This window comes from Rhodamnia argentea, chromosome 6 (genome assembly GCF_020921035.1).
Source record: "Rhodamnia argentea isolate NSW1041297 chromosome 6, ASM2092103v1, whole genome shotgun sequence".
NCBI lineage: Eukaryota > Viridiplantae > Streptophyta > Magnoliopsida > Myrtales > Myrtaceae > Rhodamnia > Rhodamnia argentea.
This window is the reverse complement of record NC_063155.1, coordinates 5781042-5923053: the sequence shown is the minus strand read 5'-3', so window position 1 is coordinate 5923053 and position 142012 is coordinate 5781042. Positions and strand designations below refer to the sequence as shown.

The window sequence follows — 142012 nt, the reverse complement described above, 5'->3', positions numbered from 1 at the left end:
CTAAGTTTTTTTGTCGTAAGGGAAATTACTGTCATTAACATATCGTAAGTATGTCTTTTTTTTTTTTCCGTAAAGGTAAGATATATATTGACTTTAACCAAGGCGCAACTATACAAGAGCAAGGGAGCCCAACACTACAAAAAAGGAGGTCTTGCACTTGTGATGACACTAGTCAGTGTCATTAGGAGTACAAGAGTGTCGTGGATCTAAAAGAGGGACAAGGGTCCCTATGGAAAAAGAAAGAGAAACGGCCAAAACAGCTCGGCCAAAATACAACCAGAAAAGGAATAAGGGACGACCCTCATATCAGCCAAAAATAGTAGGATCAATAGCCCAGCCGACCCTCATATCGTAAGTATGTCTATTTTTTTTTTTTTTTGGTAAAAGTAAGAATTATATTAACTTTAACCAAGGCGCAACTATACAAAGGAGGAGAAACCCGACACTACAAAAATAGGTCTTGCACTCATGATGACATTGGCGAATGTCATAACGAGTGCAAGAGTGTCATGGGTCCAAAACAGGGTAAGGCTCCCGGCATGTACAAAGAAGCCCGGCCAAGCAAGCGGGGCCAAAAGAAAATACGAACTACATTACTGGGACGACCCTCTCTAGGCACAAAAGATTGTCGGATCAATACCCCATGTGGCTTGCATCCTTCTGTTCGGAGGAGTGTCTTCCACATGTTTGAAGGTCAGAGCTTTGTCTTTGACCGCCTTCTGCAAGCGTGACTTGATGGCTGGAATGAAGATAGGTCGGTTACGAAATAAGGCGTGATTTCTCTCCCTCCATATAATATGGCATAGAGCAGCAAAAGAGAAACGAGCCATGGCTTGGTGGAATGTGTGGCCGCCGAGGTGCTGCATGGCCTAGCATACGCCTGTCACCCCAACTTCGTTTAACCAGGCTAAGTTACATTTGGCTGCCCAAAAAGAAGCCAATCGTAAGTATGTCTATTTATTCTCAAACTTTCCAACTTTGCTAATTTAGTTTTAGATCTTCGTGTGGAATTTTCAATGTAATCTCTCCAATCAATATGCGCCAGAAATCGTAGATGTCGGTCCGATCATCGCCGGCCATGCAACGTGGCACACCGCCACCAACGATTTTCCGACAGAAATTGGCCGGATGCACTATATTAAAAATTTTAAGCAAAGGTTTATGACTAAATTGAAAAAAATTCGAAATGTTTGGGATTGAATTTGCATCCGTAAGATAGGTCTAAGACCGAGATTGAACAGTATACTCTTTTAACATGGGATAAGGTTCGACCCCCAAAAAAAAAAAAAACATGGGATAAGGGCTTTGGTGAAAGAAGGATTTCGGGATGGAGTTTTCCGGCAAAGTGTGTGATCATAGTACGAATAATACCATATTTTATACTTATCATAATATAATACTATACTTTTATGATAAACAATCCGGTGTAGATTCCCTAGAAAAGATTAATAACATTTATGAAAATTGATTAGATGGTCGTCGCTCATATGTTCTCTCATATAGACAATTGGTTTGGAAGCTTTCGGATTTTAGTAGCGTGACTCATAATTTTTTTTTTCTTTTTTTTTTTTTTTTTTTGGTTACAAGCGGGAAAAAAAAAAAGAGAATTTCGTCATTAATAATTAGAACGCTAGTACACAACCTTCTTTATCGCAGGCGTTCCACTAGCAATATTCTTCTGTCCATTTGGAACTTCGAAAAGATCAAAATAGAAATGCATGAAAAGATGCATCATTGGAGTAGGGCCCCCTCAGAAATAAACAATCAATTGAGTCCTTTAATGTAAAATTCCTTTTATTCGAGTAATAGTGCTATGTCCAATATCAATTAAGCTTTTATGTTGGGATTTGTTAACGATAGTTCCAACACGTCCTTCTATGAATAATTTTTATATGTTTCATGAGGATGAAGTAATTTTGCATGCATTTCGAGAAATGAACCGGTACACCATGTCACATTTAACCAAATTAATTTTCACGTCACAAAAAGAACCAAACCGGTACACCTATGACTAATCTACTCTCCGTTAAATTCCGTCCAATATTCCCGTCAAATTGCTGACGTCAAAACGAACGTGACAAATAAATTGAATGGTTCACATGTGATATGGATCTAATGTAAAAGTTCAATAGAAATGGATCTCCTAAACGGCATCGATTTGGGAAAGCCAACTTTGGAAGGAAAAAAACGAAGTGAGATTGGGATCTGATAATTTTTCCCTACGAACTCCATCAAGTGTCGAAAATTTGCTAAAAAAATTTTCCCCAATTTAGTCCAAAGATTTTGGTAGATTAGTCGCGGTTGCGCCAATTTGAAATTTTTTTTACAACGTAGTACGGATGTACTAATCTAAAACTTTTGTGGTACTAACGCCAATTAAAAAGAGGTAGCTTATGATATGGCCTAAAAAGAGCATAAAAGGAATTTATGTATCTCCGAAATTCGAGATAGCTTTTGGAAAGATAAATGGAAATTCGAGCTTAACTAAAAGTGGGCACGCATGCGCTTGAGCCTAAAGTTACTCTAGTTCTCCACTTTTCAGTTTACCCTGAAAAACTTTTCATTGTTTTCCTCTTCTTTTTATGCAAATTCATGATGAACTCATGATTTACATGAATTGCTTTTAACCCAAAAGGGCTCCTCAATGAATGTGTGGTTTAACTCGTTCGGGCCTAGCAGTAATAGTAGCCTGCTGCCATTGAATGTATCTCGGCCTCTTCGTCACGAGAAGAAAGTGATGCTATTGAAGCGCATTGTTGCCGAGATTTACTATATCGATTAATTGTATGAAGTCAGTCGAGAAAGAGAAGAACGCCAATCTTGACATAACTTTGGTTTGAATGTTCGAGTCTTGGGATTCTGCGTTAGCAATAATCAACCGAGACTTCAATAAATGAGAATGAGGAAAATTAGACAAAACTCTCTCGAACTTAGGTTTTGCTTGTTTTGCGGAAAACTTGGACATTTTCGACAAATATTCCTCAAGAAATCATTTTATTAAGGGTTAATATTACGGAAAATCCCAAACTCGTACACCCGCAACAAATTTATCCCAAATTATTTTTTTGACCACCAAAAACCCCAAACTGGTACACATGTGACAAATTTACCCTCCGTTAGTTTTCATTAAATCTAACCTTCTAATTGCTATGTTGGATAGCATGGGACAGTTCACAGGTATACCGGTTTGGGATTTTTATCCTCTATTTATCACAGGTCTTTCATGGTATTAATCTAATTTAACGGAGGGTAAATTTATCACAGGTGTAGCGATTTGAGATTTTTATTGGTCAAAAAATTAATTTATGGTAAATTTGTCATAAAAATACCAGTTTAGGATTTTTGGTGGTCAAAAAATAATTTTGGGTAAATTTGTCACGGGTATACCAGTTTGGAGTTTTTCGTGGTAAAAAAAATAGTTTTGAGTAAATTTTTCATTGGTATACTAATTTAAAGTTTTACATGATATTAACCCTTTTCTTGAAAAATAACAATATTTGCTGATATCTAGCTAAAATCTGAATATTAATATGTCATTATTTCGAAAGGAAACTTGGTTTGATCTTCCTAAAGAAACATGCATTGTTCGTGCCATATAAGGGATACTCATCACTAGAGTTCCTGTTGCAAAAGCTAGGGTTTGTTGAGTCTAGCCACTAGGAACCCAAGTAGGGAGCCGAAAACCTGAGTTCGGTCTTTGATGAACTCGAGTCCATGTCCCAGTGAGTTGGGCTCAAGAGTATGGTACCCGGGCATGGTCACTTGGGACTTGGGCATGGGCACTAGGGTCTTGGGTTGGCCTACCAGCCTATATGGACTACGCCCAACTGCCAAAGAACTGGACCCAAGAGTTAGTGATTTGAGCGCTGGAGCGAGAAACCCATGCAAGGCCCCTGAGGACCCTAGCAAAGCCGCTAACGACTCTCACATAGTTGTCGAGAACCCAGGCATAGGCATCGAGGTCCCAAGCATGGCCATCAAGGACTATAGCTTGGGCATTGAGATCCCGAACTTGACCTATATGGATCTAGACTTGGGCTACGGTAACTTTGGCACAGGAGCCGATTATTGGGGCATAACAATCAAGAACCTAGGTATAGCCTGAACGCAAGGAACCAAGCCCAACCTTGGTGGACATGGGCCCAAGCATTTGTTAATATGTTGATGTTGGTTACATTTGAGGATACGTCCTTTTAGTAAGAGGATGATCTTATCATTTTCCTTGTACTTGTATTAGTCCGGGCTTGTCTCGAAGTGAGATATCCATGAATCAGGATCATGTTGTAGCATCACTAGTTTAACTCACTCGAGATATTATTTCATTTGGCCTGTCCTATATCAAGCTTCACAATTTTGTCCTTCGGCATCTTGGTGGGCAATTTACCAAGAGGCCACCCATCCAAGTAGTGCTCTCTCACCTGCTAATGGAGGAACACCTCTTAGTAATAAGAGATATAGGACCAGGCCATAGGATTCCCTATTGGGCCAACAACTCATGGATGCTACCAAGTTGGCTTCTTTTGTAGAGGTTGAGTAATGGGGTTAAGTAGAAATCAAAGGTCTTGAGTGATCGATTCGGCTTCATAGGAGTATGTTAGAAAGATTGAGAAGTAGCGCTATAAATCATCCCATGGGATGGTGAGTGGAGATTTGCCCCACCCAGGAATATAGAACAAAGGGTTATCGCACCTCTTAGTAGCCAAATGAAAAGAAAGCTATGTTTGAAGTAATGATTCCACTTGCATTGGCCTCTTAGGAGGATCAATAACTGCATCTTTGATGTACCACACCCTAAATGGGGAGAGCACGATAGTTGAAAGCAATGATCTGGTCACGAGATTCAGGTTCTGAAGCTTGAGTCGGAGAATTGGGCACGAACATCAAAATCTTGAGCCTAGCCCCTGTGGACTCGATCTAAAGAGCCAACCCAGGGTCTTGAGCCCAGCCGTAGATGTTAGTAGTCATGACACAACAGCCGGGTACTCAAGCATGGTTGTCCGAGTCAGTCTCGGACTCGGCCTTTGGGGACCCAAAAGGAGTCGATAACTTAGCCGCAGGGGCCTGGCATCTGCATGGCCTTCATGGAATCGTGCATGAGCACCAAGGTCCTGAGCCTGGCCTATGTGGACCACGATGTGACGACCTGAATTTCTGACGGCCAATTTATTTAAACAAAATAGTATTTAACGAGCCCGGAGTCCTGGTGGTGCAAAAGAACTGCGGAATTCGTGAATTACGGTATGAGAAAATTATGGACTTGGACCATGATGGGCGTGAGGTAATTAGGAATGGTACGGGTTTTATTTGAATTGATTCGCACGCAAAATTTGAGCATGAAACCCCTTGGAACCACCTCAGTTCCATGGACCCGCTCTCCCTCTCTTTCTATATAACCCCACCCCTCCTTCATACTCTCTCTCTCTCTCCCTTTCTACTCACCCCACACGAAACCAACCCCCCAACCTCATCCACTCGCCCGCTCGCTCCTCTCGGCTCGCCTCTCTTTCAAACCCACGCCCGAGCCAGAACCAGACGTCTTGGGCCTGATCTTGATGCACCTTGGGCCAACCTTTGTGGACTCAGGATCAGCCGCCGAGAAACCGATCCCGGACTCAATGGACTCGAGACGAAGAGTCAAGTACTAGGCATGGCTGGCGGCGATCCAAGGCATGGGTACCGTGGTCTCGAGCAGGGTTGCCGGGGACCTAGGCACTGGCATGGGCACCATGGTCTCAAACCCAACCGTGTGGAGACCCAATCACTAACATCGAGGTTTATTTATAAACATTTTTATGGATGATAAATATGTTTCTATTCATTCTTTTTGTAAACAATACAAGTGATATTTTTACGAAAAATATTTTTATATAATTTTTTTTTCTGTGAAGCAAACGGAGCTTAGGAGTAAAAACCGAAAGCTAAACTCACATTTCTCCTTTGAAGTTTGAACTTTGTTTAGTTACAACTGTCCATTTTATTTTTCCTCAGCACGTGCAATGCATATGGCTTTTAATAAATAAAAGCCTCTTTTTGTCTATTTGTTCAAGGAAATCTTTTTTTCAACTCTTGATTTAAAAAAAATAAGAAAATGGATAAATATAAATAAATTAAAATAATGATAAAGAAAAATAAACATCAATCATAGTATTTAAAAATGTCAATATTCCATGAATATAAAACTAATAAGTTATTTTAAGAAAAAGAAACACAATTAAGTATAATGAAAAAAGACCTCGACAACAAAAAGGTCAAATTGCGAAAGTGTATCTCATTATCCATTTTTAGATGGTAATTTAAGGTTGACAAAAAAAAGGCATTTTAAGGCATAAATTCAGTAAAAAAAATATACTTAAAAATGGGAAAATTTCTAAATAAAAGCTCAAAGTACTCGTATTTTCTCAAATAAGAACCTAAAGTGAAAGTCATTTCAAATAAGGGCATGAAGTGATATAGCAGTTTTAAATAATGGCCTAAAGTGGCCATGTAGTTTTAAAAAAAAAGCATGGCCTAAAGGGCAATTTCGTGAATTCCCCTTTTTTGATTTTTTTTTCTTTGCTTTTCCTTTTTCTGTTTTTTCTAAATTAAAAAGTAGTTAAAAAAAAAAAAAAAGAACGCACAAGGGAACCCTCTCGTCGATGGGGCGTTGGCGAAGCTTGGCGACCTTGCCCATTAGAGGCGAGGGCCAAGACCCTCACCAAAATAAGGAATCGAAATTGGAGCTTTAAGGTGCCAACGATGAAGCGAAGGCAGGAGTGGGGTAGAATTTCCTCGAAGGAGCTAGTCTGCCCAAGTTCCTCCACATCATGTTTTTCCTCTTTTTATGGTAGAACAAATCGAAATTGAAAGCAGCTCGAAGAATAAGAAGAAGATTGGAGATGCAGTGAGACAAGATGGGATGGAATCAGAATCAAGAGCACGAATGGTCGGAGAAATGACAGGAGGAAGAAGAAGGGAGTTGCCAACCCCATCCAGATCCGAGAGAGGGCCAGCATGCCCTCGCCTCTAGTTGACAGGGTCACCGGCCCTCACCGAAGTGCCGACGACCCCGCCGACCTTTGCCAACGCCCCACCAACGGTCTGTGTGTGTTTTTTGCTTTTAATTTTTTTAATTTTTGAAAAAAAAAAAAAGAAACAAATCGAAAAATGTGAAATAGCGAAAATACCTTTGAAATCAGGCCATTTGTTTAGACTTCATGGTTACTTCAGACCCTTATCCGAAATAAGGTTCACTCTAAGCTTTTATCTAAGAAAATAATGGCACTTCGAATCCTTATTTGAAACAATATTCACTACAGCCCCTTATTTAAGAAAATAAAGGCATTTCAAACTCTTATTTGAATTTTTTTTTTTGAAAAATGGATTGTAAACCACAAATTATTAAAAAAAGTGGACCCCACAATAATTTTTAGTTAATTATTAATTATTTTTTGTGGCCCAAAATAAACCGTTAACATAAAAGTCATTAAAAACTATTACATAATCAATTTTCTTTAAAAATATCAGCTTGAATTTCGGCTAATCATTTCATTGTATTTATTGAGATAGGGTTAACCAGTGGGCCGTGCCAAGCAAGGGATTTTCCCTTTGCCGAGCAACGCACCGGTCCAGGAAATGGTTGGCCCGGGCCCCTTCCATATGTTGAAATTAAGCTAAATGAACAAAAAAAAGAAAGTTGAACCATTCGATAAAAATTACATGAAATGCAAATATAATAGCATTGTAGGATAACTACTAGGGTAGTGCATAACTAATTGAAAAGTCTCATTCAATTAGACACAAACGAAATACAAATGAATCTTCACATACGAGTGCCCTAATGACAATTAGACCCGAATTACACCCAAGATAATTTCTAATTAGTTTCGATGTCTTCGGCATCGTGTCTCTCACCATGATTCATACGATAAAGTTGTCTTCGATGTCGCCTTGTTCGCAATTTGGCCCATTCTGCTGGAGCCAATTCTTGCAATAAACCAATCACGCCCTCAAACAGTCATTTCTATATTTCTCGAAAAATAAATTATTTGAAAAATATATTTATATAAATGATTGCTTCTATCGCTTACAAAATTAAATTAATTAAAAAAATCATCATTCACATTATATTAAGCCATAAATTATTGTGGATAACGAGAATATTTTTCATTAACTAACTATTTCAGGCAAACATTTTTATAAAAGCATAAAACAAACAGAGCTTTAATTCCGTCGGAATCATCATCGCGCCGCTGATTTCTGTTCCATTCTGGAGTTTGATCTTTGCCTTATGTAGTAGAGAGGACAAACCCACCCTCAAGGAAAGTAACGCCCGAGATTGAAAAGGAAATTGAATTTTGCCATGGGATTTTTACAAGTTCTAACAATGCTCTTTACTCATCCCCTGTTGCATCCGAAACTAATTTTCTTGTCAATGTTGTTCTAACAGGTCTGTTTCGCGAAAAATCAGCAACTAGTAAACAGAAAAAAACTTTAGCAACTTTGAATGTTTATATCGTTTGGGAAATAAGTTCACACAAGATGTTTTCCTCGATAAGCAAAACTTATCCCTGTAAATTCTTATTAATGAAGAACATAGGTGATACAACTTATTAAAGCAAGAAAAATCTTTTCGAAGTTGCTGATTTTTCATGAAACAAGCGCACTCAATGTAGCATCTTGGTACTTATTCATTAAGGTTAATGGTCATACATTTGTGATATTAAGAGGACGGTTCATCAAGTTGCAGTTACAGTAGAAGATGGAGGAATTTTATCAGCTAATCGTCGATAAGAAGAGAACCCATTAGTCTAACCACAAGAAAATCATACTTTATATTATAATATTTATATTATAACAACATCATAGTGTACAAAAGCTTTCTCTAACGATGCTTTAATGAACCCCAATCACCAACCCCTCATTACTAAAAATTATAGTGCCGTCATTATAACCTATTCTCACAGACACTGAGTTAAATTCGACTTGTTTGGCAGGGACGTTCTCGAGACTATCAACATGAGGGAAGATCATCAGGTGGAGGCAGCAAGCGTTGAGAGGGGCCAGGCCCATTGGGTACAATGAAGGTCAAGGCAAGGCCCCATGAAGTGTGCACCTCAAGATGGCAATGTACGAACCAAGCCCCCGGGTTATCCGTCTTGAAGCGGATCGCGGCCCATCCCCCAATGGGGACCGCCACCGTGTTCCGCTCGGGCGGATCCACGAGGTTGTAGCCCGCCGGGTCGACGTTGGCGTCATAGTTCCCGAATCCTTGCCCCACGATGAAGAAGTTGTGGCCGTGGACGTGGATCGGATGGTTCTCGGGGTTAAGGAAGTTCGTGTCCTGGAGCACAATCTCCAAGTTCATGCCGAAGGGTACCACCAAGAGCTTGCTCCCGAACTCGGTATTCATGTTCTCCGCGAGGGGGTCTACTCCGGTAAAATTGAACTCCTTCGGGGGCCGTTCCGGGAAGGTCGATGTCAGCATCTGGCTCGCGGTGAAGTTCTTGTAGTGCCCCTCGAGGATCGACATTAGCGGACGGACGAAGGACTGGTTGTTCATCGAAGCGTAAAACCGCTTCCCGTGGAGGCCCTCGCAAGTTTGGTTTGGCGGACAATCCTGGAGGTTGAGGCTAACGGTGGTGATCACTCTCCTATCAATTGCCTTGGGGACCCTACACGGGTATTGAGGTGTTGCAAGGCTCCTCAGCTTGTTCAAGAACTCGGTGGCAAAAGGTGTATCGGTCATTCTAGGAAGATTAGGGACCACAACACTAGGCTTGCTGCTCTCGTCACTAGATTTAGGGCCTCTGTATTTTAAATAGCCCAATGTTGTGGAATTGTCAAAGGGGAAAATGGAGGTGACGTAAGGAGTGGCTGCCATTGGGAACATTCCCGACGGGTCAGGTGCTTGGTTCACTGTGATCAGGACATTCGTGGTCTGCCCGGGAGCGATCATTATGGCCTGGGTCGAAAAGGGCTTCGTGTAGACCGCGTCGATCTCGACCACGCTCAGCGTGTGGTTGGCGACCGCAAAGAAGAGCTCGTCATTAAGTGCAGCATTGATGATCCGGAGCATGTACGTCTTGCCCGGTTCCACTGCCCGGACAAACGTATCTGCAAAGTAGCAAGCAAATGTTAGATTAAATTCTTAGGAAAAGCAAAAGAAACATTTGATTAATGAGGCATTAGTTTTATGATACCTTTGGCAGAGCAAGGATAGAGCGGCCCTGGAAGGCCATTGATGGTATAGGCATCTGAGGAATTAGGGCCACCACCATGCAACATCATTTCACTCTCCACTGCATCAACATCCCCATTCCACCATTCACCTATGGTTTAGGTCAAACGAGATGCAATTCCCAGTCAAAATCAGTGTAGACAGAAAAAGAAAAAAAAAATTCAGAGTGAGGGAGGAAAAGTAAAAATGCCCTGGTCATCATATTCATAATTCATTTGCATACAAGACTTTTGAACAGACAAAAGCGGACGTTGGTTACATGATGCTGGGTCAAAGTTCTCGAACATAGAAGTAGACCTGACAGATATTACTTGTCATATGCCCTTTGTGCAAGACTAGGATTTGGACTTAACGATTAATTAATGGATCATATTAAGATTTACTTCAATAATGTCAATACATATGAGATCTTAATAATTATCATGCAATCTGGTATTAAACGGATCGGATGGCACCAAGCGTAAGTTACAGAAAGACTTGTATAAAGATATGTAAGTAAGCATGTGAAACATATCATATTAAAATGAACGATAGAGAAACTCAACGTGTTCAAGTATATTTAAAGAGTATTGTCTAATAAGATAGCGACGAATTACCGAAAATGATGGGGATTTCAGCTTGAATCTTGGGTGAGAATGGGTAGGGCAAGCGGGGGTAGATGATGAAGGCGCCATGAACGGAAGCTCTTTGCCAGGCGAAATGAGCGTGCCACAGAAGAGTGCCCCTTTGGTCCACCACACTGAACTTGTAAGTGTAGGTGTGCCCTTCTCTTATGGGGCACTGGGTTATGTAGGCCGGTCCGTCGGCCCACCCGGTCCGGTATTGCCTTATGCCGTGCCTATGCCCAAAGACACCAACACAGCCGCCATCGTTATCATTCATAAGCTTTTCAAAATGAACAAAAACAAAAGGGCTTCCAATCAAGGTTGAGTTTTTTTTTTTTTTTAAGGTTGAGTTCATATTAGCAGAAATATAAATTTTCATACGCCGCCTTCTTTTGGCTTTTTCCCATGATTAGGACAAATACATGGAGGCATCCAAAACCCTTTTGGCTTTTGGTGCAAAATACTTCATCTTGAGTTACTTTGAATAAATTTGATTAGTAGAGAAGATGCCAACAATTCCTTAATTGGGTTTATGGGCATCTATTCACTATAGATCCTTAAAGTGAGTGACGGCGAGTTTTACAGATGCGTTCCTTATTTTAACGTATCGGTGCTCGCACGCCCTGTACTCCATGTTGCTTATCATATATTTTTCTTCCTTGATAACGGAAAATACCCTATATATGTTTTACGTTTGAGGGACCCCGAGGTCCAAATGAGACCACAAATAAAGCAATTTAAAGACTTATTTAGGTCCTACATCGCTAGTGTGCGAAAAGAGAGAACTTGCATGCCATAAAATTGATATCCTCGTGCGATGGCAAAGGGAACAGGCCCGGTCGGATTTGAGGGGCTCATTTCGTACCATTGACCGAAGAAACATAATGATCAAGAAACGGAGCAAGAAAGGGTATATTCATGTAATAATGAGCTAGGAAAAAAAGTGAATGAAAAGGAAAATGATGATGAGTATTCCAACATAATAAAAACCAATTAATCATGTGTGTGCATGCCTTGATATCTTACCAATGGATCGTGGTGTTCCTGGCGACGCGATTGGTGACTTCGACTTCGACGTGGTCCCCTTCATGGACGGCGATGGTCGGCCCCGGGTATTCGCCGTTCACCGTCAGGAGCGGCTTCGTGTGGCACAACCGGGTCACTTGTTTCCACTCCACCTAAGATGCAGCATACATTTGGAAAAGTAGGGTTTTTAAGTTAGACTAACCACAAAATGTTACGTTGGTGTGGAGTGTTCGACAGAAGCTCTCAAAAATATAGTTACGAGGAAGACGTTCATGGTAGTTCTTGAGTTCCAAGTAGAGCTGAGTATAATGGACCAATCAAACCGGGAACTGCCCAGACCGGACTGAACCAGCAAATTTGGTCAAGGGGGAACCGGACCTCTCGAATAGCACCTATTTTTCTTTTTCACAAAATGAATTTTCTAAATATAAACCTAAAGCTTATATGCTTAGGATGCTTAGTATGACTTACAGGCTTAGCGACAACGTGATGCAATTAACGAGATGTGATCTATTGAATATGTCGTTAATGAGAAAATTTAACGACAAATCAATGCAACCAGTCCAATGATTGGACCGCCCGAAAATCAGTCCTCTCGGTCCGACTTCCCCATTCTAGGGTGGGACCGGATAAGACCGTGAAGCGATCACCCGTTCTTCACATTCTTTTCTCTCCTTTCTGGTTCATGTCACCTGGAGTGGTGTTTTAGAATGGCTAGTTATGTAGTTGATTTTACACATAGAGAGAGAGAGAGAGAGAGAGAGAGAGAGAGAGAGAGAGAGAGAGAGAGAGAGAGAGAGAGAGAGAGCTTACATTGAAATGAAAACGTTTGGTGGCTGGTGCCGCAGAGAAAGCTGTAATAATATTGCAAGTGAGGATCAGAACTAAAATCAATAGAATCATGCAATGCAAGTTGGCACTCTCCATTGCAATTCAGCTTCAAAGCGCTCTCTCTCTCTCTCTCTCTCTCTCTCTCTCTCTCTCAGTTGATGGGCAATGGCTAATATGTTACAAAAGCCCCATGCACGACCACCCATTTATATATATAGACAAGGAGATTCTCTCTCTCTCTCTCTTTGTGACCTTGTATAATCGTTATTTTACCTTTTAGGGTTTCTAATAATTGCAATAAACCTTTTCATTTTTACTTATCCCTTGTTGTGACGGCCCGGTAGGTGAGGGGGAGAAATGACAAAGGAACATGTCGAATCGATCCTTCAAATTTGTCTGGGTTACGATGATGCTAAGTGTCAGAATCCGAATTAGAAATAGGACGCTCTGTGTTAGAATCGTCAAAAGAAAATTGTATTTCACAAAATCCCACCAATCTCATCCAAGCTCCAACCTTCTGGAAATTGATTGGGGAGGGAGGGTGGCAGGTGAGATCTTTAGTCAACACAAAGTTGGACTATTAGAAAGGCTGAAATTCTCTCCTTCCTCTCGTTTGTTTTACAAAACAGGTGATTTAAAAAATATTTCTCTAAGAGCGATCTTTTGTGTGAAATAATCAGTTAATGAGAAGTGTTTTAGTTATCTGCATCAAATAATGTTTAAATGTATTCATAGACGACGAAGATATTTTTCGTTTGTTCGTCTTTGTATACCATACAAGCTATTGTTTTTAGAAAAATATTTTCCACATCATTTATTTTTTCGCGAAGCGAACAGAGTCTCTCTTGTCTGATGGTCGTGGCTTGGAGAGGCTATGTACTTGCCCCGCGCGCGAGAGAGAGAGAGTGTGTGTGTGTGTGTGTGTGTGTGGTGTACGTTGTTCTCTACCAACCCAAAAGGAAAGCCAAGTATGATTATTCTTATGGTGATCTGTCCATAAGTTTTTTCACAACTTTCGATAGTAACGTTTGCATGACCAACGATGGTGCTTTTGGACATTTGCTACGTACAATGTGATTGAGGGGAAGCTGGTGCGGGCATCGTAGATTCCATACTACGTTCCATAACGGAAATTTTAAGGAGAGGCTATCAACAGCCTATGACGTGTGATACAAATGGAAACCCAAGAATGTTAGGTCCAAGGGTTAAATTACGCATGAGATGGTCAGCATCCCAACACCCTTTCCATACTGCAGCTCTATTTTTGGCCATGCAATCGGACCGCGTTGTTTCCCTCTTGTATTGTTGTTAGAAATGAATGAAAAGTTACTTTGGCAAAAAAAAAAAATCGAGACTCCAATCTGGTGAAAATGACCAAAATGAGATGGTGGGTTATTCATAGGCCAAGGTGGCCTCAAGTCGGGCACGTGGCATGTGTCTTTCGAGGCCCGCAGTTTATTTTTTTTATTTTTTGTTTTGTCTAATTTTCAATTCACTTGATTTTTACCATATTGCATTTTGTTCGTGTCGAGAGCTTATCAAAAATTACAATTTTGCCAAGTAAAATTGCAAAATTACGGAACGAGGTTTTTGTCCATATCAAGGTATAAGGCATCGTATATGAATCAAACATCATTTTGGCGACTTGAAATGTTAAAGATAAGATCATTTACGATAACTTAGAGATTGTTGTAATGATGGTCATGCAAAGAAGAGAGATAAAAGAAGCGAGGCCGGCATTGACACAAACTATTCTTAATCATATTTTCTTTTTCTTTTTCTTTTTTTTTCGAAGTTTTATTTATTTATTTAATCTTTTCTTTTCTTTTTCCTTCTTTGTTTTTTTCTATTCTTTCTTCTTCTTTTTTCTTTTCTTTCTTCCTTTAGCCAGTCGCGAGCCTCAACGATTGGTCAAGGCTGAGGGCCGGCGAGGTCGACCTCACCGTCCTCATGCGAACCTCACCCACCCCTAGCGAGGCTCGCCCTCGTCGGCCCATGCGAGGTCGGCCTTGCTAGTGGCAAGGAAAGGTCTAGGCTCGCCCTTGCTACTGGCAAGCGGGGATGAGTTTCGCCATAGGCCAACGACGTCGACCTCGCCAAGGCCTAGTGACCATCCGGAGGAAGAAAGGAAAAAAAATTGAAAAAAATAGTAAATTATTTTTAAAAATTATCCACATTTATACCGGTCACATCACATAGGATGGTTGGCATTCACATCAGCAATTTCGATCAAAATCGATCGAGATAGACTCAATTAACAAAACATGAAAAGATTTATAACTCAATTGGTACAGTTAAAAGGCTTAAGACCGAATTGGCAAAAATGTAATAATATTATGGCTTTTTCTTCATTTTTTGTTAGAAAAATGACAGAAAAAATTTATGGTGTCAACAAACACCGTACGGACTTCTAGTGTGTTCCAATTCCACGGGACACAATAAGGGTTTAGTTAATTAATGATGACGAACGCACTTTAGGGTTTTATTCTTCCTTTGTAAATGCACACGATTAGCATATGCCAACTGCTAAAACATAATGGTTTAATGATCGTTAAATTAATGTCTGAAGAGCTTTCTTTTTTCTGTCTGTTTTTCGTTTTTGAGCGAGTCAATGCCTTCCGCTAGTGTTCTTACGATTCTAATGGGGCATATAGCCGACAAATGGATAAGTTCAATTCAAAACTGACTGGAAAGATTGAGGATACAACATTTTTAGGGTTGCTTTGAAATGCCAGCAATGGAAAGACAAATATCTTTGGCACCGCTATTCAAAATGCCTCTTTTCTTGTCTCTCCACAACATGAAAATCCTTACACATGTACATATATGTACGAGATAACGCGTGAAAATTGCTACGAATTTACAACTTTGGTTGCTTCTTGGACCGACCAGCTCCTAAATCTAGAGACTGAGAAGGACATAAAGATCTTCAACTCCCGGTTCCAAATCCCCTTAAATACGTGGTAAATATTTATTCTCCCCGAAGAAAATCGAAAATTCCGCCGGTTCGATTTTCTCATGCTGATTATGGTACCCATTGTTATTACTTGACAAAAAACACAACACATTACAGGAGCTACAAATGCCTGGAAAAGAAAGAAAGGAAAATGGAGAAAATACTTTAGATATTCCTTGAATATGCTCAAAGAAGACACACACACATTCACACTCATATATATATAATTAATCGAAGCTCCTTCAGGAAAAGAGGGCGTTTGGTCTAGTGGTATGATTCTCGCTTTGGGTGCGAGAGGTCCCGAGTTCGATTCTCGGAACGCCCCTTTCGTGTTTTCATATCTGTTTTGCTGACTTGTCTTTTATTTTTATTTTTTTGGTTATTCTTTTGGAATTTTTCGAGGACCAGAGAAAATGTAAAATTTCTCTTGTCTATGTTGCTGACTTGTATTAACTGTTCTTTTCTTATATTTTTATTTTTTTGGTTATTCTTTTGGAATTTTTCGAGGACCAGAGAAAATGTAAAATTTCTCTTGTCTATGTTGCTGACTTGTATTAACTGTTCTTTTCTTTGTTAGTCTCTTGGAATTTGTGGTCAAGTCGAGGACCAGAGAAAATGTAAAATATCTCGTCTGTTTTGCTGACCTGTCTTAAGTTTACTTTTCTTTGTTATTCTTTTGGAATTTTTGGTCAAGTCGAGGATAGGATAAAATGTTAAATTTCTCTTGTTTTCTTTTCTTCGACATCTTCGTGGGCATCTTGAAATCCATTTTTTTGGGGGGATCGCTAGTGAAAACTCACTTTTCATTTAAAATGTAAAATTTCACTTGTTTTCTCTTTTTCGACATCGCCGTGGGCATCTTGAAATCTATGTTTTTTGGGGGGAATAACTAATCAAAACTCACTTTTCATTATCTTTAGACTCTTTTTATAATTCGGATCTTTAACTCTCCCTAAATTCTTTGAAATCTTATATTTGTCAAAGTCCTTTTTAGTCGTCATCAAACTATAAAATGTAATGGTTTTCTTTCGATCTTATTAAAAAAAAAAAAAGATCTTTTCCCAATTCGACCCAAAAAATAAAAAAATCTTTTTTCCAAAGATTGACTTCTCACCTACCCTCTCATCGCAACTCGGCCATTCGAGTCGTAATCAGCAATTGAAAAGAGAACTCAAATGATGCCCATCATCTTCCACCAACCCAACAAAGTCATTCATTTATCATTTATTGCAACGTCGACATGAATTTTCGTTCTTTTCCCTAGCAACCCTCAAGCGCCGGCGAATTTTCCACTGCAAAAATAAGAATATATATAATAAAAAATTAATATTATAATCACATGTATTTTCCAGTGGATAGATTTTCTGGTCAGCGCCAAGCACTCCCAACTCGATCCATCAAATTTTAGGTACATGCTTTTGGTGGAAAGACGGGAAGGATAAGATTGGATTCATTCATGCCATATCGGGTGATTCTGAAAGACGCAGGTTCCTAGGCAACGTGCTTCATTAAAATTTCTTGTTTAATCTTGCTGGAGTTAGGGCAGCCAATTCCCTCTAGCTTAGGAGGAATGGAGGAGATAATGATTGGGGTGATTTGGACACTAAAATCAAGTTGATCACACCATGTGAACGTTGTGAACTTTCCATAGAAACATTAGCAGAGAAGTTGGCGGGTCGGTCTCGGAAGCATCCCTTTCTTCGAAGGCAAAAATTCAATAAGAAAAGTTACTAAAAATGGATTCTGGGTCGGGTTGGATTCGGTATGAATCACTAAATCTACATTGGATATAAACTAATCAATTTGGGTCGGACTGTTTTCGATACGACCTGACCTATCCATTTGACAGGTCTAGCATTGGAAGAATGTTGTTTCACCGAATGTACTGATAGTACGTTGATACAATTAAAATTGACTTGTTTGTTCTTACCAAAATTGTAATTAACCGTTCTCACAGAAGTATTCGTGTTTTGTATAGTTCTGTAATTTTTAAGGTCTTGAAAGTTTTCAAACACCTCATCAAATTAACCTCGGTAGAATTTTGATCCTAATAATTCTTGTGCATACATGATGTACACATTCCTTTTTCCACCAACCATATGGTTACCTATCACTTCCATCATTGTGAAGTCAATCATTATGAATCAAAGTATAAGAACCTCATAAGATACTATTACTAGCATTTAAATATTAAATCACACATTTTTCTAATGGCTTAAACTTATAGAACAGCTACTAGTAATCCACATAATTTCACATGGCACTAGAGTCGGAGAAACCTAGTTCAAATTTTTCCAAACTCCTATTTATCTCTTCTATTTTATAGTTCTAACCTTTGATCTTAGACCAAAGTCCATATTCATAATTGAGCAACTCCATAAAAGAATTAGCAAAGATTTGAATGGTATTTATCGAAGAATCGGGGCTTATTATATTAGTATAAGCATACAAGAGTTACCAATTACTTGTTCGCATATGACACCTACCAAAAGAAAAATTGAAAAAGAGGAAAAAAAATAGGCGGTAAAAGTTTGATACATTCACTAGGAAGATCGCCAAAAGGGAGCTCAAGTCCAAACCCTTTAACATACCCAGTTTGACCCACCTTCATTCAAAAACTTAGGTCAATGAGTTATAGGCCAATTATAATATATTAATTGCTCAACACCACACTACTTATCCAATATAAGACTTCTCTAATACAACTCATATGTGCATCCTAACATTCTTTAACTTTTGGTTCAGAAGGGACATTAATACTTCCTTCCATCTTAATCATCACTATGATGTTGATTTCACCGCTTCAATCTGGAATTTTGTCTTTGTTCTGTTGGGCACACGGATTATGTGGCCAAATTGGGGATAAGTACACTAAGAGTGCCATAATTTTTCTTTCACTACTTGAGTGCTACAAATTAAAAAAAAAAAAAATCACTTAAGTGTCATCGCCAATTTGCCCCGCAGCAAATCTTATGTGGACAACGAAAAATCTAAAGTGGCATCCCCGAAGCAATTTTTTTGAATTTTTAATATACACATGGATTTTATTTTACTTTTTGAAAAGTTTCTTTTTATTTTAATTTTTTCGTTTCCCCCTCTTGGCCGACGAGGGTTACCATGAGGACCATCACCGCCCATGACCGGCTAGCCCAAGGCCGAGGGCCGCCTCGCTCTCTGCCGAGGAACCGTAATGACCCTAGGCGACGACCACCCAACAAATATTATAGTTGGATCAATCATTTATTGAATGATAAATCACTACAAAGATGGAGATATATGGCGGCCGTCGGCCAAGGTCGTCGTGGCCCCACCGACCAAGGGCGAGGCGGCTCTTGCCCCTAGGCTAGCCGGTCAAGGGTGAAATTCAAGCTTTTTCCTAAGAAAATATTAAATAATTAAAATAAAAATAAAAATATCAAAATAAATAGATAAATCCCTAAAATATTAAAAAATGTAAAAAAAAAATTCACGTATCACTGAAAAAAAAAAGAATAATAAAAAGTTCATGTAAGATAATTTGCCAGAATTGACATTCAAGTGAATGGTTTTGCTCCGATGTGCCACTCAAGTAAAGGAAAAAAAAAAAAATATAGCACTTAAGTGAATGCCGTATAAAAGTCATCGCACTCATGATGTTCTTATCCCGACCCAATTAGCATCCTTATAGATGGGCTTGCAATAGTCACCTAAAAACTCCTTCGTAGTTCACTTTGGTTTGGGCTACTAACTCCGATTCAGCTTGCAGAAATACGATCTCGGGTCGCCTAACGGGGGACGTGAGGAAATTTTTTTAGGTGCTGTCAAAGCACGCCTATGCACAGGTATTCAGACAAACCCTTCTTTACGAAAGAGACACTCGAGCTTGAAAGGATATCGAATTGAATATTTGGGATTTTGTCAAGTTCTAACATTGTTTCACGAATCAAATGTGTTTGTTTCATGAAAATCAACATTTTATAAAGCAAAAAATCTTCCTTAAAAGGAAAAAAAAAAGTTTATGCGGCATGTTTTCATTATTAACAAACAACATGCTTACACATTACTGTTAATAAAGAAAAAGGAAATTGACACATATAGTCCCTAAACTTTAGTCTAATATATAATGACAGATTTAGACTTTTAATTCATTCAATACGGTCTTTGAATTACTCTTCAATGTTCATTCTGATTTTTAAACTTTCAATTTGTTCAATCTAATCATTTTACTTTCCATAACAAAGTCAAATTTGTCGTACTATTCACAAATTTCACAGTTACACTTATGCCTAGATTTTTGGATATCTTTCCACGTCAATCATTTTTCGACATTAACAAAAAAAAAATGCTATCTTTTAATGACCCTTGTGATCTTCATAAGTACTATGATAGTTTATGTAAGTTTATTTTAGCTTGTGATCTACGGTCATCTTAAAAAATAAGAGGAAGTTATGGAAATCCTTAAAATCTCAAAGGAGGTTGGCCCAATGCCAGATCATGGTACTATTAGCCTCAGGGAATCGGAAGTCAAATAACAAATCTGGAATCTTAGAATTGATCGACTAAGGATCTCGACTCGATAAAATTAGAGTTGGTCAGGTAGTAGCCTTATAGTGTTCGGCACGATGAGAGGACACGTCAAACCTCCATGATACCAAATTCGATCGCCGCAGAAACAAGCCTATTGCCACTTCCGAAGATTAAGGAGCAAGAAAAAAGACCAAACTAGTTCAACAAGCAAAGATAAATTAGGAATAGCATTAAACGTTTTGAGGAAAAACCATTAGAAAAAAAAAAAAATCCTAAACAGTTTACACTTTTTCCAATTCAATCCTAAATCTTTTAAGTTTGCCGATCCTGTCCTAAACCTTGTCACCTATTTCCAATTCATTCCTATTGGTCGGGAATAACTAAGATGGACAACGTCCGTCCTACTTGGCACAATCGATGTTGATGTGGATAATTTTTATAATTTTTCTATTATTTTTTGAATATTTTTATTTATTTTTTCCTTTTTTCTGTTTTTTTTTTTTCCTTTTTTTTCCCTTTCTTTTTTCCCTCCGGTGTCGGGCGAGGGCCGCCACACTAGCCGGCCCCTAGCGAGGACCACCACCGCCGGCTCTTGGCAGGGCAGCCCTCGCCTTACATCGGAGGAAAAAAAGAAAGGAACAAGGAAAAAGAAAAACAGAAAAAAAAATTATAAAAAATTATCTACATTAAAGCCGGCAGTGCACAGAGAATGAACGGCGTTCAAGTCATCTATTTTCGGCCAATAGAATTGAATTGGGAAAAGGTGAAAAAGGTTTAAGGCAAAACAGACAACTTAAAAGGTCTTTAACACTGAATTAGCAAAAATGCAAAAAGACTTTCTTGACAATTTCCCTACCAGAGAAGTGATAGTACTAGTCTCAAAAGAAGAACTTCAAAAGGATTCGATCACGGAAGAAATCTCATCAAGTTATGGCATGTTAATGTTAACCATGTCAAATAGCCAAATCTAAACAGGCTTTCCACACCAATTTACCCATTCGGCAACTTGATTTTCTGTGATTCCCTCATGCTACCAGTGGGAAGACTGTCTTTAGAAATATCGAGAATTAAGGACGCTAATCAAGAAGTAACAGCATAGACTGCTACCGTCTGCAGCATCCACAAACAGTAATGCACTCATTCCATCGTGTCCAAGTTCACCAACAATCTGCTCAGACAAACTCGACAATGAACGCAGACTTTACTCCATGTTCGACTCAAATGCTTGTCTCGGTGAAGTTAACAACATATGGCTTTCACACATCCAGTTCAGAAACGACTCGGTTCTCTCGACTAAAAGAATAACAGACAATCTGTTCAAGCAGAACCCAACTGTTTAGGATCAGTCAGGCTTATACTGAAATCCCATAGCTTCTTACCCAGTTCTGCATCTCGCGCGAGAGAGCTTGCTTGGGCTTTATTACTGTCCATGAAGTATTCGCCGCTAATCCCTTTCACTTGTGGGTGCAGAGCCACATAGCATGTAGTTGCCGCTCCCTGCATTTATTTTCATTGAGCAACAGAATTCAGCGAGTAACACGGATAACATGACTCATATGTCAAGGAAATTTTGTCTCGCTGACTGCAGATGTGAGCAGAAATTGGCAGACCTGTGCAACACTTTTCAGGAAGAATTTCGCAAGATTAGAAAGTACTGCATAAGCCAGAGGAAAGAAAGCATGAATTAGACATCAGAAGTTTTAAAATGGGTAGAACGGCTATCAATCTGACCAATTCTAATATCTGAAAGCCAAATATCTCAAAAAGCAAAATCCGTTTGCTCAATTGAGAACAAGCCTCCTGTTTAAGTCCTTCATATGAAAAGTATGCCCTTGGAACAAAATTGTATCATGATGCCAGCACGCATTTCTTAGCCATGGCCTCAATAATGCTACTCGCCCTGCAGGGAGATTTACCATTGAAAATGCTGTGGTGGCGAGCAATATTGGTCGCTATACCTCCAGGATGAAGTGAATTAGCAGTTATCTGCACCCCTTCTTCCTGTTTAATCAAGAAAAAATCAATTTACGGCTGATCACGAATACAAGAGTGAATGGGTCATGGAAATTGACACGGACACTGAGCAAGAGAAAACTCAAGAAAATATAAGGGCGCGCACAGGGCTCCATTATGCAAATGCGGGTTAGAAGAATAGAATATATAAATTTAAACCTGTTAGAAATTCCAACCCAAAAGCTTAACTTGTCAAGCGATATACAATAACACTTCAACACCTCATCTAATGTACAAGCCAGATTACCTGCGGCATGTGAAATTTTGACTATGCACATTCGCGAAGGTATAATACCGGTTCTAATATTATGTTAGAAATTCCAATTCAAAAGCGTAAGCTGATAGGTAGATGGAAATCACGTGAATATAAAGTGCATTTAGGATCTGTTGTCAAGCGATGTCGGATAATACTTCAACAGAACCTTACCTTTAAGCGCCTTGCAAGCTCGTTAGCATGTAATATGTTTGCGAGCTTCGTCTGGCCATAGGCTTGCATAGCATTGTACCTGCAAGGAGCACGTACTTGTAATACATCAACAAAATCTGACTTGAATAAAGTGGATGTGCCAGACTGAAAAATGACTGCTATATCCTGAAAATAGAAGGAAACAAAGAATCATCCCTGAGATAGAACTGTCTTTTCTTACTCCGATTCATTATTGATTTTCTCAAAATGAATTCCTTCACGGTATGCAGAGCGGTGAGACACTGAGGAAACATTAACTATCCTTCCTTCTGCATTGCTTTCCTGGGACGTTTTCTTCATGGTCTCCAACAAAAGATTTGTCAAAAGAAAATGACCTTGAAAAACATTACAAGAGAAGGTAAGCATTATGATTCGCACACATCTTTACAAAGAATGAAATAACAAGGACTGTTACACAAGTTCGTCAACAATATCAAAAATTGTAAGAATTAATGCTATTGCAGGTCAATTGATCCAGAATTCGAAACTTGATGCTTTGAAAAAACAACTCATATAATCTAATAAAAAAGGATGTCAGCCATGGAAATCCATGAATTAAACCTACGTAGGACATACCTATATGGTTTGTTGCAAACTGCAGTTCTATATTGTCTTGGGAAAGCGTGAAGGGACATGCCATTACCCCTGCATTATTACTTCCAAAGAGAAGAAACATTATCATGCTGCATTCCTAAAACGTAATCCAACGATTGCTCAACTCAAGCTGAAATCATCAGGAGCTATATACATGCTGAAATTTGCAGAAGCGTGAAATTGAAAAGCAGTCAGCGTATGACTCCTCCCTCAGCATTTGGTAGATGGCAGTCGAGAAATTAAGTCACAGTTTTTTGAATGTTTAGGGCCATAACATGTTTGGTGAAATGATTAAGATTTCTTACATAAGGAGATTCAAGGGAAGAGCCGATGATTGATAATCTAACGCGAATTTCCTAACAGATGCCATAGAGCTGAGATCTAACTCCATCACATCAATCTTAGCAGATGGGAGCTCCTCAAGTATAGCTTCTTTGACACTCCGACCAGCATCCACGTTCCTCACGGCCATTATAACATGGACTCCGCGTAAAGCAAGAACTCTTGTAGTCTCCACGCCAATACCACTAGAGGCACCTGAAAGCATAGTGATCCTCTCTAAAATTGAAGTAACTGGAAGAAATAGTGAATAGCATCTCAAGCCAGATCGAAACAGGGTATGAAGACCGTCAGGAAAGACAGGAAATAACTTATACCATGAAAGTCATTAGAGAAGTCGGTGACGTCAGCATGTGCATCTAGGAATTTACCCTACCAAACCCGCAAACACAAAATGACATAATCTTCATTTGAATCTCTTCAATAAGTGGAACGCTTCGACGTTTCAACAAGTGATCTAAGAATGAGAATGAAATGGCTGGTCCATTTCAAAAGAATTACAGCATAACCGAAACATGTCGATCAGACATGAAGCAAGACCATCCCGAAGCAATCATAATTTTCTCCTAAATCATCCGCATCGCCCGTTTACACTATCTGAACCCATGCTAGACTAACCCCAACCATTCCACAAGCAGCAATCCAACAGACAGCCAATTCTTAAATCAGTTCAATTCCGGCAACAGAACATTGATTTCTCTCCAAAGATGACAGGCAAGGCAAGAGTCTCCCTGTACCAGTAATTCGACGCAAACCCATTTAAGGAAGCATGATTAAGTTCCTCTGAAAGTGCTAAAGCTAACATTTTTATACGATCATCTTCCTCAAGAAAGGGAGTGAGCTGAAAAAAGGGGGGGAAATTATAACCAGACCTGTGACAATGGCAGTAAAACCAGTTCCATCGATTCCCTGAGTGACTTCTTCTGCTGTAGAGCGAGCAGAGTATCCAGAAGGCCCTTTCAACCCAAAAATCCACATCTTTTTTTTTTCCGCTCTTCCCCTTTTGATTGCAGATTCAAGACACTAAACAACAAGTTAATAGCAAAAGCCAAGGCAAAGAAGAGTCATTTCACAGACAGAGACGAGTTATATCAGTGGGCAGAGGAGGAAAAGATGGGAATCAGAGACAGAGCAGAGTGTCGTCATCCTCTGGAAATGAAATCGCAGGATTTCCGGGGGCAAGGAATAACATTGTTCGACTTAAAAGGGGCAGCAAATTAATGAACATGCCGTCCAGGAGTAGGCCTACAATCGTTTTGGTTATATGCAGTAATTATGAAATTGATATTTTTCCTGGAAATGACGATGGCCATTAATGAGAAATGCCAAAGTTGATCATTTAATAGGAATGGACTAAGACCTTCCTCAGGTGAATATAGAATGACCTATAATTGATGTCATAATTTTGCTACCAATCGACAATTGGGTTGCCTTCTTTGTGCAAATGGGACAATTATCAAAAACGCTATAAATTCATTACAATTATGTCAATTCAATCCTAATTTTTTTTTTTGCAATTCAATCTTAAACTTTTTGTAATTATATCAATTCCGTCCATCCAGCTAATTTTGGCTAGCCGGTGCTTTCAGGGACCTCACCACCACTAGGTGAGGTTGAACCTCCTCGTGGCGGGGCAAGGTTGACCTTGCCGGCTAGAGGAAGAAAAGGAGAGAAAAAAAGAGAAAAAAAATGGGAAAAAACAAAAAAATAAACCAAATAAAAAAATTTAAAAATATATTACAATATTATCTCATTGGTCTGCGTCCCACGTCGCAGGCCCAACTAATATTAGTCGGATGGACTGAATTGGCACAATTACAAAAGATTTAGGATCAAATCAGCAAAAAAAAAAAATCTAATTAGCACAATTGCAATAGATTTAGAACTTTTTTGGCATTTTTCTCAATATTTTGATATAGTTTGAGGACTAGTTTAAATATGCATCAAAAGTTCAAGGATCACATTAAATAAATTAAAAATTCATGGATGATATTATACATCTACGTTGGTCACGTTACATAGGATGATTGGTGTTCATATCGGTGATTTCTCACCAAAATTGGCCGGATAGACTCAAATAACAAAACGTGAAAATGTTTATAACTCAATTGGTACAGTCTGAATTGGCAAAAATGCATCAATATTGCAACTTTTCGAACATTTTCTTGTTTTATGAAAAAAAAAACCACTTTTGAGGTTTAGAATGCATTTTCAGTCTTGTACTTCATCAATCACACCTGTATCAAACTCTCGGTCAATCTATTGTCAAAAAAATGACGAAAAAATTTAAGATGTCAATAAACACCGTATGAACTTTTAGTGTGTTCCAATGCCATATCATGGTAATATTAGCCTCAGGGAATCGGAAGTCAAATAATAACTCTAAAGTCTCATAATCAATCGACTAAGTAATAAGGATGTCGACTTTTTAAAATTAGAGTTCATTGCAGAGTAGCCTTAAAGTATCGAGCGCTATGCGGGTCGGACTTTTTTCAATACGACCCGACCCACCCATTTGATAGGTCTAGCATTGGAAAAATGTCATTTCACCTAATATACTGGTAATACATCGATACAATTAAAATTGACTTGTTTGTTCTTGCCAAAGTTGTAATTAACTGTTCTCACGTAGTATTCATGTTTTGTATAGTTCTGTAATTTTTAAGGTCTGGCAAGTTTTCAAACACCGCATCAAATTAACCTCGGTATGAACACATGTAGTGCACATTCCTTTTTTCCGCCAACCATATTGTTACTTATCACATCCATAGTTGTGAAGTCAATCATTGTGAATCGGAAGAGTTTTTAACCTTAAAAGATACTATTACGAACATTTAAACATTAAATCACTCATTCTTCTAACGACTTAAAATTATAGAACAATTGTTAGTGATCCACATAATTTCACATGGCATTAGACTTGGAGAAATCAAGTGCAAATTTTTCCAGGCTCCTATTTACCTCTTCTATTTTATAGTTCTAACCTTTGATCTAAGACCAAAGTCCATATTCACCACCGAGTAAATCCATAAAAGAATTAGCAAAGATTTGAATGGTATTTATCAAAGAATCGGGGTTTATTATATTAGTATACGCATACGAGACTTACCAATTACTTGGTTCGCATATGATACCTACCAAAAGAATAATTGAAAAAGAGAAAAAGACGTGACATGCATATACATTCTTTAACTTTGGGTTTTGAAGGGACATTAATACTTTCTTCCATCTTAATCATCACTAGAAAGTTGAATTTCATCCTTTGAATCTGGAATTTGGTTTTTGTTTTGTTGGGCACAGATTATGTGGCCCATTTGGCATCCTCATAGATGGGCTTGCAAAAAATAACTATAAACTCTGTCGTATCCCATTTTGGTTTGGGCTACAAACTCCGTTTCGGCCCGTGGAAATACGATCTCGGGTCTCCTGACCGAGGACGTGGGGAAATTTTTTAGTGTTCTCGAAGCATGGGTATGCACAGGTAGTCAGAGAACGATAAACCTGCCTTTACAAAAGGGACACTCAAGCATGACAGGGTGATGAATACTGCCACGGGGATTTTGTCAAGTTCTAACGTGGTTTCACGAATCAAATGTGTTTGTTTCACGAAAAATCAATATATTAGAAAAAATTATATCCTTCTGAAGGAAAATAAGGGCCTGCATGGTGACCATTCCGATCCGAAAATGTTATTTTGATTAGAATTGATTTTTCTGATTCTTGTCCTTAAATAAATTTTAAAGAATCAGAATGTGTTTGGTGACTGTACAAAATTTTTATTCCTGAAATAGAACTTGTATGGTAACTGCACAAAATTTTTGTTCCCGAAAATAATTTCTCTTGTCAATTTTTTGTCATTTAAATCAAATAATTACATAGTTACTTTGTGAAATTTCATCCTATATTTCGAATTAATTGAAGACTAATTCATATTGATTGTCTTATATAACATATTGCACATTGTATATAACAATTTTTTGTGCTTTCCCGTATAATTGTCATATCATAACGAGTTATTTTAAGCTTAAAAAAGGAGAGATCATATTGGGTTAGTTTGTGATTTCATATTAACTCGAGCCCTCCTAGGCGTGTATTAAATCACAATGAGAGAACATCAAATTTGATCTTAGTGTAATCGATGACATGTGTATGTATACATGAAAATGGAGTCACCATCAATCTTTGAGGAAGGTAAACCGAAAATATTATCGAATGATTGGGAGAAACCGTTCGATTCTATGCAACTAGAGAAGTCTAGGATCCTAGGACTTGGTTATGCTGGTGATTCCACCGATTCGGCACCGAAGTTGAGTGTTCTAAATGTGTTTCATGCAAATTTTCAATTTATTTTCAAACCTATGAGGTAAGCCAATACTTAGTATTCACGCATACTGTTTTTGTCCTTTTCCAAATTTTCTAAAACTAAACTAAGTCTAAAGTACCTAAATCTAAGAAATCATAACTAATGAAAGCAAGTGCGTAATCAAGAAATCATGTTAAGGATATATTGCATCATAAAACCCTAATGAAGCCCTAAGGACTTAAAGAAATGTTGTTTGAGTTTAATTTCAAAAGAGTTTATGATTTTCCTAAAAAAGAATAAAATTTGAGAAATCTAAGGAATCTAGGCCCAAATTTACGAAAATGAGGTCAAATAACCTAATCTAAGCTTCTTCTATTTTTAGGGATTTTTTGAAAATTTTCTGTTTTCTTAGAATTTTTGCAATTTTTTTAATTTTTTTATTATCATATGTATTTCTCTTTGAAAATGAGACCTCGTTTTGTTTTAGATCGAGAGAAAAGTGATGAGAGAACACAAGATGTGGAACTTCATTATGTATTGTGATTCTTAAAAGTAATTCTTTTTTTCAAAATCAACTTTTTTTTTTGTTCCCGTTGTTGCTCCAAAACTGTTCCTAGGAATAGAATCAAAATCTTTTACATCACCAAACATGATTCTCATCTTTTTTTGTTCTAAGGAACAGAATCATAGGACCGGAATCGTTGTCATATGGGCCCTAAATTTATGCAGAATGTTTTCATCATTTAGCGAGCAACTTATTCCTTACACATTTTCCTTAATAAAGAAAAGGGAAATTTACACGTATAACCCCTAAACATTTGGCCAATATGCAATGCCATCCTCAAACTTTTAATTCGTTCAACTTGATCTTCGAACTATTTTTAAATAATCATTTTGTTCCCAAAACTATCAACTTGTTCAATCTAGTTAAGTAACTCTCTCTAACAAAGTCAAATTTGTCTTCCGGTACTATCCACAAATTTCTTAATTACGTTTTTCCCAAATTTTTTTTTTTTTTTGGTAAGGACGTTTTTCCCAAATTTTTGGATTATCTTTCCATGTTAATGTTTTGTCTAAATCAACAAAAAGGAATATGCTATCTTCTTATTATCCTTTTGATCTTCGTAAGATTTATGATAGTTTTATTTAGGTTTATTTTAGTGTTTGATCTACGGGCAGCATTGCCAAGCGCGAACGCAAAAAATAAGGGAGGTTATGGAAATCCTCAAAATATCAAAGGATTTTTTTTTTTGTGGGTAGAACGAAATTTCATTGACGAAATATTAAGGGTTCTTACACGATAAGCCTAAAAGCGGGGCATCCAAACAAAGGAGATCACAAAGGGGTTGAGGGAGTTTAGAAACCTAACATTAGCCTCTGGGAATCGGAAGTCAAAAATAATAACTCTGGAATCTCAGAATTGATCTATTAAGGATGTCGACTTGATAAAATTAGAGTTAGTTGCAGAGAAGCCATATAGTATTGAGCACAATGTAGGTGTGAGCAAAAAAGTCGGGATCCATCCAAATCGGACCGGACCGGACCGTACCCAACCGGTTGATTTTGGATGATAACTGGCAGGTATTGGTCCGGTTCCCGATTCCAATTTACCGGAACTAATTTGCTAGAACCGGTGAATATCAATTCGGTTCCCGGTTTTAAGTGGGAACCATCCAACCGAACTAACCGGACCGGCCCTATTTATATATAGATATATAATTTTTTTAAATTGAAGATATCTCCCTCAAATTAGTATTTTTCGATGACCTGCCCGAGTGGGTGGCCTGTTTAGCATCCCTTGCTGCCCTGAAGGGCGTTTTCGTCATTTCATATTTTAAATTTTTTATTCATTTTTTCCTTTTTCTGATTAAAAAAAACCCACTCACAGGCAGGAGGGCTGCCCCTCCGCTATGAATGTCCACTTTTTTTTTTTTTTGTTGAGAAAACAGATAACAAAAATATAATAAAAAAGAAAAAAAATTAAGTAAGTAAAAAGACTAAAATGCCCTTAAATCAGGCCCTTTTTTTAAGATTTTATGGTCATTTCAAGTCCTTATTTGAAATAATGTTCACTTGAGGCCCTTATTTGAAAAAACATGAGGGCTTCGGGCCCTTTTTTGAAACAGTGTTCACTTGGGGCCCTTATTTGAGAAAACATGAGGATTTCGGGCCCTTTTTTGGATTTTTCCCCAAGCTTGACTGAATGGAACAAATGGAGAAATCAAAACCTGCTTCAAATTGCAGAATCCTTCATAAAGTCACACCCAAACTCGGAAAACACAAAATACCTCCACCTCATAGAAACCAAAGCCCGAACCTTCCTTTCATTTCTGACAAAAAGAACCGCGACGCTCGGCGACCATCACCAAAGCACACATCAGCCTCTCCCTACTCTGGGAGCTTGACGCCAACCACTGTCTGGTCCTTGGAACTTCGGCCACGTTGCAAGCTCTATGACAGCGACTCTGCTTGGAAGCATTTTCATCTTGTGGACGCGAGCTTCAAAATCCAAAGCTCGTTGAGGTTGAAGAAGAGGTGAGGTTTTCTCTTTTTCGTTGGTCGAAAGAAGAGGTGAGGGGCAATAGTGCACTTTTAATGTTAAAAGTTGTGTGCGGAGATCACTGTGGTGTCAAAATTTTTAATTAGTTCACTTTAGTGTCAAGTCGAGAAAAAAAGGATCACTTTGATGCCTCCGGCCAAAAATTCCTACCAAAATTGCCACGTGGCATTTTTAATTAATGTTTGAATTTTAATTGTGAAAAAAAATGAAGTCCACGTTGGTTTCACGTGGACTTCAAAATTCAGAAAATAAATAAATAAAAATTTAAAAAAAATAACAGAAATTTTATAAAATAAATTAAAATAAGTTGAAAAAAAGAAGAAGAGAAAACATTGCAGGTGGCGAGGGTTACTGTAACCCTTGCCACCGTCGCCCCACCATTGTCAAGTCGACAACCCCCATCGGCCTCGGGCGAGGGCTTGCAGACCCTCGCCCAGTTCTTTATTTTTTATTTTTTAATTTCTAACTTTTTTTTGAATTTTTCAGCTTATTTCTCAAATTATGGTAAATTAAAATTTTAAATTTAAAAAAAAAAATTGACAGTGGATCGCCGGCAAGCCACGTTAGTCGCAAATATTAATAAAAAAATATCACGTTAGAATTTCGACGGAACAAATTGGACTTGGCACCAAAGTGATCGTTTTTAAAAAAATTTAATACTAAAGTGATCCGATTGAAATTTTTGACACCAAAGTCATTTTCCTACTTAATTTTTTACACTAAAAATTGTACTTTTCCCAAAGGTGAGGTTTGACACTAAAAATTGGGCGCACAACTTTTAACATTAAAAGTGCAATTTTGCCCCTCACCTCTTCTTTCGACCAATGAAAAAGAAAAAAATGAATAAAAAAAAATTAAAATATGAAATGACGAAAATGCCCTTCAGGCCGGACCCCTTTTTGAAACGTTATGACCACTTCGAGTCCTTAATTGAAACGTACTATGTTATTTTGGGCTCTTATTTGAAACATAGTTTACTTTGTGTCCTTATTTAAAAAAATAAGAGGACTTCAAGCCCTTTTTTAGATTTTTCCCATAAAGCTTTGAGGGGTTTTTGCTCTTGAATTTGTCCTGCAAATTCGGTCGTCATGTTGTGCACATGTTTGATTGGAGCTTTAATGGCGTGCAAGCATTTTCTGTTTCCTGGTGTGGTGCAGAAGGAAAGTAACGGAGGGGAGCGTGGGTAACGGAGGAGAGAAAAAAATCAGAAAGGTGGGCCCAATTCGGACAGATGGCAATCAATGAATAGAGTGGTAATTTGCTTAGGTGGACTCCTTAAACTCACCCAATGTTTTCTCATGCAGTAATTATGAAATTGATATTTTTTCCTGGGAATGGCGATGGCCATTAATGAGAAGCACCAAAGTTGATCATTTAGCAGGAATTGACTGAGACCTTCCTCAGGTGGATATAGGATGACCTATAATCGATGTCATAATTTGGCTACCGATCAACAATTCGGTTGCCTTCTCTGTGCAAATGGGAAAAATTACCAAAAATGTCATAAGTCTATTACAATTATATCAATTCAATCCTATTTTTTTTTTCAATTCAGTCCTAAACCTTTTGCAAATATGTCAATTCAGTCCATCCGGTTAATTTTGACTGGCCGGTGTTGACAGGAAACTCACCGTTGCTAGGTGGGGTTGAGCCTCGTCGTTGTGGGGCGAGGTCGACCTCGCCGGCTAGAGGAAGAAAAAGGGAGAAAAAAATAAACAAAATAAACAAAATAATTTTTTTTAAAAATATATTAAAATACTATGTCGTTGGTTGGCGTCCACGTCAACACGGCCAACCCAAATTGGTCGGATGGAATAAATTGGCACAATTGCAAAAAATTTAAGATCTAATCGATTAAAAAAAAAAGTCTTTGACTGAATCAGCACAATTACAATAGATTTAGAACTTTTTTTATATTTCTCCAAATAGTTCTATGTAGTATTAGGACTAATTTGGATAAGTACGAAAAGTTCAAGGATCACATTGAATAAATTAAAAGTTCATAGATAATATTGTACATTGGATTGAAGTTCAGGAACCACACTAAATAAATTAAAGTTCAAGAACGATATTGCATATTGAATCAGAATTCATGGACTATTTATATAATTTTTCCTTAAAAAAAAAAGTACGAAAGAAAGCTTGAGTAATCACCAATAGAAAAATATGCAATTTTCCGTGAGACAAGGGCCCAAAAGAGATCGCAAGAAATTGACGTTTCACTGGGCCTCGCGATTGTCAGAGGGCTTCTCCAAAGAGAAGATGAAAAGTCAAGTTGCGATCCATATGGCTTGGCTAAGCACAAGCATCACCTGGCAAGGGAATCGTTCTTGCCGGCTTGGCGATCCGTCAAACGCTCTCGGAATTCACCTCTAGAGTGTAGAGACGCTAAGTGTTGCAAAACCATTACTTGAGCCACAAGAAAATCACAATTTGGATAGTAATACATATATTATTATAAGGGTAATCGTCTTCTACATAACGAGACTTAAACAAACCCAATCACTAACTCCTCGTTGTTACAATTGATTTTCCACCATTATCACCAATTGACCGATCCATCGGGGTAGAAAAAACATAAAAAAAAAAGGGATATTAGGTAAATGATATAAATGATCGCTAAATGGGTAACTTTAAATTTGTTTCATATGGTCCCGAACCTTTAATGTACAATGTCGTCCATGAACTTTTAACTTATTTAATATTGTCCCTAGACATTTGGTACATGTTCAATTTAATTCTTAGATCGTATGAAAATATTCAATGTTGTCCTTCCATTAATTCAAGTTTAGAGACAACATTGAACATTTTTATACAGTCCATGAGCTAAATTGAATATGTATCAAAAGCCCGAGACAACATTGAACAAGTTAAAAGTTTATGGACGATATTGCGCATTGACTTAAAGTTCGGTGACCACAGGGAACAAATTTGAAGTTTGAGGATCATATTACATATTGAGCCAAAGTTTGGAGATCATTTGTGTCATTATTCCAAGATAGTGAGTATCGATTGGAATAATGGCTTTTGCAAGGGCATTCTCAAGACCCTCAACATGAGGGAAGATCATCAGGTGGAGGCAGCAAGCTTTGAGAGGCCCCGGGCCCGTTAGGAACAATGAATGCCATGACAAGGCCCCATGAAGTATGCTGCTCAAGATGGCAATGTATGAACCAAGTCCCCGGGTTATCCGCCTTGAAGCGGATCGTGGACCATCCCCCGACGGGGACCGCCACCGTGTTCCTCTCCGGCGGATCCACGAGGTTATAGCCCATGGGGTCAACCTTGGCGTCATAGTTCCCGAACCCTTGCCCCACGATGAAGAAGTTGTGGCCGTGGACGTGGATCGGATGGTTCTTGGGGTTAAGGAAGCTCGTGTCCTGGAGCACGATCTCCAAGTTGGTGCCGAACGGCACCGCCAGGGGCTTGTTCCCGAATTCGGTATTCATGTTCTCCGCGACGGGGTCGACTCCGGTAAAATTGAACGCCTTTGGGGGCCGTTCCGGAAAGCTCGAGGCCAACATCTGGCTCGCGGTGAAGCTCTTGTAGTGCCCCTCGAGGATCGACATTAGTGGCCGGATGAAGGACTGGTTGTTCATCGAGGCGTAAAACCGCTTCCCGGCGTAGCCCTTGCAAGTTCGGTTTGGCGGGCAATCCTGAAGGTTGAGGCTAATGGTTGTGATCACTCTCTTGTCAATCGCCTTGGGGACCCTCCATGGGTACTGAGGTGTTGCAAGGCTCCTGAGCTTGCCCAAGAACTTGGTGGCAAAGGGTGTGTCGGTCATTTTGGGAAGATTAGGGACCACAACACTAGGTTTAGCGTTCTTGTTACCTGATTTACGGCCTTTGTATTGTAGAAAGCCCACTGTTGTGGTATTGTCGGTGGGGAAACTAGAGGTGAGGTATGGAGTGGCTGCCATGGCGAACATTCCCGAGGGGTCGGGTGCTTGGTTCGTTGTGATCAGGACGTTCGTGGTCTGCCCGGGAGCGATCATTATGGCCGGGGTCGAGAAGGGCTTTGTGTAGACCGCGCCGACCTCAACCACCCTCAGCGTGTGGTTGGCCACCGCGAAGAACAGCTCGTTGCTGATCGCAGCGTTGATGATCCGGAGCATGTACGTCTTGCCCGGCTCCACGGCCTGGACAAACGTATCTGCAGAGTAGCAAGCCGTTGGAGATAATTGAAGTTGTTTCTGAAACATTTGATTAATAAGGCATTAGTCCTATGGTACCTTTGGCGGAGCAAGGATAGAGAGGGCCTGGAAGGCCATTGATGGTGTAAGCATCCGAGGAATTAGGGCCACCACCAAGCAACATCATTTCACTTTCCACCGCATCAACATCCCCATTCCACCATTCACCTATGGTTTGGGTCAAACATGATGCGGGTCAAAGTTCTTGAACATAGAAGTAGACCTGACAGATACTGTCATATGCACTTTGTGCAAAAGTAGAGATGTGGGCTCAACAATTGATGTCTCATATTAATAATTGATGTCTCATGTTAAAGATTTACTTCAACAATCTACCGAACATGATTAATTAATCAATACGAGATCTTGATAATGGTTCTTACAAATTTGATATCGAACAGATTGGATGGCATCACGCGTGAAACGAGTTTGAATTTCAATTTCTCTTATGTAAGTACAGAAGGACTTACATAAAGATATGTATGTACACATGATCATCTGAAGCATATCGAACTAAGATGGACGGTGGAAAAACTCAACGTGTTCGAACACATCTAAAGGGTATTATATAATGAGATAGCGGGGACTTACCGAAAATGATGGGGATTTCAGCTTGATTCTTGGGTGAGAATGGTTAGGGCGTGCAGGGGTAGATGATGAAGGCGCCGTGAACGGAAGCTCTTTGCCAGGAGAAATGGGCGTGCCACATAAGAGTGCCTCTTTGGTCCACCACATTGAACTTGTAAGTGTAGGTGTGCCCTCCTCTTATGCGGCACTGGGTTATGTAGGCCGGTCCGTCCGCCCATGCCGTCCTCAATTGCCTTATTCCATGCCTATGCCCAAGACATCATTAACATTCATAAGCTTTTCAAAATGAACAAGAACAAAAGGGCTTCTGAATAAGTGAAATTGCAGCTGAATTCCGCCGACGAGACTTGACTAGCTTTACTGTGAAAAATGAAAAGATTTTTGTTCGTTGACCACAGAACTATCAAAATCCGACCATAGTTTATGTACCTAAACTCTGTTCAAGCAACATCAAGGTTCATGTTAACGGAATTAGGAATTTTCTGAAGCCGCCTTCTTAAGGCACTTTTCGTTAATAGGACAAGAACTTATCCAAGACCCTTTTGGCTTTTGGTTCAAAAAGAAGGTAAGAGCCGGCCCCAATTGAAATTCACACATCTATAGTTGATCATTTCTTCAATCAATTTTGATTGATTTTTCCAGGGATTTTGCAGTTGGAAGAACATCTATCGACAAAGGAAGAGCCGGAGACTCGTGTCGGCGTTGGTGATCCGAGACTAGATCCCTTTGCACGGAAGGGGATCTAAGTTGAGCACCTCGTCAAACAAGCCAACCGTGCGCATTCCCGAACCTCTCTCGTCCAAAAGCTAACTCAAAGGATAGGGTTTTCTCTCACACTTATAAACCGACCACCAACCCCTTTCACAACCGATGTAGGATAGCCCCAACAATCTCTCCCTCGCACATCGAGCCTAGGTCGAAGGCCCAACAACTTGTATGGCTCCTTCCCTATGACTGTTGGGTCCAGACTTGTTGGTAACATGAGCTTTGATACCAGTATTGGGTAGTCTTGAGCGTCTCTAATTTCAAAAAGCTATCTCAAAAGATGAAGTTTTTCCTCACACTTATTATAAATAGACAACCAACCCCTTTTACAACTGATGTCGAACAACCCCAACACTTCTTAGTCTAAGCTCGGTGGTTCAATCCAAAGGCCTAATTCGCTTAAAAAACATCAACTTTATGTTCAATCACAATAGCTAGGACTATTTTTTGTCTAAAAACATTACCAGCTTCCGCTATAGTTCCACATCCGCCACGCATCGAAAAATTGCCACTGATTACTCCAAAACTATCAACATTAGGGTCGGTCAAAGATTCATTATCAAAACCTATGTCTTGGTGCTATAGATTCACAGAATCTATGTCTTCGTGAATATCCTTACCTTCTTATGGAACAATAGTAGCCTCCTAAAGTTTATAATTTTGAAAAAAGCAGTCGTGTTTTTGGACGCAATGAAGATTTGGAACTATAGTTAAAGTTTTTTATTTTTTGGGAAAAAAAATGTTTAAGGCAGAATTCAAATTGGATTTAAATTTGGGATTTCTTTAAAAGAATTCAACCCTAATCTAGAGCTTAAGTTCTAGGGAAGCTAGTCAAGCCCAAATTCTACAAGAAGATCGATTGCTCAGTTAATTATCATAATCTTCTACTCTCTTTTTACAAAATTATCAACATTTTTCCGGTGTGGCGCTTGGAGGGCATCAAATCAGCACCACGTGTATCAAAAGTAATTAAAAAGCTAGTTAGCATTTTTCGTCAGCCACGGAGTTAATGGAGAAACTTAATTTCACAAATTTAATATGTTTTAAAACTTGATTGTACTTTTTAAAAACTTCAGGACTAAATTGCACTTTCGCGACAAGTTTCAAAATTTCTACCGCACTTATTCCTGAAAACAATTAATAGAGGAGATACCGACAATTCCTAAATTGTGTTTATGCGCATCTATGAACTTATTGACCTCAAATTGCATCGCTCTCTCTTGAATCCTTCTAATTCATAAGCACATAAAGAAAAAAAAAGGGATAACGTGCATGTGGTGTGCTGGTGTTTCTTCGTTCATGTTATCTATGACATTTACAAATGTCTCCCTATATATAAATTTAAGTTTTCTTTCTCTTGCATCAATTTATTCATGGGAAAATTTCGTTTAAGGGCCCGAAGTGCTCTCGATTTTTCAAATAAGGGCTCGAAATAGACGTTGTTTCAAATAAGGGCATGGAGTGGTCTTTTTATTTCAAAAAAGGGCCTGAGTATGGGCAGTTTAGTCATTTCCCCTTTTTTTAAAACTTTTTTCCTTTTCTCTTTTTTTCCTTTCTTTTTTTCTTTTTTCCTTTTTATTTCTGCCCTAGCTCACCGTGGCTGGCCACCGGCGAGGGCGGTAGCGGCCTCGCTCGAGCGAGCGGAGGGCGGCTCTCGTCGGCTTCACCCGGCCTCGGCTCGCTCGGGCGAGGTCGAGGCTAGCCCTTGGCTCACCCAAGCATGGCCAACGGGGGCGAGATCCGCCTCAACGCCTTCTGCATCGCGATGCTCGCCTTCACGGCGAGGGCCGCCATGTCCGAGGCCTTCGGGCAGTGCTAGAGCCTCGACTTGGGGAGCACAAAGTAGATCTGGTTCTGCACGAGCTCGTCCTCGTTGGTTAGGGCCGGATGAACTCCTCGCAAGGAGTTGCGGATGAAGCCCGAAGAAGAAGAAGACGATGAACTCCTCGCAAGGAGTTGCAGATGAAGCCCGAAGAAGAAGAAGACGGGGACGACGCACTCTCAAATTTGAAATTTTCATGAGAGCTAGAGGCCCTAGCTAATGGCCGGCCGGGTCGCCGGCACTCGCCGAGGCGCCGGCGACCCCGCCGACCCTCGCCGCCCCGGCCGACCTCCACCGGTGGTGGGCCGATGACCACAAGCGGGAGGGGCAGCCGTCTCGCTGTGTGGCTTTTTTTTTTTTTTTTAAATTAGAAAAAAGGAAAAACTAGAGAAAAAATGAATAAAAAAATTAAAAGTAAAATGACGAAAATACCCTTCAGGCTAGACCCTTTTTTGAAATATTATAGTCACTTCAGGCCCTTAATTGAAACATACCATATCACTTCGGGCCCTTATTTGAAACAAGTTCCATTTGAGGCCCTTATTTGAGAAAACAAGATGACTTCGGGCCCTTTTTTGGATTTTTCCCTTTATTCATTTCATAAAACAATCGCAATAGCTTTTCATTGTATTGTTTTTGTCTCCAATTTACGACTTATTTTTTCATCCTTTTGCATATCTAGTGTCTGTAAAAGAGAACTTGCGTGCCAGAAAATCGATACTTCGTGCGGTTAGGTATATTTAAGATATTTCTCTTGATTTTCTCTACCACTTGTGATGGTGCATATATCTAGGATATTCTCTATATCTCCTTTGATTATGCATATTATTTATCAATATGTTATACTAGATAGTCATAGAATAGAACCGATAAATATGTCACGTAGTCTTGATTAAATGCAGAGAGAGAGAGAGAGAGAGAGAGAGAGAGAGAGAGAGAGAGAGAGAGAGAGAGAGAAATAATGAGTAAGGGAAAAGTGCATAGAGAGGAAACTAATGAGCATTCCAACATAGCAAAAACCAATTGAAAATGTGTGCAAGCATGCTTTAATATCTTACCAGTGGATCGTGGTGTTCTTGGAAATGCGATTGGTGACTTCGACTTCGACGCGGTCGCCTTCATGGACGGCGATGGTCGGCCCCGGGTATTCACCGTTCACCGTCAGAAGTGACTTCGTGTGGCACAATCGAGTCACTTGTTTCCACTCCACCTAAATTGCATGTACATTTTGGAAATGGCAGTGCATGAGTTTCAAGCTCTTCACATTCTTTTCTCTCCTTTCTGGTATATTTAACAACATGTAGGCTCCCCTTATTTCACCGAAAATTTGGAACTAATCTCTTATGTGACTTACAAAAGTAAATGAACAAAAACAATCTCATCGTCCACGAAAATGTTTAAACATAAATTATCGGTAATGAGAACATTTTTCATTGGTTGATTATTTCAAGCGATACGAGCAATCATTTGTAGGAAAATATTTTTCAAATTATTTATTTTCCGCGAAACAAATAGAGCATAGGGTAGGATAGAATGGCTAGTTAAGTAGTGAACGCGTTCGGACACACACATAGAGAGAGAGAGAGAGAGAGAGAGAGAGAGCGCTTACATTGAAATGAAAACGTTTTGTGGCTGGTGAGGAAGAGGAAGCTATAATAACATTGCAAGTGAGGATTAGAACTAAAACCAACAGAATCATGCAATGCTGGTTGGTACTCTCCATTGCAACTCAGCTTCAAACTCTCTCTCTCTCTCTCTCTCTCTCTCTCTCTGATGCTAAGTAAAACCCAAAATCGACACGAGGCACACTCTGTTTAAAGTACACAGAACAAAAAGAACACAGAGACGACCAATCCCATTCAACTTCCAAGCTTTGGTAATTGGTCCGGAGTCGTCCAAAGTTCAAAATTCGTATATTGGCCTTTCTTGTCTCTTCCTTTTCGGCCATTAACTTAATTCATGTAGCCCCATTCAGATTCCCAGCTACGGAGGGAAAAGGCCAAGGTATATGCGAGGTGGGGTTGGTGGTAGGTGTGATCCTAAGTCAAGACAAAGTTGGACTAAACCAGAATCTTTGCTTCTCACAGAGGCTAGAGAGACAGTGCTATGTTCTTATCTACCAACCCTAGAAAACACGAAATGGAAAACCAAACGTGATTATTTTAAAGAAATGATTTTGTGACTAATGTGAAATTGACAGTTTATTTTTTGGCACATAAAAATAAAAAATAAAATAATTAGTCCACTCTTTCAAGAATTTATGAATCACAACATTCTGTTACTCTCACAATCCAAAAACGGTTGTGCTAACATTGCCCTTACTTCTATGGTGGTCGGTTCATAAGTTTTTTCATAACATGGTAGAAAATTGTACATGACCAACAATGGTGCTCATGGCCATTTGCTACGTCTGATAGGATTTGAGTGGAAGTTGGCAAGGTGCATCATAGATTCCATAAGAGAAAATCTGAACTATGAAGATTCAAACCACAGGCTCCCTTTAATGATAAGGGCAAGGGGTCAATATACATCCCACCCATGTCATACTCGGCCCTTAGTTGATGGTTCCCGAATACACAGGCCCGAGGAGTGCCTAGCTAAGAGGATCCTGTCTTTCACGGGTCATTCCTCTTGTCCGACTAATTGTGACTGTGGACGAGAGTACAGAGTTCAGACAGTGATAATCGGGGCTTCTTCCTCGAGTCCTGTCATGATTGCGCAATTATAAAAAAATTCATAAACCAATTGCAATTATACCAATTCAGTCCACGTCCTCGCCTGATCTGGGGGAGTGAGGCCTTCGCCCAAACCAGGCGAGGGCTGCAATGCCCTTGGACGTAGGTAGGCGGAACATCTCCGCTGCCGAACCACATAAATTCTTGTGTTGTGCGAATTTCCATTACTTTCTTGCATCGTTGATAGGATCAAATTAAAATATTCGACAAGGAGATCCCAAAGGGGTTGAGGGAGTTTAGAAACCTAACATTAGCCTCTGGGAATTTGAAGTCAAAAATAATAACTCTGGAATCTCAGAATTGATCTATTAAGGATGTCGACTTGATAAAATTAGAGTTACTTGCAAAGAAGCCATATAGTATTGGGCACGATGTAGGTGTGAGCAAAAAAGTCGGGATCCATCCAAACTGGACCGGACCGGACCATGCCCAACTAGTTGATTTTGGATGATAACCGGCAGGTATTGGTCTGGTTCCCGATTCCAATTTACTGGAACCAATTTGCTAGAACCGGTGAGTACCAGTTCGGTTTCCGGTTTTAAGTGGGAACCATCCAACCGAACTAACCGGATCGGCCCTATTTATATATAGATATATAATTTTTTTTAAATTGAAGATATCTCCCTCAAATTAGTATTTTCTGATGACCTGCCTGAGTGGGTGGCCTTTTTAGCATCCCTTGCTGCCACTTTCCATAAGCGACCTCCCTCTGTACATCCCTGGGTAGCCCTCTCCTAGGGAGGATGTTGGAGGAATAGGTACAAGCTGAAAGATTTCTGGATAAAATAACTTCATATTCAAGGTTTAAGCTTTTTTTTTTTTTTGGTACGTAATGGTTGAGGCTTATGACGTGACCAACCCAAAAAAAAAAAATCGAAAATTGATCGCTTGATGAACAATTAAAAAAAGGCCCCAACCGTTTGATTAGTGAAGGGCTTTTCCATTACTGGTCGTGGGGATTACTCACTGAGGAATAGACATTAGAAAAGTGGGGTTCAGGCAGCTCGGATGTGGCAAATGAATGAAAATCCCTGCGTCAGTGCTTTCTATCCAAATAGTGAGATTGTTACCTTCTCTCCTTCGAAGCAAAAGAAATATTCACTCGCTTCAACTGAAGAGAGGAATGTAACATTACTCTCTTAATCTCTTGCAGCAGTTGATGCAATGATAAGAAAATATAGGTAGACTAATTTGGGAAGTATTGATTAAGGGATTATCCTTTCAAGTTGTATATGGTTTGTTCGTGCTGATCCTGGCTAGTCCGGCTTGTCAAGGCAGGCGAATCTGGAGGACTAGCAGCACAAGGAAATCGTGATTCTATAAAAGTATTCTCAACTTCAGTGATTTTTCGTTGGATCTTGCACCTACAAATATCCCAATCTCTCGAATATTTTGATCTATCAAGGCCCTGAATTTTGACTAGGTTCTCGTGGTTTTACTAGCGTATATTTTTTAATTGATATTGGTGCCCGGTAAGACAGGTTCCATGGATCCATCCGGAAACCAGACCGGACGGGTGGTTTAGTTCTCGAGTGGATCCCTGGAATAAACAGTTGGTGTGCGGTTTGCATTTTGTGAAACCGATCCCTAATGGAAGGTTTTCAGTTCCAGGGTGGGAACCATCCATCTCGGAACCGATTAGCCCTGGCACAATGAGTGGTCATGTTAAAACTCCATGATACCAAATTGCATTTCCGCGGCAACATGCCAATTACAATTCCAAGGGAGCAAGAACAAAGGATTGCATTGCTCGTTTTGAGGGGAAATTATCATTAAAAAAAAGTCCTAAATTATTTGTACATTTACCAATTCAGTCTTAAACCTTTTAATTTTGGTGATTTAGTCTTAGACATTTCATCTTTTGCCAATTCAATCCTATTGGCTGGAAATCGCTGGGGCTGCCAACATCCATCCTACGTGGCGCCACCGATGCTTACGTAGACAATTTTTGATAATTTCTTAATGTTTTTTTGAATATTTTTAGTAAGTTTTTTCCTTTTTCCTTTCTTTTTTTCATCTAGTGTCGGGCGAGGGCCGCCCCCGCTAGCTAGCCCCTGGCAAGGACCACCCTCGCCCGACACCGGAAGGAAAAAGGAAAGGAAAAAGAAAAAATAATAAAGAGTAATCATAAATAAGAAGAATATTCAAAATCTTCCTAAAATTTGTTCACGTCGATGCCATGTAGGATGGATGGCCTCCACGTCAGCGATTTGTGGCCAATAGCACTAAATTGGCAAAAGGTGAAAATGTTTGAAATTGAATCGGCAAACTTAAAAAGTTTAAGACTGAATTGGCAAAGTGCAAATGGTTTAGGACTTTGTCGACAATTTTCCCACCGGAGAAGTGGTAGTACTAGTGTCAAAAGAAGAAAGATAGCTTCAAAATGATTGGAACACGGGAAGAAATCTCAAGTTATGGCATGTTAGTGTTAACCATGTCAAAGGGCCAAATCTAAAAGCGCTTTCACAGACCAATTTGTTTTCCAGACATTTTAGTACAGGTTCCACACCAAATTTTCCCTTTCGGCAACTTGGTTTTCTGTGATTCCCTCATGCTATCAGTGGGAAGACTGTCTTCAGAAATATCAAGAACTAAGGAGTAAGGACGCTAATCAAGAAGTTACAGTATAGACTACTACCGTCTGCAGCATCCACAAACAGTAATGCACTCATTCCATCATCTCCTAGTTCGCCAACTATCTGTTCAGACAAACTCGACGATGAGCGTAGACTTTATTCCATGTTTGACTCAAATGCTCGTCTCGGTGAAGTTAACAACATATGGCATCTACACATATAGTTCAGAAACGACTCGGTCCTCTCCACTTAAAGAATAACAGACAATCTGTTCAAGCAGAACAACCCAACTGTTTAGGATCAGTCAGGCTTATGCTGAAATCCCATAGTTTCCTACACAGTTCTGCATCTTGCGCGAGAGAGCTTGCTTGGGCTTTATTACTATCCATGAAGTATTCGCCACTAATCCCTTTCACTTGTGGGTGCAGAGCCACATAGCATGTAGTTGCCGCTCCCTGCATTTATTTTCGTTGAGCAACCGAATTTAGTGAGTGACACGGATTAAAATGGCGCATATGTCAAGAAGATTTTGTCACGCTGACTGCAGATGTGAGCAGAAATTGGCATACCTGTGCAACATTTTTTAGGAAGAATTTCCCAAGATTAGAAAGTACCGCATAAGCCGGAGGAAAGGAAGCTTGAATTAGAGATAAGAAGTTTTAAAATGGGTAGAAAGGCGATCAATTTGACCAAGTTCTAATGTCTGAGAGCCAAATATCTCAAAAGGCAAAATCCGTTTGCGAAATCGAGAACGAGCCTCTTGTTTAAGTCCTACGTATGACAAGTTTGCACGTGGAACAAAATTTTATCATGATGCCAGGACGCATTTCTTAGCCATGGCATCAATAATGCTACTCGCCCTGCATGGAGATTTACCATTGAAAATGCCGTGGTGGCGAGCAATATTGGTCACTATAACTCCAGGATGAAGTGAATTAGCAGTTATCTGAACCCCTTCTTCCTGTTTGATCAACAAAAAATCAATTTACAGGGAATCACGAATACAAGAGTGAATGGGTCATGGAAATTGACACTGACCCTGAGCAGGAGAAAACTCAAGAAAATGTAACGGCGTGCATGGGGCTCCGTTATCATTCACGAAGATATAATACTGGCTCTAATATTATGTTAGAAATTTCAATCCAAAAGTTTAAGCCAATAGTTGGAGGGAGACCACGTGAACATAAAGAATATTCATGACCCGTTGTCAAGCGACGTGGGATAATACTTCAATAGAACCTTACCTTTAAGCGCCTTGCAAGCTCATTAGCATGTAATATGTTTGCGAGCTTCGTCTGTCCATAGGCTTGTATAGCGTTGTACCTGCAAGTAGCACGTACTTGTAATACATCAACAAAATCTGACTTGAATAAAGTGGATGTGCCAGACTGGAAAATGACTGCGATATCCCTGAAAATAGAAGGAAACAAAGAATCATCTTTGATAGAGCTTTCTTTTCTTACTCCGTTTCATTATTGATTTTCTCAAAACGAATTCCTTCACGGTATGCAAGGCGGTGACCCCCTGAGGAAACATTCACTACCCTTCCTTCTACATTGCTTTCCTGTGACGTTTTCTTCATGATCTCCAGCAAAAGATTTGTCAGAAGAAAATGACCTTGAAAAACATTTCAGGAGAAGGTAAGCATTATGACTCGCACACATCTTAGCAAAGACTGAAATAACAAGGATTGTTATACGAGTTCCTCAACAATATCAAAAATTGAATGCTAATGTAGGTAAATTGATCCAGAGTTTGAGACTTGATGCCTTGAAAAAACAACTCATTTAACCTAATAAAAAAGGATATCAGTCGTGGAAATCCATGAATTAAACCTACATAGGACATACCTATATGGTTTGTTGCAAACTGCAGTTCTATGTTGTCTTGGGAAAGCGTGAAGGGACATGCCATTACCCCTGCATTATTACTTCCAAAGAGAAGAAACATTATCATGCTGCATTCCTAAAACGTAATCCAACGATTGCTCAACTCAAGCTGAAATCATCAGGAGCTATGTACATGCTGAAATTTGCAGAAGCGTGAAATTGAAAAGCAGTCAGCATATGACTCCACCCTCAGCATTTGCTAGATGGCAGTCAAGAGAAATTAAGTCACAGGTTTTTGAATGTTTAGGGCCATAACATGTTTTGGTGAAATGATTAAGATTTCTTACATAAGAAGATTCAAGGGAAGAGCGGATGATTGATAATCTAACGCAAATTTCCTAACAGATGCCATAGAGCTGAGATCTAACTCCATCACATCAATCTTAGCAGATGGGAGCTCCTCAAGTATAGCTTCTTTGACACTTCGACCAGCATCCACGTTCCTCACGGCCATTATAACATGGACTCCGGGTAAAGCAAGAACTCTTGTAGTCTCCACGCCAATACCACTAGAGGCACCTGAAAGCATAGTGATTCTCTGTAAAATTGACGTAACTGGAAGGAATAGAGATTAGCATATCAAGCCAGATCGAAACAGGGGTATGAAGACCCTCATGAAAGACAGGAAATAACTTATACCCTGAAAGTCATTAGAGAAGTCGGAATCTTCATTTGAAAATTTTCAATAAGTGGAACGCTTCGACGTTTCAACAAGTGATCCAAGAATGAGAATGAAATGATTGTTCCATTTCAAAAGAATTACAGCATAACCGAAACATTACGACCAGAAAATTACCAAAATTTTCATTTTTATCACTAGGTTAGACATCAAGCTATCAAGCAAGACCATCCCGAATCAACCCTAACGCAATGAATCATAATTTTCTCCTAAATCATCTGCATCCACCAGTTTACAATGTCTGAACCATGCTAGACTAACCCCAACCATTCCACAAGCAGCAATCCAACAGACAGCCAATTCTTAAATCAGTTCATTTCCGGCAACAGAACGTTGATTTCTCTGCAAAGATGACAGGCAAGTCAAGAGTCTCCCTGTACCAGTGATTCGACACAAACCCATTTAAGGAAGCATGATTAAGTTCCCCTGAAAGTGTTAAAGCTAACATTTTTATACCATCATCTTCCTCAAGAAAGGGAGTGAGCCGAAAACAGGGGAGAACCAGACCTGTGACAATTGCAGTGAAACCAGTTCCATCGATTCCCTGAGTCACTTCTTCAGCTGTAGAGCGAGCAGAGTATCCAGAAGGCCCCTTCCCCCCAAAAATCCACATCTATGTTTCGCTCTTCCCCTCTTAATTACAGATTCAAGACACTACACAACAAGTTAATAGCAAATACTAAGGCAAAGAAGAGTTATTCACAGGCTGAGATAAGACTTATATCAGTGTGTTGGGAATGATTGCGCCCATTAAGGGAAAATCAATACCTGCCTTTGTTGCGATAATTTATTGCAATTAAGGCAGATTTATGATACAAAGAGAGAAGGTATATCCTCTTCTTCTGGACGTACGTCGTTCTATTATTCGATACAAAAAACTCTCTCCAAAACTTTCTCAGTGAAAAACTCTCTCCAAGAATGATCGTTCGACTGATCCAGATTGTTTTCTCACTAGCATTTTGAGGCCCTTAATCTATGGAAATTGAGGTATGTTTGTTAATCGTGATACGCTTCTCAGATCAGTGATACAAGTTCATTCTGGGATATGTTGATCTAGTGCAATCCGTGCGTAAATGTTTATATATGATGATTGAGATATTGTTACGCTTATGGGTATGTAGATCTATAATTTTTTCGCTGCATTTATATGTCTAGATTAGCAATTAGAGTGGGAATAGGAGGAAAAGATGGGAATCAGAAACAGGGCTGAGTGTCATCGTCCTTTGGAAATCGCAGGGTCTCCGGGGCGGGAAATGATATTGTTCAACTTAAAAGGGGCAGCAAATTAAAGAACATGCCGTTCAGGAGTAGGCCTACAATCGTTTTGGTTATATGCAGTAATTATGAAATTGATGTTTTTCCGGGGAATGACGATGGCCCTTAATGAGAAATGCCAAAGTTGATCATTTAATTGGAATGGACTAAGACCTCCTCCGGGTGAATATAGAATGACCTATAATTGATGTCATAATTTTGCTACCGATCGACAATTCGGTTGCCTTCTCTGTGCAAATGGAAAAATTATCAAAAACGCCATAAATCTATTATAATTATGTCAATTCAATCCTAAACCTTTTGTAATTATATCAATTTAATCCATCCAGCTATGTTTGGCTAGCCGGTACTTATAGGGACCTCATCACTACTGGGTGAGGCTAAACCTCCTCGTGGCAGGGCAAGGTCGACCTTGTCGGCTAGAGGAAGAAAAGGGGAGAAAAAAAGAGAAAAAAATGGGAAAAACAAAAAAAATAAACCAAATAAAAAAATTTTAAAATAATATTACAATATTATCTCGTTGGTCTGCATCCACGTCGGCGGGGCCAACCAATATTAGTCGGATGGACTGAATTGGCACAATTGCAAAAGATTTAGGGTCAAATCAGCAAAAAAAAAAATCTAATTAGCACAATTGCAATAGATTTAGAACTTTTTTGGTATTTTTTCCCAATATTTTGATATAATTTGAGGACTAGTTTAAATATGCATCAAAAGTTCATAGATCACATTGAATAAATGAAAAATTCATGGATGATATTATACATCTACACTAGTCACGTTACATAGGATGATTGGTGTCACATCGGTGATTTCTCACTAAAATTGACTGGATAGACTCAAATAAAAAAATGTGAAAATGTTTAGAACTTAATCGGTACAGTCTGAATTGGCAAAAATGCATCAATATTACAACTTTTCGGCCAGTTTTTCCTTTTACAAAAAAAAAAAAAAAAACACTTTTGAGGCTTAGAATGCATTTTCAGTCTCGTATTTCGTCAATCACACCCGTATCAAACTCTTGGCCACTCTATTGTTAGAAAAATCACAAAAAAATTTAAGATGTCAACAAACACCATATGAACTTTTAGTGTGTTCTAATGCCATATCATAGTAATATTAGCCTTAGGGAATCGAAAGTCAAACATTAACTCTGAAATCTCATAATTGATCGACTAAGTAATAAGGATGTCAACTCGTTAAAATTATAGTTAGTTGCAGAGTAGCCTTAAAGTATCGAGCGCTGTGCGGGTCGGACTTTTTTCAATAAGATCCAACCCACCCTTTTTTTTTTTTTGGTCAAAGACCCACCCATTTGACAGGTCTAGCATTGGAAGAATGTCATTTCACCTAATTTATTGATAATACATCAATACAGTTAAAATTGACTTGTTTGTTCTTGCCAATGTTGTAATTAACCGTTCTCACATAGTAATCGCGTTTTGTATAGTTCTGTAATTTTTAAGGTCTTGCAAGTTTTCAAACACCGCATCAAATTAACCTCAGTATGAACACATGTAGTGCACATTCCTTCTTTCCACCAACCATATTGTTACCTATCACATCCATAGTTGTGAAGTTAATCATTGTGAATCAGAAGAGTATTTGAACCTTAAAAGATACTATTACGAGCATTTAAACATTAAATCACGCATTCTTCTAACGGCTTAAAATTATAGAATAAGTTGCTAGTAATCCACATAATTTCACATGGCATTAGACTTGGAGAAACCAAATGCAAATTTTTCCAGGCTCCTAGTTACCTCTTCTATTTTATAGTTCTAACCTTTGATCTTAGACCAAAGTCCATATTCACCAATGAGTAAATCCATAAAAGAATTAGCAAATATTTGAATGGTATTTATCTAAGAATCGGGGTTTATTATATTAGTATACGCATAGGACACTTACCAATTACTTGGTTCGCATATGAGACCTACCAAAAGAATAATTGGAAAAGAGAAAAAGACGTGACATGCATATACATTCTTTAACTTTTGGTTCAGAAGGGACATTAATACTTCCTTCCATCTTAATCATCACTGGAAAGTTGATTTCATCGTTCGAATCTGGAATTTGGTCTTTGTTCGGTTGGGCACAGATTATGTGGCCCAATTGGCATCTTTATGGATGGGTTGCAAAAGTCACCTATAAACTTTGTTGTAGCCCTCTTTGGTTTGGGCTACAACTTATTGCTTACTGTCGAATATCTAAATTCGATACTATCAACGATGCAAAAAAGTAATGGAAATTCGCACAACACAAGAATTTTACGTGGTTCGGCAACGGAGATATTCCGCTTACCTACGTCCACGGGGAGATGAGATCTGTTTCACTAATAACGTAGAAAAGTGTACAGCCGCTCTTTCTCACACCCTCTCTATATCATAGAGAACTATTTCGCCCTAAATATATATAGCGAAACCCTACATGGCACAAATTACAAAATTGCCCACATAGCCTAAAATATTTAATTTTCCCATAGAAATCTTTCTATAACCGAACATAAAATGCCTCTGGCGGCTCGGGGGCGCCGCCCCCGCGACCCCCGCCGGGGCGGCCCCCTCGGACCCCCACTCGCTCACCGGGGAGCGGGACCCCCGTGCTGTCCGGTCGCAGGGGGTCTTTCGGAACCGCCTCATAATCTCTTGGATAACAGAATACAAGACATCAACCTCAACACTTGCATATTTTCCTTAATAAATAAAAGGGAAATTTACACGTATAACCCCTAAACATTGAGCCAATATGCAATGCTATCCTCGGACTTTTAATTTGTTCAACTTGGTCTTCGAAATATTTTTAAATAATCATTTTGTTCCCTAAACTATCAATTTGTTCAATCTACTCAAGTAACTCTCTCTAACTAAGTCAGATTTGTCTTCCGGTACTATCCACAAATTTCATAATTACGTTTTTCCCAAATTTTTGCATTATCTTTCCATGTTAATGTTTTGTCTAAATTAACAAAAAGGAATATGCTATCTTCTTATTGCCCTTTTGATCTTCATAAGATTTATGATAGTTTAATTTAGGCTTATTTTAGCGTGTGATCTACGGACAACATTGCCAAGCTCAAGCGTAATAAATAAGGGGAAGTTATGGAAATCCTCAAAATCTCAAAGGATTTTTTTTTTTTATGGAAAGAAATTTCGTTGACGAAATATTAAGGGTCCTTACAGGATAAGCTCAAAAGGAGGGCATCCAAACAAAGGAGATTCCAAAAGGGTTGAGGAGGTTTAGAAACCCAACATTTGCCTCAGGGAATCGGAAGTCCAAATTAATAACTCTTGAATCTCAGAATTGATCGATTAAGGATGTCGACTCGAAAAAACTAGAGTTAGTTGCAAAGAAGCTTTATTGTATTGGGCACGATGTAGGTGTGAGCAAAAAAGTCAAGATCCATACAAACCGGACCGGACCGTACCATACCCAACTGGCTGATTTTGAATGGTAACAAGTAGGTATTGGTCCCGTTCCTGATTCCAATTTGCTGGAACATGCGAGTACCGGTTCGTTTTCCAATTTTAGGTGGGAACCATCCAACCGGACTAACCCAACCGGCCCTATTTATACATAGATATATAATTTTTTTAAAATTGAAGATATCTCCCTCAAATTTTGATTCACGTGACTCCCAGAAATTCCACGAAGTATTTTCTGTTTCTGATGACCTACATGAGTGGGTGACCTATTTAGCATCCCTTGTTTCCACTTTCCATAAGCGACCTCCGTCTGTACATCCCTGGGTAGCCCTTGCTTAATGAGGATGTTGGAGGAATAGGTACAAGCTGAAAGATTACTGCATGAAATAACCTCATCTTCAAGGTTTAAACTTTTTTTGTACATAATGATTGAGGCTTATGGCATGACCAACCTTTAAAAAAAATTCGAAAATTGATCGCTCAATGAACAATTAAAAAAAAGGGCCCCAACCGTTTGATTAGTGAAGGGCTTTTCCATTACTGGTCGAGGGGATTACTCATTGTGGAATAGACATTGGAAAAGTGTGGTTCAGGCAACTCCGATGGAGCAAATGAATGAAAATCCCTGCGTCAGTGCTTTCTATCCAAATAGTGAAATTGTTACCTTTTCTCCTACGAAGCAAAAGAAATAGAATACTTGCTCCAACTGAAGAGAGGAATGCAACATAACTCTGTTAATCTCGTGCAGCAGATGCAATGATAAGAAAATATAGGTAGACTAATTTGGGAAGTAGTAATTAAGGGCTTATCCTTTCAAGTTGTATATGGTTTGTTCATGCTGATCCTGGCTAGTCTGGCTTGTCAAGGCAGGCGAATCTAGAGGACTAGCAATGCAAGGAAATCGTGATTCTATAAAAGTATTCTCGGCTTCATTGTACTTCATAGATTCGGTGATTTTTCGTTGGATCTTGCACCTAGAAACATCCCAATCTCTCGAGTATTTTGATCTATCGAGGCCTTGAATTTTGACTTGGTTCTTGTCGGTTTACTCTACAGGACCTTGGTTCACTAGCGTATCTTCTTAAATTGATGTTAGTGCTAGGTAGGACAAGTTCCATGGATCCATCCGAAAACTAGACCGGACTGGTGATTTGGTTCTCGGGCGGATTCATGAAACGAATTGGTGGTTCACGATTCGCATTTTGTGAAACCGGTCTCTAACGGATGGTTCTCGGTTCTAGGGTAAGAACCATCCATCCCGGAACCGATTACCTTTAGCACGATGAGTGGACATGTCAAACCTCCATGATACAAAATTGCATCACCCCGGAAATAGGCCAATTCCAATTCCGAAGGAGCGAGAAAAAGGACCAAACTAGCTCAACAAGCAAAGAGAAATCAGGGATAGCATTGAATGTTTTGAGGGGAAATTATTAAATAAAAAAAAAAAGAGTCTTAAACTGTTTGCACATTTGTCAATTCAGTCTTAAATCTTTTAAGTTTGCCAATTTAATCCTAAACATTTTCACATTTTGTCAATTCAGTCCTATTGGCCGAAAATCGTTGAGATTGCCAATATCTATTCTACGTGGCGCCACCGACGCTTACGTAGTTAGTTTTTAATAATTTATTAATTTTTTTTGAATATTTTTAGTTAGTTTTTTCCTTTTTCCTTTTTTTTTTTCTTTCTTTTTTCCCTCCAGCGTCAGGCAAGGGCCACCCCCGCTAGCTAGCCTCTGGCGGGGACCACCCTCGCCCGACACCGGAGGAAAAAAAGAAACGAAAAAAGAAAGAAAGAGAAATCATAAATAAGAAGAACATTTAAGATCTTCCTAAAATTTGTCCATGTCGGTACCACGTAGAATGGACAGTCTCCACATCAACGATTTCCGGCCAATAGAACTGAATTGGCAAAAGGTGAATTTTTCAAACTAAATTGGCAACCTTAAAATGTTTAAGACTAAATTAGCAAAAGTGCAAAAGATTTAGGATTTTCTTTACAATTTTTCCAAAAGTGGTAGTACTAGTCTCAAAAGAAGAAAGATAGCTTCAAAATGATTGGAACACGGGAAGAAATCTCATCAAGTGATGGCATGTTAATGTTAACTATGTCAGAGAGCCAAATCTAAATGCGCTTTCACAGACCAATTTGTTTTCCAGACATTTAGTACAGTGTCCACACCAATTTTCCCTTTCGGCAACTTGGTTTTCTGTGATTCCCTCATGCTATGAGAGGCAAGACTGTCTTTAGAAATATCAAGAACTAAGGAGTAAGGACGCTAATCAAGAAGTAACAGTATAGACTACTACAGTCTGCAGCATCCAAAAACAGTAATGCACTCATTCCATCATCTCCTAGTTTGCCAACTATCTGATCAGACAAACTCGACGATGAGCGTAGACTTTATTCCATGTTTGACTCAAATGCTCGTCTCGGTGAAGTTAACAACATATGGCATCTACACATATAGTTCAGAGTGAGTTAACAACATATGGCATCTACACATATAGTTCAGAAATGACTCGGTCCTCTCCACTTAAAGAACAACAGACAATCTGTTCAAGCAGAACAACCCAACTGTTTAGGATCAGTCAGGCTCGTGCTGAAATCCCATAGTTTCCTACCCAGTTCTGCATCTTGCGCGAGAGAGCTTGCTTTGGCTTTATTACTGTCCACGAAGTATTCGCCACTAATCCCTTTCACTTGTGGGTGCAGAGCCGCATAGCATGTAGTTGCCGCTCCCTGCATTTATTTTTGTTGAGCAACCAAATTCAGTGAGTGACATGGATAAAAAGGCTCATATGTCGAGGAAATTTTGTCACGATGACTGCAGATGTGAGCAGAAATTGGCATACCTGTGCAACATTTTTTACGAAGAATTTCCCAAGATTAGAAAATACTGCATAAGCCAGAGGAAAGAAAGCTTGAATTAAAGATAAGAAGTTTTAAAATGGGTAGAACGTCAATAAATTTGACCACGTTCTTATATCTGAAAGTCGAATATCTAAAAAAGCAAAATCTTTTTGCTCAATTGAGAACAAGCTTCTCATTTAAGTCCTTCATATGACAAGTTTGCACGTGGAACAAACTTTTATCATGATGCCAGGACGCATTTCTTAGCCATGGCATCAATAAGGCTACTCGCCCTGCATGGGGATTTACCATTGAGAATGCTATGGTGGCGAGCAATATTGGTCACTATAGCTCCAGGATGAAGTGAATTAGCAGTTATCTGCACACCTTCTTCCTGTTTGATCAAGCAAAAATCAATTTACATCTAATCACGACTACGAGAGGGAATGTGTCATGGAAATGGACACTGAGCAACAGAAAACTCAAGAAAATATAAGGGCGTCCCAGTGCATGGGGCTCCGATATTGAAGGGTCTAAGGAGGTGCAGATATGCAGAACACAAAACGCTATAGCATTTGACAACCAGAATCAGAGTCATGTAACATGCATGATCACTACAATTTTAGTGATAGTCTCCAGGACGAGAAAAAACAAAGACAAGCATTCTGGTTATGCGAATGCGAACTAGAAGAATAGAAAATATATATTTGAACCTTACCTTTAAGCGCCTTGCAAGCTCATTAGCATGTAATATGTTTGCGAGCTTCGACTGTCCATAGGCTTGTATAGTGTTGTACCTGCAAGTAGCACGTACTTTTAATGCATCAACAAAATCCGACTTGAATAAAGTGGATGTGCCAGACTGAAAAATGACTGCTATATCCCTGAAAATAGAAGGAAACAAAGAATCATCCTTCAGATATGGCTGTCTTTTCTTACTCCGATTCATTATTGATTTTCTCAAAACAAATTCCTTCACGGTATGCAAAGTGGTGACCCCATGAGGAAACATTAACTACCCTCCCTTCTGCATTGCTTTCCTGGGACGTTTTCTTCATGGTCTCCAACAAAAGATTTGTCAAAAGAAAATGACCTTGAAAAACATTTCAGGAGAAGGTAAGCATTACGACTCGCACACGTCTTTGCAAAGACTGAAATAACAAGGATTGTTATACAAGTTCCTCAACAATATCAAAAATTGTAAGAATTAATGCTAATGTAGGTTGATTGATCCAGAGTTCGAGACTTGATGCTTTGTAAAAACAACTCGTATAATCTAATACAAAAGGATGTCAGTCATGGAAATCCATGAATGAAACTTGTATAGGACATACCTATATGGTTTGTTGCGAACTGTAGTTCTATGTTGTCTTGGGAAAGCGCAAAGGGACCTGCCAGTACCCCTGCATTATTACTTCCAAAGAGAAGAAACATTACCATACTGCATCCCTAACATGTAATCCAACAAGTGCTCAACTCAAGCACAAATCATCAGGAGCATGCAGAAATTTGCAGAAGTGTGAAATTAAAAAGCACTCGGCATATTGACTCCTCATTCAGCATTTGCAAGATGGCAATCAAGAGAAATTGACAGTTTTTTGAATGTTTAGGGCCATAACACATTTTGGTGAAATGATTAAGATTTCTTACATAAGGAGATTCAAGGGAAGAGCAGATGATTGATAATCTAACACGAACTTCCTAACAGATGCCATAGAGCTGAGATCTAACTCCATCACATCAATCTTAGCAGATGGGAGCTCCTTAAGTATCGCTTCTTTGACACTCCTACCAGCATCCACATTCCTCACAGCCATTATAACATGGACTCCACGTAAAGCAAGAACTCTTGTAGTCTCCGCGCCAATACCACTAGAGGCACCTGAAAGCATAGTGATCCTCTGTAAAATTGAAGTAACTGGAAGGAATAGAGATTGGCATCTCAAGCCATATGGACACAGGGGTATGAAGGTCATCATGAAAGACAGGAAATAACTTATACCCTGAAAGTCATTAGAGAGGTCGGTGACATCAGCTTGTACATCTAGGAATTTACCCTACCGAACCCGCAAACACAAAATGACATAATCTTCATTTGAAAATTTTCAATAAGTGGAATGCTTTGACGTTTCAACAAGTGATCTAAGAATGAGAATGAAATGACTGGTCCTTTTCGAAAGAATTACAGCACAACCGAAACATGTGGACCAGACAATTACCAAAATTTTCATTTTTGTCGCAAGGTTAGATATCAAACTATGAAAGCAAGACCATCCCGAATCAACCCTAACGCAACCAATCATAATTTTCTCCTGAATCATCTGCATCCACCAGTTTACAATATCTGAACCCATGCTAGACTAACCCCAACCATTCCACAAGCAGCAATCCAACAGACAGCCAATTCTTAAATTAGTTCAATTCCGGCAACAGAACATTGATTTCTTCGCAAAGATGACAGGCAAATCAAGAGTCTCCCTGTACCAGTAATTCGACACAAACCCCTTTAAGGAAGCATGATTAAGTTCCCCTGAAAGTGTTAAAGCTAACATTTTTACACGATCATCTTCCTCAAGAAAGGGAGTAAGCTGAGAAAAGGGGAGAAAATTATAACCAGACCTGTGACAATGGCAGTGAAACCAGTTCCATCGATTCCCTGAGTGACTTCTTCAGCTGTAGAGCGAGCAGAGTATCCAGAAGGCCCTTTCCACCCAAAAATCCACATCTTTTTTTTTTTTTTTCCCGCTCTTCCCCTCTCAATTGCAGATTCAAGACACTACACAACAAGTTAATAGCAAAAACCAAGGCAAAGAAGATTTACTTCACAGACAGAGACGAGTTATATCAGTGGGCAGAGGAGGGAAAGATGGGAATCAGAAACAGAGCAGAGTGTCGTCATCCTCTGGAAACGAAATCGCAGGATCTCCGGGGCAGGGAATAACATGGTTCGACGTCAAAGGAAATGCCGTCCAGGAGTAGGCCCACAATCGTTTTGGTTGTATGCAGTAATTATGAAATTGATATTTTTTCCTGGGAATGGCGATGGCCGTTAATGAGAAGCGCCAAAGTTGATCATTTAGCAGGAATTGACTAAGACCTTCCTCAGGTGGATATAGGATGACCTATAATCGATGTCATAATTTGGCTACCGATCAACAATTCGGTTGCTTTCTCTGTGCAAATGGGAAAAATTACCAAAAACGTCATAAGTCTATTATAATTATATCAATTCAATCCTAATTTTTTTTTTCAATTCAGTCCTAAATATTTTACAAATATGTCAACTCAGTCCATCCGATCAATTTTGATCGGCCGGTCTTGACAGGAAACTCACCGTTGCTAGGTGGGGTTGAGCCTCGTCGTGGTGGGGCGAGGTCGACCTCGCCGGCTAGAGGAAGAAAAAGGGAGAAAAAAATAAACAAAATAAACAAAATAATTTTTTTAAAAAATATATTAAAATACTATGTCGTTGGTCGGCGTCCACGTCAACACGGCCAACCCAAATTGGTTGGATGGAATAAATTGGCACAATTGCAAAAAATTTAAGATCTAATCGATTAAAAAAAAAAGTCTTTGACTGAATTAGCACAATTATAATAGATTTAGAACTTTTTTTATATTTCTCCAAATAGTTCTATGTAGTATTAGGACTAATTTGGATAAGTACGAAAAGTTCAAGGATCACATTGAATAAATTAAAAGTTCATAGATAATATTGTACATTGGATTGAAGTTCAGGAACCACACTAAATAAATTAAAGTTCAAGAACGATATTGCATATTGAATCAGAATTCATGGACTATTTATATAATTTTTCCTTAAAAAAAAAGTACGAAAGAAAGCTTGAGTAATCACCAATAGAAAAATATGCAATTTTCCGTGAGACAAGGGCCCAAAAGAGATCGCAAGAAATTGACGTTTCACTGGGCCTCGCGATTGTCAGAGGGCTTCTCCAAAGAGAAGATGAAAAGTCAAGTTGCGATCCATATGGCTTGGCTAAGCACAAGCATCACCTGGCAAGGGAATCGTTCTTGCCGGCTTGGCGATCCGTCAAACGCTCTCGGAATTCACCTCTAGAGTGTAGAGACGCTAAGTGTTGCAAAACCATTACTTGAGCCACAAGAAAATCACAATTTGGATAGTAATACATATATTATTATAAGGGTAATCGTCTTCTACATAACGAGACTTAAACAAACCCAATCACTAACTCCTCGTTGTTACAATTGATTTTCCACCATTATCACCAATTGACCGATCCATCGGGGTAGAAAAAACATAAAAAAAAAAGGGATATTAGGTAAATGATATAAATGATCGCTAAATGGGTAACTTTAAATTTGTTTCATATGGTCCCGAACCTTTAATGTACAATGTCGTCCATGAACTTTTAACTTATTTAATATTGTCCCTAGACATTTGGTACATGTTCAATTTAATTCTTAGATCGTATGAAAAATATTCAATGTTGTCCTTCCATTAATTCAAGTTTAGAGACAACATTGAACATTTTTATACAGTCCATGAGCTAAATTGAATATGTATCAAAAGCCCGAGACAACATTGAACAAGTTAAAAGTTTATGGACGATATTGCGCATTGACTTAAAGTTCGGTGACCACAGGGAACAAATTTGAAGTTTGAGGATCATATTACATATTGAGCCAAAGTTTGGAGATCATTTGTGTCATTATTCCAAGATAGTGAGTATCGATTGGAATAATGGCTTTTGCAAGGGCATTCTCAAGACCCTCAACATGAGGGAAGATCATCAGGTGGAGGCAGCAAGCTTTGAGAGGCCCCGGGCCCGTTAGGAACAATGAATGCCATGACAAGGCCCCATGAAGTATGCTGCTCAAGATGGCAATGTATGAACCAAGTCCCCGGGTTATCCGCCTTGAAGCGGATCGTGGACCATCCCCCGACGGGGACCGCCACCGTGTTCCTCTCCGGCGGATCCACGAGGTTATAGCCCATGGGGTCAACCTTGGCGTCATAGTTCCCGAACCCTTGCCCCACGATGAAGAAGTTGTGGCCGTGGACGTGGATCGGATGGTTCTCAGGGTTAAGGAAGCTCGTGTCCTGGAGCACGATCTCCAAGTTGGTGCCGAACGGCACCGCCAGGGGCTTGTTCCCGAATTCGGTATTCATGTTCTCCGCGACGGGGTCGACTCCGGTAAAATTGAACGCCTTTGGGGGCCGTTCCGGAAAGCTCGAGGCCAACATCTGGCTCGCGGTGAAGCTCTTGTAGTGCCCCTCGAGGATCGACATTAGTGGCCGGATGAAGGACTGGTTGTTCATCGAGGCGTAAAACCGCTTCCCGGCGTAGCCCTTGCAAGTTCGGTTTGGCGGGCAATCCTGAAGGTTGAGGCTAATGGTTGTGATCACTCTCTTGTCAATCGCCTTGGGGACCCTCCATGGGTACTGAGGTGTTGCAAGGCTCCTGAGCTTGCCCAAGAACTTGGTGGCAAAGGGTGTGTCGGTCATTTTGGGAAGATTAGGGACCACAACACTAGGTTTAGCGTTCTTGTTACCTGATTTACGGCCTTTGTATTGTAGAAAGCCCACTGTTGTGGTATTGTCGGTGGGGAAACTAGAGGTGAGGTATGGAGTGGCTGCCATGGCGAACATTCCCGAGGGGTCGGGTGCTTGGTTCGTTGTGATCAGGACGTTCGTGGTCTGCCCGGGAGCGATCATTATGGCCGGGGTCGAGAAGGGCTTTGTGTAGACCGCGTCGACCTCAACCACCCTCAGCGTGTGGTTGGCCACCGCGAAGAACAGCTCGTTGCTGATCGCAGCGTTGATGATCCGGAGCATGTACGTCTTGCCCGGCTCCACGGCCTGGACAAACGTATCTGCAGAGTAGCAAGCCGTTGGAGATAATTGAAGTTGTTTCTGAAACATTTGATTAATAAGGCATTAGTCCTATGGTACCTTTGGCGGAGCAAGGATAGAGAGGGCCTGGAAGGCCATTGATGGTGTAAGCATCCGAGGAATTAGGGCCACCACCAAGCAACATCATTTCACTTTCCACCGCATCAACATCCCCATTCCACCATTCACCTATGGTTTGGGTCAAACATGATGCGGGTCAAAGTTCTTGAACATAGAAGTAGACCTGACAGATACTGTCATATGCACTTTGTGCAAAAGTAGAGATGTGGGCTCAACAATTGATGTCTCATATTAATAATTGATGTCTCATGTTAAAGATTTACTTCAACAATCTACCGAACATGATTAATTAATCAATACGAGATCTTGATAATGGTTCTTACAAATTTGATATCGAACAGATTGGATGGCATCACGCGTGAAACGAGTTTGAATTTCAATTTCTCTTATGTAAGTACATAAGGACTTACATAAAGATATGTATGTACACATGATCATCTGAAGCATATCGAACTAAGATGGACGGTGGAAAAACTCAACGTGTTCGAACACATCTAAAGGGTATTATATAATGAGATAGCGGGGACTTACCGAAAATGATGGGGATTTCAGCTTGATTCTTGGGTGAGAATGGGTAGGGCGCGCAGGGGTAGATGATGAAGGCGCCGTGAACGGAAGCTCTTTGCCAGGAGAAATGGGCGTGCCACATAAGAGTGCCTCTTTGGTCCACCACATTGAACTTGTAAGTGTAGGTGTGCCCTCCTCTTATGCGGCACTGGGTTATGTAGGCCGGTCCGTCCGCCCATGCCGTCCTCAATTGCCTTATTCCATGCCTATGCCCAAGACATCATTAACATTCATAAGCTTTTCAAAATGAACAAGAACAAAAGGGCTTCTGCATAAGTGAAATTGCAGCTGAATTCCGCCGACGAGACTTGACTAGCTTTACTGTGAAAAATGAAAAGATTTTTGCTCGTTGACCACAGAACTATCAAAATCCGACCATAGTTTATGTACCTAAACTCTGTTCAAGCAACATCAAGGTTCATGTTAACGGAATTAGGAATTTTCTGAAGCCGCCTTCTTAAGGCACTTTTCGTTAATAGGACAAGAACTTATCCAAGACCCTTTTGGCTTTTGGGTCAAAAAGAAGGTAAGAGCCGGCCCCAATTGAAATTCACACATCTATAGTTGATCATTTCTTCAATCAATTTTGATTGATTTTTCCAGGGATTTTGCAGTTGGAAGAACATCTATCGACAAAGGAAGAGCCGGAGACTCGTGTCGGCGTTGGTGATCCGAGACTAGATCCCTTTGCACGGAAGGGGATCTAAGTTGAGCACCTCGTCAAACAAGCCAACCGTGCGCATTCCCGAACCTCTCTCGTCCAAAAGCTAACTCAAAGGATAGGGTTTTCTCTCACACTTATAAACCGACCACCAACCCCTTTCACAACCGATGTGGGATAGCCCCAACAATCTCTCCCTCGCACATCGAGCCTAGGTCGAAGGCCCAACAACTTGTATGGCTCCTTCCCTATGACTGTTGGGTCCAGACTTGTTGGTAACTTGAGCTTTGATACCAGTATTGGGTAGTCTTGAGCGTCTCTAATTTCAAAAGCTATCTCAAAAGATAAAGTTTTTCCTCACACTTATTATAAATAGACAACCAACCCCTTTTACAACCGATGTCGAACAACCCCAACACTTCTTAGTCTAAGCTCGGTGGTTCAATCCAAAGGCCTAATTCGCTTAAAAAACATCAACTTTATGTTCAATCACAATAGCTAGGACTATTTTTTGTCTAAAAACATTACCAGCTTCCGCTATAGTTCCACATCCGCCACGCATCGAAAAATTGCCACTGATTACTCCAAAACTATCAACATTAGGGTCGGTCAAAGATTCATTATCAAAACCTATGTCTTGGTGCTATAGATTCACAGAATCTATGTCTTCGTGAATATCCTTACCTTCTTATGGAACAATAGTAGCCTCCTAAAGTTTATAATTTTGAAAAAAGCAGTCGTGTTTTTGGACGCAATGAAGATTTGGAACTATAGTTAAAGTTTTTTATTTTTTGGGAAAAAAAATGTTTAAGGCAGAATTCAAATTGGATTTAAATTTGGGATTTCTTTAAAAGAATTCAACCCTAATCTAGAGCTTAAGTTCTAGGGAAGCTAGTCAAGCCCAAATTCTACAAGAAGATCGATTGCTCAGTTAATTATCATAATCTTCTACTCTCTTTTTTACAAAATTATCAACATTTTTCCGGTGTGGCGCTTGGAGGGCATCAAATCAGCACCACGTGTATCAAAAGTAATTAAAAAGCTAGTTAGCATTTTTCGTCAGCCACGGAGTTAATGGAGAAACTTAATTTCACAAATTTAATATGTTTTAAAACTTGATTGTACTTTTTAAAAACTTCAGGACTAAATTGCACTTTCGCGACAAGTTTCAAAATTTCTACCGCACTTATTCCTGAAAACAATTAATAGAGGAGATACCGACAATTCCTAAATTGTGTTTATGCGCATCTATGAACTTATTGACCTCAAATTGCATCGCTCTCTCTTGAATCCTTCTAATTCATAAGCACATAAAGAAAAAAAAAGGGATAACGTGCATGTGGTGTGCTGGTGTTTCTTCGTTCATGTTATCTATGACATTTACAAATGTCTCCCTATATATAAATTTAAGTTTTCTTTCTCTTGCATCAATTTATTCATTTCATAAAACAGTCGCAATAGCTTTTCATTGTATTGTTTTTGTCTCCAATTTACGACTTATTTTTTCATCCTTTTGCATATCTAGTGTCTGTAAAAGAGAACTTGCGTGCCAGAAAATCGATATCTTCGTGCGGTTAGGTATATTTAAGATATTTCTCTTGATTTTCTCTACCACTTGTGATGGTGCATATATCTAGGATATTCTCTATATCTCCTTTGATTATGCATATTATTTATCAATATGTTATACTAGATAGTCATAGAATAGAACCGATAAATATGTCACGTAGTCTTTATTAAATGCAGAGAGAGAGAGAGAGAGAGAGAGAGAGAGAGAGAGAGAGAGAGAGAGAGAAAATAATGAGTAAGGGAAAAGTGCATAGAGAGGAAACTAATGAGCATTCCAACATAGCAAAAACCAATTGAAAATGTGTGCAAGCATGCTTTAATATCTTACCAGTGGATCGTGGTGTTCTTGGCAATGCGATTGGTGACTTCGACTTCGACGCGGTCGCCTTCGTGGACGGCGATGGTCGGCCCCGGGTATTCACCGTTCACCGTCAGAAGTGACTTTGTGTGGCACAATCGAGTCACTTGTTTCCACTCCACCTAAATTGCATGTACATTTTGGAAATGGCAGTGCATGAGTTTCAAGCTCTTCACATTCTTTTCTCTCCTTTCTGGTATATTTAACAACATGTAGGCTCCGCTTATTTCACCGAAAATTTGGAACTAATCTCTTATGTGACTTACAAAAGTAAATGAACAAAAACATTCTCATCGTCCACGAAAATGTTTAAACATAAATTATCGGTAATGAGAACATTTTTCATTGGTTGATTATTTCAAGCGATACGAGCAATCATTTGTAGGAAAATATTTTTCAAATTATTTATTTTCCGTGAAACAAATAGAGCATAGTGTAGGATAGAAGGGCTAGTTAAGTAGTGAACGCGTTCGGACACACACATAGAGAGAGAGAGAGAGAGAGAGAGAGAGAGAGAGAGAGAGCGCTTACATTGAAATGAAAACGTTTTGTGGCTGGTGAGGAAGAGGAAGCTATAATAACATTGCAAGTGAGGATTAGAACTAAAACCAACAGAATCATGCAATGCTGGTTGGTACTCTCCATTGCAACTCAGCTTCAAACTCTCTCTCTCTCTCTCTCTCTCTCTCTCTCTGATGCTAAGTAAAACCCAAAATCGACACGAGGCACACTCTGTTTAAAGTACACAGAACAAAAAGAACACAGAGACGACCAATCCCATTCAACTTCCAAGCTTTGGTAATTGGTCCGGAGTCGTCCAAAGTTCAAAATTCGTATATTGGCCTTTCTTGTCTCTTCCTTTTCGGCCATTAACTTAATTCATGTAGCCCCATTCAGATTCCCAGCTACGGAGGGAAAAGGCCAAGGTATATGCGAGGTGGGGTTGGTGGTAGGTGTGATCCTAAGTCAAGACAAAGTTGGACTAAACCAGAATCTTTGCTTCTCACAGAGGCTAGAGAGACAGTGCTATGTTCTTATCTACCAACCCTAGAAAACACGAAATGGAAAACCAAACGTGATTATTTTAAAGAAATGATTTTGTGACTAATGTGAAATTGACAGTTTATTTTTTGGCACATAAAAATAAAAAATAAAATAATTAGTCCACTCTTTCAAGAATTTATGAATCACAACATTCTGTTACTCTCACAATCCAAAAACGGTTGTGCTAACATTGCCCTTACTTCTATGGTGGTCGGTTCATAAGTTTTTTCATAACATGGTAGAAAATTGTACATGACCAACAATGGTGCTCATGGCCATTTGCTACGTCTGATAGGATTTGAGTGGAAGTTGGCAAGGTGCATCATAGATTCCATAAGAGAAAATCTGAACTATGAAGATTCAAACCACAGGCTCCCTTTAATGATAAGGGCAAGGGGTCAATATACATCCCACCCATGTCATACTCGGCCCTTAGTTGATGGTTCCCGAATACACAGGCCCGAGGAGTGCCTAGCTAAGAGGATCCTGTCTTTCACGGGTCATTCCTCTTGTCCGACTAATTGTGACTGTGACTGAGAGTACAGAGTTCGGACAGTGATAATCGGGGCTTCTTCCTCGAGTCCTGTCATGATTGCGCAATTATAAAAAAATTCATAAACCAATTGCAATTATACCAATTCAGTCCACGTCCTCGCCTGATGCGGGGGAGTGAGGCCTTCGCCCAAACCAGGCTAGGGCCGCAATGCCCTTGGACGTAGGTAGGCGGAACATCTCCGCCTTTGAACCACATAAATTCTTGTGTTGTGCGAATTTCTATTACTTTCTTGCATCGTTGATAGGATCAAATTAAAATATTCGACAAGGAGATCCCAAAGGGGTTGAGGGAGTTTAGAAACCTAACATTAGCCTCTGGGAATTTGAAGTCAAAAATAATAACTCGGAATCTCGAGAATTGATCTATTAAGGATGTCGACTTGATAAAATTAGAGTTACTTGCAGAGAAGCCATATAGTATTGGGCACGATGTAGGTGTGAGCAAAAAAGTCGGGATCCATCCAAACTGGACCGGACCGGACCATACCCAACTAGTTGATTTTGGATGATAACCGTCAGGTATTGGTCCGGTTCCCGATTCCAATTTACTGGAACCAATTTGCTAGAACCGGTGAGTACCAGTTCGGTTTCCGGTTTTAAGTGGGAACCATCCAACCGAACTAACCGGACCGGCCCTATTTATATATAGATATATAATTTTTTTTAAATTGAAGATATCTCCCTCAAATTAGTATTTTCTGATGACCTGCCTGAGTGGGTGGCCTGTTTAGCATCCCTTGCTGCCACTTTCCATAAGCGACCTCCCTCTGTACATCCCTGGGTAGCCCTCTCCTAGGGAGGATGTTGGAGGAATAGGTACAAGCTGAAAGATTTCTGGATAAAATAACTTCATATTCAAGGTTTAAGCTTTTTTTTTTTTTTTTTGGTACGTAATGGTTGAGGCTTATGGCGTGACCAACCCAAAAAAAAAAATCGAAAATTGATCGCTTGATGAACAATTAAAAAAAGGCCCCAACCGTTTGATTAGTGAAGGGCTTTTCCATTACTGGTCGTGGGGATTACTCACTGAGGAATAGACATTAGAAAAGTGGGGTTCATGCAGCTCGGATGTGGCAAATGAATGAAAATCCCTGCGTCAGTGCTTTCTATCCAAATAGTGAGATTGTTACCTTCTCTCCTTCGAAGCAAAAGAAATATTCACTCGCTTCAACTGAAGAGAGGAATGTAACATTACTCTCTTAATCTCTTGCAGCAGTTGATGCAATGATAAGAAAATATAGGTAGACTAATTTGGGAAGTATTGATTAAGGGATTATCCTTTCAAGTTGTATATGGTTTGTTCGTGCTGATCCTGGCTAGTCCGGCTTGTCAAGGCAGGCGAATCTGGAGGACTAGCAGCACAAGGAAATCGTGATTCTATAAAAGTATTCTCAACTTCAGTGATTTTTCGTTGGATCTTGCACCTACAAATATCCCAATCTCTCGAATATTTTGATCTATCAAGGCCCTGAATTTTGACTAGGTTCTCGTGGTTTTACTAGCGTATATTTTTTAATTGATATTGGTGCCCGGTAAGACAGGTTCCATGGATCCATCCGGAAACCAGACCGGACGGGTGGTTTAGTTCTCGAGTGGATCCCTGGAATAAACAGTTGGTGTGCGGTTCGCATTTTGTGAAACCGATCCCTAATGGAAGGTTTTCGGTTCCAGGGTGGGAACCATCCATCTCGAAACCGATTAGCCCTAGCACAATGAGTGGTCATGTTAAAACTCCATGATACCAAATTGCATTTCTGCGGCAACATGCCAATTACAATTCCAAGGGAGCAAGAACAAAGGATTGCATTGCTCATTTTGAGGGGAAATTATCATTAAAAAAAAGTCCTAAATTATTTGTACATTTACCAATTCAGTCTTAAACCTTTTAATTTTGGTGATTTAGTCTTAGACATTTCATCTTTTGCCAATTCAATCCTATTGGCTGGAAATCGTTGGGGCTGCCAACATCCATCCTACGTGGCGCCACCGATGCTTACGTAGACAATTTTTGATAATTTCTTAATGTTTTTATGAATATTTTTAGTAAGTTTTTTCCTTTTTCCTTTCTTTTTTTCATCTAGTGTCGGGCGAGGGCCGCCCCCGCTAGCTAGCCCCCGGCAAGGACCACCCTCGCCTAACACCAGAAGGAAAAAGGAAAGGAAAAAGAAAAAATAATAAAGAGAAATCATAAATAAGAAGAATATTCAAAATCTTCCTAAAATTTGTTCACGTCGATGCCATGTAGGATGGATGGCCTCCACGTCAGCGATTTGTGGCCAATAGCACTAAATTGGCAAAAGGTGAAAATGTTTGAAATTGAATCGGCAAACTTAAAAAGTTTAAAACTGAATTGGCAAAGTGCAAATGGTTTAGGACTTTGTCGACAATTTTCCCGCCGGAGAAGTGGTAGTACTAGTGTCAAAAGAAGAAAGATAGCTTCAAAATGATTGGAACACGGGAAGAAATCTCAAGTTATGGCATGTTAGTGTTAACCATGTCAAAGGGCCAAATCTAAAAGCGCTTTCACAGACCAATTTGTTTTCCAGACATTTTAGTACAGGTTCCACACCAAATTTTCCCTTTCGGCAACTTGGTTTTCTGTGATTCCCTCATGCTATCAGTGGGAAGACTGTCTTCAGAAATATCAAGAACTAAGGAGTAAGGACGCTAATCAAGAAGTTACAGTATAGACTACTACCGTCTGCAGCATCCACAAACAGTAATGCACTCATTCCATCATCTCCTAGTTCGCCAACTATCTGTTCAGACAAACTCGACGATGAGCGTAGACTTTATTCCATGTTTGACTCAAATGCTCGTCTCGGTGAAGTTAACAACATATGGCATCTACACATATAGTTCAGAAACGACTCGGTCCTCTCCACTTAAAGAATAACAGACAATCTGTTCAAGCAGAACAACCCAACTGTTTAGGATCAGTCAGGCTTATGCTGAAATCCCATAGTTTCCTACACAGTTCTGCATCTTGCGCGAGAGAGCTTGCTTGGGCTTTATTACTATCCATGAAGTATTCGCCACTAATCCCTTTCACTTGTGGGTGCAGAGCCACATAGCATGTAGTTGCCGCTCCCTGCATTTATTTGCGTTGAGCAACCGAATTTAGTGAGTGACACGGATTAAAATGGCGCATATGTCAAGAAGATTTTGTCACGCTGACTGCAGATGTGAGCAGAAATTGGCATACCTGTGCAACATTTTTTAGGAAGAATTTCCCAAGATTAGAAAGTACTGCATAAGCCGGAGGAAAGGAAGCTTGAATTAAAGATAAGAAGTTTTAAAATGGGTAGAACGGCGATTAATTTGACCAAGTTCTAATGTCTGGAAGCCAAATATCTCAAAAGGCAAAATCCGTTTGCTCAATTGAGAACGAGCCTCTTGTTTAAGTCCTACGTATGGCAAGTTTGCACGTGGAACAAAATTTTATCATGATGCCTGGACGCATTTCTTAGCCATGGCATCAATAATGCTACTCGCCCTGCATGGAGATTTACCATTGAAAATGCGGTGGTGGCGAGCAATATTGGTCACTATAACTCCAGGATGAAGTGAATTAGCAGTTATCTGGACCCCTTCTTCCTGTTTGATCAACAAAAAATCAATTTACAGCTAATCACGAGTACAAGAGTGAATGGGTCATGGAAATCGACACTGACCCTGAGAAAGAGAAAATCAGTTTCGGAGCCCCATAAATATAAGGGTTAATACCATGGAAAACCCCAAACTGGTACACTTGTGACAAATTTACCCCAAATTATTTTTTTGAGCACAAAAAACCATAAACCGGTACACTCGTGACAAATTTACCCTAAACTGGTACACATGTGACAAATTTACCCTCCGTTAATTTTCATTAAATTTAACTATCAAATTGTTGATTTAGTGACATGTGATAGTTGACAGGTATACCAATATGGGGTTTTAACCCTCTATTTGTTACGAGTTTATCAATTTGAGATAGGCGATCTTCGGATCCGACGGTGACGGTCTCGTGGAAGGCAAAAGCATTAGAGACGAGGTCTTCGAGCCATCGCCTTTCTTTGTAAGATCGAAGACTTGCTTTCCGTATCATTGTTTCCAGGTTATCCCCATGGTCTCCATGGTCGGGATCTTCGCCACCGGTTGCCCCTAAGGCTTACCTATTTATGTCAAATCGTGAACCTCCTTCTTTCGGTAGTCTCTTCTTGTACGATGACACCATCCATAGCGCACGGATGGGTGGAGCACCAAGGATTGTGTCCTCCCATACCGTAGCGGACCAAAAGCCAAAACAAAGTGACGATTTAACGGGGGGTGAATTTGTCACATGTGTACCGGTTTAGGGTATTTCGTGGTCAAAATAATTAGTTTAGGGTAAATTTGTCACAAATATACCAGTTTAGGGTTTTTGGTAGTAAAAAAAATAGTTTGGGGTAAATTTGTCACATATGTACCAGTTTGAGGTTTTTCGTGGTCAAAAAAATAGTTTGGGGTAAATTTGTCACGGGTGTACCGGTTTAGGGTTTTTCATGGTAATAACCCTAAATATAAAGAGCATTTAGGACCAGTTGTCATTTACAAAGATATAATACTGGCTCTAATATTATATTAAAAATCTCAATCCAAAAACTTAAGCTAATAGGTGGAGGGAGATCACGTGAACATAAAAAATATTCATGATCCGTTATCAAGCGATGTAGGATAATACTTCTACATAACGTTACCTTTAAGCACCTTGCAAGCTCGTTAGCATGTAATATGTTTGCGAGCTTCGTCTGTCCATAGGCTTGTATGGCGTTGCACCTGCAACTAGCACGTACTTGTAGTACATCAACAAAATCTGACTTGAATAAAGTGGATGTGCCAGACTGAAAAATGACTGCGATATTCCTGAAGATAGAAGGAAACAAAGAATCATCTTTGAGATAGAACTGTCTTTTCTTACTCCGATTCATTATTGATTTTCTCAAAACGAATTCCTTCACGGTATGCAACGCGGTGACCCCCTGAGGAAACATTAACTACCCTTCCTTCTGCGTTGCTTTCCTGTGACGTTTTCTTCATGATCTCCAGCAAAAGATTTGTCAGAAGAAAATGACCTTGAAAAACATTTCAGGAGAAGGTAAGCATTATGACTCGGACACATCTTTGCAAAGACTGAAATAACAAGGATTGTTATACGAGTTCCTCAACAATATCAAAAATTGAATGCTAATGTAGGTCAATTGATCCAGAGTTTGAGACTTGATGCCTTGAAAAAACAACTCATTTAACCTAATAAAAAAGGATGTCAGTCATGGAAATCCATGAATTAAACCTACATAGGACATACCTATATGGTTTGTTGCAAACTGCAGTTCTATGTTGTCTTGGGAAAGCGTGAAGGGACAAGCCATTACCCCTGCATTATTACTTCCAAAGAGAAGAAACATTATCATGCTGCATTCCTAAAACGTAATCCAACGATTGCTCAACTCAAGCTGAAATCATCTGGAGCTATGTACATGCTGAAATTTGCAGAAGCGTGAAATTGAAAAGCAGTCAGCATATGACTCCTCCCCCAGCATTTGCTAGATGGCAGTCAAGAGAAATTAAGTCACAGTTTTTTGAATGTTTAGGGCCATAACATGTTTTGGTGAAATGATTAAGATTTCTTACATAAGGAGATTCAAGGGAAGAGCCGATGATCGATAATCTAACGCGAATTTCCTAACAGATGCCATAGAGCTGAGATCTAACTCCATCACATCAATCTTAGCAGATGGGAGCTCCTCAAGTATAGCTTCTTTGACACTCCGACCAGCATCCACGTTCCTCACGGCCATTATAACATGGACTCCGCGTAAAGCAAGAACTCTTGTAGTCTCCACACCAATACCACTAGAGGCACCTGAAAGCATAGTGATTCTCTGTAAAACTGACGTAACTGGAAGGAATAGAGATTAGCATATCAAGCCAGATCGAAACAGGGGTATGAAGATCGTCATGAAAGACAGGAAATAACTTGTACCCTGAAAGTCATTAGAGAAGTCGGAATCTTCATTGGAAAAATTTCAACAAGTGGAACGCTTCGACGTTTCAACAAGTGATCCAAGAATGAGAATGAAATGATTGGTCCATTTCAAAAGAATTACAGCATAACCGAAACACTACGATCAGAAAATTACCAAAATTTTCGTTTTTGTCGCTAGGTTAGACATCAAGCTATGAAGAAAGACCATCTCGAATCAACCCTAGCGCAACCAATCATAATTTTCTCCTAAATCATCTGCATCCACCAGTTTACATTGTCTGAACCATGCTAGACTAACCCCAACCATTCCACAAGCAGCAATCCAACAGACAGCCAATTCTTAAATCAGTTCAATTCCGGCAACAGAACATTGATTTCTCTCCAAAGATGACAGGCAAGTCAAGAGTCTCCCTGTACCAGTGATTCGACAAAAACCCATTTAAGGAAGCATGATTAAGTTCCCCTGAAAGTGTTAAAGCTAACATTTTTATACGATCATCTTCCTCAAGAAAGGGAGTGAGCCGAAAACAGGGCAAAAAATTATAACCAGACCTGTGACAATGGCAGTGAAACCAGTTCCATCGATTCCCTGAGTGACTTCTTCAGCTGTAGAGCGAGCAGAGTAGCCAGAAGGCCCTTTCCACCCGAAAATCCACATCTATGTTTCGCTCTTCTCCTCTTAATTACAGATTCAAGACACTACACAACAAGTTAATAGCAAATACCAAGGCAAAGAAGAGTTATTCACAGGCGGAGATAAGACTTATATCAGTGTGTTGGGAATGATTGCGCCCATTAAGGGAAAATCAATACCTGCCTTTGTTGCGATAATTTATTGCAATTAAGGCAGATTTACGATACAAAAAGAGAAGGTATATCCTCTTCTTCTGGACGAACGTCGTTCTATTATTCGATACAAAAAACTCTCTCCAAAACTTTCTCAGTGAAAAACTCTCTCCAAGAACGATCATTCGATGGATCGAGATTGTTTTCTCACTAGCATTTTGAGGCCCTTAATCTATGGAAATTGAGGTATGTTTGTTAACCGTGATATGTTTCTCAGATTAGTGATACAAGTTGATTCTAGGACATGTTGATCTAGTGCAATCTGTGAGTAAACGTTTGTATATGATGATTGAGATATTGTTACGCTTATGGGTATGTAGATCTATAATTTTTTCGCGGCATTTATATATCTAGATTAGCAATTAGAGTGGGAATAGGAGGAAAAGATGGGAATCAGAAACAGGGCAGAGTGTCATCGTCCTCTGGAAATCGCAGGGTGTCTCGGGGCGGGAAATGATATTGTTCAACTTAAAAGGGGCAGCAAATTAAAGAACATGCCGTCCAGGAGTAGGCCTACAATCATTTTGGTTATATGCCGTAATTATGAAATTGATATTTTTCCTGGGAATGACGATGGCCCTTAATGAGAATTTGCCAAAGTTGATCATTTAATAGGAATGGACTAAGACCTCCTTCGGGTGAATATAGAATGACCTATAATTGATGTCATAATTTTGCTACCGATCGACAATTCGGTTGCCTTCTCTGTGCAAATGGAAAAATTATCAAAAACGCCATAAATCTATTATAATTATATCAATTCAATCCTAATTATTTTTTCAATTCAATTCTAAACATTTTGTAATTATATCAATTCAGTTCATCCGGCTAATTTTGGCTAGCCGGTACTTATAGGGACCTCATCACCATTGGGTGAGGCTAAGCCTCCTTGTGGCAGGACAAGGTCGACCTTGCCGGCTAGGGGAAGAAAAGGGGAGAAAAAAAGAGAAAAAAAATGGGAAAAACAAAAAATAAACCAAATAAAAAATTTTTAAAAATATATTACAATATTATCTCGTTGGTCTGCGTCCACGTCGGTAAGGGCCGACAATATTAGTCGGATGGACTGAATTGACATAATTGCAAAAGATTTAGGGTCAAATCAGCAAAAAAAAAATCTAATTAGCACAATTGCAATAGATTTAGAACTTTTTTGGTATTTTTCTCAATATTTTGATATAGTTTGAGGACTAGTTTAAATGTGCATCAAAAGTTCATGGATCACATTGAATAAATTAAAAATTCATGGATGATATTATACATCTATATCGGTCACGTTACCTAGGATGATTGGTGTCCACATCGGTGATTTCTCACCAAAATTGACCGGATAGACTCAAATGACAAAATGTGAAAAGGTTTAGAACTTAATTGTTACGATCTGAATTGGCAAAAATGCATCAATATTACAACTTTTAGGCCAGTTTTTTCCTTTTACAAAAAAAAAATCATTTTTGAGGCTTAGAATGCATTTTTAGTCTTGTATTTCGTCAATCACACCCGTATCAAACTCTCAGCCAATCTATTGTTAGAAAAATCACAAAAAAATTTAAGATGTCAACAAACACCATATGAACTTTTAATGTGTTCTAATGCCATATCATGATAATATTAGCCTCGGGGAATCGAAAGTCAAATAATAACTCTGAAATCTCAGAATTGATTGGCTAAGTAATAAGCATGTTGACTCGTTAAAATTATAGTTCGTTGCAGAGTAGCCTTAAAGTATCGAGCCCTGTGCGGGTTAGACTTTTTTCAATAAGACCCGACCCACCCATTTTTTTTTTGTTTGGGTCAAAGACCTACCCATTTAACAGGTCTAGCATTAGAAGAATGTCATTTCACCTAATTTACTGATAATACTTTGATACAGTTAAAATTGACTTGTTTGTTCTTGGCGAAGTTGTAATTAACCGTTCTCACATAGTAATCGTGTTTTGTATAGTTCTGTAATTTTTAAGGTCCGGCAAGTTTTCAAACACCGCATCAAATTAACCTCTTTCCACCAACCATATTGTTACCTATCAGCTATCACATCCATAGTTGTGAAGTCAATCATTGTGAATCAGAGTATTTGAACCTTAAAATAAACTATTACGAGCATTTAAATGTTAAATCACACATTCATCTAATGACTTAAAATTATAGAGCAATTACTAGTAATCCACATAATTTCACATGGCATTAGACTTGGAGAAACCAACTGCAAATTTTTCCATGCTCTTATTTACCTCTTCTATTTTATAGTTCTAACCTTTGATCTTAGAACAGAGTCCATATTCACCACCGAGTAAATCAATAAAAGAATTAGCGAATATTTGAATGGTATTTATCGAAAAATCAGGGTTTATTATATTAGTATACGCATGCATGCGAGGCTTACCAATTACTTGGTTCGCATATAATACCTACCAAAAGAATAATTGAAAAAGAGAAAAAGACGTGACATGCATATAATTTCTTTAACTTTTGGTTTTGAAGGGACATTAATACTATCTTCCATCTTAATCATCACTAGAAAGTTGAATTCCATCCTTTGAATCTGGAATTTGGTCTTTGTTCTGTTGGGCACAGATTACGTGGCCCAATTGGCGTCCCTATTGATGGGCTTGCCAAAAAACAACTATAAACTCTGTCGTAGCCCATTTTGGTTTGGGCTACAAACTACGTTTCGGCCCATGGAAATACGATCTCGGGTCTCCTGACCGAGGACATGGGGAAATTTTTTTAGGTGTTCTCGAAGCATGGCTATGCACAGGTAGTCAGGGGACGACAAACCCGCCTTTACGAAAGGGACACTCAAGCTTGAAAGGCTGTTGAATATTGCCCCAGGATTTTGTCAAGTTCTAACGCTGTTTCACGAATCAAATGCGTTTGTTTAGCAAAAAATCAACACATTAGAAAAAATTATATCTTTCTGAAGGAAAATAAGTTTATGCAGAATGTTTTCATCATTTAGCGAACAACTTATTGCTTACATATTTTCCTTAATAAACAAAAGGGAAATTTACACGTATAACCCCTAAACATTGTGCTAATATGCAATGTTATCCTCGGACTTTTAATTTGTTCAATTTGGTCTTCGAAATATTTTTAAATAATCATTTTGTTCCCTAAACTATCAATTTGTTCAATCTACTCGAGTAACTCTCTCTAACTAAGTCGGATTTGTCTTCCGGTACTATCCACAAATTTCATAATTACGTTTTTCCCAAATTTTTGGATTATCTTTCCATGTTAATGTTTTGTCTAAATTAACAAAAAGGAATATGCTATCTTCTTATTACCCTTTTGATCTTCATAAGATTTATGATAGTTTAATTTAGGCTTATTTTAGCGTGTGATCTACGGACAGCATTGCCAAGCGCAAGCGTAATAAATAAGGGGAAGTTATGGAAATCCTCAAAATCTTAAAGGATTTTTTTTTTTTTTTGGTGGAAAGAAATTTCGTTGAGGAAATATTAAGGGTCCTTACACGATAAGCTCAAAAGAAGATCATCCAAACAAAGGAGATTCCAAAAGGGTTGAGGAGGTTTAGAAATCCAACATTAGCCTCGGGGAATCGGAAGTCCAAAATAATAACTCTCGAATCTCAGAATTGATCGATTAAGGATGTCGACTCGATAAAATTAGAGTTAGTTGCAAAGAAGCCTTATAGTATTGGACACAATGTAGGCGTGAGCAAAAAAGTCGAGATCCATCCAAACCGGACTGTACCGTACCCAATCGGCTGATTTTGGATGGTAATAGGCGGGTATTGGTCCGGTTCTCGATTCCAATTTGCTGGAACCAGCAAGTACCGATCCGGTTCCCAATTTTAGGTGGGAACCATCCAACCGGACTAACCGGACCGGCCCTATTTATATATAGATATATAAATTTTTTTTAAATTGAAGATATCTCCCTCAAATTTTAATTCACGTGACTCCTAGAAAATTCCATGAAGTATTTTCTGTTTATGATGACCCGCCTAAGTGGGTGACCTGTTTAGCATCTCTTGCTGCCACTTTCCATAAGCGACCTCCCTCTGCACATCCCCGGGTAGCCCTCGCCTAGTGAAGATGTTGGAGGAATAGGTACAAACCGTTGACACCTAAAACAATCCAAGAAGGCTTGTGACAAGCACGTGAGGAGGCGATAATCAGCTACAGGAAAGAACACCGAAGCAAGGTACGTGCTGATCAAAAAGGGTGCCACGTGTCGGGGTAAATTCTGGCGCCATTTCCTTCCCGAACAAGAAAAGCGCGCGGAGAAGAGCCGCGATCGGAGCAGTTATCAAAAGATTGGTGGTAATCCCCACAAGTTAAAAAGAAAAGGCGCGAAGACTAGGAAACCATCATCCACGTTGCTTATGGAAAAGGGTAAAGTGTGGGGCCGAATGAAGAAACCGCTTGGCGCTTATCAAAGAGTCTACCTATAAATACCCCGTAGTAGCACAAACAAAAACAACACACAACAACAAACACAAAAACACCTATCTTTTCAACTAGCTCTTAGCCTTTAATCTAGCCTAGCCATAGCTTTCCAGATTACCGTTGTCGATTCAATTCCGGCGAGTTTCATATCCAGAGTCAGGTGTCGTCGATTAAATTCCGACGTCTCGCTCACTAGGTTCGCACCATCGATTCAATTCCGGTGTTGTACCCTTCGTCCATCTTGTCCAGTACCATCGATTCAATTCTCGTATTGTGTCCTATAATTCCCCGTCCAGTCTTGTTGATTGAATTCCAGCATTGTGTCCTACATCTTTGCCCAATCCTGTCGATTTAATTCCAGAATCGTGTCGAAGTTTGCTACATACTCCTACTATTGCACGTATTAGGTTGTCAAAGTTGTTGAAAGTCTGCAACACGCATTTTGTGTTAATAAAGACATCTACCGAATTTGACACTCTTTGTCCAAAATCGACCCAGAACTCCTCTTCGGAAAACAAACGGATTAAGTTCAATAAAAGATTCTCGTGTTAGCAACCCCTTTTGGGCTAAAGTCATTTTGGGCCTAGAACCCATAATTAAGAAAGCCCCGTCGCACGATTTCGACGCGCAACACAAGCTGAAAGATTTCTGGATGAAGTAACCTCATCTTCAAAGTTTAAGCTTTTCTTTTGGTTGAGGCTTATGGCGTGACCAACCTAAAAAAAAAATCGGAAAATTGATCGCTTGATGAACAATAAACAAAAAGGTCCCGACTGTTTGATTAGTGAAGGGCTTTTCCATTACTAGTCGTGGGGATTACTCACTGGGGAATAGACATTAGAAAAGTGGTTCAGGCAGCTCGGATGGAGCAAATGAATGAAAATCCCTGCGTCGGTGCTTTCTATCCAAATTGTGAAATTGTTACCTTTTCTCCTTCGAAGCAAAAGAAATAGAATACTTGCTCCAACTGAAGAGAGGAATGTAACATAACTCTGTTAATCTCTTGCAGCAGATGCAATGATAAGAAAATATAGGTAGACTAATTTGGGAAGTATTAATTAAGGGCTTATCCTTTCAAGTTGTATATGGTTTGTGCATGCTGATCCTGGCTTGTCAAGGCAAGCGAATCTAGAGGACTAGCAATGCAAGGAAATCGTGATTCTATAAAAGTATTCTCAGCTTCTTTGTACTTCATAGATTCGGTGATTTTTCGTTGGATCTTGCACCTAGAAATATCCCAACCTCTAGAGTGTTTTGATCTATCGTGGCCTTGAATTTTGACTTGGTTCTCATAGGTTTACTCTACAGGACCTTGGTTCACTAGCGTATCTTTTTAAATTGATGTTGGTCCTGGGTAGGAGGAGTTCCATGGATCCATCCGAAAACCAGACCGGACTAGTGATTCGGTTCTCGGGCGGATTCATGGAACAAGTGGGTGGTTTACAATTTGCATTTTGTGAAACCGGTCTCTAACGGATGGTTCTCGGTTCTAGCGTGGGAACCATCCGTCCCATAATTGATTACCTTTAGCACGATGAGTGGCCATGTCAAACCTCCATGATACCAAATTGCATCACCCCGGAAACAGGCCAATTCCAATTCCGAAGGAGCAAGAAAAAGGACCAAACTAGCTCAACAAGCAAAGAGAAATCAAGGATAACATTGAACGTTTTGAGGGGAAATTATCAAAAAAAAAAAGTCTTAAACTGTTTGCACATTTGTCAATTCAGTCTTAAATCTTTTAAGTTTGCCAATTTAACCCTAAACATTTTCAAATTTTGTCAATTCAGTCTTATTGGCCGAAAATCGCTGAGGTTGCCTATTGACACCTAATTTTAGTGATCTTGTATTTTGTTTTGTTTTATTTTATTTTATTTTACTTTTTCCGTTAGAATATTGTCTAATTGATTAATTATGCACTTTTATGTGTTTTATATATATATACATATATGTGTTCTCTTATTTTTATTCCCAAAATGGAAAAGAAAAAAAATATATATATATATATAAAAATCTTATAAATTTTTATTAGAAAGAAAAGAAAGAAAGCAAAAAAAAAATTCTAATATGGTTAGCCCAAATCGGGCCCACTCGGGCGAGACCCGGCCCGCGTTTTCTATTCCTCTCGTGCAAAGTAGGTCCACGCGAGTCACCCCAACCGGGCTTCTTTTTCCCCCAAGCGGATAGCCCACCTTTTCTTTTCTATTTTTCCTCCTCAGCCCATGTTCCCTTTTTATTTCCCACAGCCCATCTCTCTCTCATTTTTTTTATCAACCCACATTCATTCCCCCAACCTTTTTCTCATTTAAGGGCGCGTATGGCAAGACTTCTGCTTCTGAAACACCATCAAAAGCAGAAGTTGATTTTTCAACTTCTCCATCAAAAGTTGATTTCTGATAAAAAAAGACGTTTGATAAAATTTCTACTTCTGAAATTTCTACGTTTAATCAAATACCGGCGGCGGCGTCGACCCGCAGCCGGCGGCGGCCGGCGGGAGGCGGCGGCCAATGACCGGCGGGTGGGCTTTGGTCAGCGGAGTCGAAGAAGTGATTTCTGAAGTTGAGAAGTAACAATTTTTTACTTCTCAAAGTTGGATAAAAATCCAACCAGTAGTAGAAATCTCTTTCAGAAGTAGAAATTTCTACCATAAGTCAATATTTTTACCAAACGGATTTCAGTTTCAGAAGCACTTCTAAAGTGTCTTTACCAAACGGATTTCGGCTTCAGAAGCACTTCTGAAGCAGAAATTCTGCTTCTGAAGTGTTATCATGCGCACCCTAACTCACGTGAGTCACATTTTCACCGCACACCTCACGTGGTCTTCCACCAAACCACGTCCACATCGGGCGGAATTCATGCCCATCCGCACGAAGCAAGCTTGGGGAAGGAGGCGGAATGAGCATAAAAAGAAGGAGAGGAGGGCAGGCTGCTGGTTGGTGAGATCAACGACCAAAAATGAAGAGGAAATAGAGAAAAAGGGAGGGAGAGCTGGAGAAGAAGGTTCGAGATCGGGAACCCAAAAAAATAGAGTGTGAACAGAGAGAGGTTGGAGAGAGATAAAAATTGCAAGGATTCGAGGGAGCTCCTGTGAAACTTGGTGAACTTCGTTCCTCTCTGTTTCGTCAACCGGGTAAGTTCATTTTTTGGTTCTTCCCTGTAGCATTTTATGCCGACCGAAGTTGGCATTTTCTTGTCCACATATGTATAATGTCTTCATGCACGAATGGTGGGTGTCCTCTTTTGAGTTTGGTTGTCTTCTTGTGGGCTTTTTTTCAAATTGCATAAAAAAAATTACCAAATTAGGGGAAAAAAAACTTATTTACCGTTTTTGGGTCGGCTCGGCGATCTTAGTGTCGAGTGGGTCCCGCTCAGCACTTTGGGTGCCGAGCAAGACAGCTAGCGGACGGCTCTCTCTGCTCGGCGAGTGCCGGCCCCTGCCCGCTCAGCAGGGGCCCCCACATCGCCCGCGCCTTTAATCGGGCGTTGGCGGACGACGTGAAAGGTGCTACAGCACCTTTCACGAGCACTACTGAGCCTTCGGCTCTGCTTTAAGCAAAGCCGAAGGCTCTCCGTTCAGAAAGCATCCACAAAAGCTCATTCCTTTACATTTCGCCCCTCCAAAGAAGCTCATCTCTCCTTTGCATTTTTGCGTTTCGCCTCTCAGAAGCTCATCTCTCCTCTACATTTCTGCATTTCGCCTCTTCTCAGAAGCTCATCTCTCCTTTGCATTTCTGCATTTCGTCTCTCCACAGAAGCTCATCCATTCTCTGCATTTCACCTCTCCACGTAAGCTCATCCCTCCTCTGCTGAAGCCTCCTCCACAGAGCCTCCGATTTTAAGTGATCCGAATATTAAGTGAACAGAGTGTGGAGTCCGCTGGGAGCCCTCCCCTCGCTTTGATTAACGTCGGCGAGATTTGTTTTTAATATCCCGACCAAGTTTTAATCGGACTCTCTAAGACCTCATTTCTTATTTTCTTCTATATAGCTCACGAAGATTTTCTCATATCCCCCTCTCCTCGGGTGCCTTTATTGATATTAGGGTTTTATTTTATTCCAAATATTTTTGTCATGTTTAAATTAAATTGGGACTTTTTTATTTTTGCAAAAGCCGAGAGAAAAGCAAAGCCGACCTTCTTACTAGTTTGAGGTAAACCTCGTTATAGTTATTTTTTGCGGTTTCGTAAGTATTGCTTTATTTATTTAATTATTATTTGTAGACCGAATAGTTGTAATGTTTACGAATTGCGATAAATAAAAAAAATGACCATAATCTCATAAAAACAAATTTTCAAGACTCATTTTTGCAACTACGTCCATATTTATTTTGACGATTTTCAAAATTTTAAAAAGAAAATTAGGAGTATAAAATTATTTTTTGCTAAAATAAAAAAAAATTGATCAAATGGCCCGAGAAGCGGGGGCGGGGTTTGACCCGGTCCGAAAAATGTTTTTTTAATAATTGCAAAATTTGAATAATAGAAAATTAGAAAATACAAAATGGATTAAAAATAAAGAAAAATCATAAAGACTTTCAAAAAAATGAAGGAAAAATATTAAGAAATTTGAAAAAATGGGAAAATAGCTACAATGAAGTGGCCATAGATTATTTTGGCCGGTGACTTAAAAAAATGACGATTTTGCCTTTACGGCAAATTATATCCCAAAAAAATGGTAAGAAATCATAAAAATTAGGAAATGGCAACAATCAACTGACCATGGCCGATGGAGGGCATTTTGGCCGATAACATTTGAAAAATGACGATTTTGCCCTTCTGACAAATTGTGTCCCAAAAAATTCTTAAAAAATCTCAAAAATTAGGAAATGGCCACAATCAACTGGCCATGGACAATTGAGGGTATTTTGGCCGACGAATTTTAAAAAATGACGATTTTGCCCTTCTGACAAATTGTCTCACAAAATTTTTTTAAAAAATTTCAAAAATTAGAAAATGACCACAATCAATTAGCCATGGCCGATTCAAGGTATTTTGATCGACGAATATTGAAAAATGACAATTTTTCCCTTCTAACAAATTGTCTCCCAAAAAATTCTTTAAAAATCCCAAAAATTAGGAAATGGCTACAATCAACTGGCCATGGACGATTGAGGATATTTTGGCCGACGAATTTAAAAAAATGACGATTTTGCCCTTCCGGCAAATTGTCTTCCAAAATTTCTTTTAAAAATCTCAAAAATTAGAAAATGACCACAATCAACTAGTCATGGCCGATTGAAGGTATTTTGGCCGACGAATATTGAAAAATGACGACTTTGCCCTTCCGGCAAATTGTCTCCCAAAAAATTCTTAAAAAATCCAAAAAATTAGGAAATGACCACAATCAACTGGTCATGGACGATTGAGGGTATTTTGGCCGACCAATTTTAAAAAATGACGATTTTGCCCTTCTGGCAAATTGTCTCCCAAATTTTTTTTTAAAATCCCAAAAATTAGAAAATGGCCACAATCAACTGGCCATGGCCGATTCAGGGTATTTTGGTCGACGACTTTATAAAAATGACGATTTTGCCCTTCTAGCAAATTGTCTTCCAAAAAAATTGTAAAAATTCCCAAAATGTCGTCTAAACCCTTAGGGCTATACTAGGACATTTATTTCATTTGATATATTGATAGTGGGTATATTAATTTGATAACGTATACGGGACAATATTTAGGAAATTGTAGTTTAGAAATAATTTCTAATTTATTTAAATCTCAGAATGTCGTCTACATCTTTTGCGATTGTGCGCTAGGGAGGTACAATAGTATGAACTGAATATGGAATTGATTATGAAGGCGGACAATCTACCATGTTTGGGATTGTAAACATATCGACATTTGATGAATTACGTGTGTCGATTGAGAGCGCATTGATTATAACAGGAAACCAGTACATTCAAACAATGGTGTATAGATATCCGTATGTAACACGCAATTGTGTTACATATGACATTACGGATGTGCATGATGATGCTACGATTACGATGATTCAGCAATTTGCACTTCAGGCTGGTGGTACGGGGTTCTTGCGGTTTTATGCAACTGTAATGAAACACCAAATGAGAGATGATTTCACGGAGGAAGCTTCAAATTTTGGTGAAGATGATGATGGTATGCATAATCGGTACATGCAGGCCGATGATAATGATGATAATGCTAATAATGCCGCTGCTAATGATGATGATAACGATGTTGCTGATGATGATGGTGATGAAGAAGATGATCATTGGATGGACTCCGATGACAATGACGAAGAAGATGTCGGATGCGACAATATGGAGGCTTACTATAATACGCAGTGCAACAATCTCATTTTGTCGTTAGTACATCCGCCGCCTTATTCGGAGATCGACTTTGACATGATGCAAGACGACACAAGAGCCAAGCCGGGCCGTATGTTATTTGATCCATCAAAAGAATTTGATATTGGCATGTTGTTTCCATCACGAGACGCTGTGCGGTTGGCTGCAAAAGAGTACTCCCTTAGGAGAAATCAAAATTTTCGCAGTTATTTGACAAAGAAAGATGAATATGTGATAAGGTGTGGCAATCCAAATGGGCCGTGTGGTTGGAGGCTCGACGCGATTGCTAAATCGGGTGGCATGTTTTGAAAAATAAGTAAATATAATGGGCCACATACATGCAGCTCTCCGTAAATGTCACGGGATCATTGGCACCTTGACCAAAAGTACCTCTGCAGCCAAATAGAAGCAATGGTCGCCGTCCAACCAGATATCAAAATCAAGCCACCGATGGCGAAGATTCAAGATAAGCTGCAGTTCGAACCTACTTACCGTAAAACCCGGAAGGCCAAATAAATGGCGATCGCCGGACAATTTGGAGATTGGGATGAATCATACAGTAGATTGAGGACGTGGATGATCAAAATGAAGAGCCAGAATCCAGGTTCACATTTTGTGATCGATGATCATATCAACCTAGATCGTGGCTGCACGGTTTTCAACCGGATGTTTTGGACTTTCAAGCGGACGATTGAAGGCTTCACAAGTTGTCATCCCGTGATTTTTGTTGATGGTACATTTTTATACGGAAAATACCAAGGAACCCTCCTTTGTACGGCCTCTCTTGATGGAAATAATCATATTTTCCTGCTAGCATTTGTTGTAGTCCATCGGGAAAATGTTGATAATTGAACTTGGTTTATGAATCAGTTGCGGATATATGTCACTAGAAGAGATGATATTTGTGTAATATCGACATGACATATCGGTATTCAACGAGCAATGGAGACAAGACGGTGGCGTCTTCCACATGGCCATCATAGATATTACATTCGGCACGTTGCTAGCAACTACAATAAACATTTCAAAAATGCCGAAGGGAAAAAACTTGTTCAGATGGCGAGTAAATTCTCGAATTTGTAAATTTTAGGAAAATACGTATGGAAAAATTTGAGTACGAAGTACTAATTCATGTTGTAATGTACAGCTTACGTGAGCCAACGGCGGAAGTTCGACCAATTCATGAGCCAAATTAGGGAGTTCGATCCATCTACTGCTGCATGGTGTGATCAGATTCCAAGAGAAAAATGGACAAAGGCTTATGATGAAGGGAGGAGATATGGATCGATGACGACAAATTTAGTCGAATCGATCAACGGGATGCTGAAGGGTTTCCGTGGTCTACCAATAACAGCCATGGTCGACAAGATATTCTATCGGTTGGTGCACTATTTTGATACGAGAATAACAATGTACATGATGCAAAAAGACAACCGGTGGAAATATATGGAATTTGTCGGTGCCACGCTCCAAACAAACAGTCAAAAAGCAAATAGGCATGCCGTCACATGTTTCGACTACGATAGAGGCGTTTTCGAAGTGACAACTGGACGTGACGCATCCAGAGGTTCGGGGGGCCATAAACACATAGTGCGCCTACACTTGAGAACGTGCACATGTGGAAAATTTGAAGGGCTGAAAATCTCATATTCACACGTAATTGCAACATGTCAAGCGTATAGCATTGATTACGAACCGTACATAGATGAATGGTATACTTTAGAGAAAACCCTTCATTGTTATCGGTATATGTTTAATCTGTTGGGGCATCTTGATTACAAGCTTGAACCCGACGAGCTGCCATTAATGCCGGACCCGAGTTGTATTCGGAAGAAAGGAAGGCCCCGTGCATCATGGATCCGGAATGAGATGGACTGGAGAAGCCCGAGCAGTAGCACTTCGCGAAATCGTTGCACACATTGTGGAAAATCGGGGCACAATAGGAAAACTTGTGCACACAGATTGGCCGGAGAGTAGATCATACTTGGGTTAATTATGTAAATTAGTTTTGTGACATTTTGAATTCCGACCCCATTTCGAATTTTTTGTGGGAGGTCCCTTTTACCTCAAGCTGACCGTCTCTCCCTCGATCCTTATGTATTTCGTTCATATGCGATGTAAGGATGATCGTATTTCTATGTTATAAAATCTCTTTGTCTTCTGAAGTCATCAAATGAATTTCTTTATATGGGAAAAAAATTGTACTACTTCCGCTTGCGCATATCACATCACGTTAAGTCTATCGTCGTATCGATCTTGGGAAATAAACGAATGACGGATGTTGGCGCGTAAAAAGGACATGGGGCGTGACAAGTATCATGAATTTTTTGTAATGTTATAATATTATTATTGGATTGATATTTATGAAGTTAACTTTTCCCGGATTTTTACATTAAATATTTGAATTTTTTTGTAATGTTATAATATCACAATTGCACGATATTTATTCAGTTTATGTGTTCCATGTTATCCATACATATGAGAATTTGTTGTAATATTATAGTATCACAATTGTGTAGATATGATACAGAGTACTTACATTCAGCCGGGCCCGGAGGATGGTTCACTACTTACTGGGCAAGCCCGACATAGATCTCAGGCTATATGGGACGCTAAGGTAATTGAAGAATTTTCAGTTGATCTGTCCTTTGTAACAATATCATCAAAATTGCCACTAACTGTTCATGTTACATGTTACATGTCACGTATACTTCCGACGTAAGCCCTTAGATGTCAGCGAGCGATGCTACACGTAGGTGATCTTGATCCGCGGATAATCCCGTATCTGCAAGCTTCGAGATTTTTTAGCGTTTATTTTATGGGATTTGTGCAGCTGGATTGGCATTTAATTACTGCATTGGTCGAGCGGTGGAAGCTCGAGACCCACACCTTCCATATGCCGAAAGGTGAATACACTATCACGCTGCAGGATATTGCAATGCTCGCAAGGCTTCCTATAAATGGACGTGCAGCTACTGGCCCCAATATTGTGAATTGGGCCACTGTGCGTGACAATCTACTCGGTGCTCACCCAACCCGGTTGCGGGACACACAGATCGCTTTGAGCTGGTTGAGATAGCGTTTTGAAGATGTTTCGCTAGACGCCGATGACGTCACCATAGTGCAGCATTCACGGGCTTTCATTCTTCGTCCGCTAGGAGGATCTATTTTCGCGAACAAATCAGGTACCCGAGTTAGTTTGTTGTTTCTTCCATTACTAGCGAACCTTAACGTCCCTACGCAGTATAGTTGGGGTTCAGCAGCACTTGCATAGTTGTACCGAGAGTTATGTTGTGCAACCGATCCAGAGGCGAAGCAAATGGGCGGTGCCTTACATATACTGCAGATTTAGGCGTGGGAGCGCTTCAAATGTGTCTCCCCATCCCCGACGGTTGAGGTTCCTTTAGGACTTGCACCTTTCGGTAGTCGGTATGTGATCTATTGCATTTTCAGTTCGTACGTCATTAATTCCTTCCAGTGCGTATAATATATGAAAATTGAATGTTTTTTGTTTACGCAGTTGGAGTCAAGGTCGAAGCACGACGGAGATCCCCATGCATACGTTGGTACATCTGCGCTACCAACTTGATAGATTGGCATCCGAAGATGTAAATAATGATAGTAACGAATGAGTTTAATATAATGTTAGCTTTTAAATTAATTCTTCATTTAATTTGATATATTTTATTACGATAACGGATTATTTGGGAGCCCTATGGTGGCAACATTCTAGAGAATGTACCGGGATTACGCTTGCGGGGACGGGATATTTGAAGGGCTCGTGTGTCACTCATCTGTTTTTGGATAGTTGAGTGGCATTATCCAAATCGAATACTTCGTTAGTTTGGTATGCGGCAGCCGATACCTACTCCTCCCGGCGATCACAAAGCCTTGCATGATATTGACAATAGGCCACCCGGGAAGGATTGGGCAGCTAAGCACGGACGATGGATCGCTATGTGGGACAAACGTATCGAATATATAGTCCATGCTGATCCACGCAATGAGGAACTCCACTTTCATTCAGCATATCTAGAGTGGTTTCGTAGACATACACAGTAGTGGATTTCTATTACGGGAGCTGCAATGGGTTCAATGGTTCATCCGAATACTTTCAATTTAATTCATTAACTATATTTTTAGTAACATAAGTTATTATAATTTTATAACATTTGTTACTTGTGATATCATTACCGGGGTGATGGCGTGGAACAAATATTACGTAAATTAAATTCACGTCCATCTCGTCAGATTTGGGGAGATGTTCGGAGGATAGCTAAGGCAATACTATACGCCCAGCATGAGGAGAGGCGGCTAACGATGATGCCACCACCCCAACCAGCAACTACAGCGGCACCCGTTGGCCCTCACGATGACGATCCGCCCGAGTCTGCTCGGTCGACCCGGAGGACTCCTCGAGCTCATGTAGTTGGCGATGCCGTCCCTTACACCTTCGAGTATTATACGACGGATTTCGCTCCGGGTTTCACTTCAGGATTAGACTAAACAGGTTTCAATGCTGGATTCGCCCATTTTGCCGCCCCATTTCCCGAGGGATCTACTTTTACATTTCCCGATCCGCGGACTCTAGCTCCTTCTCCTACTTCGTATGTATCCGATTTCCCTCCTTTTTATTCAGGCTTTTCTGCAGAAGGATATGTACCGTCCGGGCGGGGCATATTTTCACAAGATATGCCTTCATCATCTACACATCCTCCTCAGTCAAATCCTCCTCCTTGTCCGTACAATACTAGACCCGCCGAGCACCGAAGAGAGCCACGTTGCGGAACAGGAGGTCATGTAGGAAGACGACATCGTTAGTACATGTAATTGCAACACTTCGATTATTATCTATTATGAAAATAACATGTTTTTTATATATCTCAGCACTTTCATTTTATCAATATTCTTAATTAATTACACTAATAAAATAAGCTTCAAAAGAAACAATTTATAAATAAAATAATAATTATTAAAAACTTAACAAAAATAATGATTTCCTTTTTAAAAAAATGCCGAGCAGAACAAAACGCCCTGAATCATCCATGGCCAGTTGATTGTGGCAATTTTCTTTTTACAATTTTTTTGGGAGACAATTTGCTAGAAGGGAAAAATTGTCATTTTCTAAAAATCGTCGGCCAAAATATCCTGAATCGTCCATGACCAGTTGATTATGGTCATTTACTAATTTTTGAGAATGTTTTTAATTTTTTTGAAAGACAATTTGCCAGAAGGGAAAAATCATCATTTTCTAAAAGTTGTCGGCCAAAATACCATAAATCGTCCATGACCGCTTGATTGTGGCCATTTACTAATTTTTTAGATTTTTTAAAATATTTTTGGGAGACAATTTGCCAGAAGGGTACAACCGTCATTTTCTAAAAGTCGTTAGCCAAAATACCCCGAATCGTCCATGGCCAGTTGATTATGGTCATTTACTAATTTTTGAGATTTTTTATAATTTTTTTGAAAAACAATTTGCCGGAAGGGCAAAATCGTCATTTTCAAAAGTCGTCGGCCAAAATACCATAAATCGTCCATGGCCAATTGATTGTCGCCATTTACTAATTTTTGAGATTTTTTACAATTTTTTTGGGAGACAATTTGCCACAAGGGCAAAACCGTCATTTTATAAAAGTCATCGGCCAAAATACCCTAAATCGTCTATGGCTAGTTGATTGTGGCCATTTATTAATTTTTTGAATTTTTTACAATTTTTTGGCAGACAATTTTCCAGAATGGTAAAACTATTATTTTCTAAAAGTCGTCGATCAAAATACCCTGAATCGTGCATGGCATGTTGATTATAGCCATTTTTGAGATTTTTTACAATTTTTTTCGAAGACAATTTGCCAGAAGGGCAAAATCGTCATTTTTAAAAGCCGTCGGCGAAAATACCCTCAATCGTCCATAGCTAGTTGATTCTCGCCATTTACTAATTTTTGAGAGTTTTTATAATTTTTTTAGAAGATAATTTGCTAGAAGGACGAAATCGCCGGGTTGGGGTTGGGGTCGGCAGTTATGCTGAAGAGCTGAGTCCGCTCGGCACCAAGATCGCCAAGCGGACCCCAAATCGGCAAATATGTTTTTTCTCCCCTAAAATGGTAAATATATTTTTTTTTCACGCAATTTGAAAAAAAACCCTCTTCTTGTACCCTAAAAAAAAAAAAAAAAAAACCCCACGTCCCCACTAGTTTAGTACACCCTCATTAGTTGCTGGTATGTTTACCTGTTGGTTTCCTTATGTGAGTCTGTGCACTCTATTTGGTGAGGTGGGTCTGGAGTTTGGTTTAGCAACATTCTGGTCCCTAGATCGTGGAAAGTTGTCTCAACGAGGTGCAGCTCGTCATTGGACTATTACTGCCTCGGAAGGTCACTGCGTGCCTCATTCTTGATTGACGCGAAGGTAGAACGCACGATGAGGAAAAGGCCAAACGGCCGGTCAAGAGGGCTTTTGCTTTGAGCTCAATGTGGCGGAAGCTTGGACGACGTTGCTTATGCGGCCCGTGAAGATGAACGTGAGGTTCGACAACTAGGCGTTTGACTGGTGGCCGACTGGTTGGGTCTACTTGGCGCGAAGGTAACCTGAGACGAAGCAAGCGTGACAAACGCTCACGCCAAACAAAGGTGGGCGTGAGTTCGAAACAATGTCTCTCCGACAAAGCAACAGAAAGATCAGACCACGAGATGACAAAGCGGCCGGCCGCACATCCCAACTTCGATCAGTCAGTGGTGCAAGAGCAATTCCGAGTGAGCGTGGCCTAGCGGTGATGCAGGCGAATGAGTCTAGACGGTGCGGCGACGAGGTTGGACTGGTTTGGGCGTCACGTCGTGGAGGCTACCGGGACATTACTCCATGAAGAAGGAGACTAGTGAAGGCTGAGGCGGAACTGACTGAGCTGGTGAGTCAGGCGAACGGGAGCTCGAACCAGCGGCGGCGCAGGTGGCGACTCAGATCAGAGGCGACAACGCGACGGTCTGATCTCGGCGTCACGGTCTCGGAGCTTAGTGAACAGAACCGGCAACCAGGAGGTCCAGCAAGCGTGTTATGGCAGCGGTGCGGTGAACGATCTCAAGTGGTACAAACGCAGGCGAACGAAGGCTGGTGGTGGCGTCAGGCTTGGTCACGGCCGCAAGTGCAGTGAGTTGCAGACGCGAAAGGAAGAAGACGATCAACAGTAGCGCGAGTTGGTCGTTGGGCTTGTGGGCTGTTCGTAGCGGGCTAAGAAAAAAGGCGAACAAGGAGCTGGGCCTGTCTTATTTCCCAACTGGAGTCGGGCCCGAGTTGAAGGCTGAAGGAGTGGGCTGGGCGAACGGCTTGCTGAGGGAGAAAAGAAAGGGATTTGGGCTTGTGTTGTTTTGTTCAAGGGAGAGGCTGGCATGAGCTTCTGAATGGGTTGATGGGCAGTTGGACCTGGTCAGGCCTTGGAGAAAGGACCCAGACTGGGCCCGGTTCCCTTTAGAAAAATGATTTTCATGATCTTTTTACTGCTCATGTGATTTTTAAACCTCAAATTGGCATTGATTGAAGACCGATGTCCAGTTCGGTCCGATACTATTGTAATTCGACCTTCGAGTCGAAGTTGTTTGTTTAAATATCGTCATCATTGATTTGGTCTGTATCCGCTTATCCCGATCTCTTATTTGGCATATTTACTCGATTGAGTGTTTACAACACTGTCTTTCGAAAAATTGTCCATTAATCGCTTTCCTTGTATTGCTAGGTTAAGGATAAATAGGTAATTGCACGAAATGACAGAAAAACATTATGCATGATCATTTAGTACTTGGTTAGATACCCGATGAGCTTAAAATGAGATGCAGAATGTGTGGTCACCTTAGGGAATATTGACCGGTTAGGTATCGAAAGGGCGCTAATTATCAAGTTAGCGTCAACAAGTCCTCGAACCTAGAAGCTCTGGTTGCGTAAGAATCGAGATAACCCTCCCGTGTCTTGATTGGTTCCTAGCCGATTCCAATAGGCTAGTGGCGACTCTTAATAGCATTTTAGTTTGTTAATCGGTAAAAAATTAATCCAATGTCATGCGAGGTAGGACTTGGGAGAGTTCACGCCATTGACCGATGGTAATACCTCTAAAACCGCCGGATCCTCAGGGGAGGGCGAAGGCAAGGTCACGACATTGCCAATATTCGTCCTACGTGGTGCCACCGACGCTTACGTGTACAGTTTTTAATAATTTCTTAATGTTTTTTTTTAATATTTTTAGTTAGTTTTTTCCTTTTTCTTTTTTCCCTCTAGAATCGGGCGAGGGCCACCCTCGCCCGACACCGGAGGAAAAAAAGAAAGGAAAAAAGAAAAAAGAGAAATCATAAATAAGAAGAATATTTAAAATCTTCCTAAAATTTGTCCAGGTCAATACCACGTACAATGGACGATCTCCACGTCAACGATTTCTAGCCAATAGAACTGAATTGGTAAAAGGTGAAAATTTTTCAAACTAAATCGGCAACCTTAAAATGTTTAAAACTGAATTAGCAAAAGTGCAAAAGATTTAGGACTTTCTTTACAATTTTCCTAGAAGTGGTAGTACTAGTCTCAAAAGAAGAAAGATAGCTTCAAAATGATTGGAACACGGGAAGAAATCTCATCAAGTGATGGCATGTTATGTTAACTACGTCAAAGAGCCAAATCTAAATGCGCTTTCACAGACCAATTTGTTTTCCAGACATTTAGTACAGTTTCCACACCAATTTTCCCTTTCGGCAACTTGGTTTTCTGTGATTCCCTCATGCTATCAGTGGCAAGACTGTCTTTAGAAATATCAAGAACTAAGGAGTAAGGACGCTAATCAAGAAGTAACAGTATAGACAACTACAGTCTGCAGCATCCACAAACAGTAATGCACTCATTCCATCATCTCCTAGTTTGGCAACTACCGGTTCAGACAAACTCGACGATGAGCGTAGACTTTATTCCATGTTTGACTCAAATGCTCGTCTCGGTGAAGTTAACAACATATGGCATCTACACATATAGTTCAGAGTAAGTTAACAACATGTGGCTTCTAAACATACAGTTCAGAAATGACTCGGTCCTCTCCACTTAAAGAACAACAGACAATCTGTTCAAGCAGAACGACCCAACTGTTTAGGATCAGTGAGGCTTATGCTGAAATCCCATAGTTTCCTACCCAGTTCTGCATCTTGCGCGAGAGAGCTTGCTTTGGCTTTATTACTGTCCACGAAGTATTCGCCACTAATCCCTTTCACTTGTGGGTGCAGAGCCACATAGCATGTAGTTGCCGCTCCCTGCATTTATTTTTGTTGAGCAACCAAATTCAGTGAGTGAAATGGATAAAAAGGCTCATATGTCGAGGAAATTTTGTCACGATGACTGCAGATGTGAGCAGAAATTGGCATACCTGTGCAACATTTTTTAGGAAAAATTTCCCAAGATTAGAAAATACTGCTGCATAAGCCAGAGGAAAGAAAGCTTGAATTAGAGATAAGAAGTTTTAAAATGGGTAGAACGGCAATAAATTTGACCACGTTCTTATATCTGAAAGTCGAATATCTCGAAAAGCAAAATCTTTTTGCTCAATTGAGAACAAGCCTCTCATTTAAGTCCTTCATATGACAAGTTTGCACGTGGAACAAACTTTTATCATGATGCCAGGACGCATTTCTTAGCCATGGCATCAATAAGGCTACTCGCCCCGCATGGAGATTTACCATTGAAAATGCTATGGTGGCGAGCAATATTGGTCACTATAGCTCCAGGATGAAGTGAATTAGCAGTTATCTGCACACCTTCTTCCTGTTTGATCAAGAAAAAATCAATTTACATCTAATCACGCTACGAGAGGGAATGTGTCATGGAAATGGACACTGAGCAACAGAAAACTCAAGAAAATATAATGGCGTCCCAGTGCATGGGGCTCCGGTATTGAAGGGTCTAAGGAGGTGTAGATATGCAGAACACAAAACGCTATAGCATTTGACAACCAGAATCAGAGTCATGTAACATGCATGATCACTATAATTTTAGTGAGTCTCCAGGACAAGAAAAACAAAGACAAGCATTCTGGTTATGCGAATGCGAGTTAGAAGAATAGAAAATATATATTTGAACCTTACCTTTAAGCGCCTTGCAAGCTCGTTAGCATGTAATATGTTTGCGAGCTTCGACTGTCCATAGGCTTGTATAGTGTTGTACCTGCAAGTAGCACGTACTTTTAATGCATCAACAAAATCCGACTTGAATAAAGTGGATGTGCCAGACTGAAAAATGACTGCTAAATCCCTGAAAATAGAAGGAAACAAAGAATCATCCTTCAGATATAGCTGTCTTTTCTTACTCCGATTCATTATTGATTTTCTCAAAACGAATTCCTTCACGGTATGCAAAGTGGTGACCCCTTGAGGAAACATTAACTATCCTCCCTTCTGCATTGCTTTCCTGGGACGTTTTCTTCATGGTCTCCAACAAAAGATTTGTCAAAAGAAAATGACCTTGAAAAACATTTCAGGAGAAGGTAAGCATTACGACTCGCACACATCTTTGCAAAGACTGAAATAACAAGGATTGTTATACAAGTTCCTCAACAACATCAAAAATTGTAAGAATTAATGCTAATGTAGGTCGATTGATCCAGAGTTCGAGACTTGATGCTTTGTAAAAACCACTCATATAATCTAATACAAAAGGATGTCAGTCATGGAAATCCATGACTGAAACCTGTATAGGACATACCTATATGGTTTGTCGCAAAATGTAGTTCTATGTTGTCTTGGGAAAGCGCGAAGGGGCCTGCCACCCCTGCATTATTACTTCCAAAGAGAAGAAACATTACCATACTGCATTCCTAACACGTAATCCAACAAGTGCTCAACTCAAGCTCAAATCATCAGGAGCATGCAGAAATTTGCAGAAGCGTGAAATTAAAAAGCACCCGGCATATTGACTCCTTATTCAGCATTTGCTAGATGGCAGTCAAGAGAAATTAAATGACAGTTTTTTGAATGTTTAGGGCCATCACACATTTTGGTGAAATGATTAAGATTTCTTACATAAGGAGATTCAAGGGAAGAGCGGATGATTGATAATCTAACGCGAACTTCCTAACAGATGCCATAGAGCTGAGATCTAACTCCATCACATCAATCTTAGCAGATGGGAGCTCCTTAAGTATAGCTTCTTTGACGCCCCTACCAGCATCCACATTCCTCACGGCCATTATAACATGGACTCCACGTAAAGCAAGAACTCTTGCAGTCTCCATGCCAATACCACTAGAGGCACCTGAAAGCATAGTGATCCTCTGTAAATTTGAAGTAACTGGAAGAAAGAGAGATTGGCATCTCAAGCCAGATCGACACAGGGGTATGAAGATCGTCATGAAAGACAGGAAATAACTTATACCCTGAAAGTCATTAGAGAAGTCGGTGACATTAGCTTGTACATCTAGGAATTTACCCTACCGAACCCGCAAACACAAAATGACATAATCTTCATTTGAAAAATTTCAATTAGTGGAACACTTCCACGTTTCAACAAGTGATCTAAGAATGAGAATGAAATGACTGGTCCATTTCGAAAGAATTACAGGATAACCGAAACATGTGGACCAGACAATTACCAAAATTTTCATTTTTGTCGCAAGGTCAGATATCAAGCTTTGAAAGCAAGACCATCCCGAATCAACCCTAACGTAACCAATTATAATTTTCTCCTAAATCATCTGCATCTACCAGTTTACAATATCTGAACTCATGCTAGACTAACCCCAAGCATTCCACAAGCAGCAATCCAACAGACAGCCAATTCTTAAATCAGTTCAATTCCGGCAACAGAACATTGATTTCCCCGCAAAGATGACAGGCAAATCAAGAGTCTCCCTGTGCCAGTAATTCGACACAAACCCATTTAAGGAAGCATGATTAAGTTCCTCTGAAAGTGTTAAAGCTAACATTTTTCCACGATCATCTTCCTCAAGAAAGGGAGTAAGCTGAAAAAAGGGGAGAAAATTATAACCAGACCTGTAACAATGGCAGTGAAACCAGTTCCATCGATTCCCTGAGTGACTTCTTCAGCTGTAGAGCGAGCAGAGTATCCAGAAGGCCCTTTCCACCCAAAAATCCACATCTTTGTTTTTTTTTTTCCGCTCTTCCCCTCTCAATTGCAGATTCAAGACACTACACAAAAGTTAATAGCAAAAACCAAGGCAAAGAAGATTTACTTCACAGACAGACGAGTTATATCAGTGGACAGAGGAGGAAAAGATGGGAATCAGAAACAGAGCAGAGCAGAGTGTCGTCATCCTCTGGAAATGAAATGGCAGGATCTCCGGGGAAGGGATTAACATTGTTCGACGTAAAAGGGGCAACAAATCAAAGAACACGCTGTCCAGGAGTAGTCCACAATCGTTTTGGTTGTATGCAGTAATTATGAAGTTGATATTTTTCCTAGGAATGGCGATGGCCATTAATGAGAAATGCCTAAGTTCGTCATTTAGCAGGAATTGACTAAGACCTTCTTCAGGTGGATATAGAATGACCTATAATCGATGTCATCATTTGGCTACCGATCAATAATTCAGTTGCCTTCTCTATGCAAATGGAAAAAATTACCAAAATCGTCATAAATTCAATCCTTTTTTTTTTAATTCAGTCCTAAATCTTTTGCAATTACATTAATTCAATCAATCCGGCCAATTTTAACCGGCCGACATCGACAGGGACCTCACCGTTGCTAGGTGAGGCCGAGCCTTGTCGTGGTGGGGTGAGGTCAACCTCGCCGGCTGGAGGAAGAAAAGGGGAGAAAAAAAAAGAGAAAAAAAGAAAAATAAATAATAAATAAAATTTAAATTTTAAAAAATATTTTAGAATATTATGTCGTTGGTTGACATTCACAATAGCGTGGCCAGTCCAAATTGACCGGATGGACCGAATTGGCACAATTACAAAAAATTTAGTATCGAATCGATTAAAAAAAATTTATGACTGAATTAGCATAATTACAATAGGTTTAAGACTTTTTTGGTATTTTTCCCAATATTTTGATATAGTTTAGGATTAGTTTAAATATGTACCAAAAGTTCAAGAATCACATTGAATAAATTAAAAGTTCATGGATGATATTGTACATTGGATTGAAGTTCAGGAATCACACTAAATAAATTAAAGTTCAAAAACGACATTGCATATTGAATCAAAATTCATAGACTATTTATATCATTTTTCTTTTAAAAAAAAAAGTATGAAAGAAAGCTTGAGTAATCACCAATAGAAAAATGTGCAATTTTCTATGAGACAAGGGCCCAAAAGAGATTGCAAGAAATTGACGTTTCATTGGGCCTCCCGATGGTCAGAGGGCTTTTGCAAAGAGAAGATGAAAAATCAAGCTGCGATCCATATGGCTTGGCTAAGCACAAGCATCACCTGGCAAGGGAATCATTCTTGCCAGCTTGGCAATTCGTCAAACTATCTCGGAATTCACCTCTAGAGGGTAGCTACACTAAGGCTCTGTTTGGTAGTGATTCTGATTCTCTGTTTCTATTCTCAGAAATAAAAAAGGATCAGAAATATGTTTGGTAATAAATAAATAAAAAAAGGATTTTGATTCCGGTCCCGGGAACACTTTTGGACCACTTTTCAGAAGAAAAAAAAAAAAATGATTCCCGTGTTTTAGAACACTTTTGGGGATCACTTTTTTGCACGATATACTTATGACTTATCTCTCATACTTATAATTAAATTCTTAATATAAAATGGTATTATTTAAAATAAAAAAAAACTCCACGTGGATTTTTTTTTTTTTTTTATGACCCAGGGAACCCCTGCACGGCCGGCAGCAGGGGGTAAACCCCGGGGGCAACACGTGCTAGCCACCACACACGTGCCACCGAGTAAGTCACCCTGCGACGCCTCCGGGATTTGAACACTCGACCTTTTGCGAGAGGAAGAGTGCGCAAGCCAGCTGCGCCACCCGGGTGGGTGGTGTGGATTTTCAACTTTACATAAATTAAAATTCAATTTTAAAAATTGCTAAAAATAGTTTTCTTAAATTAAAATTTTTATTTAAGGTAAATTTAATAAAAATTTAAAAATTTAATAAAGGGGGGACATAAAAAATATTTAGATTTTTAATTTAATAATTTAAAAATAATTAAGAAAATTAAGATTGAAAAAAGTTAAAATTTTGAAAAAAAAATTCTCCTCACCAGATTCTTCCCCTCCCCCTTTTTTGTAAAAAAAAATTAGTTTTTTTTGTAAAATTTTAAGCCTATATTTAAATTCAATTTATATTTATATTTATATTTAAAATTATTTTTTATAAAATTTTTAAATCTAATTAATTTTTTTTATATTAAGGGACCTCAAATACGCATTTTTTTTCGAATTTTTATCTATTTTATTTTTTATTATAATTAAGTTTGTATTTTTTATTTCCTATTATGTTTTTTCAACTTTTATCCTTTTTTTAATTAAAGACTGGACCCAACCCTCCGCATCGCGAACTAAATCTCCATTTTTTTCTCCATTTTTCGAGCCGCACAAAAAATTTGTCGAGTCGGGTGAAAAAAAATCAATGTAGTTGAGTTGCAAGTCTTGTAAGCTTGTACGATGTGTAATTACAAGAGTGCAAAACTACAAGCGGTTACACAATGAGGAGCTTTTCTTTCATTTTTTTTTTTTTTTTGGTAATCAATCTAAAAGTCACAAGAAATAATAACAAACAAATGATTTAGACAAATTCCGTAAATGTAATACGAATTACTTTTCAAACAATATAAATGACTGCATACTCATGACAAATCGACAGACGAATTGGAAACGGAAATTTCGTTGTTTTTTTTTTTTTTGCTCCATAATCACTATTTGATTATTTTCTCTATTCTTTGCCATCAAATGTGATTATATAATTATTTGATTTAAATGACAAATTGGGAACAGAAATTTTGTGCAGCTACCAAACGCGTTTCTGTTCCAGGAACAAAAATTTTAAACAGTTACCAAACGCATGTTGATTCTCAAAAAATCATTCGGGGAACGGAATCAAAAAAGTGATTTTGATCAGAATCATTTTTTGGGAACAGAATCACCGCCAAACAGAATCTAAGTGTTGCAAAACCATTACTTGAGCCACAAGAAAATCACAATTTGGATAGTAATACATAAATTATTATAAGGATAATCGTCTTCTACATAACAAGACTTAAACAAACCCAATCACTAACTCCTTGTTGTTCCAATTGATTTTCTGCCATTATCACCAATTGACCGATCCGTCGGGTAAAAAAAAAACATAAAAAAAGGATATTAGGTAAATGATATAAATGATCCCTAAATGTGTAACTTTAAATTTGCTCCATATGGTCCCGAACCTTTAATGTATAATGTCGTCCATGAACTTTTAACTCATTCAATATTGTCTCTAGACTTTTGATACATGTTCAATTTAATTCTTAGATCGTATGAAAATATTCAATGTTGTCCTTCTATTAATTCAAGTTCGGAGACAACATTAAACATTTTCATAAAGTCCATGAGCTAAATTGAATATGTATCAAAAGCCCAGGACAACATTGAACAAATTAAAAGTTTATGGACGATATTGCACATTGGCTTAAAGTTTAGTGACCACATGAAACAAATTTGAAGTTTGAGGATCACATTACATATTGGGTTAAAGTTTGAAGATCATTTATGTCATTATTCCAAGATAGTGAGTATCGATTGGAATAATGGCTTTTGCAAGGGCATTCTCAAGACCCTCAACATGAGGGAAGATCATCAGGTGGAGGCAGCAAGCTTTGAGTGGCCCCAGGCCCATTAGGAACAACGAATGCCATGGCAAGGCCCCATGAAGTGTGCTGCTCAAGATGGCAATGTATGAACCAAGCCCCCGGGTTATCCGCCTTGAAGCGGATCGCGGACCATCCCCCGATGGGGACCGCCACCGTGTTCCTCTCCGGCGGATCCACGAGGTTATAGCCCATGGGGTCAACCTTGGCGTCATAGTTCCCGAACCCTTGCCCCACGATGAAGAAGTTGTGGCCGTGGACGTGGATCGGATGGTTCTCAGGGTTAAGGAAGCTCGTGTCCTGGAGCACGATCTCCAAGTTGGTGCCGAACGGCACCGCCAGGAGCTTGTTCCCGAACTCGGTATTCATGTTCTCCGCAACGGGGTCTACTCCAGTAAAATTGAACGCCTTTGGGGGCTGCTCCGGAAAGCGCGAGGCCAACATCTGGCTCGAGGTGAAGCTCTTGTAGTGCCCCTCGAGGATCGACATTAGCGGGCGGACGAAGGACTGGTTGTTCATTGAGGCGTAAAACCGCTTCCCGGCGTAGCCCTTGCAAGTTCGGTTTGGCGGGCAATCCTGAAGGTTGAGGCTAATGGTTGTGATCACTCTCTTGTCAATCGCCTTGGGGACCCTGCATGGGTACTGAGGTGTTGCAAGGCTCCTGAGCTTGCCCAAGAACTTGGTGGCAAAGGGTGTGTCGGTCATTTTGGGAAGATTAGGGACCACAACACTGGGTTTAGTGTTCTTGTTACCTGATTTACGGCCTTTGTATTGTAGAAAGCCCACTGTTGTGGTATTGTCGGCGGGGAAACTAGAGGTGAGGTATGGAGTGGCTGCCATGGGGAACATTCCCGAGGGGTCGGGTGCTTGGTTCGCCGTGATCAGGACGTTCGTGGTCTGCCCAGGAGCGATCATTATGGCCGGGGTCAAGAAGGGCTTTGTGTAGACCGCATCGACCTCGACCACCCTCAGCGTGTGGTTGGCCACTGCGAAGAAGAGCTCGTTGCTGATCGCAGCGTTGATGATCCGGAGCATGTACGTCTTGCCCGGCTCCACGGCCTGGACAAACGTATCTGCAGAGTAGCAAGCAGCTGGAGATAATTGAAGTTTTTTCAGAAGCATTTGATTATTAAGGCATTAGTCCTATGGCACCTTTGGCGGAGCAAGGATAGAGAGGGCCTGGAAGGCCATTGATGGTGTAAGCATCCGAGGAATTAGGGCCACCACCAAGCAACATCATTTCACTTTCCACCGCATCAACATCCCCATTCCACCATTCACCTATGGTTTGGGTCAAACATGATGCGGGTCAAAGTTCTTGAACATAGAAGTAGACCTGACAGATACTGTCATATGCACTTTGTGCAAAAGTAGAGATGTGGGCTCAACAATTGATGTCTCATATTAACAATTGATGTCTCATGTTAAGATTTACTTCAACAATCTACCGAACATGACTAATTAATTGATATGACATCTTAATAACGGTTCTCACAAATTTGATATCGAACATATTGGATGGCATCAAGCATGAAAGGAGTTTGAATTTCAATTTCTCTTACGTAGTACAAAATAACTTACATAAAGATATGTAACTACACATGATCATTTGAAGCATATCGAATTGAGATGGACGATAGAAAACTCAACGTGTTCGAACACATCTAAAGGATATTATATAATGAGATAGCGACGAATTACCGAAAATGATAGGGATTTCAGCTTGAATCTTGGGTGAGAATGGGTAGGGCACGCGGGGGTAGATGATGAAGGCGCCATGAACGGAAGCTCTTTGCCAGGAAAAATGGGCGTGCCACAAAAGAGTGCCTCTTTGGTCCACCACATTGAACTTGTAAGTGTAGGTGTGCCCTCCTCTTATGGGGCACTGGGTAATGTAGGCCGGTCCGTCCGCCCATGCCGTCCTCAATTGCCTTATTCCATGCCTATGCCCAAGACATCATTTAACATTCATAAGCTTTTCAAAATGAACAAGAACAAAAGGGCTTCTGAATAAGTGAAATTGCAGCTGAATTCCGCTGACGAGAGTTGACTAGCTTTACTGTGAAAAATGAAAAGATTTTTGTTCGTTGACCACAGAACTATCAAAATCCGACCATAATTTATGTACCTACTAAAGTCTGTTCAAGCAACATCAAGGTTCATGTTAACGGAATTAGGAATTTTCTGAAGCCACCTTCTTTGGGCACTTTTCCTTAATAGGACAAGAACTTATCCGAGACCCTTTTGGCTTTTGGTTCAAAAAGAAGGTAAGAGCCGGCCCCAATTGAAATTCACACATCTATAGTTGATCATTTCTTCAATCAATTTTGATTGATTTTAACTGGGATTTTGCAGTTGGAAGAAGATCTATCGACAAAGGAAGAGCCGGAGACTCGTGTCAGCGTTGGTGATCCAAGACCAAATCCCTTTGCACGGAAGGGGATCTAAGTTGAGCACCTCATCAAACAAGCCAACCGTGCGCATTTCTCTTGTTGGGTGGTCTTAGACATCTCTCGTCCAAAAACTAGCTCATAGGATGGGATTTTCTCTCACATTTATAAATCGACCACCAGCCCCTTTCACAACCGATGTGGGATAACCCCAACAATCTCTCCCTCGCACATCGGGCCCGAGTCAGAGCCCCAACAACCTATGTCTCTCCTCTCTTGTGATTGTTGAGTCTAGATTTCTTGGCAACTTGAGCTCTGATACAAGTATTGAATGGTCTTGAGCCTCTCCGATTCCCAAAGCTAACTCGAAGGATAAAGTTTTTCCTCACACTTGTAAATAGATAACCAGCACCTTTCACAACCAATGTCGAACAACCCCGACACCTCTCAGCCTAAGCTTGGTGGTTCGATCCGCAGGCCTAATTCGCTTAAAAAACATCAACTTTATGTTCAATCACAATAGCTAGGACTATTTTTTGTCTAAAAAATTACCAACTTCCGCTATAGTTCCACATCCGCCACACATCTAAAACTTGCCACTGATTACTCAAAAACTATCAACATTAGGGTCGGTCAAAGATTAATTATCAAAACCTATGTCTTGGTGCTATAGGTTCACAGAATCTATGTCTTCATGAATACCCTTACCTTCTTATGGAACAATAGTATCCTCCTAAAGTTTATAATTTTGAAAAAAGTAGTTGCGTTTTTTGACACAATGAAGATTTGGAACTATAGTAAAAGTTTTTTATTTTTTGGGACAAACAAAAAGTTTAAGGCATAATTCAAATTGGATTTAAAGTTGGGATTTCTTTAAAAGAATTCAGCCCTAATCTAGAGCTTAAGTTCTAGGGAAGCTAGTCAAGCCCAAATTCTACAAGAAGATCGATTGCTCGGTTAATTATCATAATCTTTTTTTTTTTTTTTTTGTGACATAGGGAACCCCTGCACGGCCGACAGCCGAGAGGTAAACCTTGGGGGCAACACATGCTAGTCACCGCACACATGCCACCGAGTAAGTCACCCCGCGACACTCGGGATTCAAACACTCGACCTTTTGCGAGAAGAAAAGTGCGCGCTCCAGCGGCGCCACCCAGGTGGGTGGTAATTTTCTACTCTCTTTTTTACAAAATTATCAACATTTTTCTGATGTGGCGCTTGGAGGGCATCAAATCAGCACCACGTGTATCAAAAGTAATTAAAAAGCTACATTAGTATTTTTCGTCAGCCGCGGAGATAATAGAGAAACTTAATTGCACCAATTTAATGTGATGTAGAACTTGATTGTACTTTTTAAAAATTTTAGGACTAAATTACACTTTCGCGACAAGTTTCAAAACTTCTACTGCACTTATTCCTGAAAACAATTAATAGAGGAGATGCCGACAATTCCTAAATTGTGTTTATGCGCATCCATGAACTTAATGACCTCAAATTGCATCGCTCTCTCTTGAATCCTTCTAATTCATAAGCACATAAAAAAAAAAAAAGGGATAACATGCATGTGGTGTGCTGGTGTTTCTTTGTTCATGTTATCTATGACATTTACAAATGTCTCCCCATATATAAATTTAAGTTTTCTTTCTCTTGCATCAATTTATTCATTTCATAAAACAGTCGCAATAGCTTTTCATTGTATTGTTTTTGTCCCCAATTTACCACTTATTTTTTCATTCTTTTGCATATCTAGTGTGTGTAAAGGAGAACTTGCGTGCTAGAAAATCGATATCTTCGTGCGGTTAGATATATTTAAGATATTTCTCTTGATTTTCTCTACCACTCGTGATGGTGCATATATCTAGGATATTCTCTATATCTCCTTTGATTATGCATATTATTTATCAATATGTTATACTAGATAGTCATAGAATAGAACCGATAAATATGTCACGTAGTCTTTATTAAATGCAGAGAGAGAGAGAGAGAGAGAGAGATAAATAATGAGTAAGGGAAAAGTGCATAGAGAGGAAACTAATGAGCATTCCAACATAGCAAAAACCAATTGAAAATGTGTGCAAGCATGCTTTAATATCTTACCAGTGGATCGTGGTGTTCTTGGCAATGCGATTGGTGACTTCAACTTCGACGCGGTCGCCTTCGTGGACGGCGATCGTCGGCCCCGGGTATTCACCGTTCACCGTCAGAAGCGACTTCGTGTGGCACAATCGAGTCACTTGTTTCCACTCCACCTAAATTGCATGTACATTTTGGAAATGGCAGTGCACGAGTTTCAAGCTCTTCACATTATTTTCTCTCCTTTCTGGTATATGTAACAACATGTAGGCTCCGTTTGTTTCACCGAAAATTTGGAAATAATCCCTTATGTGACTTACAAAAGTAAATGAACAAAAACATTCTCATCATCCACGAAAATGTTTAAACATAAATTATCGGTAACGAGAACATTTTTCATTGGTTGATTATTTCAAGCGATACGAGCAATCATTTGTAGGAAAATATTTTTCAAATTATTTATTTTCCGCAAAACAAATAGAGCATAGTGTAGGATAGAATGGCTAGTTAAGTAGTGAACGCGTTCGGACACACATATAAAGAGAGAGAGAGCGCTTACATTGAAATGAAAACGTTTTGTGGCTGGTGAGGAAGAGGAAGCTATAATAACATTGCAAGTGAGGATCAGAACTAAAACCAACAGAATCATGCAATGCTGGTTGGTACTCTCCATTGCAACTCAGCTTCAAACTCTCTCTCTCTCTCTCTCTCTCTCTCTAAGTTGATGGACTATGGTTACTGTGCTACAAAAGCTCCATGCACGACCCCACGTTATATATAGAGGGAGATTCTCTCTCTCTCTCTCTCTCTCTCTCTCTCTCTCTCTCTCTCTCTGATACTAAGTAAAACCCAAAATCGACACGAGGCACACTCTGTTTAAAGTACACAGAACAAAAAGAACACAGAGACGACCAATCCCATTCAACTTCCAAGCTTTGGTAATTGGTCCGGAGTTGTCCAAAGTTCAAAATTCGTATATTGGCCTTTCTTGTCTCTTCCTTTTCACCCATTAACTTAATTCATGTAGCCCCATTCAGATTCCCAGCTACGGAGGGAAAAGGCCAAGGTATATGCGAGGTGGGGTTGGTGGTAGGTGTGATCCTAAGTCAAGACAAAGTTGGACTAAACCAGAATCTTTGCTTCTCACAGAGGCTAGAGAAAGAGAGTGCTATGTTCTTATCTACCAACCCTAGAAAACACGAAATGGAAAACCAAACGTGATTATTTTAAAGAAATGATTTTGTGACTAATGTGAAATTGACAGTTTATTCTGTGGCACATAAAAAAAAATTAGTCCACTCTTTCAAGAATTTATGAATCACAACATTCTGTTAATCTCACAATCCAAAAACGGTTGTGCTAACATTGCCCTTACTTCTATGGTGGTCAGTTCATAAGTTTTTTCATAACATGGTAGAAAATTGTACATGACCAACAATGGTGCTCATGGCCATTTGCTACGTCGGATAGGATTTGAGTGGAAGTTGGCAAGGTGCATCATAGATTCCATAAGAGAAAATCTGAACTATGAAGATTCAAACCACAGGCTCCCTTTAATGATAAGGGCAAGGGGTCAATGTACATCCCACCCACATCATACTCAGCCCTTAGTTGGTGGTTCCCGAATACACAGGCCCGAGGAGTGCCCAGCTAAGAGGATCCTGTCTTTCACGGGTCATTCCTCTTGTCCGACTAATTGTGACTATGACCGAGAGTAGAGAGTTCAGACAGTGATAATCGGGGCTTCTTCCTCGAGTCCTGTCATGATTGCGCAATTATCAAAAAATTCATAAACCAATTGCATTCATACCAATTCAATCCACATCCTCGCCTAATATGGGGGAGTGAGGCCTTCGCCCAAACCAAGCGAGGGCCGCAATGCCCTTGCTTGGTTTGGGCGACGGCCAAACTAAGAGTTGGGAAAAAAAGCTAAAGAAAAGACAAGAAAAACCAATCATAAAAACTCAAGTATTTATTAAAATATTAATTAAAAAATTTTACGTAATCAACCAAATTTGACTGGATGGATTGAATTAACACAAAAATAAAATGTTTAGCATTGAATTGGCAGAAAAAGATTAGAACTGAATTGGTATAATTACAATAAGATTAGGATTTTTATGATAATTTTCCATGAAAAAATTCCTAGAAAGAATTCAGCCAATTCCCGATATAAGGAATTATTTTTATGAGATTCAAACCTCGGTTTCTCGATTCTAGTTGCAGACCAACTTACCCAATAATCAGCCCAAGGAGTATCCCGTACGACCTCGAAGTTTGCAGAGCGGGATCGCAAACTAACAGCGCCTCGGCCACAAGGATCTTCCCAAATCTTAGGTCGTTTTTTTTTTTTTTTTTGGTAAGAGCTTGGGGTAATTTTTTTTTTTTTTCCGTCAGATAGAGATTGAGGTAATATACGAGGTGTGAATGGTGGGAATGTGACTATGAATTTAAATAACAAGACTAAGGTCGCCACCGATCAATTCAGATAAAAATAAGTCAGATTGGACACCTACGTGCCCAAATAGTGATGAAAAAGCCAACTGCCTAGGTGCACATGTCACGGGTTAGCAGATTCTTGGTTGCAGAATAGCCCGTGCGGCGCCCGGCGAGTCGAGCACGCAGCCCAGCCTTCCTTCTCATGTTGTTTCATTGAACAATTAGGCGAAAAATTTTCCCCGTATCAAATCATACCACGCCCAGTTTAGTTTTGGCATCCATGAGACGAGCAAAATATTTTAGGCACCACAACTAGTTTCGGCCTGCCATAACCTCATCGGGAGAGCGACATCAGCTCCCGATCGGTTTATACACGAAAGGCCAATCCCGCCTTTAAAGCTCCTTAGAGATATAATTTTTCTGTACTAGAACTCCTAGCACAAACCACCATGACGCCACTCCCATGGATCCAATTGTATCTTCCCTTCTACATCGCTCACTCACCATAATGACATCAACAAGCTTCACTCATAAAGGTCTATGAGTGTAGGAGGACTTGGTACATGATACCTTCGGTCCAACTCATCGTACATTTGTACGGATGGGGACATAGAACATTCGGTCCGTGTCATTTTCCCCCACTCAATCCGCAACATCCTTGTTGCGGCTTGCATTGTCGCTTCCCCGCGTTTTTGCACCATCAATACGGTTATGGGATCTTACATGGATGGCGGCACTCACCCAATAGAACAACTTCTCTCCATCGGTAGCCTTTTCCAGATCAAAGGCCGTTCGGCATCTTTGCTCACTTGCACTTATCAAGTGTGGCACTTTTGGCCAACTGTGCTTTTTGACAACACCCTCTTTCATCTATGAAGTACTTCTTGCTCCCAGCCGGCCAATGGAGGTTTTACCCCTTGTTCGAAACGTGGTAGCGGACCCATTTTGAGATTCGTCAAATTGATCAAGGAACATTATCCAATTTCGGTGAGGAATCGAATTCTTAACTATGCCCCCCATTGGCATCCCGAAGCACGTCGAGAGTTGCACTTTGTCCGAGCCTGTTTTGATCCGGCGATTCACTCTTCACACTCGTAGGACCCGGTACAACATGGGTTTTCATTACTCACCCACCTACTATAGGGACCCCGCTCCGATGCCATTTTGTCGGGCCGGCAGATTCTTGGCTGCAAAATAGCCCATGCGACGCCTAGTGAATCGAGCACACCAGGACAACCTTCCTTCTCATTTTGTCTCATAGAATAGTTAGGCAAATAACTTTCTCATATCGAATCGTACCAGCCCTAGCTTAGCTCCAACATCGAATTCATCGAGCGAGACCGGCAGAACATTTTAGGCATCACAACTAGTTTCGTCTTATCATGGTCTCATCAAAAGAGCAGCATCAGCTCTCAACCGGTTTGTACACATGAGGCCAATCCCGCTTTCAGAGCTCCCTAGAAATATATTCTTTCTATCCTAGAACTCCTAGCACAAACCGACATGATGCCACTTCCACGGACTTAATTGCATCTTTCCCTCTGCATTGCTCACTCATCATGGAGACACCAACAAGCTTCACTCACAAAGGTGTACGAGTGCGGGTGGACTTGGTACACGAGACTTCCAATTCGATGCATCGTACATTTGTGCGGATTAGGACACGGAACACCATGTCCATGTCACATGCGCATAGGAACTGGTCAAACGAAAACCTAAGATTCTTAGGTTACAGGTTTCAATCACCAATGAATCTGGTAGGACAACGACATGTTTTAAGACTAAAAATTTCATTCCGGCAGTACGACCGGATATAAACATCCATGATTTCTAACATGATTTTGGCAGCATAAGGACATACTCTATGACTAGAGATTTCATTTCGGTATTACGACAGCCTAAGAGCATGTCTTTTAAGACTACTCAAACGGGTGACATGACAACGTATTTTTCAAAGCTAAGACCCTCAATGCACTCCTATTTGAAATTTGAAGACGGGGATGTCGGGAATTCACCTTGAGAGCGCGAACCTCGGAAATGTTAGAATCGCAACCAGAACGATACTGCTTCTAAAGAGTGAGCCAGGGAGGGGACTCCAAATTAGCTGAAAATGGTGGACGCCGGCCTCCTCAAGTCGAGACGGGCGCCTTTCCCGGCTCGTGTTCGATTTGCTCGATTTCTACAGCGTAGAAAGTTTGTGTCGAAAGATTTTGAACGAGCACAATGTTGCCAAGGAAAAGTCGCCAAATCACGGACCAAAGGTTTTGGCTTATAGGCGGCCCTATGAATTGGACGTCGCTTCCGTGAGTTGACACGCTCAAAAATCATTATTTACAACAAAAAAAAGGTCATCAAAAACCTCAAATTATGTCTGTCATGACATATTTATAGGGAACTTTTTTTTTGACATCAAGAACCCCATGCTATGCCCAATGTGACATACTTACCTCAAATTTTTTCTTGTGACATCAAACATTTCAAGCTTGTATCCGTGTGACACGTTTACCGGAGGCTCCTTCAGACGATATTTCAGCCAAAACGACATCATGTTTATTTCACTTAAGCCACGTGAGTATCATGTCAATGCCATCTACCATCTGCCATCCATGTAGGCATATTTTTAACGGTGCTCGTTGATAGAATTTTGATAGAGGGTGATATGTTAAGTTAGGGAGTTTTGGTGTCTTAAAAAAGGGTTCATGATAAATATATCACAGTGAATATAGTTTGAAATTTTTGATAGTTTTTTCCCTTTACGAAAAGTTTGAAGTTTGAAAAGTTTACTCTATTTTAATGAGCAAAACCCTTTTATTATTGGCTAGTATTTCATCAGTCAAACCTTGTGTTTCATCGGTGGTTTCATTTCATAATCAGCACTGCTAGTGCGACGATTTATTTTTTAATTCACATTTGATGAGCTAAGTTGTTGTATAAGTTAGCTATTCTGTAAATTGAACATAAATGGATTTAAAATGGTGAAGGTTCACAACTTGCTCGACTTAACTCACATTTATTACTCTCCCTTTCTCCCACTTGCTTACTCCGTACTCTCACCTCAATTTTGGTATGAATTTTCCTAAATTGAGTTGAATATAAAAGTATTTTAACAAATATTGATCGGGTCATGAATGGATTACATATGAAGCGAGTCGGTTATGGGACACTAGATTTGTATTATATGGAAATGAGTCAATTTGACTAGGCAATCCGGCCCGACACACCCTTTTAACGGGTCTAGTTGCTCCAACAACAAAACAAAACAATCAGCATTGGTATAATTGGAAAAGAACCGAAATGAAACTCTCATGATTTTCCACCAACCCCTAAATCCATTAACTTATTTATTCCATTGTCGAGATAGATTTTCGTCCTTTTGCCTGCGCACGAGTATGTGCATCCCACGGGCTAATAGAGCTATGTCTTTTAGCAACACACAACTCGATAAGATGGAATTAGTCAAAGCACTGGCAACCACAGTGAAGATCACGTGCATTATCAATCAATCGTTTACCATACCACGTGCATTTTTTATTCCCAAAAATTGAACAAATAAATCACATGAATTTCCCGTGAAGATCAGAGGACAAAGATTCTGGTCAATGATTTAGTAATTAATAGGGATCGAATCGAGAAAATGACAGCGCCAAACGCTACCAACCCCGTCCAAAAAGAAAAAGGTAAATTGTAATAAATAAAAAAATCCTAAACTTGTTTATTGCGACACAAATACCATGGACTTTTTTTCGTGTCGTAAAAAACCAGAAACATATACCAGTGTGACGATGTAAGAATTTTTCTGATGTGAACTACATTAATTGAACTTGATAGTTAACGAAATTGGTCTATTAAGATAGTATACACAGATTTTTAATTAGTTTAATATGGGTATGTTTAGTATGGGCTAAGTTAGACCCAACTCGTGATAAGAGGGCCTGTGGTTGAAAACTCTATAGATAGGGCTCAAGTAGCTCTTCTAATCCTCTAATGCACAAATCATCTCACATAAAGGAAGAACGCATCTATTCGTGAGTGACGCTATCATTTGAGAATAGAAGGGAAGCATTTAAATTCCGAATCGTCACCGTTTCACATTAAGATCAATAGATTTCAAACCAAATGCGTCAATCCTCTGATCATGTATTGTGTTGTGTTTCCCATTCTAGTTATGGTGTTCTTGGAATGTGCCATTTTGATTGCTTTACGTGTATGTCGTCCATGTACAAGTTTTCAATAATTGTAATTAATTGTATTCAAGTAGTATTCGTGTTTTATATAATTTCGCAATTTTTAAGGTCATTCAATTTTTCAAGCACCACATCAGATTACCCTCGGTGGAATTTTGATTCTAACAGTTCTTGTGCACGGTATAGTACAAATTTCCTCTTTCAACCAGCCATACGGCTACCTATTATTTCCGCAAAAGGGAAGTTAACCATTGTCAATTCGGAAATTTCAACCTTTAGGAATATCGTCAAAGTTTCAAATAGTAAAGTTTTCTTCCATCAATTTAATTTTCTTAAAACAGTTGGCAACGGTCCACGTGATTTTACATGGTGTTGGAGTTTGAGGAAACTGAGTTCAAAATCTTTTCAATCTCCTATTGATACTATCAGGACTTACTAACGACTTCCACAAAGTGGCTTTGAAATGGAAGTAAAGGCAATGTTTGAACGACCCCGCTGTAAGATTCAGGCGAAATTTATGAGGTAAATTTGGGAAGAAAAGAACAAAGGCTATGCATAGATTCGACAGTAGAAAAGATACGTCGAGCGCAGCTAGTCTCATTTTCATACGTTAATAGCCAAAATCACCGGCTTTACGGGACGAGAACAGACTCTGTTGTTCTTTGTTTTCACCACAACACTGAATCACCTATCTTTTCAAACACAAAAAGTTTCTCTGCAGCATCAACTACTGTAATATAGGAAAGCAGAACTGTTCTGGGCTCAGTAGTCAATACGTTATACACCGATAACTGAGCAAGCATTGCCATCTAATACGAAAGAAGAGGCGTTACCATGACAATGCCCCGGTGTTGATGCTCTACAGCTTGAAATGAAGGAAGATCTGTCAATGCAGGTCATCGAGAAGCGCCCTTCCAGAGGATGTGTGGCGGGGAACTGGTGATGGACCGAGCACAATGGCCTCCTTTGTCAAGCACAAAGATTGGATAATAGAAGTGATCACGGACGAAGGGCCGCAACCTTTACAGACAAAGCATCAACGGCCTCATCATCAGCCTCTGCAGTTGGTTCCTCTTGCTGTCAAAACGGGGGCAAAAGGGGGGAGAAGGAATGGTAAGAGATGCTTTTAACACGAATTATAAAGTACGCTTGAATATTGGAAAATCAAAGATTTAGCGAAGACCACCCAAAAGGACAAGGGAAGCATCCGGTAAGTACATAAAACACTCTATTTACAGGGATTTCTCAGGTAATATAAGGGGAAGAAAAATCTTGACACATTGGAAAGCTGAGCTACTACGTGTTGAAGTGAAAAGAACCGCCTAGGGATGTCCGTTCTCCAGAAGAAAAAAATTATAGAACTGAATAATTCGAGCCAGAGACATATATGATATGCAACTACCATTTACATGCGGAAATAGCTGAGTTCCAGGAGACAAATGACCTTCCGAATGGAAGAATAAAAAGAAATGGCAGCTAAACACTTGCACAAATTCCAACCTACTCAAACATGCAGTCAAAAGTTAAATTAGGAACTACATCACGAGAATAAAGGATGATAGTTTACAAGAAAATAACACATCCAACGATGTTGGGTTGTCAAAATGTCCCAGAAAAACCCTTTATACAACTTTTACAAAGGCGTCTTAGATTTTGAAAATGCTTGAAACTTATCTCAGTCCACTAATTTAACAAAATCAGCTATAGCCATCAATAGGATTGTGTCCCCACAGTGTGATCAAACTCACATGAGCAACCGCAAGGTTAGATCTTAACTCACCTCAGCTTCTCTTCCCTTGACAACAACGCACTTGGAACCACTTATGCTAGAACTCTTCAACAAGCTTCGAGCACCGCAGTTTGTTGTGTAAGGGCCATTTTGTGCATCCCCATTTTCCGTGCCATTAGACTGATGCGTCCTCGGAGGGCTATGAAGAGTCGTAGCTATGGAATCTGAGCTCCGCTTTTCAATATCATTCTTCTGTCCAGCAGCTTCATCCTTAGGTTGGGAAACCCTCTCTCTGGAGGTGGGAAAAAGCAGAAGGTGAGTCAAATTCACTAAAAAACTAACAATCTATCCGCATCCACATTGTGGCGAAAATTACACAGCATATCATCCAAGAAGATAATAGGAGATAAGCTGAAAAGAATTGTAGAAAACTACTGCGTCCATATGCTAAGCTGAAGATAGGTGGGCAAGTAAACCTATGAACCTGATTATGCATCTCTCGAAATCAAAAGAAAAATACCCAATGTCACCATACACATACCTAGGCAAGGAAGCATGCTGCCTCTGTAGGGGAGTACTTCTCTCGCCTTTCCCAAAGTGCTCCTCAAGATGCGCAAACTGCCTCTTAAACCGATCAACACCACTAATGACAGAAGAAAGATACAACAAAGGATTAATGATTGCTAAAACACAGTATAACCGTAAGCAAAATTGCAATTATAAGGATTTGCACATTCCAACATACATGGCTTGCACATGTACACAAGACATGACATAAACAGAAATCGATCAAAATAAACCAGACTGTAAGAAACCAAATTAGGATTTGCACACTACAACATACAAGGCTTGTGCATGTACACGAGACATGACATAAACAGAAATTGATCAAAATAAACCAGACTGTAAGAAACCAAATTCAAGACACGATGCAAAGCAAACAACAGCAGATCCTCTCACATATGGTTTGGAATTAATATTACTCAATCTAAAGACATCCACAAACACGTCACCTACTACAGCAACCAAAAACTCCTCAATCCTTATCCCTGTACCTTCCCGAGCATCTCCACCCCACCCCAACACCCCCTCCCCCCACCCCCCAAAAACCAAAAAAAAAAAAATAATAATAATAATAGGAGAAAAAAAAAGAAGTCACACCTTGGGTACATAAAGCTCATTTGATCACCGCCACGAAGATATTCCTGGAGCATTTGAGGATGATACTCTAGAATCTGTATGCTTCGAATTCATGATAAATCACTGTTAAAAACAATGAAAAACAGCCACCAGAAAGTTGAACCGGTGCTCAGATTTCATAGCAAACCTCACGGTAAATTAACTCTCTGACATCGTCCTTTGTGAGTTTTCTCCTTTCAAACTCAAACTCCAGTTTCGAAATGGGATGAGTAGATAGTTCCCACTCCACATTCGCCAGTCCACAGAAATAAGGATCAGCCAGGGCCTGTATTTGGAGAACTAAAATGTCAATGAGGGCCCGATCAAGGAATAAAAGCAAAACATGCTAGCTGCTAATAGCTTTCAGATGTTTAACTGCATCAGCTCCATCATCAGAATTTAAGAGTGGATTCATCAATCAATTCACAAAGCCATTTAACTGTGCCTGACCTCTTCAGCGGTTGGACGATCTTTAGGATCAAACGCAATTAGACGCTCCAGCAATTGCAGGGCCAATGGATCTACGTTAGGAAATTTTTGTGAGAAAGGAACTGGTTGCTTCTTCCTCATACTACTGAGATACCTTCTTGCTTTTTCATTGCGAATCTGCCAATGTTACAGGACATAAATCATTAACTAAGGTAAAAGAAAGAAGCCTAATTGCTTCATTAGGTGATGTTAATCTGGTGGAGATTAACACATACAAAATTTGTGCTAAATTGATTAATTAAGCAGAATAGTTTGTGGAGACAAGATAAGGGTGAAGTTGACAGAAGAAAAAAATTTATAATCAGAAAATGCACCTATAACTTCTTTCTATTACTTACCCTTGCCATGGTCTCAGGTGGAGGAGTTCCAAGTAGATCAGTCATGAGATCCAGTTGGTGCACCACATTTTTACCCGGAAACAGGGGCTTTCGCGTGAGCATTTCCGCAAATATACATCCTATGCTCCATATATCAATCGCAGGGGTGTACTAGAAAGCAAGAAAACAGCTGAGAACTTGCAAGAAAGTCGAGAAGGTGATCAACAATTAATAGAATCCCATGCACCCAAGGCAACAGTAATGTGCCTAATCTTAATGTCACACATATGGAAGAGCATAATCCAACTAAACAGTGAAGAAGAAAAAATATATCAAGGTCAACAGACATATATACTTCTAATAATTAGCACGTCAAATCTACATTCTTAAACAGCTTTCCTAAAACAGAACCAGTTATAGACAATGCAAATATAACAGCAGCTTACCTTGGAGAAAAAGGAGCCACAGAGTTCAGGAGCTCTATACCATCGAGTAGCAACATAATCCTGCGCACAAATAAGAAATTTACCAGATAAGTACCTAAAGAAGGATCTTGTGAAGAACGAGATATCAAGACCTTAAGTAACACAAATTGTCTCAGTAGAGATGGACCACTTACTGTCCAGAATATAGCTGACGGGGCATCATTGAAAGATACTCGCGCAAGCCCAAAATCACAAATCTTCAATTTACAGTCAGCATTTGCAAGAATGTTTTTTGGTTTCAGATCACGATGAAATACATTGGCTGCAATATTAGGAAAGAAAGAAAAGGTAAGTTCATCTACAAGGAAGGAGTCAACCAACTCAACAAGGTAGACACACCTGAATGAATATACTTAAGACTGCGGAGGAGTTGGTACAAGAAATACTGGTAATGCTCCGGACTAAGATCATCATTTGCCTTAATTACTTGGTGAAGATCCGATTCCATCAGCTCAAAAACAACATAGATATCCTTGAATTCTCGCCGTGATGGAGGAAGCATTATATGTTTGATTTCCACAACATTAGAATGGCGAAGCAATCGGAGGAGCTTGATCTCTCTCAAAATCCGGGTGGCATCAGAAACATGCTCAAAGACATCATTGATTTTCTTAATGGCAACTTTTTCTCCAGTATGACTATCGATTGCAGAACCAACAACTCCATAACTTCCTTTCCCAATCACTTCTTGAACATGGTAACGGCTAGCCTCACCATACTCAGTAAAAAATTCAGTTTGGAGGGCTCCCTGCATTGAGATTATGCAACCATTAATCGTATAAAGAATGAAAGGACAAAATTTCCTCCCTTCTTCTCACACCATTATAAGGATTAGATTCTGCAGCAGTGTGCCTGATAAGACTGGTGATGGTACAAAATTAACAGTTCAAATACCACATACATACTATAATGCAATACCACATTGTCCTTAATGAACTCCAATAGCTCATAAACTTTACTTAATGAAAGACTAATGTAGATACATCAGATGAGAAAAGGGCCACTACCAAAAGGTAAGGTTGACTAACTACTTTCGCTATGAAAATCCTTTTAACTACGTATGACACTAACAGTAACATCAGTGGTGACACCATAGATATAGAACCAGTCAAGCATATTGAAGACTGTAAAAGTTGATCAGGATCGACAAGCAGCTTAGAGGGGTTAAAGCTAACAAATTAGTTAATGAAGAGAAATCACAAGTCTCCAGGTATTGAATGCCTCCAGATCTCTCTCAGAGAAAATACATGTCAAGAAGGACCCCCCTAAAATAGAAGTGCCATTATATCATCGCCCTTTAAACAATAATTAATCAAAGAAATATCTCGACCCCACTTCTCAGTTATAATGACAACAGGGTGTCTATAGGAATCTATAGTTCTTTCTCAGAAACTTCAACCCACTGAGATCCACATCATGAATTCTGAAAGACTTGGGCGAGACAAATCTACCAACGGATTTGAATCGAAAGCCAAGACTCCTTGGGAACTATCTCCTGCTCAATCAAAAGTCAACCAATAGGCGGATTCAAATAAAAAGTGATGATAAAATTCTTTTGAATGATCCTATTCGTACCCATTAAAGAAATATTCAAAGCGGCAATAAATCACACAGCTTTCGTCGTATTAAGACAACGCCCACCAGCCCAATCCATACTAAATCGGAAATAAACCCACTCCAATCCCATTTTCAAAAACTGACAAACAGAAAAAGATAAACCAGACCCACCAAGTAGAATCAGCAAATCGCCACAAGATACTTAATGGGATCGTCATTAATTAAAAGAGAAAGCTGACCTTCTTATGGGAAGCAACGGCCATGGGGCCGAAATCGAAGTGATTTCGCTTGGGCACTTTGATGGAGCTCAAGCCAGAGACGTCTAAATCTTCAACCACCGAAAGCCCTCGCCGTTCTTCCCCTTCTTCTTTTATTAGCGACGACCGCGCGCGTGATTCGCTCACGGAAACAACACTTGCTTCGCTAAAACTGCAATCTTTTTCACTGCCGTTGCTTTTTGGGTCGTGACTATCAGCGAGGGACGCGGATGAGCGACGTTGATGGAACCAGCGACGCACCCCGTCAACAAAACTTCCACTCGCCATATAAAATCTAAAACTAGAAAAAGGGAAAAAGAAGAAGAGAGAGAAAAACTACAACTTTGGACGGTAAAAGCTTGCTTGGTCACTGAGGCAGCCTGTAATTTGCACCATCGGCGACTCGGTCTCGGTTCTCTCTCGCCTCACCCTGTTTGCGCAATGTACACAATGTGGGTCGCTTCTCTCTCTCTCTCTCTCTCTCTCTCTCTCTCTCTCTCTTCTGTGCCCAGTCGCCGAGAAGTGCGGCGAGGAGAGAGCGAAGGTGACGAGGAAGCAGGTCGTGGAGATTAATAAAGGCGAGGCCTTTGCGGTTCGGTCCGAATCGGGCAGGTGAGCGGTTTTGGTGGGGGTTTGCTTGCTTTCGTATGCCGGTCAAGGATTCGGTTTCTGGCTGTCGCCATCACGGGATCAATCAAAGGTTCGCGCTTTATCATCTTCTGCGCCCCTGCGCTGTACTACAGCCGATACGCGCTTCCAGCTTTGCGGGGACTCCACACACGCCACTTTCTTTTTCGTAATTTTCTTTTAATCTCTGCGTTTGCGTAAAAGAGCTGCTAATCATGGTGATTAACGAAAAATTGAAATACCGTTTGTTTCTCCAAAAATAATAATCAGAAAAGGAATTTCATAAAAATAATCTCTTGTCTTACTTTAAATAATTAATCAATAAAATTTTCGATATCGACAAATATTACTTCTATATATGTTTAGGATTTGGATCCCCTAACATTGATATTTTCGTGACATGCGTGACATTTGGACGGTCTAATTTGAGCTACGTCATGTGTTGAAAGGGAGGAAAAAAATCATGGGCCGAAATTTTTTTAGGGTTTGAAAAATTTTGAATCCCAAACGTGGCTCAAATCAGGCCATCCATTTTCATTTGAACCGCCTGATTTGAGTAATGCCACGCATGTTACGGAAATCATAATATTAGGCGATCCGAATCCGTATGTTTATGGACAGTGAAAATATTTCTTGTTCATTTAGTTTTGTAAACCATATAATCGATATTTTATAGAAAATATTTTCTAAATTATTTATTTTTAACGAAACAAATGAACCTCTACAGAATAGTAACAATGACAATCTTTCCGGGGATATGTTCACCACAAGTCCTAAAACTTGTCATCTTTGTGCGATTGAGTCCTAAAACTTGCAAAAAATTCAATCGAGTCCTAAAACTTGTCAAATTAATAAAATCAAGTCCTTCCATTAACACCATCAAATTTTTTAACGGAAAATGCTGACCTATCACATTTCTCTCTCCTACGTGGCAAATCCACTTGACCCACAAATCCACGTCGGCAAAACGACATCGTATTGTGTACGTTTTTTTTTTCTTGTCCAAAACCCAAACAACGTTGCCTCTATTCTTCATTTTGCATCGTCTCTCTCAAAACACCGAACCGAAAAGCTTTTCCACCCCTTCAACGATCCGGTGTCCCGCGGAAGCATCTCGGCCGCGAATCGAGCGTCGACGACGACGACGGCGACGACGACGGCGAGGGTTTCCAATCGTCTGTCCTCTTCGCGTTCTCCATACATTTAAACCCGAAAGCCCCAAATCAAGCCGACATGGTGTCCCGCGAGAGTCCTTGCTGCGGTGAGCCCTAAAAAGTTCCTCATCCTTGAACGAAGGCGAGGGTGCTTGCGTCGAATTCAATGCCATTGAGATCGGAGCCCAGCTCGGGTTGTCAAATTCAACGTCGCTAAACTAGGATTCTGCTCGAAAACCTAAAGCCCTACACTACTATCCCCGAGCACGTATGACCTTTTGATCTTCACCAGCCTTTTTCTTTGCCCTACTTTCTTTCTTATATATGTATACGCAATTATTTTTGGTGGAGGCCACGGCGGATGTCGAAATATTTGTTTCTGATTAAGGATTGGCTCGCATAAGTGTTAATTTGAGTATGGACCGATTTCCCCTATTCTTTATTGCCCTTTTCTGCGAAGTTTCTTATTCAACTGCTTCTCTCTCTTCTTGATTACACTTTACCGATTTCTCGTGTTCTTTTCTACTAAAGTTTCTTATTGAACCACGTCTCTCTCCAGATTACAGTCTTATGGGCAACCGCAGTTTTTGATGTCATGTTATAGTCCTAAGATGACGATGTCTCTTTCTTTTTTTTTTTCTTTTCTTTTTTACAAATTTGATTGGCTCTTTCAATTCCCCGAAAGAGTGTAAGCAAAAGTAGTCATTAGGTGTATGAAAAGTGAAAATCTCGTTGTTGTATGCGACGCATCTATACCTATGATCCAATGGGTGAGATAGATGTTAGGATAAGTGCAACTATCAAAATCCACAAGATTTGCTTTTGTTCTTTAAAAAAAAAAATCAACAGACCACTTTTTACAAGTATATGGAGTTCTTGGTTCCCCATATATTTGTCTTTTAATCTAACATGCATTTGATTCCCGTTCGTTTTATTACATATCGGATATCTTACTTCAATGGATCTAGTGCTAAGCGAGTGGTAGAGTAGTCCATTGACTGCATTTGATTCATGTTAGTTTTGGAGTCGGTAGAAATGATCTCGAGATTGTGATATCGAATGATTGGAGTGACATGTTATCCACCGAGTGCTTTTCTATCTTAATATTGAGTATACCCCCAGGGGGAGAATCCTGTTATTGCTTTAATGGTAGGCTTTTTTTTTTTTTTATCGGTGGAAGCTCATACTCATGGACATTATTTCTTGCAGGCTAATCAACAGCTTAGTGATCAGAGGAAGCTCATGCGCATGGGAGAAGACCTTGCTATGGATGTTTGGATGGCATATGTGAGTCTTCATCTTCTTGTTGAATTTTGGACAACTTCTAAAGCATAATGACCATGCTAATTCTAATTTTTTCTTTGCGAGATCAGAATTTGTGACATGTTCTTTGATAGTTCCTTAATTATTAGTTCCGGGATTTATCGACCTCTATGAAGTGGGTTAGACAAGATCGGCGGTGGATCGCGAGGCCCGAGTGATTCATCAATTTTGTTTAAGGTGGTATGTTTACCTTCCATTTTCTTTTACAACTATAGCCATTAGTATTTTCTACTTAAAATATGATGAATAAAAACTTTTGGTTTTTCGCCCTGTGTAGGTTGGATGGCCGACAACAACAAAGCCTACATCACTGTTTTCTTTGGAGGTAAATTTCAAGTTGGACCACCATTGGAATATGTAGGCGGAAGGGTTGACACAGTTGAAATAGACTTAAATAATGGTTCATTGTCTAATATAACTGAAGCTGTTGAGGCTTTGACCAAGCGTAAAATAGAGAAATTGTTTTATAGAGTTCCCGGAAGTAGTACTCTTGAACATGGGGTAACTCTTAGATATTTATGGGATAACGCCAGTGTGATAGATCTTTTGTATCATTATTTGCATTCTAAAAATGTGGAACCGTATGTTGAGCATGTCGATGATGAAGAGACAACTACTGCTATAGGGGAAGTTGAGATGGAAATTGGAGGTTTGTCCGATGTGAATGTGGAAAGAATGGATAGTATGGCTGGTAATTTATTCGAAAATATGATTAGGGATGTTGATGAAAACCGCAATCGAGTTGATGTTGGTAATACGAATAGGGATGATGGTGATGATGATTATGCATGTCATTTGGAGGATGCGGAACATTCAAGTGACAACGATGATAGTGAACTGGTTGATGCAAGGAGAAATTTAAAGAAATTTTCATCTAGACACAAGCTGAAAACTAGAACCAACATTGTGTCAACTGGTACTTCCCAATTAGATGTTGATTGTCCAATAGAGTTAGGAACGGATCCCCCGACTTTGCATGCTTCTAGATACAAAACAGAGTATTATGATTCAAATGAAGAAGAAAGTCTTAATTCATGTTTCGATGATACTAGTGAAGAGGAGGAAGATGATGTCATTTCAAGGAGGAAGAGTAGGTTTCCATCATATGATCAAAAAGGTGGTAATCCAGTATTTGTTGTTGGCATGACATTCGAGAATGCAACTGAGTTTAAAGATGCAATTTTGAGGTATTTTGTGGCTGAGCAAAGGGCAATTAAATACACGAAGAACACTATCGGATTTGTAAGAGTCAAGTGTGCCCGGACCAATTGTAACTGGATGATTTATGGCGCTTTTGACAAAAACACTGGATCATTCCATTTGAAAAAGTACAAGGATGAGCATATTTGTAGTATTACTTTTGAGAATAAGAGAGTGTCTAGTTCTTATTTAGCTAGACACTTCATGATTCTCATTTCTGCTATGCCTAAAATCAATGCATCTCAGTTGAAAAAACTAGTTAGGGAACATCTTGGAGTAAATGTCACTTTGAGTCAATGTAGGAGAACAAAGCTAAAAGTATTCAAGGACCTGCAAGGCAATTATACGAAGGAGTATGGACAGATGTATGATTACTTGAGGGAGCTCTACACCGCAAGCCGTACAAGCACATTTAAGATGGGTGTTGACAAGCCACTGCCCGATTCCCTACCATTATTTGATAGGGCCTACTTTTGCTTTGATGCTTGCGGGAAAGGATTTTTAGCAGGGTGTCGAAAGATCATTGGATTAGATGGATGTTTCTTGAGAGGATTGATCAAGGTGAGTTGATGTGTGCTATAGGGAGAGATGCAAACAACCAAATGTATCCAGTGGCCTGGGTAGTTGTAAGAATTGAGAATAAGGATACATGGTCTTGGTTTATCGACTTATTAAAGGAAGACCTCGACATGGGTGATGGAAATGGTTGGGCTTTATTAAGCGACCAACAAAAGGTATGCAATAGTATTACCATTCATCTTTATTTTTTTATGGCACTATATGCAATGACTATTAGTATTAATGTTTTGCTCTCTTTTTTTGTATTTATCGGGGTCTCATCCCTTCGGTTGTTGAACTTTTGCCAAATGCAGAACATAGGATGTGTGCAAGGCACATATATTCTAATTGGGGTCAAAAATACAAAGGAAAGCAGTTGTTAAGACAATTCTGGAAATGTGCTAAGAGTACTAACATGGCAGATTTTGAGGTGCATAGAAAGAAGCTTAAGGAAATGTCTCCACAAGGTCATGATGACCTATTCCGTACTGATCCAAAACATTGGTGTAAGGCCTTCTTTGACACCAACATTAAATGCGATGTTGTTGATAATAATCTTAGTGAAGCTTTCAATGGGAGGTGCGTGGAAGCTAGGTGCAAGGCTATCGTGAGTATGCTAGAGGATATTAGAATCATGGTTATGACTAGAATGCATACTCGGAGGGATGCATGTGCTAGGTGGACTAGAAATTATGGTCCAAGGATTGTGCATAAGTTACATTTGAATACAATTGCTAGTAGGTATTGCCATTTGGTATGGAATGGAGATGAAGAACTCGAGATTGTGGAAGGAGGTGCCAAATATGTTGTTGACTCGAATTTGAAGACTTGTTCTTGTAGAGCTTGGAAAGTTAGTGGAGTTCCATGTTGTCATGCCATTTGTGCAATTCACTACAAGAAATATGATCCAGGTGACTACCTAGCTGAGTGCTTCACCAAGGATAAATACTTAAGTTCTTATCAATTCATGATGCCTCCTGTGAGAGGAGAGAAATTTTGGGAGAAAACCGATAAAGAAACTCCTCAGCCCCCACCAATGAAAAAAATGTCCGGTAGGCCAAAGAGGAATCGAAGAAAGCAACCTATTGAGCTTGTAAGAGGTGACAGGATGATTAAAGAGGGTAAGCGAATGACTTGTTCTACTTGCAAAGTGGTTGGACATAATTGTAAGGGATGTCCTCTAAAAAAGGTATTTTGTGAATTAATTGATTGTGTAGATTCTATACTTGACGTCTTAATATGTTGTCAATTAATGCTTGCTATGTATTTAACAGGCCAATGCTCAAGCTTCTGCGCAAGCCAATTCTACTCAAGCTCAAGCTTCTTCTCAAACCAATTTTGCTCAAGCTTCTGCTCGAGCCTTCACAACAACAAGTGCTCAAGCTTCCGCCAATTTTGCTCAAGCTCAAGCTTCTGCTCAAGCTCAAGTTTCTGCTGAAGCGTCTAAAGGGAGATGTGAAGGCTCGGCCACCGCTTCGACAAGTGCTTCAGTAGAATCCAATGCAACTGTTCAAAATAATAGTAGCCAGTTCAATGTTTTTGCTCAGCCTAGTGCGGATATAAGAGGATGCAAGGCTAGTGCTAATGTAAGTGCATACAGTGGACAAGCCAACGCTTTTGCTAAAAGAAATTATGATCAACAACAAGGAATTTGTTCTGCTCAAGCTACTGCAATATCTCAGGATAGACCTAAAAAAATCCCGGTTAGTAGTACCTAAATCCTCATGCATTCGTATGTTTTGATTACGTTCTCGTGCTTAATGATTTCTCTCTTTTTTTTTTCAGTTTAAAAGACCGGCAATTGATATGGGAATGATACAAGGAGAATCAACTACAAGGGCAATCGCCTTCAAATCGAAGAAGAGAATGATAGGTTATGGCGTTTATACAAATCCTAGCACAAACCTTCAAATTCTCAATGTGAGTAACATTTTTACATTTTATAATAGTAATTGACCACCTTCTTGAGCTTACAACATGTTCATTTTTATGTAGCCCGGCACAACCGGTGCAAGAATATTGAAACTACCAGACAAAGGAGGAGTTTCGGGAGCTTCAATGGCAAAGGCACATCCCAAATCAAGTGAACAACCTCGGTCATTCGGAACTAATTCGCGAAAACATATTGTTGTGAAGCCAAAAACATCATCTCAACCCCAAGCGAGTTCTGAAGCGACATCGCATTTTATAATAGTAATTGACCACCTTCTTGAGCTAACAACATGTTCATTTTTATGTAGCCCGGCACAACCGGTGCAAGAATATTGAAACTACCGGACAAAGGAGGAGTTTCGGGAGCTTCAATGGCAAAGGCACGTCCCGAATCAAGTGAACAACCTCGGTCATTCGGAACTAATTCGCGAAAACATATTGTTGTGAAGCTAAAAGCATCATCTCAACCCCAGGCAAGTTCCGAAGCAATATCACAATCCCAAAAGAGTTCTAAGCCTCAGCCATTCAGAGTTCCTCGAAAGCAAGTTGCCGTAAAGCCGGAGTTACTATCACAATCTAATGCGAGTTACCAACCTCCAAAGCCAGCTTGGAAAAGTGTCACGGGAGGAGTACTATATTCAAGGATGAATCACGTGAATGAAGTGAACGCCGAATCCATTGGACCACCAGAGATCGTAGACTTGGATTGACTTTTTGCTGCACAAACTTGTATTTTTTATATCGGTTATGAGCTGGGATTTTTTTGTATTTTGCATGACCAATGACGTAGACATGAGTCATGTTTTGTTGAGGTTGCTCGATGGATCTTTAGATGTTCACCGAGTTAGTATTGATAGGAAAAAGAGATAGAGACCGAGGTTTTTGTGGTCGTTTTTGTGGATGTTTTGTGGAAAAAACAGAGTTCATTTGTTTGACTTTTGGCCCCGAATCTTAAAGGGTTTCTTGATCTCCCGCTTGCATTTGTGCTAGACTTGAGGTGTGGAAGATGTTTGAATTGAGTCGAGTTCTGGTATTTTGCTGATGGGTCTCCTCTGTTTCACTTGTTAGACGCTTGGAGAGGTGTTTTTTTTAATGCATATGATGGTGTCGAAGGTGGATTATATAAATAATGTGGTTGCATATACATGTTTTAAATTTTTATGCATGAAGAATGCTTTTTTGTTCTTGATATTGCCATTTTTGTCTTGTCTTATGCGCATGCCCACCACCCACCCCCTTGCCCCTTGATGCATAATGCAATAAATTACCTATGCAGATAAATGTAAGTCAAGTCGCTCGGTTCTCGCTCCGCTATTATGCTTGGTATTACACTTGTGCCAATTGAATGACATGTTGCGATTGAATGCATACTCAATACCCATGAGTGTCTTTTCAATCGAACGTGTTTCTTCATACTGCAAGCTGTTTATTGCTGCAGATTCATCTTCATTTACCATTCCCGTTTGTGTGGTTTCTTTGTAGTTTTAGTTAGTGGAAAAAAATGCTTTTTAACAAGCATGTTACATGTCGGCGAAACAAAAGCGAAAATGCTTGTTGCATGGTTCGATTAGTAGCAACATATCATTTCAAAGTATGTCTGGGAAAATTTTGTAGCTATATCGCCCGTGCTAGCTCTGCTCATCGGGTGTAGGTTACTAATTAATGTTCTGGCAAACATTCAACTTCTATTGCTTGTTAGCAGAATAGTCTCTTTGTAATCGTTGCTGCTGTATCCGCTCCCGCTTAATATGAACTTTGAAACAGCATTAGAGCCTCTTATAGGACGTATTTCATGATTAATCTTTTAATGTTTCGATTAAACAAGGTAAAACATTAAGCTTGGGTTATCCTGTTTTATGGTGTTTCAAGAAGATTTTCGTGAACACCGAGGGTCTTGTGAACCAATGTATGCAGAAGTCATCGGTTTATAATGTAAAGGGATATGCCGGCAAAGAGCGTGAGACCTGTTTGGATTAACTAGTTCTCATTTGGAAAACAAAACCACTCGACCCCACCCCCACCCAAAAAAAAAAAAAAAGTTTGTGTGCATAAGAGGCAATAGGCAAAAAAGCACATAACAAAAAAGTAACATTTATTGTAATTACCCACAATCGCCTTTACAAACTTAGAAACATTACACTATAGAAGACTCAGAAATTTCCCACTAACTTTCACATTACATACGATTGGTATAATTATACCGCGTATGCATAGAAAAAATGCTGATAGATATAGCATATTTTGTTGCTTCACTTGCGCAATTTGTTGCTTCACTCGCACAAGTTCCTCCTTTAAACATCTATTTTCCGCCCTTACCATCTTCATTTCAGCTCTCAATGAAGTCACATCAACCTCGTTGCACTTCGATAGGCTTGATTCACATAGTGCTTGATTTCTTTCAAGGAGATCAACTATCATGTCCCTCGCTCCATCCGGTATCTTCGGGTCAACCCACATGAAGAAATTGCAGCAACCTGGACCATCAAACTTAGCACATCCATGAAATCTTCTTCCAGCATTCTTTTTTGTTTTTGCAGTAACAATTGGTGATCGAATACCGCAATAGCGGGTTAGCGCCGATTCGACTTCATTAGGAGTTGCAACACTTGATGTAGATGTTGGTGCCCTCATTCTACTTGTCGCCATATTAAGAAAGCATGTACAGGCTATAAACCAGCAAAATGAATAATCAAATCAAGTGCGAGAATATCACGAGTGGAGATCATTACTCGCGACTCAAAAACTAACATGAATCAATCAAATGCAGAGACTCCAACCAAGAACGCCACTTGCTTAGCACAAGAGAGCATAGGTTTTATAATCATTCAATATCACAGTCTCGAGATCATTTCTACCGACTCGAAAACTAACATGAATCAAATGCAGTCAATGGACTACTCTACCACTCGCTTGGCACTAGATCCATTGAAGTAAGATGTCCGATATGTAAAAAAATGAACAGGAATCAAATGCAAGTTAGATTAAAAGAAAAGTATATGGGGAACCAAGAACTCCAGGTACTTGTAAAAAGTGATATGCCGATTTCTTTTTTAAAGAACAAAAGCAAATCTTGTAGATTTTGATAGTTGCATTTATCCTAACATCTATCTTAGCCACTGGATCATAGGTATAGATGCATCGCATACAACAACGAGATTTTCACTTTTCATACACCTAATGACTACTGTTGCTTACACTCTTTCGGGTAATTGAAAGAGCCAATCAAATTTGTAAAAAGGAAAAGGAAAAAAAAAAGAGACAGACATCATCATCTTAGGACTATAACATGACATCAAAAACTACAGTTGCCCATAAGAGTGTAATCTAGAGAGAGACGTGGTTCAATAAGAAACTTTAGCAGAAAAGAACACGGGACATCGGTAGAGTGTAATCAAGAGGAGAGAGAAGCAATTGAATAAGAAACTTCATAGAAAAGGGCAAAAAAGAACATGGGAAATCAGTCCACACTCATATTAACACTTATGCGGGGCAATCCTTAATCAGAAACAAATATTTCGACATCCGTCGTGGCCTCCACCAAAAATAATTGTAGATACATATATAAGAAAGAAAGTAGGACAAAGAAAAAGGCCGGAGAAGATCAAAAGGTCATACGTGCTCGGCGATAGTAGTGCGGGGCTTTAGGTTTTCGAGCAAAATCCTAACTTAGCGACGTTGAATCCGACAACCCAAGTTGGGCTCCGATCTCAATGACATTGAATTCGACGCGAGCACCCTTGCCTTCGTTCGAGGATGAGGAACTTTTTAGGGCTCACCGCCGCAAGGACTCCCGCGGAACACCATGTCGGCTTGATTTGGGGCTTTAGGGTTTAAATGTATAGAGAAGGCAAAGAGGACAGACGATTGGAGACCCTCACCATCGTCGTCATCGTCGACGCTCGATCCGCGGCCGAGATGCTTCCGCGGGACACTAGATCGTCGAAGGGGTGGAAAAGCTTTTCGATTTAGTGTTTTGAGAGAGACGATGCAGAATGAAGAATAGAGGCGACGTCGTTTGGGTTTTGGACGAGAAAAAAAAAACGTACGCAATACGACGTCGTTTTGCTGACGTGGATTTGCGGGTCAAGTGGATTTGCCACGTAGGAGAGAGAAATGTGACAGGTCAGCATTTTTCGTTAAAAAATTTGACGGTGTTAATGGAAGGACTTGATTTTATTAATTTGACAAGTTTTAGGACTCGATTGAATTTTTTGCAAGTTTTAGGACTCAATCGCACAAAGATGACAAGTTTTAGGACTTGTGGTGAACATATCCCATCTTTCTTTTATTCAAGTGGTCACCAACAAAATCCTAATGTAAAAATAAGTATCCATTTGAAGTCGCTTTTATATTTGAGAATTGACCTTTTTTTTGTCAAAAAAAAAAAAAAATTGCAAGAGCACTTCACCTTTTTCAAAGAAAAACATATGACTTTCAAAAAGGTCTTCAAATTCGATGTAAGTTAAGCTATGATTTTTCGAAATTTAGATGATGGTTTTCAATTGTAATAAACCCGGGCAATCAAATCTTCAAATTTTTATGTTCATTGCTAAGTGTTTTACGACTTTAATAGTGAGTGTAAATAAAGTTCCTATAAGCTAAGTAGTATCGACACCGACACGCGATACAACATGATACGTCGACATGTCATTTCTCAAAAGTAGAGAATTCCCACACAAGGTATATTAATGTATATTTTTTATACATGATAAATAAATAAAAAAATTAGTGGCAAGTTTCTTCTTCTTCTTCTTTTGTTAGGGATTCACTATTAGATTATTTGTTTTTTTTGGCTAGCTAGGTATATTGATTTTGGAATGGCTGGGTATATGACTTAAATATATATTATTTTCATAGATTTACATTTTCACCCTTAAATTATTGAAAATGCTTAAAATTGAACTTGCGCGTGTCGAAATAATGTATTGAAATGCTGGATTCGAGTGTCGATAGCGTGTTTGGAGCGTTAACCACGTGTCGCTCGCAAAGAGTCTAACCCATATCCGACACAACATGAAGACCTCTAGAGAATGTCCAAGCTTCCTGAGGTAGTAAATTTCTAGAAAAATATAATACACGGCAAGTTAGTTATAAGATTATTTGAAAATGAGATTGCGCGAACCCTTCGCCGGATTTGATCCGAAGGCAGAGATTAATTCGTTAAAATCGTGTGGTCCTCAATGCCCACGTGGTCGAATCTTTTTTAACAAGCATAGAATGCCAGAATTACTCGTTTTCAAATATGGTTAGAGCATCAAACGTTAATCGTACGGTACATTGTTTATCACCTATGAATGATGGCCCTCTCATATCAGAGAAACCATCTAACCACCGGAGCACAAAAAGAAGTCCGAGCCACGAGATGACCTTAAAAGAATGTGCAAAGCGAAAATCGAATCGAAGCCTCGAATCAAAGACGATCCGTGTCGGTTCTGCCGTCGATATTTATAGTAATTTCAGCTCCCCGTGTTATTCGAAAATTCGAAAGCGAAGGATGTGAGGACGCTGAGGAGCTTGCCACAGAGGGTGTTATTTCGAATAAAGTTTTGTATTCATCGACATGCTTCGTACATGTATGGGCGCTCTGTTTGTGGGAATGAACAAAGTGAAGTTTTTTGCAATCTCAAAGGCACATATGCGTGTCGTGCAATGTTCTTTATGGTGCTTTAAATTAGGAATAGAGCTAGGGACATCTCATGGCCTGAGTGGCACTTTGTTTTCATTGAGGACCATCACTTCACAAATGATCTGCATTTTCCCCACAAGAGATGCAAAGAAAAGGCAAATCTTCTGGCCCGTGAGGACCACCATCACGCAACGAAATTGCTATATCAACTCTATGCATTTCATTAGCTAACAAGATTTGGTAGTGAAAATTAAAATCTAGCACAACACTACTCACAATCCCATGAACAGGCGTCCCAGGAGCAACACTAGCAATTAGTGCACCAAAATTGCCACTCGCACCTTCGTCTGTTCGTCTCTGGACCTCGAAAGAGTTAGCATTCAATTAAAGTTTTATCGACTAAGCAAGCATGACACTATGAAAGTGGAAGTACTTCTTAAAAGGGAGTTTTTACCCCGACACTCTCGAGGCCGAATCGGGTCACGACCGGGTTATGGGTGAATCGGATCTTCGCGATTTGAACGGATGAACGAGAGATTGGGACGGACAAAGGCATGGGGGATGAATGGGGGAGTCGATTTGATGAAAGAACAACTCGGCTTGAGTGAAATCGCTCGATTTGAGTTGAGATCGAATAAATTTGAGTGAGATCTTAGTTAGGGTTTTTCGGACTAGGGTGACATTGAGGGATTTGAGCATTCAATGAATTTGGGGGCAAGAAAGGAGGGATTCTAAAGCGACAACATTATTTTGAAACTTTTTTTTTAATTGCGAAAAACGGTGCTGTTGATTTCCAATAACGCCAGCTATCCGCCGGTCCGGCCACGAATGACGATCAACATTGACTGGGTATCCACATAAGCATTTTCAGGATGAAATTACCCGGGAGGACTACATTGAAATATTGCCGAAAGAATTTACAACCGATTAGGAAAAATTAAAATATTTAAGACTGAATTGGTCGTTGTACAACATGTTTATCATTTTCTTGACAATTTTTTTTCTTTCTTTTTGGGACAACATAAATGTCCATAAGAATTTAAATTCAATTCTAAGCAAGCGATGCATACGTGAGCTATTTTAGAGCCCTAAGGGCAAAATTGCATTGTTTCTTTTCCGAAAAAAAAAAAGCAAATAAAAATGTTCGGTGTTGTTTGATATTCATAAGAATCAATAACAAATCATATTGATGAAAATTATGACTGGTAATTGCTTGTACATTGTATTGTTTGTTAGCAAGTAGTTAGAAACTCTTAAAATTTTATTGATTATCATTTGCACAGCCTATTAAAGTTATCTACTTACTAACTCTCGCACGAAATTATCAATATTTATTTGATTTTTCGGAGATTACCAATTTCTTCGATAAACTACAAAAATGTTCTTTTCATTACTATACCAGCATTATAAGTTTACTAACTCCTATACAAAATTGCCAACTTTAATTTGAGTCCTGTATCAAATGCTATCCGATTAAGTTACTAGTTAATATTAGATTACCAACTCAGATTCAATTTATTTACCAATGTTTGGGTAGTTATCAAATTGCCGACTCTTGTGACAACCTGCTAATTTTTAATAGGAAAGTTATTCAAAAAGTGATAAAAACACTGTATGGCGATCAATCCACCCTTAGTTCACCTCATCAATTTTCCGATCGGAATTGACCAAAAATAATATACTCACAATCACAAAAAAGTATATGACCAAATTTGCCAAATTGAAAAGTTTTGAACTAAATTTATTGTCATACGATAAATTTGGGATTTTTTGGATAATTATCACCATTTTCATTAACATAATTTACTAGCTATATTAGATCAACAACTTAATCAAACTACCAACCTCAATGTGATTCGTTTACAATCTTTTTTCAAGTAAATTATTGACCAATTTTAACTTACAAATTATTCCAGTCGAGAGACAAATCAAGTTTTATGATTCTTGTATTGACTTAACCATTTTCATTCACATAATCACCAAAGTTTTAAATTTACGATATAATGACACAAATGATATCTGAATTTTGACCAAATTTGCAATGTAGTCAGTGAACTCTAAATTTATTCAATATGTTCCGTAAATTTTAGCCCAGGATGCAATGTCATTCCTAAATTTTTTATTTGTTCAATGTTGTAATTTAGTCCTTAAACTCAATGAAAATGTTCAATATTATTCATGAATTTGAATTAATATAAGAACAATATTGAACATTTTCATTAAATTTAAGGACTAAAATGAACATGTATCAAAAGTTCATGAACTACATTGAACATATTACACATTAAGTTAAATTTTTTTTTTATCGATAGAATTTAATTTCAAAAATCATAAATTTAGAATTCAGAGACGGCACAATAAATTCGATCAAAGTCCATGACCGTGGCTCATTCATGTCATTATCAATCACACGACGAACGTCGCACCAATTCTAAATTTCCGATTAAGCCACCATCTTCTAAGCGACAAAACTCCATCTATAAGCCATAAACTAATCATTACCCCAGCGGGCTGGCTCCGGAAGATAAAGAGAAAAAAAAAAAGACAAGAAATGCAAAGTCCACGTCATCAATCCGAGTAACCCGATCCTCTGCCATTCTCAACCGTCCGATTTCATCTTCATCTCTCTCTGTCTCTCGCAGAAAAAAAAAAAAAGGAAGCGAAACCCTCGCTTCTCTGTCCAAGGAAAAAAAAAAAAATTCAGCCCAACGTCTCTCTGACTGCTCCCTGAATCTCTCTCGGATCCATGGATCCACCTCTCGCTCCTCCCTACATACCGCCCCCCTTCGCCCCTCCTCCGCCGTCGGCCCCTCCTCCACCGTCGGCCCCACCGGCGGCCGCCGTGGAGGCCCCCGCGGCCGCTCCCGCTCCCGCTCCCGCCGGGGGCGAAGCTCAGAACCACTCGACCCATGTCGCGGCAAACCCGACTCCGGCCGTTGCTCCTGCTCACAACCACCCTCCTTACGCTGAGGTCAGCAAGAATTTATCTTTCTTTCTCCGGAGCGAGAGATGCTGTTCTTGATTTTGTGGGTGAGTGATTTTGTTTCGTGGGGGTTTTCTTTTTTCTCGTGCGCACGCAGATGATATACGGAGCAATCGGAGCTCTGAAAGAGAGGGACGGGTCGAGCAAGAGGGCCATAGCCAAGTTCATCGAGAAGACCTACGCGGACCTGCCGCCCACTCACTCGGCCCTGTTGACTCACCACCTTAAGCGCCTCAAGAACAGTGGCCACCTCGTCATGGTCAAGAAATCCTACAAGCTCCCCGGATCTGGCGACGTCAGCACCGCCCCGAACCTGCCCGCCGCCCCGGAGGGCTCGGAGTCGAAGCGGCGCCGCGGCCGCCCGCCTAAGGCCAAGCTGGAGGTGTTTGCTGCGCCGCCTGCTCCTGCTGGGGTTGCTGAGCCTGTGCTCGTGAGCCAAGGCACAGATGGCGGTCCCGTGCCCATCCCTGTACCTGTGCCTGAGGATGTCCCGGCCAAGAGAGGCCGGGGGCGTCCACCAAAGAGTGGCATGGCCACGAGTCGTGTGGGCCGCCCCCTGAAGCAGAGTATTGCGGCTATGCTGGCAAATGGCGTGCAGAATGGGCCAAAGCCCAGGGGCCGGCCTAGAAAGAATGCTGGTGTTGTTTCTGACGTGGCTTCCACTGGCGAAGCACTAGCGGTATTTGGGAAGAGGCGGGGCCGGCCGCCAGGTAGCGGCAGGGGGAAGAGGCCAGCGGTGGCGTCAACAACAAGTAGGAGCACAGGCAGACCCATGGGCAGACCCAGGAAGGTATTTCTTTATTCAAATTTTGCTAAGGGCACATTACTCAGAGTAGTAGTGCTAGTGCCTTTTTACTTTGATCCTGAGTATGTATCATGGAAATAGTGGGTGGAGTAATGGCATTTCTGAGCCTGCTCAGTGAGTAGTTAAATGAGCTCTTTGATGATGGAGGTTGCTTTTATATTTACAAAAAATAATTGCATAAAATGCAGGGGTTCTTTTCTCTTTGGTGGAAAAAAAAAATGCAAACTTGAAAATAATTTCTCGTTTTATGAAAGCTGTCTGACTTGAACTCCAAGAGATGTATTGCTTGGATGAATCTGATTATGTTTGTCTAAATGCTTTCGTATGACTAATGTGATAGTTCTTTTTGGATATTGGTCAAGTAATTACGAATTATGTTTAAATCAAGATTGCTATGCTTGCTACTAAGATTAGTGCTAGGTTACTTATAATTTTTGCAACAGGTGTGCATGTAAAGAATCTTGTTGAATATCTTTAGCTTTTTACTGTGTGCATACATAATAGAAACCATGCATATGTATAACTTAATGTGACTAGCTCTTAACCTATCATAATAGTTGGTACAACAATACTATTAGAATAGTTAATTTTTGAAGGCGAAACATTTGATCAAATTTAAAATATTGAGGTATCCTCCTCTTGGGAGATAGAAAATTACATTCTCTTTTTGCTATAGTACGAAAGTATTGCATAGTTTTTGCTAAAGCATTTAGATGAATTCTAGAGAAGCCCATGGAAACTTTGCATTGAATAGGTTAATTTTGGATCTGTTGTAAATAGGTAAGTTTCTAATTAGAGTAATTTTTATTTTTCTTAACCTTCAAATCTAGTGACTCCTCTACAAGTATAGTTTTTCCTTTTTACATTTTCAAATTTTTGGAGGGAAGCAAAAAGTCCTCTCATATATAGTTGGGAAAATGACACAAATGGTCTTGGAACTCTGACCCGGTGTGCAATGTGGTCTCTTAACTTTTAATTAGGCCCAATGTGCTTCTTGAATTTGAGCCCAATGTGCAATATGGTCCTTGGTCTTTTAATTATATGGTTCTTAAATTTTTGGTACATGTTCAAACTAGCCCCTTGACTATATGAAATGTTCAACATTGTCCCCGAACTTAAATTAGTGGAAGGATAATGTTGGATATTTTCATGTAGTCCAGAGACTAGTTTGAATATTTACCAAAAGTTTAGAGACCACATTAAACATATTACAATTTATGGGACTACATTGCATATCGCGCTAAAGTTGATGGATCACATTGAATAAATTAAAAGTTCAGGGATTACATTGCACAAATTGGGTAGAAGTTCGGAAACCATTTGTGTCATTATCCCAATCGATTTGCTTGTAATCGTGTTGATTTTGATCCTCATAAAATTTGCAAAGTTTTGGAGCACAAGTTGAGGGACATAGTTCATTCTAACGGAAGAACTTCCAATCCTAGAAAGTTTAACTCATATTGGGTCAAATGCTTGATCTTGTCTGATTTGAAGTTACAGATCATCTATTTTACTTGTGATGCTGTTCATTTTGATTATTAAAGACCTTCATAAAGTTTGGAGCACTATTTGTGAGGACCACAATTCATTCTAAAGGAAGAATTTCCAATTCTAAGAAATGTTAGTTGCAATTTCAGTCAAATGCTTCAATTGAGAGGTTTCCAAAGTTAGTCTAAGCAAATTTGATGCCAAAAAAAAGCACTGAAGAGTTGTTACATTTATAACTACCAGAATTTCACTTAGGTTTTTGTTGTCCTTGATTAAAGCCTTCCTATTATAAAAAGATATTTTTGACTAAGCATGGAGATAATTGTATTTTAGTATTGCACAATATAATGGTTGTAATTTATCAGTTTGCATTTGGTGCGGCAAAAGCAATATCATTAATCTGCATTACTGCTTAGAGATTGGAGTGAGCTCTAAAGTTGAGAAAATGCACAATTTGCCTATTTCCTTAGTCACTTCTATAATCATATATATTGGATGGTATGCTTGGCCTTCTGTTATGTTTGTGTGATATAATGATTTTTTTCCAAGATATGCAGCTAACTGTAATATCGAAAAGTGCAAAAATAGAGTAATTGAGAATGCTTAAAGAGTACAATAGAGAGTAGGAAAAATAAAAGCTAAACAAGTTGGTGAAATTAGTTGGGTGCTGTGAAAAAATATGGAATAGATAGGAAAATTAATTAACATTATTATGTGATGGCATTAATCACCTTTGAATGGATTATTTGTTGACAATTGACATCAATCAATGTTCATAATCGAGTGATAAAATTGTAATCTGCCAAATTTGGAAAATCCATACAAGTGGCAAGAGTTTTGGAGAATACTATTCGTGCCTATGAGTATAGCAGCTAAACTAACCTAAATGCCAGTGTACACTTTGATGAGGAATAAATTATAAAAATAATTGCCGAAGACATAAAATTTTCTAGTTCATTTTCCTTATGCCCTTGCTATGTCAAGTTGCGTTTTCTAGTTAATACTTTTGTGATTGTGATGATATGCTGCATTGTTGGAAAGGAACTTTTGTTATTAGCTATGCTTCACTGTGCAGGTGAAACTAGCAAATTGTATCATATTCATTGTTATATACACATGCAATGGCTGATCTTTTGTTTGTTGTCAAATTTTATATGAAAAGAATGCGGCACTTGGAGCTTCTTTGGCAGCAGGGTCCAGTGATGAATTTCGCCGGACATTGGAATATATCGTGAGTAAAAAATTTCTTCTAACTTAGAAGTTGGCATGTAGTTTTTTTTTTCCCCATGGAGAACTGGGATTGTAAAAGTCTAATTTTGTATGTGTTCTCTAGCAATCGAAGATCAAGGAAGCAGTTGGTGTCCTGAGGCCTCACTTGACTAGTTCGATTAGCGCTGTTGATGCAATTCAAGAGTTGGAAGCCATTACAACAATAGACTTCGCTGCAGTGCCGGTTGTAGGCTCAAGTTCCGTCGCGCCGAGCTGAGGGACAAGTTGCGCGGCTGTAGATCTTGGACTCTGTTGTGAGAATCAGAATAGATGGGAGGATCAGTTTAGCTGTACAATTTGTTCTAACAGAGACTTCACAAGAGAAAGGGGTCTGTAAAGCTGAGTGTAGGGGTGTGGCAAGTTCTAGTATTGGTTAGTGTTAATCCGGTAGGAGGATTTTATCTGAACGTGGGAGTTCTTTTTCCTTTGTGCAGCAATCAGGTGATACATCGTTGTTCCGCATTTTAGTTAATCTGTATCGTGTTGTTGCAATTGCAGATTTGGCTACAATTCGCCTCTCTCCTGGAATAAATATCGAACATTTATCAGCACTTGCTTTGTTGTTGTCTTGCACTGTTCCAATTGCTGGTTGCTGTCTGACTATGGTGATCACATGCCTCATGTTTCTTGAATCCTTTTCAGACCCATTTGACATCAGATCTTTTCCAGTTCTTTGCAACTCCAAATGCAGATTTTCGTAGATCATTGTGCTCCTATATATAGGCTTGTTAGATGTGGTGTTCTGATCGCTGCTTTCTGCGCTGAGATGCGTCGCTAGAATCTCATCCTCGACCAACTTCTTGGCCATGTATATGTTGCTTGATGGCTTGATGGTATTGTATGCCTTGTAGTGTAAAAGCGATAGTAGTCGTAGGAACCGACTGTTCAAGCCCTGTTCATTCATCTTGAGGGAAGCTGTAGCAGGCAAATTTAGCTTATGGCGTCGGGGTAAGGATGCTTGGTCTCTGGCATTGTGGAGATTATGCTTGTGTCCTTGCCCTCCATTTTAGTTTACTTGTTTGTCGATGCTTATTTTGCTCGCAAGCTTTTTGGGTTTGCTCAAAGTGCATTCTAAACTCGTGTCTTCATCCTAATCCAGCGTTAGAAAGTATCAAAAAAGTTTTAAGCCTATTGTATTGGCACGAATTCAGTAATAAACCTTTTAATTGGAAATTGAGTCTATTTCGCCAATTTTAGCTAGAAATTGCTAACGTGAATGACGGCCATTCTACTTGGTACAATAGGTGTTGGCGTGAATAATTTTTACTTTTTAAAAAATTGACGATAGTTCTTTAATCCCCCTTTCATTTTGGTTGTTGAGGGGCTAGCAAAAATTATTAAAATAAAAATGAAATATTATAAAAAATATATATATCCATGTTCGCACCGGTTTTATCACTTGAGATGACCGGTGTTCACATTAATTATTTTCAATCAAAATTGGTCAAATTGACTCGATTGGCAACATGTGAAAATGTTTAGGATTATATTGATTCCATTGAAAGGTTGGTGATTTCTTTGATAGTTTACTCTGATCCATCATGAAATATTTGCTCGCCCGACCCGAGTCTCATCCCTCCCTGCTGTTTGGAGTTATAGGGACACTGATCTTCTCCGTATGATCACCTCATAGCCATGGAGACCACCGGAGAAGCACTGGACAAAGGCCTGGCCCTCGGGTCAAAAGGGCTCCGACAGCAAATTTCGGGTAAACAGACGAGGCGGCTCTTCGCCTTCAGCTGTATAACCCGAATCGATTCAACCAGAGCGAAGTCAAGCCCCGAAGCATCACAATTACAATCGTTCTAAGTTTCGATACGCGATCCTATTAACACGTGTAATTTTCTATAATATCCTTTATTTTTCGTAGAAATTTATAATGTTTTATATGTCTAAAGGGCTTGTTAAAGTCTTGTTAAACGTACTTTGAAATTTAAAAATTTGTATTTATAATAGGCGACTGTATGAAAGCGTGTAATTTTTTCCTTAATGTGTAAGTGTATTGACAAGAATTGTACATGGCAAATGCAAGTTATTTTGCGATAAAAAGTTTCATGGGCCGTGAACGAGCTCGTGAGTGGTCAAAGGATCTTTTTTACGGCAAATGAACACATGACTTGCTGCATTGTTTAATCAAACAGAGCACAAACTACGTATTACTAAATATTTGTCCAACGAAATCTTGTAAATAAGGGGAAGATTAAGCAAAAGAACAAGAAAAAAAAGAGAAAAAAGCAGGAAAAATTATGTATGCAAAACTCTAATAAAACTATTATCTACCAAAAACGAATTTTTTCTTGTGTCAAGAACAACTTGGGTTTGCCGAGAACAAGTTATATTTACTACAGTCGAAATATGATTTATCCATGGTAAAATGTATGGAAAAAAATTTGTCCAAAAAATCTTAAACTTATTGTGCAGCGGCTAATCCAATTTTAGACCTTTCGGTTGTAACAATTTATTCATAAACCTTCTGACAACTTGCCAATTTAATTCTTAAACTTTTAATTGTGCCAATTTTCCTAAAAACTTTTGATGATTTGTCAATTTCATCCTAAACCTTTAACGATTACTCCTTGTGACTAATTTTGATAAGAAATCGTTGTTGTGGCGTTTTAGTAGGCATCTGCTGTCCTAGGTGGCACAACCGATAATAACATGGGTAATTTTATAATTTTTTACCGAAGGACATCCGAGGCCTTGACCGGCGATTAACCTATGAGTGGGTGTCCCTCGCTAGGGTGAGGGTGGCCGTCGCCCGAGGCCGGCGGTGGGAAAAAGGATAAACGAAAAAAGGCAAAAGAAAAAGAAAAAATAAAAAAAGAAAAAAAGAAAAAAGAAGAGAAAAAAAAGGAAAAATTATTAAATTTATATAAAAAAAAGTAAAGATGATCGATGTTGATTAGACTGTCATGTCAATGATTTTCAGCCAAAATTTGTGAAAGAGCTAAATTAGCAAATTGATGAAAAGTTTATGACTAGATTAATAAATCATCTAAAGTTTTAGGACTAAATTGACACAATTGAAAGACTTAGACTAATCAACAAGTTGTCAAAAGGTTTTAAGATTAAATTGACACAATTAAACGATTTATGACTGAATTGATCACCGTGCAATAGGTGTAGAACTTTTTGAACAATTTTCCTCCAAATGCATTCATGATAAAAATTGTTTTATTTCATGTAAATTTAACTGCAAATAAGCGTTTTGCTCGTCACATTGTGTCCATCATCAATAGTGCCTAGTTAAAGTGATAAACCTTACTTGTTCAGTTGTTCTTGGCAAATGCAACTTATTCTCATTTCTCAATAACTGCTAGTTGTTTTTTCTTTTGAAGTAATACAAATAACTTGTTCCTGGTGAAGGTAGACTTTTCTCTCTCTTTTTTTGTCTGTATAAAATACAATTTGGTATTTACGTATAATGACTTCACTTTACCGAGAAAACAATGCGAAACTATATTTACTTGAAAAGTTCATGCACTTTATCTTTAACACATTCGAAATTTCTATTTTTACATAAGATAGTTAATCATGATGAAATAAGGTTTATCATTAATAAACAAAGTTTTCCACAAACAAGCAAATTTCACTCACCATGAATTCATGATGTTGCTAATAATATGCACACTTTACTATGTATTTGTCATTTTCCAAAATTAGAGATTTACAAGAAATAAATCCATTAGACGATGTTGCTAATATTCCGTTAAATTAGATTAATACCGGAATAACCCAAAATGATACACTTGGGACAAACAGATGGTAAAAATCTTAAGCTGGTACACCTGTCAATTATCATGTGTCGTCCAACTTAGCAATTTGATGGTAAAACTTAATAGAAATTAACAGAGATATCTTTATCATAAGTGTACCAATTTAAAATAGTTTGGGATAAATTTGTTATGTGTGTATCAGTTTGAAATTTTTTATAGTTTGAGGTAAATTTATCATAGATATAACTGCTTGAAATTTTTTACAGTAAAAAAATAATTTAAGGTAAATTTATAGTAAACGTATCAATTTAAAGATTTTTATGGTATCTTTTACTTTTGATGAGTGTGATGATTACGTCACCCTAGAAGAAGCCACTTGAAAGGAAATTGGCAACAAAAGAAAAAGGATTCGACCAAACAAAAAGACAAAAGAAAAAGGGGAAATAAATTAATAAAGTATTGGGGAGACGTAGCGCGGTGGCTCAAAGCTCCGTCCAATCAGAGTCCGAGAAAATTTCCTGCTTCCCAGCTCTTTCTTTTGATTGGCTGCCCCTAAATTTTCTCCGAACAGCGGCTCCTCCCACGCGCCATTCCGGGCTCTGCAACCCACGCTCCCATCAGGGGAAAGTGAGAGAAAATTAAAATTTCATTTACTTCACAAAAAATAAAGGGAAAAACCACCAAAAACCTTAAACGATGCCAATTATGACACATTTATCCTAAATTTTTTTTTGTGACACCAACAATCCTAGACTTTTATTCATGTGACACATTTATCCTAAACTTTTTCTTGTGACATTGAAAACCCTAAACTTATACCTGTGTGACATATTTACCTCAACATATTTTTTTTGTGATATTAAGAATCCTAAACTTATATTCGTGCGACACATTTACTTCAAAAATTTGAGGTAAATGTGTCACACGAATATAAGTTTGGAGTTTTTAGTGTCACAACAAAAAGTTTGGGGTAAATATATCACACAAGCACAAGTTTGGGGTAAATGTGTCACATGCGTACAAGTTTAGGATTTTTTGTGTCACAAATAAAAGTTTGGGGTAAATGTGTCACAACGGGCATAGTTTAGGATTTTTGGTGGCTTTTTCCCAAAAATAAATAATTCGATAAGTATTTTTTTTTAAATAATAGTTCGCATCGTTTGAACTAATCAATCAACGAAAAAAATATTTTTCTAATGATTTCGTAGGTGATGTTTATTTATTTTTGTGAGAGATTTACGTAATTATTTTGAGCAAAATATGTTTTGAAATCATTCCGCAAAATAAAGTGGGAGGGCAAGACAAAATTGATAGATTTGGTATTGGGTAGGTAGATGGAATGAAGCACGTGCTGGCGACGCGCTTCGGGTGACGACTGGTTGATGGAAAGCCACTCTTTGCAAAGGAAAAGGAGTAGATAAACGCAGACTTTTGCTTTTGGCATTTAATAGGCTCAAGGACAAGCCTAGCCGCCCCCCACTCTCTCTCTAAAACTAACAATATTTTGAAAAAAAATGTTGGGAGTGTTATAAGGAAATTCAATATATGTTTTTTTTAAAAAAAATTCCATATTCGACTACCCAAGAATACACTTTCGAGACGCTTGTTAGAAGAAACTTCGTGACATTACACCTATAAATCACATAGATCAATATAACACAAGTTCATGATAAACAAATTATCGGCTTGGCCTGCCGTTTAGGGCCAGCAATTGGAATTTCGTATTCACGAAAGAGAAAAAATGAGTCAAAAATGGAACATAAGAAATTACAGTTTGAAACAGCCGCCATCCACAACTAGTTAGTCATATTTTCTTTCGGGGATGATGTTCGAGTTTTTATTTAGCATCCTCAATACCCCTAATGTTCGTATTTAATTAATGTTCTCGATACAACAAATTTGAAAGCTTAACTTTGTAGCATGAATTCAGCCATTTTCCCAACTTTCAAGATCTATGGTCTTCTTGGATAGAAGGAAACCGCAAGTGTCAAAATTTATGTACAACGCTTACTTTTGTCCCAAAATTATTTTTTAATCATTTAAGTGTCAAATGTTTTTAAAAATGATTATTTGAGTGCCAGCTCCGATGAGTTTCGTAAAAAATCATATGTGGCATCTACGTGGCTTTCCAAAGAATCCCAGTTAGCATAAAAAAGCTAAAAATTAATTAAAAATTTTTCACATAATATTAAAAATTTAAGAATAATCTAAAAACTATAAAAAAAAAAACAAATACAATTAAAAAAAAATAGAAAAAAGCATTAGACTTCGGAATTTTTATTTACAAAATGACAATGCAATCTCCAACACTTTTACCTACAAAAACATCAAATTTTGCCCATGTTTTCGTACTAAAAAAAAACAAAAATTTAGAAAAATAAGCTAAATAAATAAATGTATGAAAAAACAAAGAGGTGCAGCGACGAGGGTCGCTAAGCCCTAGCCGGACCGGGGACTCTTGTCGCTGCCAAATTTTTTTAACTTATTTTTAAGTTTAACACTGATTTTTCTAATCAAATTGCCACGTGGACTTTTTTAAAATAATACTTCCACATGGAATCCTCGTGGAGTTATAAATGAAGCGGCTCTAAAATATTTTAAATATAAAATGCCATGTATAATTTTTGCCAGAATCTTTCGCCGTTAGCATTTAAGTGATCGTTTTTCTCCGATTTGGCACTTAAGTGAGCTAACAAAAAATTTTGACACCAAAATGAGCGCCGTACATAAATTTTAACACTTGAAGTATCCTTCTACCTTTCCTGGTATTTCATCATCTCAAAAGGGATTTTTTTTTTGGTCAAAATGTCAAAAGTGGTTTAGTTTCTTTGTAGAATCTCAAAAGGGATTTAGTTTCTACAAAGGGGAGACAAACATTAGAGGCACCTTTTAGCCCGCCGGATATTTGTTTTTTCCTATATCCAAAAAAAAAAAAAAGGTGGTCCGTCTTGCCCAAAAGACAAGTACCATTAGTCAAACACGTCTTTTATGTTTTTAATTCCTCCTTTTTGGAAAAACTGCTGCACGAAATATGAAATTATGCTTGCTGTAACACCAACACCTCAAATTTTCATTATCACCGAAACCCTCGAATTTATATTAGTATGAAAAATATACCATATAGTATATCACAGAAATCCTAGACTCCAATATCACCGATCTTTTTCTTTTTTTCATGCCATCAAAGCCCAAACTTGTATCAAGACGATGAAATTTACTTTTGGTAACACGATAACAGTTTCCAAGTGTCGATGTTAAAATGGGCATAGTTTAAAGTTTTTTTATGGTATCAACTCCCTTTTTCTTTTTTTTTTTTCTACCTTCTTCCGAGGTTTCGTTCATTCCACATGGGATAAGTTTCAAGCTTTTGGCAAAAAAAAAAAAAAAGGGAAAAGAAAAGAAAAGAAAAAGCAACAGGCTTAGATATGTCTAACCCCAATTACCCCGCTCAATAAATACTACTAATTATAAGTTGGAGGGATAAGTTCATCAAAAGTCCCAAAACTTGTCATCAAAGTATAAATGAGTCATAAAACTTTCAGAAAGTACAATCAAGTCTTAAAACTTATCAAATTGGTACAACCGGGTTTTTCTGTTAACTTCGTCCAATTAGGCTAGCGGAAAATGATGATTTGTTTTTTCTTACTACTTTCTCTATCCTACGTGGCGCTGATATGGTTAAAACAAAAAAAATACGCCCAAAACGACGTCTACGTATGTATATGTATATATCGAAACTTTTATACCCATTATAATATGCATAATTTGCTTCGTTGTGATTTTCTTCACCTTTAGTACTTTATCCAAAAAATAACCACAGATTTTTATATTTTAATGCACACCAAGAAGAAAGCACACTACTCTGCGTTGACATAGAGTGCATTATGCAGGATTGCGCGATCCACGATCAATTCGTGGGCACTATTGTTTTCGTGGAGAACAGGATAATATTAAATCCATAAGTTTGCTTTCAAGAAATGGATAGGACCATAAAAGAAATATAGTTTAAGGCTAGATCACTCTTTATATTATAATTTATCCGGCCATACAAAAGTACCAATAATGTGAAGAAATATTCTAAAATAATATCGAAGGTTGGACCGTACCCATTACCTTAATTTTAAATTATGAGATAATCTCGATCATTCGGAACCGGTCTCTTTCGGGCAATAGTTGCAATTATATATCATCAAACAAGTTTAGCACCATGCCCACAATTCTCTCCTTGGATAGAGGATTAGGTGGGAAACTGCCAGGTAGGAAACTTTAAAAAGAAAAAAAAAAAGAAGATACAAATTTAGTCAACCCAGCGTCCTCGTGGAATTTGTTGAAACGATAACAATAGAAGCTTCAGTTGTCCGAAACGAATGATATTATTAATTTCGGAATTTGGGTAACATCAAATTTGATGATATTCGCAAGAATTTGAATCGTTAAGAAGTTGAAAATGACAATTCGAGATGAACAAATTGGATATCCGGGACGAACCTCGCCCAAAAAGAAGCTTGTCTTATTTATCCAAAGTACGAGGTACGGAGATTCTTTTTATCTCGATGCATCTTCATTTGTTTTCCTAATGGGCTATCGACAATGCTTCGGACACTATATCATGGACCGTTCCGTGTTATTCTATATCGTCAGAATTTCACTAACATAACCACAAGATTCTAGAAGTCCTATTTAGATAAATCAACCTGAAAAAGAGAACTTGCTCAATATGTTCAACTGAGAGCTTGAATCAGAACTCAAAGATGCAAACATTTGGTGGAAAATAAAAGGAAGAAAAATGCAATCAAAAAGTCATTTTCAGCCATTTGCATTTCTACCCTTTTTAAGATGGCATGCCTTGCACGTCCAATAGAAATGGAATCCCTAGTCAACTGTCAACTGGCCTTAAAATTAAATTGATTTATCATATGTTGGGTATTCCAACATTGCCCCATTTAATACTACTGGATGAGAACT

The 142012-nt window shown here is 39.3% G+C and overlaps 9 protein-coding genes, 3 long non-coding RNA genes, 1 other non-coding gene and 1 pseudogene across 16 annotated transcripts; 4 read left to right on the top strand and 10 right to left on the bottom strand.

The window, feature by feature from the left end:
* Positions 1–8787: 8787 nt before the first annotated feature.
* LOC115740367 (laccase-1) lies at positions 8788–12833 on the bottom strand. The gene is made up of 5 exons (XM_030673850.2): positions 12661–12833; positions 11848–11999; positions 10813–11054; positions 10179–10307; positions 8788–10092 (listed from the first exon to the last, which is right to left on the bottom strand). Exons 1-5 carry the CDS (start codon positions 12772–12774, stop codon positions 8990–8992), a joined length of 1740 nt encoding a protein of 579 aa, XP_030529710.1. The 5' UTR covers positions 12775–12833; the 3' UTR covers positions 8788–8989.
* A 3054-nt stretch (positions 12834–15887) lies between these two features.
* Positions 15888–15959, top strand: TRNAP-UGG. Its single transcript has one exon. It is a non-coding gene; the product is annotated as a tRNA-Pro (tRNA).
* A 5215-nt stretch (positions 15960–21174) lies between these two features.
* On the bottom strand, positions 21175–24651 carry LOC115745762 (short-chain dehydrogenase TIC 32, chloroplastic-like). Its single transcript, XM_030681341.2, has 8 exons — positions 24425–24651; positions 23519–23750; positions 23196–23275; positions 22801–22954; positions 22581–22659; positions 22057–22141; positions 21751–21794; positions 21175–21637 (listed from the first exon to the last, which is right to left on the bottom strand). Exons 1-8 carry the CDS (start codon positions 24528–24530, stop codon positions 21458–21460), a joined length of 960 nt encoding a protein of 319 aa, XP_030537201.1. The 5' UTR covers positions 24531–24651; the 3' UTR covers positions 21175–21457.
* An 8814-nt stretch (positions 24652–33465) lies between these two features.
* Positions 33466–43535, bottom strand: LOC125315419 (annotated as a pseudogene).
* Positions 43536–43855: 320 nt separating this feature from the next.
* Positions 43856–57187, bottom strand: LOC115731755 (short-chain dehydrogenase TIC 32, chloroplastic-like). Of its 2 annotated transcripts, XM_048280261.1 has the most exons (7): positions 57131–57187; positions 46170–46318; positions 45271–45502; positions 44945–45024; positions 44558–44711; positions 44339–44417; positions 43856–44055 (listed from the first exon to the last, which is right to left on the bottom strand). In XM_048280261.1, the coding sequence occupies exons 2-7, from the start codon at positions 46273–46275 to the stop codon at positions 43903–43905; spliced, it is 804 nt and encodes a 267-aa protein (XP_048136218.1). In that variant the 5' UTR covers positions 46276–46318; positions 57131–57187; the 3' UTR covers positions 43856–43902. The 2 variants fall into 2 exon arrangements, with proteins under 2 accessions (XP_048136218.1, XP_030518286.1); XM_030662426.2 differs by lacking the exon at positions 57131–57187 and having other exon boundaries at positions 46170–46367.
* On the top strand, positions 46205–56067 carry LOC125315420. Its single transcript, XR_007198671.1, has 2 exons — positions 46205–46327; positions 56005–56067. It is a non-coding gene; the product is annotated as an uncharacterized LOC125315420 (long non-coding RNA).
* On the bottom strand, positions 52894–56000 carry LOC115733718 (short-chain dehydrogenase TIC 32, chloroplastic-like). Its single transcript, XM_048280259.1, has 8 exons — positions 55836–56000; positions 54867–55098; positions 54551–54630; positions 54156–54309; positions 53935–54013; positions 53526–53610; positions 53219–53262; positions 52894–53105 (listed from the first exon to the last, which is right to left on the bottom strand). The coding sequence occupies exons 1-8, from the start codon at positions 55939–55941 to the stop codon at positions 52923–52925; spliced, it is 963 nt and encodes a 320-aa protein (XP_048136216.1). The 5' UTR covers positions 55942–56000; the 3' UTR covers positions 52894–52922.
* Positions 57188–57969: 782 nt separating the features above from the next.
* LOC115732115 (laccase-1-like) lies at positions 57970–62972 on the bottom strand. Its single transcript, XM_048280258.1, has 5 exons — positions 62859–62972; positions 62298–62449; positions 59704–59945; positions 59152–59280; positions 57970–59072 (listed from the first exon to the last, which is right to left on the bottom strand). The coding sequence occupies exons 1-5, from the start codon at positions 62970–62972 to the stop codon at positions 57970–57972; spliced, it is 1740 nt and encodes a 579-aa protein (XP_048136215.1).
* A 3635-nt stretch (positions 62973–66607) lies between these two features.
* On the bottom strand, positions 66608–93765 carry LOC115733401 (short-chain dehydrogenase TIC 32, chloroplastic-like). Of its 2 annotated transcripts, none has more exons than XM_048280260.1 (8): positions 93501–93758; positions 92532–92763; positions 92215–92291; positions 91820–91973; positions 91599–91677; positions 91194–91278; positions 67132–67175; positions 66608–67017 (listed from the first exon to the last, which is right to left on the bottom strand). In XM_048280260.1, the coding sequence occupies exons 1-8, from the start codon at positions 93604–93606 to the stop codon at positions 66835–66837; spliced, it is 960 nt and encodes a 319-aa protein (XP_048136217.1). In that variant the 5' UTR covers positions 93607–93758; the 3' UTR covers positions 66608–66834. The 2 variants fall into 2 exon arrangements, with proteins under 2 accessions (XP_048136217.1, XP_030519915.2); XM_030664055.2 differs by lacking the exons at positions 66608–67017; positions 67132–67175 and adding exons at positions 90582–90770; positions 90884–90927 and having other exon boundaries at positions 93501–93765.
* A 3452-nt stretch (positions 93766–97217) lies between these two features.
* On the bottom strand, positions 97218–102428 carry LOC115733177 (laccase-1). Its single transcript, XM_048280386.1, has 5 exons — positions 102290–102428; positions 101755–101906; positions 98969–99210; positions 98420–98548; positions 97218–98340 (listed from the first exon to the last, which is right to left on the bottom strand). Exons 1-5 carry the CDS (start codon positions 102401–102403, stop codon positions 97238–97240), a joined length of 1740 nt encoding a protein of 579 aa, XP_048136343.1. The 5' UTR covers positions 102404–102428; the 3' UTR covers positions 97218–97237.
* Positions 101216–109012, top strand: LOC125315432. Its single transcript, XR_007198689.1, has 3 exons — positions 101216–101226; positions 105230–105232; positions 108876–109012. It is a non-coding gene; the product is annotated as an uncharacterized LOC125315432 (long non-coding RNA).
* On the bottom strand, positions 108914–114946 carry LOC115743378 (mitogen-activated protein kinase 9-like). 2 transcript variants are annotated; one of them, XM_030678133.2, is made up of 11 exons: positions 114349–114946; positions 112892–113300; positions 112687–112814; positions 112514–112573; positions 112089–112238; positions 111712–111867; positions 111410–111547; positions 111244–111317; positions 110624–110725; positions 110134–110374; positions 108914–109430 (listed from the first exon to the last, which is right to left on the bottom strand). In XM_030678133.2, the coding sequence occupies exons 1-11, from the start codon at positions 114652–114654 to the stop codon at positions 109353–109355; spliced, it is 1842 nt and encodes a 613-aa protein (XP_030533993.1). In that variant the 5' UTR covers positions 114655–114946; the 3' UTR covers positions 108914–109352. The 2 variants fall into 2 exon arrangements, with proteins under 2 accessions (XP_030533993.1, XP_048136342.1); XM_048280385.1 differs by lacking the exon at positions 110624–110725.
* LOC125315431 lies at positions 109657–110127 on the bottom strand. Its single transcript, XR_007198688.1, has 2 exons — positions 109838–110127; positions 109657–109774 (listed from the first exon to the last, which is right to left on the bottom strand). It is a non-coding gene; the product is annotated as an uncharacterized LOC125315431 (long non-coding RNA).
* Positions 114947–129417: 14471 nt separating the features above from the next.
* On the top strand, positions 129418–133882 carry LOC115743616 (histone H1). The gene is made up of 4 exons (XM_030678468.2): positions 129418–129757; positions 129867–130559; positions 133225–133293; positions 133396–133882. The coding sequence occupies exons 1-4, from the start codon at positions 129533–129535 to the stop codon at positions 133546–133548; spliced, it is 1140 nt and encodes a 379-aa protein (XP_030534328.1). The 5' UTR covers positions 129418–129532; the 3' UTR covers positions 133549–133882.
* The last annotated feature ends 8130 nt before the right edge of the window (positions 133883–142012 follow it).

Excerpts from the sequence above, each read along its gene's own strand:
- LOC115740367 (XM_030673850.2), bottom strand. The coding sequence starts at position 12,774 with ATGGAGAGTGCCAACTTGCATTGCATGATTCTATTGATTTTAGTTCTG. Across the intron at positions 11,055-11,847 it reads AGGAACACCACGATCCATTG|GCACGGCATAAGGCAATACC; the intron begins GTAAGATATCAA and ends CTTTGGGCATAG. Across the intron at positions 10,093-10,178 it reads CTATCCTTGCTCTGCCAAAG|ATACGTTTGTCCGGGCAGTG; the intron begins GTATCATAAAAC and ends GCTACTTTGCAG.
- LOC115745762 (XM_030681341.2), bottom strand. The coding sequence starts at position 24,530 with ATGTGGATTTTTGGGTTGAAAGGGCCTTCTGGATACTCTGCTCGCTCT. Across the intron at positions 23,276-23,518 it reads CTTCCCTTGAATCTCCTTAT|TAATAATGCAGGGGTAATGG; the intron begins GTAAGAAATCTT and ends TCTCTTTGGAAG. Across the intron at positions 21,638-21,750 it reads TCCTGAAAAGTGTTGCACAG|GGAGCGGCAACTACATGCTA; the intron begins GTCTGCCAATTT and ends AAATAAATGCAG.
- LOC115731755 (XM_048280261.1), bottom strand. The coding sequence starts at position 46,275 with ATGTGGATTTTTGGGGGGAAGGGGCCTTCTGGATACTCTGCTCGCTCT. Across the intron at positions 45,025-45,270 it reads CTTCCCTTGAATCTTCTTAT|TAATAATGCAGGGGTAATGG; the intron begins GTAAGAAATCTT and ends TCTCTTTGGAAG. Across the intron at positions 44,056-44,338 it reads AGCTTGCAAGGCGCTTAAAG|GAAGAAGGGGTTCAGATAAC; the intron begins GTAAGGTTCTAT and ends TTGATCAAACAG.
- LOC115733718 (XM_048280259.1), bottom strand. The coding sequence starts at position 55,941 with ATGTGGATTTTTGGGTGGAAAGGGCCTTCTGGATACTCTGCTCGCTCT. Across the intron at positions 55,099-55,835 it reads TTTCACTGCCATTGTCACAG|GTGCCTCTAGTGGTATTGGC; the intron begins GTCTGGTTATAA and ends CTATGCTTTCAG. Across the intron at positions 53,106-53,218 it reads TCGTAAAAAATGTTGCACAG|GGAGCGGCAACTACATGCTA; the intron begins GTATGCCAATTT and ends AAATAAATGCAG.
- LOC115732115 (XM_048280258.1), bottom strand. The coding sequence starts at position 62,972 with ATGGAGAGTACCAACCAGCATTGCATGATTCTGTTGGTTTTAGTTCTA. Across the intron at positions 59,946-62,297 it reads AAGAACACCACGATCCACTG|GCATGGAATAAGGCAATTGA; the intron begins GTAAGATATTAA and ends TCTTGGGCATAG. Across the intron at positions 59,073-59,151 it reads CTATCCTTGCTCCGCCAAAG|ATACGTTTGTCCAGGCCGTG; the intron begins GTACCATAGGAC and ends GCTACTCTGCAG.
- LOC115733401 (XM_030664055.2), bottom strand. The coding sequence starts at position 93,606 with ATGTGGATTTTTGGGTGGAAAGGGCCTTCTGGATACTCTGCTCGCTCT. Across the intron at positions 91,974-92,214 it reads TTTTGCGACAAACCATATAG|GTCATTTTCTTTTGACAAAT; the intron begins GTATGTCCTATA and ends ATGTTTTTCAAG. Across the intron at positions 91,678-91,819 it reads AAAATCAATAATGAATCGGA|GTACAACACTATACAAGCCT; the intron begins GTAAGAAAAGAC and ends TGCTACTTGCAG.
- LOC115733177 (XM_048280386.1), bottom strand. The coding sequence starts at position 102,403 with ATGGAGAGTACCAACCAGCATTGCATGATTCTGTTGGTTTTAGTTCTG. Across the intron at positions 101,907-102,289 it reads CAAAACGTTTTCATTTCAAT|GTGGAGTGGAAACAAGTGAC; the intron begins GTAAGCGCTCTC and ends CATGCAATTTAG. Across the intron at positions 99,211-101,754 it reads AAGAACACCACGATCCACTG|GCATGGAATAAGGCAATTGA; the intron begins GTAAGATATTAA and ends TCTTGGGCATAG.
- LOC115743378 (XM_030678133.2), bottom strand. The coding sequence starts at position 114,654 with ATGGCGAGTGGAAGTTTTGTTGACGGGGTGCGTCGCTGGTTCCATCAA. Across the intron at positions 112,815-112,891 it reads TCTTAAGTATATTCATTCAG|CCAATGTATTTCATCGTGAT; the intron begins GTGTGTCTACCT and ends CTAATATTGCAG. Across the intron at positions 111,868-112,088 it reads CACCTGAGACCATGGCAAGG|ATTCGCAATGAAAAAGCAAG; the intron begins GTAAGTAATAGA and ends TAACATTGGCAG.
- LOC115743616 (XM_030678468.2), top strand. The coding sequence starts at position 129,533 with ATGGATCCACCTCTCGCTCCTCCCTACATACCGCCCCCCTTCGCCCCT. Across the intron at positions 129,758-129,866 it reads ACCACCCTCCTTACGCTGAG|ATGATATACGGAGCAATCGG; the intron begins GTCAGCAAGAAT and ends GTGCGCACGCAG. Across the intron at positions 133,294-133,395 it reads GCCGGACATTGGAATATATC|CAATCGAAGATCAAGGAAGC; the intron begins GTGAGTAAAAAA and ends TGTGTTCTCTAG.